General features: G+C 33.7%; 11 protein-coding genes across 13 annotated transcripts; 5 read left to right on the top strand and 6 right to left on the bottom strand.

Moving 5' to 3' along the window:
- The first annotated feature begins 6,117 nt into the window (after positions 1–6,117).
- On the top strand, positions 6,118–11,320 carry LOC125824578 (uncharacterized). The gene is made up of 6 exons (XM_049503979.1): positions 6,118–6,304; positions 6,654–6,778; positions 8,166–8,262; positions 8,396–8,505; positions 10,043–10,117; positions 11,168–11,320. Exons 1-6 carry the CDS (start codon positions 6,235–6,237, stop codon positions 11,216–11,218), a joined length of 528 nt encoding a protein of 175 aa, XP_049359936.1. The 5' UTR covers positions 6,118–6,234; the 3' UTR covers positions 11,219–11,320.
- A 3,744-nt stretch (positions 11,321–15,064) lies between these two features.
- Positions 15,065–18,006, top strand: LOC125824577 (uncharacterized). Its single transcript, XM_049503978.1, has 3 exons — positions 15,065–15,097; positions 16,262–17,626; positions 17,891–18,006. Exons 2-3 carry the CDS (start codon positions 16,289–16,291, stop codon positions 17,912–17,914), a joined length of 1,362 nt encoding a protein of 453 aa, XP_049359935.1. The 5' UTR covers positions 15,065–15,097; positions 16,262–16,288; the 3' UTR covers positions 17,915–18,006.
- A 1,888-nt stretch (positions 18,007–19,894) lies between these two features.
- LOC125824674 (putative leucine-rich repeat receptor-like serine/threonine-protein kinase At2g24130) lies at positions 19,895–22,940 on the bottom strand. The gene is made up of 2 exons (XM_049504068.1): positions 20,360–22,940; positions 19,895–20,280 (listed from the first exon to the last, which is right to left on the bottom strand). Exons 1-2 carry the CDS (start codon positions 22,914–22,916, stop codon positions 19,895–19,897), a joined length of 2,943 nt encoding a protein of 980 aa, XP_049360025.1. The 5' UTR covers positions 22,917–22,940.
- A 19,291-nt stretch (positions 22,941–42,231) lies between these two features.
- LOC125824673 (DNA-directed RNA polymerase 3, chloroplastic) lies at positions 42,232–56,401 on the top strand. Its single transcript, XM_049504067.1, has 20 exons — positions 42,232–42,243; positions 44,402–45,190; positions 46,392–46,595; positions 46,690–46,823; positions 47,149–47,218; positions 47,776–47,834; positions 48,156–48,273; positions 48,841–48,954; positions 49,373–49,501; positions 49,797–50,213; positions 50,429–50,479; positions 50,650–50,720; positions 51,368–51,452; positions 51,588–51,740; positions 52,905–52,979; positions 53,669–53,758; positions 54,173–54,220; positions 54,319–54,433; positions 55,465–55,568; positions 55,686–56,401. The coding sequence occupies exons 1-20, from the start codon at positions 42,232–42,234 to the stop codon at positions 55,794–55,796; spliced, it is 2,949 nt and encodes a 982-aa protein (XP_049360024.1). The 3' UTR covers positions 55,797–56,401.
- Positions 56,402–57,381: 980 nt separating this feature from the next.
- Positions 57,382–65,059, bottom strand: LOC125824576 (V-type proton ATPase subunit H-like). 2 transcript variants are annotated; one of them, XM_049503976.1, is made up of 12 exons: positions 64,891–65,059; positions 62,966–63,078; positions 62,254–62,379; positions 61,495–61,597; positions 61,351–61,423; positions 60,491–60,556; positions 60,265–60,382; positions 59,654–59,815; positions 59,341–59,466; positions 59,072–59,197; positions 58,679–58,858; positions 57,382–57,941 (listed from the first exon to the last, which is right to left on the bottom strand). In XM_049503976.1, exons 2-12 carry the CDS (start codon positions 62,999–63,001, stop codon positions 57,693–57,695), a joined length of 1,365 nt encoding a protein of 454 aa, XP_049359933.1. In that variant the 5' UTR covers positions 63,002–63,078; positions 64,891–65,059; the 3' UTR covers positions 57,382–57,692. The 2 variants fall into 2 exon arrangements, with proteins under 2 accessions (XP_049359933.1, XP_049359934.1); XM_049503977.1 differs by lacking the exon at positions 64,891–65,059 and adding an exon at positions 64,767–64,784.
- A 3,825-nt stretch (positions 65,060–68,884) lies between these two features.
- On the bottom strand, positions 68,885–73,204 carry LOC125824574 (pentatricopeptide repeat-containing protein At4g30825, chloroplastic). Its single transcript, XM_049503973.1, has 2 exons — positions 69,955–73,204; positions 68,885–69,193 (listed from the first exon to the last, which is right to left on the bottom strand). The coding sequence occupies exon 1, from the start codon at positions 72,825–72,827 to the stop codon at positions 70,014–70,016; it is 2,814 nt and encodes a 937-aa protein (XP_049359930.1). The 5' UTR covers positions 72,828–73,204; the 3' UTR covers positions 68,885–69,193; positions 69,955–70,013.
- A 4,368-nt stretch (positions 73,205–77,572) lies between these two features.
- LOC125824389 (serine carboxypeptidase II-2) lies at positions 77,573–93,139 on the bottom strand. Of its 2 annotated transcripts, XM_049503759.1 has the most exons (11): positions 92,810–93,139; positions 91,167–91,274; positions 90,347–90,442; positions 90,154–90,246; positions 88,995–89,080; positions 88,621–88,884; positions 88,151–88,284; positions 87,407–87,502; positions 86,756–86,861; positions 86,447–86,613; positions 77,573–77,748 (listed from the first exon to the last, which is right to left on the bottom strand). In XM_049503759.1, exons 1-10 carry the CDS (start codon positions 93,060–93,062, stop codon positions 86,452–86,454), a joined length of 1,398 nt encoding a protein of 465 aa, XP_049359716.1. In that variant the 5' UTR covers positions 93,063–93,139; the 3' UTR covers positions 77,573–77,748; positions 86,447–86,451. The 2 variants fall into 2 exon arrangements, with proteins under 2 accessions (XP_049359716.1, XP_049359715.1); XM_049503758.1 differs by lacking the exon at positions 77,573–77,748 and having other exon boundaries at positions 86,372–86,613.
- Positions 93,140–98,854: 5,715 nt separating this feature from the next.
- LOC125824672 (receptor-like protein EIX1) lies at positions 98,855–101,791 on the bottom strand. Its single transcript, XM_049504065.1, has one exon. The coding sequence runs from the start codon at positions 101,789–101,791 to the stop codon at positions 98,855–98,857; it is 2,937 nt and encodes a 978-aa protein (XP_049360022.1).
- A 9,741-nt stretch (positions 101,792–111,532) lies between these two features.
- Positions 111,533–120,076, top strand: LOC125824288 (autophagy-related protein 11). The gene is made up of 5 exons (XM_049503633.1): positions 111,533–112,532; positions 113,719–115,396; positions 116,642–116,859; positions 118,825–119,038; positions 119,410–120,076. Exons 1-5 carry the CDS (start codon positions 111,589–111,591, stop codon positions 119,821–119,823), a joined length of 3,468 nt encoding a protein of 1,155 aa, XP_049359590.1. The 5' UTR covers positions 111,533–111,588; the 3' UTR covers positions 119,824–120,076.
- A 1,372-nt stretch (positions 120,077–121,448) lies between these two features.
- On the top strand, positions 121,449–124,156 carry LOC125824433 (uncharacterized). Its single transcript, XM_049503807.1, has 4 exons — positions 121,449–121,543; positions 122,672–123,119; positions 123,325–123,510; positions 123,819–124,156. Exons 2-4 carry the CDS (start codon positions 122,807–122,809, stop codon positions 124,061–124,063), a joined length of 744 nt encoding a protein of 247 aa, XP_049359764.1. The 5' UTR covers positions 121,449–121,543; positions 122,672–122,806; the 3' UTR covers positions 124,064–124,156.
- Positions 124,157–132,008: 7,852 nt separating this feature from the next.
- On the bottom strand, positions 132,009–139,935 carry LOC125824298 (uncharacterized). The gene is made up of 6 exons (XM_049503647.1): positions 139,586–139,935; positions 137,358–137,630; positions 137,102–137,275; positions 136,441–136,547; positions 133,895–134,229; positions 132,009–132,874 (listed from the first exon to the last, which is right to left on the bottom strand). Exons 1-6 carry the CDS (start codon positions 139,718–139,720, stop codon positions 132,297–132,299), a joined length of 1,602 nt encoding a protein of 533 aa, XP_049359604.1. The 5' UTR covers positions 139,721–139,935; the 3' UTR covers positions 132,009–132,296.
- Between the last annotated feature and the right edge of the window lie 4,244 nt (positions 139,936–144,179).

The raw sequence follows: 144,179 nt of genomic DNA, 5'->3' as shown, positions 1-144,179 counted from the left end.
GAACATGTTAATAACTAATTCATGATGATCTGCTGCAATTCTAGAAACCCTAGGTCTATTCATAATAAAGGAATCAAGAAACTGATTGAATTCTAGGGACCCAATGGGCGAAAGGAACCCACTAGTGAAATCCCACATACCTGGTGACGAATTTCACGGAGAAATCTTTCGATTTCGGGGCTTGAACTGATGGAACCTTGTTGTGTTCTTGAACTAGGGTTCTTGACTTTTTTTCTCCTCTCTTGCTTCTAATTTTCTAAGTTTTGATTAATGATTTGACTTAGGTAAGTTCTAGTTATGTTTCTAGGCTTAAACTGACTAAAACCTCATGATTTAGGGTCTAAACGACGTATCTTGGGGGGTCCAACGAAATAGGAAAAGACCAAAAGACCCCTGACTTAATTACTGTCGGAGTGACCGACGGACGGGACTGACGGGCCGTAGGTTAATCGACGGTCCGTCGATTGGAGTCGTCGGTTGAGTATGCCCGACAGGGCTTCACTAAAACGAGCATAACTTTTTACTCGAAGGTCGGATTTTAGTAAATTTGGTGGCGTTGGAAAGAGGATTCAATTATCTATCATATCATATGTCATGGGACACCTAATTCCTTTTGTGCTAAGAGTTATGACCATCTGAAGTTGACTCAATCACAATTTTCATCTAACTGGTTGCTACCCTCACCTACGGTCAGACCTACGGACCGTGCATCGAATGACGGTCCGTGCTGGTCAACCGTCAATCGGGACTGAAGCTGGGCTTTAGGGGCATCGATCCACGGTCCGTGACCTGACTTACGGACCGTAGATCCGGTTGTGGGTCGACACTTGGCCGAATTTCTGGCTGAGTTCTAGGGGAGTTTGCTGATACGAACCACAGACTTGCAGGACGGATCGTGGGTCCTCCTACGGTTCGTGGATGGTGCCCGTGAGTGCCACCTACAACATCAGAAATTTGCAATCTGGTCTATTTTCGGATACAGGGTGTTACAGGTAAAGTTTACGTACTGAGTATTGTAGACATCTTTCTGATGTGCAAACTTCAAAGTATATGTTTATCATAGCTATTTATAATCATAATGATTAGTGTTATTGCTATCCTTAATTTTTATTATCTTAACTTTGTTAGAATTATAATTGTTCTATCATTGTTATTACTGATATTATCAATATTTTGCTATTATCACTTTTTTAAAATTAATCTTGTCTTTTAAATCTGCCTCAATTGTATCTTTGTCTAGTTTCAACTATAGAAGTTTTTTGAAGTTGGAATGTTGTTTGACCATTTTTTTTTGCAAAAAATATATAGAATCTAGCAAAATCCCGTAACTTAAGATGATAGTAATTGTCATGACTCAGACCGTCGTGATTGACACCCACACTAACCCTCCGGTGAGAGAACCACTACTACAACTCAAACAAGAAACTAAACCAAAACTAAGGCATTTAAACTACGAAAACAAATTAATTAACTAACAAATGCGGAAATTTAATACCTAGAACCTGAAAGTCAATGTACCAAAACTCTACTAACGACAAGTCTAAGAACAAGGGGTACAACCCCGAAACTTAACAAAACCTTAAACAAAAGTCTGAGTCCAAAAAGAGTGGACTTAAACAAGGAAGATCCATGGCTGCCTGAAAGAACTGGCTCACCCTTGAATCTGATCACGCTCATAGTCACCTAGCTGAGGTCTATCAATAGCCACCTGAAGATGCCTGTACTCAACAAGGAAAGAGCAAGTGCAGTATCAGTACACAACCACCGTGTACTGGTAGGATCACACGACTATCCCACTAAGTGTAACATACATTAGTCAATACATCAATATAATCACATGCACATATCGAACATATACAATATCATCAACATATACGAATAATGACCAATTTCACGATTCTCACGTATCACAGTTATATCAATTTAGAGCAATATACCGTCTTCCAATATCAATCGTCATTAGATATGAATGAACTCATCACAAGTAGATACACAACACAATTCAATGGTCATCTTACGGAACCCAATTCAATGATCCTCTCATGGAACCCAAACCCAAACAGTTAGCATGCCGGAACGTGGTAATCCGATCCCATATTTATGCCGAAATGTGGCAATCGATCCCATAATTATGTCAGAACGTGGCAATCCGATCCAAGTTAGTTATGCCGGAACGTGGCAATCCGATCCCATATTTATGCCGAAACGTGACAACCGATCCCATAATTATGTCGGAACGTGGCAATTCGATCCAAGTTAGTTATGCTAGAACGTGGCAATCTGATCCCATTCACACACCACTATCACAAAAACAAGTACATCATAAAGATCATACATTTAAGTCATGATTTCATGGCAATAATATCCATCTATCTCATTTACAATAAGTGTGATCAATAATGCAACATAGAAATATATACATGTATCATAATGAAGCAAGAACAAACATACATCACACAATCATAGAATCACAATCATCACCTACCTCGAAACAAGCTTGAAACCCTAAGAAACTTGATCCTTCCCTTTCCGGATTCATTCCGCTTGTTCTTGGTCTACAAATAATCATAATAATACGAGAATCAACAACAATTACTAATTACCCAAAATACTAACCATTCTATGAACCCTAGATCAAACTCATGATCCCAATTATCCAAATTAGGGTTGTTTCCACCATAAAATCTATAACAAAACCCTCCCCCATCATTATTCACCCATTCTATTACGTTTTACGGATCGAAAAATGGATTCGGGGAGTGAAAAACTTTTCTTTAGCCTTAAGGGTGGTGAAAAATGAATAGGAGTCGCCTGGGGGGTCATTCCTTAGCTCTAAAAGTCAAAAAGTGCATAATGAGGTCGTTTAGGGGTTTATTAACAACTTTAATTCGCGTCGGATCCGCCATAATGGCGACGCCAGAGTGGCAAGCATTCCCGTCAAAGCGGTCAAAACGAAACAATGAGTTATATTCAAGAACTCCAAAATTCCCATTTCACGACACACCTCTAACCCACGACGCTCAGTAAATACCCTTTACGCTAAGATCGATTTCGGGAGTTCTACTCGCCCGAATTCAATTCCGTAAAGTCGTACGGATTCCTTAACGAGTTATCTAACTACTTATGTAATCAAAATCATAAACGATTCACCCGATTGTTACCAGATTTCCCTACACCTTAATGACTCCGATTTCGTCCAAATTTGGACTAGGTTGGGAAATTCCAAGTTACTACGAAAAAGTTTTCTGGCCCAATTCTTTCTTCATTGACTTTTCCCTAACGACGAAATCAGGTCGTTACAGTAATTTACTACTATACCTGTAACACCCCTAAAATACTAGATCAACTCTTGCATGTTGATGCATCATTTCTTAATTACTACAATATTTTTTACTCTTATTTTGGGAACTTGAAATTTTGTGATATATGCAACCTTGCTTAAAATAAATTGTGCTTGTAATTTAAGGTGTTGTATGGGGGTATTTACATAATTTTTCTAATTAAAATTACATATGAATTGAAAGTGTTGGTATCAATTATATCCATATAGGTGTATATGTCTACATTTAGGGCAACACACAATAAAATGGGGCAGCACCTTTTAGTGACAGTTGTGTATGTGACTAAGCATCACTCTTAAGACTATATTATCACACCTCCTCTTATGATTTTCGTTTGGAACTGAAGTCCAAGAACCTAAGAACATTTTCTAACCAGTTGTTCATCAAAATCACAAGAGAAAACCTGTGTCCTTCTAGCTGGAAGTCGAGACATCCTACCTTTTGGTGAGTAATCAAAACTTGTTTTTTTTTAAGCTGAGTAGTGTTTAGTAATTTTAGAAGTTCTCGTTCTGTAGAACTCTTTTTGAGGTGAATAAATATATGTTGGAAAGCTGATTCATATACCTACAACTCTTCTGTTCATGGTAAACTCTAATTTAGCTGTTATGACTACGAAATAAGGGACGCAACATATGACATGTTCTGTCCAGATTCTGGAATTTGAAATCATGTATGTTCAACTGTTAGTGTTTTGTTTATATCTTTTTATACAAAGCGTATTTTCCTGTGATTCTTGATTATTTGCAAGCTTAATAGATGTACCTACATCTTTTATGAAGGATATAAAATCCATTTTGGCCTTTTTCTGTTTCAAATCTAAGTTGCGACATGAAGTGTTTTTATTGGACATAATTTTTATTTTTGGAGTATAGTCATATTTGTATAGGCTAGGCTTACTTGTGATGATAACCCTGTGTTATGCCATCATTATTGAGCTACTAGAAAGTAAATAAGTTATTGAATTCATTTTTTAAGGTTGTATATCCGTGTGTACGAGTTGAAGACTTTGATACGCTGCTTGGTCGGCGATTTGAACTCGTGAAGTTGTATTAGACTGTTTTGTGCTAAAAAACTGAGGTTTGTGTATACATTTATACTTGTACTCTTTTTACCTGCTGGTATATCTGAAAGTTTACTTTGGTACCTTGGTTACCTTCTGTCACTTTGCATTGTTGTATTGGTATTCTTTAATACATTAAAGACGCTTGTGTAACTCGCCCACTTGTACAAATTGTTTGATCACTTGGCACTCTTGTTGGGACCTTGTCCTTCTTGTGGCTGTGACTTTGTCACTCTTGGCATGCCTCTTGATTCGGATTATTTACCATCTTGACTCTGGATTTTTAGTCCGTCTTAAGAATGGAAGTTGTCCATTTTAAGTACGAACTAGAAAGCCATTCTTAATATGGTTCTTGGTTCTCTTGATTATTGGGTTTTGACCCTTCTTAATACCAGTTTGTGCTTGGTGTGACGACATGATATATATATTGGGTGAGCCTTGTTGTTGAATCTCTTGGAAAACTGTGCTATGAGCGTTCTTGACATTTGGATCTTTAAATATCGAACTTGATACTCTTTATATATTGTGTACTTGATTTATTTATTATGTTCAATTATGATGCCCTCGACTTGAGAATGATAACTTGCTGAATTTGAGGGCTCTAAACCTATAGTTTTTACACCACTAAGCTATATGCTTAGCGATAGTTGTTTCTATCGTAGGGGCTGTTTGAGATGATGCTTGAAGCTGGCCATTGGAGATGGATGTTTTGAGAGCCTTAAGGAAGATCACATTTGCATATAAGCATCTATATTTTTGTATAAAACCTTGGGACTTGTACATATTCTATGTGTTGTATATTTACATGGGATTTTGAGGGCTGATTTGATCATGTCACCATGAGTTGTAATATAACTATGGCTATATGTTTTGTTCTTTTTGGGGTGTATAAACCCAAGTCTTGTAATAACCTAAATCTACTATTTGTTTCGAATGTTTGTGTGAAGCATGAGCAGGCTAATTTCGGTACTCAGAAGCTTGTAATGTTCTTGTTATTTCATCCTTGAGTGTGAGGATAATATATATACATGAAAAGCTTGTCGGTTATTTGCTTAAATTAATTTTCGGAGGTCATTATGCATCTAACCCTCTACTAGATTATAATCAGTATGCCCTCGTTAATCGCTTTTGAGTGTCGCAAGTATAAGTTAAGTCTCTTTAAAAAGGGTCGCTGCAATACCCTTCATAAATATTAAATATTAATAATTTAACATAACTAAACACTATATCAATACTCTAAACTACGGTCAACACACTTCATATGTCACAATACTTCTACTTCACATAAGAAATTTCATATTATGTTTTGATTGTAACAGTAATTGTAGCCTTCGAACTACATCTACTCTTATTGATGCAATATCTCATTATATTTCACTATATGTCTATATCAAAGCATTTACAATTGATTTGCTTGTCTCACTATATCGCACCAAATTGTTAGAGAAGTGAGAAATCATATATTTATTTTATGAACATTTTCTTATTGGATAATCGAAAATCGAAAATCGAACTATTATTGACCAAAATAACCGATAAATCAAAAATTGATAAAATAGTATTTTATTGATTTGTTATTGGTAATCGAAAACTAATAAATCCAATCATAATACATAAAACCTAACCGATAATAAATACCCCTTTCCCAACAATGAATGCCTGTGACAGAATTAGTTGGAAAAAAGCTGTAGAAACCAATGCAAAGTGCTTATTCAATATTCACATAGTTTCATTCAATTGTTACATTTTTCAGCTTACCAAATTCCCAAAATTCAAAATCCCCCTTTTCATTAGTTTCTTGTTTATCATAGATTTCACTTTTCTTCATTAACAATGGGCAATGCTTCTTCCTTGCTGACTCAATATGACATTGAAGAAGTTCAAGAACACTGCAATCACACATGTATGCATATTTCTCTCTTTAAAAGGATATTTTTCACTATAGATTGTAATTTTTTGTGGGGTTTTTATTTTAATGTTTAAAAGGAGTATTTTTTACTAAAGTTTGTAACTTTTTTGTTTTGGGGTTATGTGGGTTTTTGATCAATGTTTAAAAAAGGTGTTTTTTTACTACAGTCTGTAACTTGTTTTTGTTTTGGGGTTATGTGGGGTTTCTTATATCAATGTTTAAAAAGGGCATTTTAACTAAAGTTTGTAATTTTTTGTTTTGGAGCTATGTGGTTTTTCTTTATAATGTTTAAAAGTGTATTTTTTTTACTAAAGTTTGTAACTTTTTTGTTTTGGGGTTTTAGTTTCACAGCAGGAGATTCTATCATTGTACCAGAGGTTTTGTCAACTGGATAGAAATGGTTGTGGATTTGTCTCTGGAGAAGAGTTTCTTTCAGTGCCTGAATTTGCTGTCAATCCTCTCTCTCAGGTTTGATTGTTTGTGTGATAATTATTACATGATAAAAACATGTGCTTTTGTGTAATTTCCTCATAGTTGTGCGACCCGATATCAAATATTTCGTTGAGTTGATTTCTTAGATGGTCGTTTAACTAATAATGTCACTTTCTTTGTTGAAGAAAATTGGAAACCAAAAGTAAGGTGACTTTTTGAGATAATAACTATTAGTTGAGTGAGCATATGAGAAATCAACTAAATTTTCCTTATATGCTTATGCAAATACTGTTTCAGGATTTAGATTGTATAGTTTTGTGAATTGAAGCATGCAAATGCACTAGAATGCTGTAGAAATCAAGGACTAGTTCTTTTGCATTTACTTTGAAATGGTTGTCCCCAATGCCGGAGCCAAGATTTTTACTAAATGGAATCCAAAATCTTTGTTGCTTGGACTCTCCAAAAATATTGCCTCGCCATGTTGGATCCTCCAAAGAATTCACTACTTTTGGAGCATCTTGCACACACTCGTCGGTATATTTGAAGAGTTCGAGCAAGATAATCCAAAATATAAGGAAGTAAACACTCGAAGAAGCCAAGAGGATTCAACATAAAATATATATACATAAAAAAAACATTGGCATACCTACGCAATGTAATTTTCCGAAGAGTGGTGTCAATTGACTCCCCTAGGACAAATGTGGTTCTGCGATTGGTTGTCCTCACACAATAATGAGGGAATTGTTTCTATGGTATTATTGTGCTATTTGATGCTTGTGGGACTTTTTGTGTCAGAAAGAAGCCTACCCCTCTGGTAAACTGAACAAATTCAGTCTTTCAGATATGAAAGGTTTGGTAATGCAAGTTCGTGAGACTATCTGTTATAATTTCGAAGTAAGTAGAATTGAAAGATGATCCAATCTGTAAACGATAACAACATGAGACCTGGTTTATGTTCTGCCAGGAAAACTAGAGATGTAAGGGTAAAGAATTAACTCGAAGAAAAACATAGGTTTCATGCAGGAGGGAAAGAGAGGTACGTTGGAACAGAGAGGTCTTTGAACGGGAAATGAAATAGAGATTAAAAAGGTACACTGATTTATCAACAGAGAGGTCATGCTAGCAGACTAATAGATCCTAATTTCTCCTTTTTTTGTTCTGATTGAGCATTGATAAGAATTGTATTTTTTTAGAACATTGAGAATGAAGTTAGAAGTTTCCGGCTCGCTTTCTCTCTTCTCTTCTCTCCTCTTAGCTGCTGGTTTGGTGCAACTGTAAATAACTTTTTGATTGTGTGGCTCTTTTAGTATATCGTTTATTTGAGTTTTTGGTCAATGACCAGCATTGACATGTCACAAATGTATTTTTGCAAATTCTGCCACCTGTAAAACTTTGTTCTTAATAATCCCTTTTCTTAACGCAGAGGCTATTAAGGATGATAGATGGGTTAAATTTCAAAGAATTTGTGGCATTCCTATCAGCCTTTAGTGCTCATGCCAGCTTGCAACAAAAGGTTGAATGTAAGGGAATTTTTCATTTTATACCTTTGATCGTCTCTTTAAAATGCGTAAATCCAATCCTCTTTTGCGCTCAACTTTACTTTCTTCTGTTTAATTGTTGCTCATGTGCTTCCATTCTTTCTTATTTTTCCAGTTATATTTAGAGTTTATGATACTGATGGGAATGGAAAGGTGTCATTCAATGATATGCTGGAGGTCTTGCAAGATTTGACTGGACCATTTATATCTGAGACTCAAAGAGAGGTAGTGTTTGTCTTTTAGTTTTCCGATGCTTTTATTTGTTATGATCTTTTTCTGATGAGAACTGAAAAAGTGTTGAAAAATAGGTAGAGTTTCTTTGTATCTTACTTTATTCTGTTTTGGAAAGTATACTTAGTAAAATGACGTCAAGGCATTCAATCTCTGGATTGTTCTTGATTACCTTGTAACCTTCTGATGTAGGGAGCTTTCAACTAGCCTATAGTTGCACTATAGTAAAATGGAGATCTATAGGACTTGATACTGGCAGAGACATTGGAGATTAATACGGGGTTCTTGTTGTTTTAAGGTTAATGATTCCAAGAATCACAGAAAGGAAAGGTTTTAGTTGTTCTATTTGTAAATCAGTAGAGTAAGAGAAGAAAAGTAGTCTAGAAATCCCACCATAGAAGTAAAAATGCAGTAAAGTAGTGACTAAATCTTCCCCGAAAGCCTTCAAATTAACTCATATATTTTGCACTATTAATTCGAAAACATGAATGTGTATTTATGAGCACCAGTTTTCTAAGTCGGTTAGTCCTACTAAAATTGCTGCTAAACAATAAGAATATAAAATTGACTTCTTAAGACAAGTGGAAATTTCATCTTTAGAAGATATTAAATAACGTGATCATAAACTCATAGAGAGATTTCTCTTTTTTCTTCCGTGTGTCCATGTCACCTTTTAACACATCTGAAATGAGAAAGGAGTATCATCCCGAGAAGAGTGCATAACTATATCTACTTGGATTTTGGGAATCACTCTTTTGAAAACGAGGCGTAGAGAATCCCCTTAAAAACATTTACAAGTTAAAATCATTCTTCCACTTTTTTATAGTTTGATTTGCTTTCAGTGTTTGCCTTGAATTTGGTTTCTTCTAATCTGTCTAAGCCTAGTTAGTAGAGTTATCTGAAACATACTTTGGTACCATGGATTAGCCGTGGTACGTGCAAGTTAGTCGGAACAGCACTTTTATATAAAGCAGAAAGTAAAAAACGCTAACGATAAACATGGGAGCAATTTTTTCTATCAGTAACAGACCTGGGGACCTTATACATTTTTTAGCTCTTATTTCATGTTTTATTTTGTTCACATATTCACCTTTAACCTAACAAAAAGATTAGCAACTTATTCTGATTTCATTTAACTATTGTAAAGCTACTCTACTTCGCTCTTTCCATTTGTTGCCATAAGAAGTGCTTAATTGAAGACTAAAAAACATAGTAAGTATTTAGCAGGAAATGTCAACTTTTTAAAGAAGCTGAGAAGAAAAATTCAAATATAGCAAATCGAGTGCAGTTCGTCAACATGCTATCATTCTTTGAGAAAATATAGGTGTACTCATGAGATTATTCATTATGGTTTGGATTACGTTACAGATGTAATCCTTTTTTTTGGACAATTTACTTGATTGTGAAGTAAACAAGTTGTCAATGGGAACATTTTGATGGTGGATCACTGAAGAAGCCACCTTCTATAAAGTTTACCTGAAAAAGAAATGTGACCTTGTGTTTAACTCCATTTTTATTTCCGTCCTTGCAGCAAGTTTTGACGCGTGTTCTTGAGGAAGCCGGATATAGCAAGGATTCTTCACTAGTCCAATCTGACTTCCTGAAGGTAAATATTGGACCTTTGACCTTCATGCTATCTGTTTCTTCTTGCAAGTTTCTGATGGCCCTTTGACAGATCAATTAACGGTTCTCTAGAGATGCCAATTACTCTTGCCTCTTGTTAAATCTGTCTTTCTGAGAATATATTATGATATATACATTAATGCATTTGTATTAAAGATTAAAAGGGGTCATGTGAATTAAGACAAGGTTCAATGTTTGATCAAGCAAAAATATTTAGACAAACTTTGCCTTAACTGTTTCATCGTTATGGTCGGGAAGCTTGATATGTTTTGACTATGGGAAAGTTACAAGTAGCAGTATAGGAAAGCATGTATGAAGAAATGTCAAACAGCAAGTTGGTAATCATCCGGCTTGGTACATAATGTAAAGCAAAACTAGTAAACTTCTAAGGCTCCTTTTAGTGAGTTGAGTTAGAAATTTCATGAATATTTGAATAAGATTAAAGCATCTTCATATCTACTGTCAAAATTATTCAGAGTTGAAGGATTTGCAAATGCTTCCTGCAATATTGGGATACCAAATGGAGAAGTATCATTCCTAAATCACAAAATAAACTCTAGAGCTGCTGAAATTCATGCAAACTGATAGCTCCTTTGATGTTTGGTTTTTATGTACTGAAAACTACATATGATGTTACACACACCCTTTTCCTCGCGCTGCTTAACTCTTCTAGACATCCTTATAGCTTGTCATGTTCAGTTTTTACCTCCTCTACGCGTCCCTTACATCATTACATGATCATAACTCATTGAATCAGACATTATAACATGACTTTTAATCCGTGTCATCGGATCAGCTTATCAGTGGGATGAGAAAAGTAAAGTAGCACTACTTCCAATTTGAGATGTGTGTGTCACTTGCATCATAGCATGATCATTACTAGTCGGAATCAACTTTGTAACGTGACTTTGATCCGTATCATTGTATCAAGCTTATCAGTGAGTGAGAAAAGTAAATTGGAAATTTCGACGTATTGATTTCTGAATTTCCTTGGTTTGGTTGAATGATATTGACAAAGCTACTATGTTTGCAGATTCTTGGCAGCTCTGATCTGAAGATGGAAGTTGAAATTCCAGTAGATTGAAAAAGGCACTTTGCTTTAGTTGACATTAGCATATACTTTGCACCATCAAGAGTTAAACAAAAGCTTCTTTTGAATTACTAAATTTAATACATGTTATGATGAATATATATATGTTATTGAACATATGTAAAACTCAGGCTATTATTCACATCATAATGGTTGAACATTATACCATGTTGCAATCCTGCTTGAATACTTCTTTTTGGGCTGAGAGTTTATCGTAAACAACATTTCTACTCTATAAAGGTAGGTTAAGGTCAAAGTACCCTCTATCTTGATCTCAGATACCTAAATGTAGGTTTGTTTTGATTTTCATTAAAATAATTAAACTAATTATTTTGATTCAAATCAGTATAAAAGTCGATTTTTTTAATCTCAATTTTAATCGATTCTTTAGATTTTTTCATTTTTAACATAATGATTGAAAAAGAGTTTAAATAGATTTTCACTTACTTATGTGATAAGCTAGAGAATAAAAACATTAAATGAATAGGAATCTTCAAAAAGACGGTAAAATTCACATGAATACAAAATAATTTTATTGAAATATCAACGTTCAATATATTAAATTTATAAGATTAAAGGCTACCGTCAAATTGAATACAAAACAAAATATTTACAAAGTAGATTGTTAACTTCAATCTGAAAAACTATAAGAATATAATTGTAACTTCCAATCTGAATACAAAACAAAACATTTACAAAGTCCAAATTTGAAAATAATTTATCTAAACATTGAAAACTATAAACTAATTTAAAATATATTAACAAAGTAGATTATAATTAATACTTCATTTTTTATGTATAAAATGAAATACTTATATGTATTATGTCGGTTTAATTTGAGTTTGATTTGACTTCTTTTTTAATATCAAATCAAATCAAGAGTGATTGATTTTTTTTTTCAACGCCAAACCAATCAAATCAAACCACAATTTTTTTTTCCGATTTGAATTGATTCAGTTTAACTTGACGATTTGATTTGTATAATCGATAAATCTTTTCTCTTAAATCTTAAAAATATAAATGAGAGACAAATGTCCACCTACTACTTCAAGGACCAAGTAAACTTTACCAAATCGTGAAATTAATTCTATTTAATTACGCTGTTAATTACTTCCCTGTATTAATTGTTTCCTTAATTTGCTTTAAGCTAAATATAAAAATCATTAATCACTTCCAAGGAGAAATTTAAATACAAGAGGCACCTCTTAATTTCGTGTTTGGTTGATTAATACTTTTAAAAATATTTTCTCTAGAAAAATGTAATAATTCAATGAAAATAAGATAAATTATTATGGTATAGAAGCAATAGAATTAGTTTATGAAAACATAATTTGATTATTTATTAATATAACTTATTTTGTCTAGTTAAATTAAGTCCATCGATCTAAGAATTAGATAAGTTGAAATATGACCCAACTAAACACAGAATTCTACTCTTAAAGTCGCGAATAACAATACAATGAAATTATCGAAAAGGTGTGTGTTATCAGTCCTTACGAAAGAAAGTCAACAAATTAAACCAGATACGTGGCAATCAAGTATATATATGAAGGCTTTCATTGACTAATATACGATACATTTGGTCTAAGATCCATCAAAGACGATATACTCCAAGAATACTTTAGTTTATAATCTTCAATCAAACTCTTGTGAAATAAATAATACGACACTTTATATTTATAATCTAATTCATTTTAACTCAAGCACTCATATAATTTTAGTCCATTTAATACTCGTTAATATGATACCATACATTATCCAAAATTCATACAGTCATACTCGATATTCTAGATCCGCCCCGATATTTATTTGAATCCTCTTACAATGAGCATGCTCTGGAACATTGAATAAGTAGTATGGTCGGCCATAAATAAAGACAGACACAATAAATTTATTATTTAACGACTTTTTAAATTAAAACTTTTAATAAGTCCATTTTCACCGTTTTTTTCCGTTGACTAACGACCCCATGTGTAATTGTTATTATTATAATAATAATAATAATAATTATTATTATTATTATTATTATTTTATTTTTTAAAAAAAAAGAGTGACAAGTGTAATCATGTTGTTTGTGGTGTTAATACTTAACTTTTGCTTTATGTTCTTTTGAAAGAAGAAGTTAATTTATGTTAAACTATACTTACAAGCTGGTTAAAAGTATATAATAATGATTAAAGCTAAACTAAACTCAATACAATGAAAAGTGTTATACATAATAATTATGACAACAACACAACATACATATTTGGCTTAATTTCATAACTGAATTGATAGAGAAATTTTCAGTTATAACAGAGGAATGTAATATCATATTCGACCAATCGTACGTACATATATGATTTTTTTCCTGAAGTTAATGGGTGCACGTGTACTCCCACTCTTACATGTGGGTTTGCCTTGGTCCTCAATTTAATTAAAGCATATTAAAATACAAATACGTAAAACAAATTCAATAATTAAGAAGACAGGTTGAAAACAAGAGAATTATAATATTATTGATTAGCTCAAATAAAACCAAAACAATGATTTAATAATTAACTACACTTAATCAATCTCTAAATGTAATAAAATGTCAGAATCCATAAAATATAATAGTAAGTGATTTGTAAAAATCAAAACTGACAACATAACAAAAAAGGCAGTGGACATTCCAACAATATTATCAAGTTAAATCATATTGTTACATGACATATTCTTAGACCACATGATTATTCATCACAAAAATACAGTGAGATGAACGAGATTCTTTCAATCTTAATTAGAAGTTTCGTGTTAGATTTTAAGAATGAAAAATAACATTCATAATAACACACTTTTTCGCCTTTATAATTGAAAAAATAATCATTATCATCAAAATTGAAACAATAACTATTTTTCAATTAGACTGAAAAATAGTTAGCCTGCTCTACTACTAAAGTAATTTGTTATAAAAAATATATTTTCCACTAACAAGTCACGAGTCTTAATCGGATTGGTGGACTTTAAATACCGTATGACAACAATTCTTACAATAATGAATTCAATGTAATTTCACAAGTAGCGTTTGAGGAGGTTGTTGCATACACAATCTTAACCCAACGTAGAAAGATTATTTCTGAAGAACCTTCAACTCAGTGAAGAAGTCATGTAAAAAAATAAATGAAGAACATAGTAATAGCAACAACATATAATACGAATTCCTACTTCAAAGTTATGATGATGTCATTTTAATTTATTTATTTTACTTCTAATTTTTTTTAATTAGTGCTTAATTAAGGGGATAAAATCAAGATATTAGTCACCTAGAAATTGGGTGGCATAAACGGACAGCCAAAATCTAGGCCTACCTTTCCTTTCTGTAAAAGACAAATCAACAAACCGTTACAAAAACCAACTTTTTTTTTTAATCTGAAAAATTATTTTTGCACTAGTTGGGATTTTTTATTTTTTTTTTAAATCAAAAATTAATATCTCTTTGAATCTTCTAGTGGGGTTTCCTTATTTTTCAATTCTTGAATTGTGTTTTCACTTTATGTTACTTTTTGGTTTGTGGGGTTTTTAAAGAATCAACATTTCTTGATTTTTTGAAGGAAAATAAAAAAAAAGGTTGTTCATAAATATCCAGAAAATAATCTTGATTTTGTTTTTTCACTAGTGGGTTCATTTTCTTTTTTCAAAAAGATTGATTCTTTGTATTAAATTTGACATTTTGTTTGAATATTTTGGTGGGGTTTCCTTTTTTGTGAAGTTTGGTTTGTGGGGTTTTGAAGAATGAACATTTCTTGATTTTTATGAAGAGAAAAGGAGAAAGAAGAAGATGGGTGACTTGTGTTTCTTGATTGGGTCAATTCTTGTGGGTTTATCAGACTCTTCTTCTCTGCTGTAAATTAGGTAAACTCAAAGTTCCTCAGCTCTGTTTATGCAATGATCATTTGTTATATTTTTCTTGATGTTGAGATTGTCTGTTTCTTGATATAATGATTACATATTTCATATTTCTCTGTTAATGTTGTTGTTGTTGTAATGTTGAGATTGCCTAACAATCCGACAAGTGGGGTATGAGAGGGTAGAGTGTATGCAGACCTTACCCTTACCTTGGAGGTGGATAGGCTATTTTCAATAGACACTCGGCTCGCAAAATGTTGAGATTGCCCTTCTTGAATCTTGATATAAGGATTAATATTTCATATTTCTCTTTTATGTTGAGATTGCGTAACAATAACATACCTAGTGTATTGCGACAAGTGGGGTATGAGGATTGAGGAGGGTAGAGTGTATGCAGACCTTACCTCTACTTTGGGAGGTAGAGAGGCGTTTTTCCGATAGACCCTCGGCTCGAGAATGTTGAGATTGCCCTTCTTGATATGAAGATTACATATTTAATATTTCTCTTTTAATGTTGAGATTGCCTAAAAACAGCATACCCAATGTATTCCCACATGTTTGGTTTGGAGAGGATAGAGTGTACGTAGACCTTACCCCTGCTTTGGGAGGTAGAAAGATGGTTGTCGATAGACCCTCGGCTGGAGAATGTTGAGATTGTTAACAATAACATATCTAGTGGGGTATGGGGAGGTAGAGTGTACGCAGACCTTACTCCCCTACCTTGGAAGGTAGAGAGGCTATTTTTGAATAGAGCCTCGCCTCAATTTCATGTTGTACACTATTGGCATGGGATGAATTTAAGTGGGAAAAATGGTTAGTGAGAATTACCGAGGGTCTATGGAAACAACTCTCTCTACCCCACAGAGGTAGGGGTAGGATTTGTGTATATTCTACCTTCCCAGACCCCACTCGTGGGACTACACTGAGTAGTATGTTGTTGGTTAGTGAGAATTCCTAAAGCCAACTCTAACTTGTTTGAGACTCAGACATAGTTGTTGTTGTAATTGATGAGAAATGCAAAGTTTAAGCCTTTTTTTCCTTGAGTGAACACTAAATTGGTTAAAATACCAAATGGGATTATGGTTGTGATGATAACTGAAGTTTTGATTGTTAGTTATAAATTGAATCAGAAAAGTTAATCATTGTCAATCTTTTCTTCTGTTATCGCAGAAAACGTGTAGTTACTCTTCCGGTTAGATGGCTGATAGTTATATGTCTCAACTTGATGTTGCTTCTTTGAAAGAGACTCTATGTGCTCAACAACAGCTTCTACAGAAGCTTTACAGTGAATTGGATGAAGAAAGAGAAGCCTCCTCCAGTGCGGCTAGTGAAGCGTTATCGATGATCTTACGTCTCCAAGGAGAAAAAGCTGCAGTAAAAATGGAAGCCGAGCAGTACAAGCGATTGGCTGAGGAGAAAATGTGTCATGCCGAGGAATCATTAGCCATTTTTGAGGATCTTTTCTATGGAAAGGAGATGGAGATAGCTGCATTGGAGTATCAGGTTCAAGCTTATCGGTATAAGCTGTTGAGCATGGGCTGTGTAGATCCCGGGGTCGGTGAATTTAAATATCCTGAGAATTTGTTGCAAAGAAACGAGAATTTAGCAGGCGAAATGAATCTCCAAGCCCTTGGAAGGCGTAATTCTGCCCCTCCTTTTCCCCTGAAAATTCCAAAGAGGGGTGCTATGGAAATAGATGATTCAAGTTCGGAAATAGATTCAAATTCGAAAACAGTGGAGGAATATACAGGGCAAGAGATGAATGAGCAGCAGTCAGATACAGAGAAGAAGACAGATATTTCCATTTCCACGACTGGAAGTATCAATTCGTATTGGCAACAAATTCGGAAGTTGGATGATCGAGTGAAAGATATTACAGGAGTTAGCTGCGCGAATATCAGGAGTGAAACGAGGTCTCCTTCACCGCTTTCTCAAAGAAGCATTAAGATAAGCAAATCGGAAAATGAAACGTACCAGCCGCCTAAGCTTCACGTGAGCAAATCAGAAAATGACTCACCTGCTGATTCTGGTTGTTCTCCGAATGTTCTTGATGTCTTTGAAGTGCCTCGAGCAGATAAGGATACCATTGATATCGGATTGCCTCCTAAACATGATCGCAAGATGGTTTCACATAACGATGAAAGGCTCGAGAGACCTGATTCTGCCCAACAAGAGGCTGTAAAATCATCGGTTAGAGATGAAGCTGATTTGCTAAAGAAGTACTTTGTATCTTCACAGCGAGAGAACAAGCTACGAAGAGCAAGTGAAGCTGCTGCTATTACCTGCCATTTGGCAATATCTCGCCCTACAACCAGCATTTCCGAGACTAGCGAATCTCATCAGCCCAATCGAACATCTGAGATAGTTGAAGTTGGAAGAGAAGCGTCAAGATATGAAATGGCTCGAGAAGAAGAACTGAAGTTGTTACACGACATTAAAGAGCAACTAAATTTGATGCACTCTGAAATCCAAAGTTTGAAAAGCGACAAACTCCCTCCAAGTGACGACGAACCATCCTTACTTCTTCTATCAGAGGTAGGTACATTTCATCTAAATTCCTCCATTCTTCTGATTCTAGTTACTCGTATTCAGTCTCAACATGTGAAAAATGTTAACTCCTCCGTTTCAATTTGTTTGTCTGATTTTGACTTGACACGGAGTTTAAAAAAGTAAAGAAAACATTTTGAATCTTGGAAAGTTAGAGTCAAAGAGTTGTCAAAAAGGGAAAGTGACATTTTTTTAAAACGGACTAAAAGGAAAGTAAGACAAATAAATTAACAGTCTTACCATTTTGAACAGGCAATGGTTCACTTTTGGCTCTGATGGATCTATCAAAAGCTCGAGCGCCAGCAGTCACCTGGAGTTGCCTCGGCCGTTACATAATCAAGATGCTGCCATTCTGTGACTTCTGAATACTGTAAGAGTATTTTTGGCTTTATTGTGTGGTTGCGGAGAGATTGAATACGTTTGTAAATTGATTGCATAGAGTGTACAGTACCGTATAGCCTTCATCTCATCAACTTAGTTGCATCAAGAAGAGGAATGTTTTCACATTTGTTAATATTTTGACAACAGTTTTTTGTTTTGACGTCTGAAACAGTCTCTCTATCCCGCAAAGGTAGAGGTAAAGTCTGTGTACATTCTACCCTACCCAGACCCCCGCTCATTAGTGTAAGTTCATTTGTGATTTGTGAGTGGTGCTACCACATTTTGTTTGTTTCTTAATTGTGTTATGTTAACTGAGGGAGTATTTCTTTTATTTGTATAGATACCTGGACTTTAAGAATGTTATTTCATATTTCAATAATTAAGATGGGAAAAAGCTCAAATATGCCATCGAAGGCTCATCTATGTCATCCGTTAAAAGTTTGGCTCATCTATGTCATTTTCGTTTGAGAAAAGGCTCATCCATGCCATTATTTGTTAGCTGAAAATAGTTCCGGTTTTGCAAAATTATTTTTTATACATGGTCAATTATGATTTGGCCACATCATTAATTAAATTCTTTTTTTAAAAAAAATGGCTCAAATATGCCATTGAACTTTCAGAAAATGCTCATCTATGTCGTCCGTTAAAAGTTTGGCTCATTTATGCCATTTCAGTTGACAAATAATGGCATGAGTGAGCCTTTTCTCAAACAAATTAAATTTAATATATATATTATGTATATTTCGATCATGATGATAAATTAGTTAACCGAACGGTATATATCCGTAACTTTCCCAAAATTAATTTAGAGTGGAGTTTTCTTTCTTGAATTGCTAATGCCAATACTCCTTATTTTGCAATCATAAAAAGTTATTGGTGAACTTAATTAGTTTATTATTTATTTAGTGAGTTTGGCAAATTACCAACTTTCCACTTGGCTATAAAAAAATTATCTAAAATTTGATATTAATGGTAGGCTGAAAAGATCCTATAAGTGCATTTTGACTATGCAAGATATGATTTGTCAGATAACACCAAAAATAGTAGTGTTAAAGAGGAGATTTGTTCTTTTTACTATTAATTAAAATAATGTTGAGATAATTAAATTGGTATAAAGTTTTAAATAGTTGTCATAGCTATTTTAACATAAAAAAAAGGCTACATTTGGTTGGTTGCATGTCTAATTAGCAGTATAGCCTTGAATAATGTGACACTCATGATAGAGGGCGGGTTAAAAAGAGCAAGGGTGGAGGTACATTTTCACTTACGACTTCAGCAGAACTCAATAGCTACGGCTCAAATTTTGTATTTGTATTTAAGAATTTATTTAATGTGTGAATAATTTATCAAGAACCTAATAAGAAGCATTATTTAGAATTCAGAACTCATAAACTTAAAATATTTGCTCTTCTCTAAAAATAAAAATAAAGAACTGACATACTTCTAAGTTGACAAGCTTCTGAAGAAGAAGACACATAACATATCAAGCGAATTTCACGTCGAAATAAAAGAAGAATGTGAAGAGTTTATAAGGTATAACACAAATTCACATAATACACACACTTTTGGCGTCGATGCCGGTGTAGCCTGAGGGATAAATCCGCGAGGTTTGTTAGGTCAAAGCAGACAATAGGGCTTGAATCATGACAAATATTGTAGTAAAAAACATTACTAATATTTTAAACAAAAAGAATTCTTTTGTAGCTCACCTGAAGGGTAGTCTTGGTGCACGAACCATCCCACGTTCACGCAGAATCCAGAGAAGGTCCGCACCCCAAGAAGGAACAATTAAAAAGGTAAAAAAAAAAACATAGAAGTACAATGAATAAAGTTAAATGGTACATTGTTAGATATAAAAATTAAAAAAAAAACTGTTCAACTTTTTGTTGTGACATCTTCAGTAACAGTGTTTGAAGAAGTTGAAACATACTGTTTTAACCTTCCAATTTCAAGTGCAACATCCAACATTGTTGGCCTAGTTGATGGATTGTACTGAGTGCACATTAAGCCAAGTTCAATCAACTCTAACACGATATCGTGCCATATATTGCTATCGCGTTGAACTGTTGTACATCTTTGTAATGCTTCATCAATCATAGCCTCGAGTTTATGTGAATACTGACTCTTCACCCATTCGTGTAAGCTCGAGCCTTGTTGAAATAGAACGTCTGTGGGACGTTTACCTGTCACAATCTCGAGTAACAAAACTCCAAAACTAAATACATCTCCTTTTGTTGAAGCCCTCCTTCCCATTCCATATTCTACAATCAAAGAAACAGAAACTTTAGTCATATAAATTGAAATGAATTAGATAGAATAGAACTATTATTTGTTACTAACCAGGAGCAATGTAACCAATTGATCCACAAAGTAATCCATCTGTTGAGTTGTAATTAACTGATTCGTCGATAGGATTTGTATTTTCCTCAACAGCTTTTACTAATGTTGAAATCCCAAAATCTGTCACCAATGCTGTCATGTTGTAATCAAGAAGGATATTGCTTGGTTTTAGATCACAATGCACGACTTTAACAGGCGAATAGTGGTGGAGATAGGACACTCCTTCTGCTACATCACTGCAAATGTTAACCAATTGAGCTAAGTCAAGTTGATGTCTCAGCCCGTGGCTTGGGTACAGATGGTTCTCTAGGCTTCCGTTTGACATCAGAGGGAACACGAGAGCTTTGAAGTCCGGTCTGCTACATGTCGTTATGATCCTTATCAAGTTCCTATGTCTAGTCCTTTTCAAGATTTGACATTCCCTTTTGAAACTACCTGATATCTCTCCACCTCCTTTTGTGTCAATCACTTTAACAGCTATGCTCATGTTGTTCTTCAGCACTCCTTTATAAACACGCCCATATCGTCCTGCTCCTATTAAACTCGAGCTGCTAAAACCTCCCGTTGCTTCAATCAGCTGCATACGAGATATCCTCGGGTACTTTTGCTCTTTCCTCCCACCACCTTGCTCCACATCTTCAATTACCTTGCTTTTATTAAAACTCGCGAATTGGTTCCTGAATCTTGATCTTAGGAGGAGAGGGTACCCGACTATGCAAAATATAGGAGTTATAAGCAATGAAAGGAGGATTGTGATAATAAAATGTCTACCCCTCTTTTTATGGCAACTTCTCATGCCTTGTACTGAGCCACAAAGCTTAAAATTTCCCAAGAATGAGCTGATGGTTAGTGATGAAAATGCACCAGTATCTGTCACGTTCCCCGAGAAACGGTTATAGGAGAAGTTGAGGTTCTGCAAAGTCGACGATGCTTGAAATGTCTGTGGTATTTCCCCACTCAACACATTGAATGAAACGTCGATTTCCTTAAGGTAAGGCAATCTTCCTATAGAAGATGGAAGAGGTCCTTCTAAGGAATTACGCGATAGATTCAAGTATTCGAGAGCAATGCAGCTGCCAAGCTGTGAAGGGACATTAGATGAGAGATTATTCGAAGACAAGTCAATTGCCAACACCATATCCATTTTGCTGAGCTCTAAAGGAATTGGACCATGTAAGTAATTACTAGACAAGTTCAGATAGAGCTTCAAACTACTCAATCCAGCAACTGCACTTGGAATCGTCCCCGTGATTCTGTTGTGAGAAAGATCAAGTATTTCCAAGTTAACACAATCACCTAAGCTCGGGGGAATCGTTCCAGAGAGGTGATTATCGTGCAACAAAAGCCTCCTCAGTTGCGGAAGGTTAGCAAAGGTATTTGGGATTAATCCAGAGAGGTTGTTTTTCGACAGATCAAGAAGGCCTAAATGAGAAACATTTCCAAAAGCAGAAGGAATGACACCAGAGAGTGAATTATTCGACAGATAAAGCCTCTCAAGTTTCCCCATTCGACACAACTCAGGAGGAATTGTACCATTCAGATGATTACTAGACAAGTTCAATAGAGTAATATTTACAAGACTCGAAATTTGTGTTGGGATTGGACCATAGATAAGATTATCGTCGAGATGTATCTGTGCAAGGTTCTTGGAGATGTTACCGATAATAGGAGGTAACTCCCCACCAAGATTATTCCCAGCTAACTCAAGTTCTTGCAAGTTAGTAGAATTAACTAAAGACGCGAAAAAAGGCGTCAGGTCAGTATTACCACTATGACTATCAAAGTTGTTGTAAGACAAATACAAAAACTGTAACTTTGGCATTTTACTTACAATATCAGAAGGAAGTTCACCACTCAACGAATTTGATTCAAGATCAAGCCATTCTAGCTTTGTAGATTTCGAAAGAGCAATAGGAACTTCACCAACAAGTTCATTAGACCATAGAAGAAGAAACTTCAAACCACTCAACTCACAATGATCATTCATAGGGATTTCACCGCGAAGCGAATTGTTAGAAAGGTCCATATATTGTAATGAAGCAGAGCAATTACAGAACAAAGACAGAGGAATTGCACCAGAAAGATTGTTTGTTCCCAAATCAAGATACTTCAATTCATGAAGGAATCCTAACTCGTTTGGGATTTCTCCTTCGAGGAGATTAGAAGACAAACTAAGCTGATTTAGCTTAACAAGATTGCCTAATTCAGCTGGAATTTGTCCTTGTAATAAGTTACCAGACAAATCAAGAATCTGCAAGAAAGAGAGCCCAGAGAGAGAAGGAGAAATCGTTCCACGTAACGAATGATGACTAAGATCAAGCTCAACAACTCTATGAATTTTCTTGTCACATACAATTCCTGTCCAATTACATACATCAACGTTGGAAGAATTCCAACTTTCAAGTACATGAAATGGATCAGAAACAATCATAGACATGAATGAAACAAGCGAATCGCGATCATTTAACATAATTTGATCATTTTTTTGGCCTAAAACTATAGAGAAAACCATGATCAAGAAGAAGAAATTGTACATGGAAAACTTAGAGCAGCCCATTTTTTGTTATTAGTACTATTGCACCAATCATAAGATTTTGAATAGTGAGAAATAAATGAAACTACCTACATGTATATATATATATAACGCGGAGGAGTGCAAGGGGGTCCAACTGAACTTTCTTCGCTGAAATATTATACTATACAAATAAATTGTTAAAAATCCCTTTGGTATAAAAAATATGTTTTTTTTAATTTCTGACTTTGTCACTGTATATATACGGGCGGACTTATCCTAAAAAAGTAAAAATTAATTTTGTTATAAATAGGGAAAACAATTAAAATATGTTTTGTTTGTGCCTAACAAGAGTTGAAGTGGCGCCAATGATTTTTGACTTGAAAAAAAAGGTCAACTAGTTAGACATGGAACACGTGTGAACGTGTCTGAATGCCACTTGTGTATTGTTAAGTTCATCCCGCGTAAATTTAACGATGAATTTAAGTTATATACGTTGATAGTATGAAATATTAGTATTAAAATGCCATGAAAATTATGAATTAGTGGGAAATATTTGTGTTATAAAATATGATTTACTCATTCATTTTTCATCGAACTAGTTTACTGAGAAAATGCATGATGAGAAACAGATTTTCACTAAAATAGTGGAAAACTTTCTAATCTTTCCTTATAAAAACATTACTATATTTTTTTTTCACTGATTCAATCAAAACATCTGTGGAAATGGCCAATGAAGATTTTTGTAGTGATCTATAGTGTCAATTATGGTTCGCGTGAATACAACATTTTTTGCCTAAATCTTATAAAATCAAACCTCTTTATAGCAACGTTGTTTGTTTTAATATGTTTTTTGATTGTTATAGTGAATCGTTGTTGTAATAAACTTACAATATATGACAGTTATAGTTCAAATAAACACACTAAATTAGGCCCAAATCTTGTTTGTATATATTATGAAATCTACTAAATATCTATTAACTATGAAATAAGTTAATGTGTCGGTATTCATATTTTGTGATTCAAGCGATTTTTTCATCGATTGCGATTTTTTTTGTATGTTTTTAAAATATTTTAAATTGTTAATTATTGTAATTTCTAGTATTTTAAATGTAAATAGTAAAATTTCCATATCAATATTCACGGGTAAATTAGAAATTTGACTTTTGAAATTCGAATTATGACACATAAATTGATACAAAAGGTATATTAACTTGATCACGCCTCTATAAAAAATCATAACTGTAAATCTTGAACATTTGCTTACGATAACATGTAATTGCAAGTACAAAATAACCTGATCACAATGCAAATATTTTTTATATTGTCAGTACACATAATTTAAATTAAATTAATATTTGTTGATGGTTTACATGTCATTAGGCCTAACCATGAGAAGGTTTTGGAATTACTTGTGGGATTAGTGTTTTGATTAGTGGATGATGATGTGTTTTAAGTATAAGATAATCTAGGTTATTAAGCACACTTAGGTTAAGACAAGGTTTAAGGCTTTAATTAAGGATTATGATATTCTTACAAGTTGATAAATTTTTTTTGGTATTTATGTCGGCTTAAGTGGTCATGATTTAAAGATGAGGTCATTTTTTAATTTGGTCCGTTAATTATTGCAGTAATATTTCCTTTTTGGTTGGAAAAATAAATTATCGAGTTTACGTGAAATCATAATCAACTCATTAAATTTATGTCCTTGAGTGCGAGTATATAATTCAGGTAGATTAAAGTCTAAATGGCCCGAAGCAGGAAAATATGAATGTAAGAGTGGGTAGTTGTTAGCTGGTAGGGCTGAGGGGCTCATTTTAATTTTTTTGACGGAAAACGACATTGTTTATATACGGCTACAAAAAATAACTTTTATTGATATAGTAGATATGGTAATATAAGAATCGTCTTTCAATTTTGTATTTAACTCGTATCACACAGAACCACATATCATCTCTAAATACTTACTTATCCGAAAAGCAAATATTTTTTTCTTTTATAATAAGATCTGGACTATTATCTCTATCTTCGATAATTTACAAGTTTATGTCCATTTACCAAGTTGAATACAACAAAACTCAATATGGTAGTTTTTATCTACATATACCTAGTAAAATATAATTATAATAATTACCAACCTCACAAAGTTTATAATAATGTTTTTCATAGATAAAAAGTGTACCTAAATTTTAGCGTTATAAGGCATAGTGCTCAAAGGGACCAATAAATGAAATGACTATATGCAAGGAACATAGGAATGGTTGTATCTTTAATAATCATTTTCCACTAAAAATTTAAAAAATATAACTTTTAAGGTAATAATCATCCACAGTACTCATAATTTATCGATCTAACTAATTCAAATTTATATTTATAAAGTTTATTAAAGAAAAAAACGCTCATTATCAAGATATTTTTTTATTTTCAGAATTCAACATGAACCCTCTAGTGAAGCAATTCCATTTCTCCACAACTTTTAATTGTATTTTAAAAGAAGTAGAAGAAGAAGTGTTTTTTTTATAATTATTCAATTTCCATAACTCACTAGTCAGACTAATTTAAATTCATATTGCACACATAAGGTTCATTGAAAAAGAAAGCGCTCCAAATCGAGTTATTCTGACTTTCTATTTTTCAAGAGCAAAGCTGAGACCTCTAATTAAAATTGGAGATCTCATATTCATTCAATCATAACCGTCTTTTAGTGCTGAAGAAAGGAATAGGAAGGTGGAAAAAAGAAGATAGAATTTACATATATATGTCTAGAGTCACCTCTCTAATTTTTCTATTTAAAAGAAATAATAGTGGAATTTTTGTGCTTTCATTGGGTAGTTTATTTATTTTTTATTTTTTACAATTGGTTAGTTGATTTACTACTTATTATGCTATCTTATAAAGGATCACAAATGAGTTTGAGGTATATTTTAGAATGTCTAGTTGTTACTAAAAAATGTAAAAGTAAATTTCAACATGACTTAATGTTATTTATTTAAGTTATTATAGAGATTATAATGGCTTTTTACTAAGAAAAATATAAAAAGTGCACATATTTTTTAGTATTTTTAAAATGACTACTTGGTACTAAGAAAATTTCAAGTGCATTCATCATGATTTGTAATTTACCTATTTAATTGGCACATCTATATAGTGCAATTGTAACTGTGTTAATTTATTTTACTTTGTAAAAACATGTGAGACATTAAGGAAAATATGATTAAATTATATATAGGTCTTTTTTAAAGTGGGAATTAATTAGGATAAAGATTTGAATGCACTAAAATCTTGAATGAAAAGAACACAATATTTGAATAGTGCACCATACACATTAACATAATACTATTTACTTTGAAATTAAAAAAAATTAGCACCAAGTTGATGTTGGACTAATGCAATGTATTTGAGAGATACAATTTAAGTAGTTACTTTTGAAAAAGAAGTTAAATTCATGCTATTTTTCGCTTTTGATGAGTCATACATCGTGTAAATCTGAATTAGTCGGACTGTGCTAGTATGCAATAGTGATTATTGTATAAAATTAATCAAAATACATGCAAACTGATAGAAATACTATGATTATGAAAAAAATAATTACTAAATGATGTGGAAAAAGATAAGTTAATAATTTTTTTAGTATTGCTAAAAGAAAGTCAAAAGTAACTAAAAAAGTTTTTGAAAAAATACTAGGTTGGCTTGACATCATCAAACAAAGTCAAAGAAATTCATGATCAAAATATTATTTTGCAATTAGCCTTTGTGTCGTTTTGGAATGACAACTTGGGACAGGAGATTGAGTTCTCACACCAATCAAAGAAGTCAATCATAAAATCATAAAATATATTTATATTTTGAAGATTAGACTAAATGAAATTCTTGTAGTTTTTCATTAAGCTTCAAGACTCAAATGTATCATGAGAATTTTTTTTAATGCATTTTCAAGATTATACTAATATTGTTTATCTTATGAGCTAATTACTTCAAATCAAAACTTCCTCAATCCTCATAATTAATTACGGTAACGAAATCAAAAACTTTGCTAGTTAATAGTATTCAAAATATGATATATTTATTAAAAAATAATATCCAACCTATATATATAATATAATTTTTCGATTTTTTGTTTCCGATAGAAACATTTTCCTTCAAACACACCCTAAGTTCATGTCGATGATAGTATGAAAATATCTTTGCTTTTTTAGATATTAATGATGTGATCAATCAAATTAAATGACTAATTAGTCAACAATATGAATTAACGGGGTAATTACATACTATAATTTAATTAAAAAGTCAAGTTATTCTAGTTGACCATTATTTTAGGCTCATGTCTTAAAAAATGTATGCTAATATTTATTTAATTATTGAAAAATCTCAAAAAAGTGTAAAAGTTAATTAATTACATGTTTGATTTTAATGATTATGTCTATTCGCCGCGTAAATGGAGTGTATAATAATAATAATAATAATAATCCACTAGGCCTAGTTGCTGAATTTATGCCCCTCATTTGGAAACAAAATTTAAGAGAAAAAAACCAAACAAATAAATACGATTAGACCTCTTTATAATAATCTCAGTTTTTTAATAAATAAATAAATATATAATTGACCATTATATATTTATATACATATTGATATTTGGTTGTTATAAGCAATAGTAACCTATACGATACTTCATTCTAAATTATGTGGTATTGAGTTTTTTCATGTTGTTAAAATCAACAGTATTCCATGTTCTCAAGAAGATACTAATGATATTCTTTCAATTTTATCTATATTTTAAATAAAGATAGTACTACGTAATCAAGAAACTAACTAAAGAGTTACAACTTACTCTCTATGTTTCAAAAAAAGTGATTGTTTTTAACTTTTCATAAGAAATTACTCATTTTTAAAAAATAAATTATATTTACCCTTCATAGTACTTTGAAAAATATGTACAACTTTTTAGCAGTGTTTTAGTTACGTAAAACTCTCTTTATTTAAATAAAGATAAAATAAAAAAAATATTATTAATGCTATAAATAATTACTTAGCAAACTTAAGATTCACACACTTAAAAGAAGAACAACGGAGAGAGTAATGTCTTTCAATCTATATTTCTTCATTCGTAAATGTAGTAGCTATGTGTAAGCTAAAGTACAAATGTATAACTTGGCCACTAATTGCCAAGTGTTGGCAGTTTTCTAAAGGATGGTTTCCACATGGCATGCATCTTTGCCTTACACCATGATAAGTGATGAAAGTCACTTAATTGGTAGTCTCCAAGTGGCATCCTCCATTTTTTGGACTCCAGTATAATCCGGATCACGATAATCTATTCAAACAATTATTCACAATCACAATTCGAGTCCAATGACACCAAAATCAAGAAATTTAGGGAAAAAGGGCAAAACGGTCCAAAAGTCTCATACCGGAAAACGATACCTAAATCTGAAAATTTTAGATGTAAAATGATCCTTAAAGTATTTGGAAGCTAATGGTGAAAACCAATTTGAAAATGGAGTTGAAATCAATTCACAAACTCAATTTGAAGGAAAATCCACTTTCTTGAAGAAGCCTAAAATATTCGGATCCGAAACCCCGAATCGAAAATGAAATATCTCTTGAAAAACATCTTACCCATGCTTAGATAAGTTCAAATAGGAAATTTCATCAAAAACGGAGTTAAGATCGACCTTGAAATTCTCTCTTGATAAAATAAGATTATATAAATGATGTCATTTGTCCTTGTATTTTTATTAAGAAAACAATATCAGGGTTTGTTATTCTTGTTGTTTATGTTGATGACATTAATCTCATTGGAACTCCAGAAGAGGTCCAAAAGGCAATTGAATATCTAAAGAAAGAATTTGAGATGAAAGACCTTGGAAAGACAAAACTTTGTCTTGGTCTACAAATTGAACATTTAATAGACGGGGTCTTCATCCATCAATCTGCCTATACTGAGAAAATCTTGAAACGATTTTACATGGTCAAAGCACATCCATTAAGTACTACAATGGTTGTACAATCACTTGAAGTGAGTAAAGATCCATTCTGACCTCAAGAAGAGACTGAGGAACCTCTTGGTCCTGAAGTACTAAGTCTTAGTGCAATTTGTGCACTTATGTATCTTGCTAATGCTATGAGACCTGACATAGCATTTTCAGTTAATTTATTAGCAAGATATAATTCTTCCTCTACACGAAGACATTTGAATGGAGTTAAACATATATTGCAATATCTAAAAAGGACTAGTGATATGGGTCTGTTTTATACTAATAAAGAAAAGCAAATCTTGTTGGTCATGCAGATGCAGGTTATTTATCTGACCCACAAAAAGCTCGATCTCAAACAGGCTACCTGTTCACATACGGAGGTACTGCTATATCATGGCGATCTACGAAGCAGTCCATTGTCGCTACTTCTTCAATTCATGCTGAGATAATAGTCATTCATGAGGCAAGTAGAGAATGTGTATGGTTGAGATCAGTGATACATTTCATCAAAGAAAGATGTGGTTTGAAGTGTGATGCCAAGGTACCCACGGTGCTCTTTGAAGACAATGTTACATTTATAGTTCAATTAAGAGGAGGCTTCATAAAAGGAGATAGAACGAAGCATATTTCACCGAAATTATTCTATACACATAATCTCCAGAAGAATGGTGATATTGATGTACAACAAATCCGTTCAAGTGATAATCCAGCAGATTTATTCACCAAATCTTTATCAGCCTCAACTCTTGAAAAGATGGTACACAAGTCTATCTCAACATCAATGTCTGTATCAATCATAGCCTACTCATGCTCTTCTATCCCCTCAATATCAGTTATCACATGACTTATTCAACAAATTCAAGTCACATATAACACATTTAGCTCGTTTTATTCCCCATCTTTCATTTACAACAATTTCAATCAACAAATAAAATCCATCCTCAATCCCTATTACTCCCCAACACAATTAGGAAAGTAGTCATGCGTAGTCTAAGAGTTTTACAAAGTTTGGAAGCCACTTGACTTAAAACAAACTCCAAAAGTTACTTGACTTGAGCCTTTCCTTTCCGAGTATAATCCGGATCACCATAATCTATTCAAACAATTATTCACAATTACAATTCGAGTCCAATGACACCAAAATCAAGAAATTTAAGGAAAAAGGGCAAAACGGTCCAAAAGTCTCATACCGGAAAACAATACCCAAATCTGGAATTTTTCCATGTAAAATGATCCTTAAAATATTTGGAAGCTAATGGTGAAAACCAATTTGAAAACGGAGTTGAAATCAATTCACAAACTCAATTTGAAGGAAAATTCACATTCTTGAAGAAGCCTAAAATATTCGGATCCGAAACCCCGACTCAAAAATGAAATATCTCTTGAAAAACATCTTACCCATGCTTAGATAAGTTCAAATTTGAAATTTCATCAAAAACGGAGTTAAGATCGACCTTGAAATTCTCAATTTATCAAACTTTAACTTTACCGGGAAAGTCCAAATTGTACGCGGTTAATATGATGAAAATAATCGATGAATCAATAATTTTATGTTAAAATCAGTTTACCCATAACATAAGGATCGTAAATATATCTTTTTCATCAAAAAGGGAGTCCAAATCGATAAAACCCCAATTTTTCCCAAGAGGTTTACGGATTAGGGAAAAAAAAACAGATAAAGAAATTATGAGAAAATGACGAATTGAAGATTGAATACTAACTCTCATATTAATTCAAGAAGAAACCCGTAAGAATCACTCCATTCCGATCTCTAGAACTCCCGATATGCTCAAAATACCAAATGAACACAGTCTGAGATTTTTATAACAGTACATGGTTGTTATGCACCAGAAAAACAGCAGTTAATCTTTCACTAAAAAGGCCGTAATTTCCTCATACGATTGTGAAATGACCCGATTCTTAAACCTTATCCCAAAGATCATAAAAAGGATTCCCAAATCAATCTTGACAACTTAACCCTCAAAGAGTTATTTCAAACTACCGACTAACTCAAAGACTGAATCTGAATCTAAGATCTCAAAACCACAACATATTTACCATGACAAACCCCTAATCATGTAACCACGAGAGAAATTTTGGAATCAATAACCACAGAAAATCAAGGATGAACCTAAATCAGTCACCAAGCTCTTACAACACACGAACCATCACCGACTCTAGAAAAAAATCCATTCTCATTACCACATTTCCATAAGTCTGAGTCATACTAATCTGATGCATATCCATCGAGCACCCATCTTGGAATAATCACGCTTATCTAACCCACAGATAGAAATGATCAAGTATCCAACTGATGATCGACCCATCCAAGCATATAAAACCTCTAAGGATGCCACCAAAACACTGAAGTAGGATCCGTAATTATAGACAACTCCAGCAACGGAAGAACTAGGCCCACGGGCCACCTAAGCATCGAACCACACCTAGCTGAACCATGCATACAGGGGCAAGATAAATACCAAAATAGCCAAAAACTGTAGCCACATACGGTAGCCTCTCTATACCTTTTCCAAAAGCAAGATGACACTTGTAAAACTTCCGAAAACCTTCCACCACCCCAATACCACATCAAACCCACTATCTCTGAATCGGCCCACCCACACAAGTATTCTATTCTGCCAAGAGAGCATGAATCGGTCCATCCGATTCACCATTAAACATCCACCCACAAAAGTAAAAACACGTCTGAACATAGACAGAGAATCATAATCCAAAACCATGTCTAAAATGATGTAGGTGATCACATAAGAATATACAAAATCGAAATTGAACAACCCAAGATATCCCTTCCACGATGTCCATAACACACCTTCCCATTCGTCTGACTTCACAATCAGCCAGTCCGGCCTCATAACAATCATAGACATACTCAATTTATCCATTTTCTCATACTCTTTACAATAATACATTAAAGCCAACAATATCAATACTACCAGAACATCATAGTCACACCGACCAGTTACACTACCCTCAGACGACCACTAGTATCCAGTCATTCTTAGAAACACATCGTTGATTCCAAAATTTTGAATTATGATTCTTCCTCCTTCCATTGAAGCATTCCACGATCGATATGGGTCTCACCCAATCGCTAATAATCCAAGTTCTAAATGTCATAGTACCTTTTCATTGAGATAGAACTATTGAATCACGACCAATATCGATTACACGCGATCCTTTACTTACCCAGCTTCAACTATTATTCAAACCATCATATATCTCATGCCGAAACTTGAAGCAGTTCTTGGTTACTCCAATAATTCCGTATACTATGAGCACACAACCTCTATTTACCATCAAGGATCTATGTAATGCGTTACAACAGTCTGGATAATTCCATAAATAGAGTTATCAACCCAGTTCAAAATCCTCAATAACCATTTAGAGCTATAAGTCCTTTTGGTTGGACACTCGTAAGCCACCTACCATAAGCTGAACAATTCAAACCAATTCAAAAACTGCAGAATTCCTCATACATCAACGTTTACCACCAACACCAATACCAAGTGTTCAGAAAGTAGCTGATAACACATCATACATTTGTGTTGAACCAATCCACCTTGCATTGTCATATCTAACATAAAAGCAGAAATTTACATAATCCTCAACTTCAAACTAAGGATCTACACGTGATGTCTTATTCCTTCACATCTCTATTATTTACCCAAAATTGTGATCTTAATCGTATCATTTGTGGCAATAATTTTACAAACGCCAGGTTGCGAGATGATAAGAGACACACATGAGACCATCATAAAGATGCATCTATTAGGACCATAAACTATCTAAACAACCCTCTAGATGGGTGAATAGGTCCACAGATATCCCCATGTATACACTCTAAAAATTGAGGGAATTCATTGTTAACCTTCATTGATGATGGTCTAATAATCAATTTGCCCTAACAACAAGCAGCACATGAAAATTCATCACTCGTAAGAATCTTTAGGTTCTTTAATGAATGTCCATTTGAGTTTTCAATGATTCGTCTCATCATTATTGATCCAGGATGACCTATTCGGTCATGCCAAAACACAAAAGTTTTTAAGTCAGTAAACTTCTAGTTTACGATTGAATGTGCTTCAACTGTACTTATTTTGCATAATATAAGCCATAAGATAAAATTGATAATTTCTCCAACACATATTTCTGGTCTGAGACAATCTTGGTAATACCAAGTTATTCAACATTCATTTCATTTATTGTCTCAACATGATATCCATTTCGGCGAATATCTTTAAAACTTAACAGGTTTCTTGGGGATTTAAAAGAGAACAATGCATCTTCTATAACAAGTTTTATCCCCTTGGGCAGAAATATAGTAGCTCTTCCGGAGCCTTCTATAAAGTTCGAATTACCAGAAATTGTAGTAACATTTGCTTTTCTTCTAAGCAAGTAAGAGAAGTATTTCTCATCTTTGAATATGGCGTGTGTTGTTTTTCATGATTGCTCATTGATCCAAACGAAGTTTGGGGCATATCCATATTTTCTTCAAAAGCAAATATAAACAAAGTAAATTATTACTATTAAACATGGATATTATACAAACATTATTTATTTACAGAGATTAGAAAAGCATAAACACATCAACTAATACAAACAAACAGAAAAGGAAATTATCTAGATTATTGCGGGCTCGTCACTGATCGTTTTTCCTTCAGACAATACAAAGAAATCAGCTACATCCAGATGCATAGGTTCAACATTATCTTCAGATATGAAATTTGCTTCTGCATTATTATTTATCTTATGTATGGGCTCAACATTTATCTTCAGAGATAAAGTTTACTTCTGGATTATTATCACCCTTTTTCAAGAATGCCTGATAGAACTGAACCAGACGCTTAGATGATCGACAAGTACGCGACTAGTGCCCCATTCCTCCACATCTATGACATACACTTTCTGAATTTTTCTTTTGTATCACCTTTTGTCTTTCACCCTTCATTTTATATTGCTGATCATTTTTTTGGTGCAAGACGACCATCCATCATGATTATAATTTATTTTATGACCACGGCCACAATTGAAGCCACGACCTCTTTTTCGTTGGTGATAATTTGCCTGATTCACTTCAGGGAGTGGCATAGAACCAACGGGCCGACTTTCATGATTTTTTATCAATAGGTCGTTATGTCGTTCATCAATAAGAAGATGTGAAAGTAACTCAGAATATTTTTTAAAACTCATTTGTAGATATTGCTGCTGCAGGAGCATACTCGAGGCAGAAAATGTGGAGTATGTTTTCTCAAGCTTATCATGTTCAGTGACCTCTTCTCCGCATAAATTTAACTGTGATATAATTCTATACATGGAAGAATTTTATTCAGTTATACTTTTAAAGTCTAGTAACCTCAGATTAAACCAATCATGACGCGCCTGTGGAAGAATGACCAACTTTAGGTGGTCATATCTATCTTTCAAATTATTCCACAGTACAAAGGGGTCTTTAATAGTGAGGTATTGCATTTTCAACCCCTCGTCAAGATGGTGGCGGAGAAATATCATAGCTTTTGCATGTTCTTGACTAAATGCCTGGTTATTATCTTTGATGGTTTCTACCAGACCCATTGCATCCAGGTGGATTTCAGCATCTAGTATCCATGATGAGTATCCTTTGCCCGATATATCCAAGGCAACAAATTCAAGTTTAAAAATATTAGACATTTTTTAGAAAAATAAAATTCTTACCCTTTTTACCTATTTAAAGTAGATCAAGTTGACAAAATCTCGTACTGATAACGTGCTATAAAATAATTACTTAGCAAACTTAAGATTCACACACTTAAAAGAAGAACAATGGAGAGAGTAATGTCTTTCAATCTATATTTCTTCATTCGTAAATGTAGTAGCTATGTGTAAGCTAAAGTACAAATGTATAACTTGGCCACTAATTGCCAAGTGTTGGTAGTTTTCTAAAGGATGGTTTCCACATGGCATGCATCTTTGCCTTACACCATGATAAGTGATGAAAGTCACTAAATTGGTAGTCTCCAAGTGTCATCCTCCATTTTCTTACAACAATTAATGTGATGTGAAACGTAACTTAATCAATATGTGGATGATTATCATGAGGTTTATTTTACCGTGACATAATTAAATAACCAAAGTCTAAAATGTGGGCTTCAGGTGATTTTTCACCTAACTATCAAAGAAGAAATTGTTGGAAGAAAATGCAACTGTATATTATAATTTGCTCTGAAATATACCAACTTGAACTACAAAATTGTAGCTAGGTTGTTGAAATAATGGGCGGTAAATGATTGAGTTGGGTTAAATTAAATTATTCTTCTTCGATAAAGGTATTGTAATCATAAGTGAAATAATAATTAGTGAATATCAATATATATAGTGAAAGAACACACCTTGCAATGTTGGTTAAAAAAATATACTATAATTTGAATGTCGACAAGCAAAAAAGTGATGATAAGTATTTTCGATCGAAGATAGTAATATTGACAATCAACAATATGGTAAGAGGAGATTTTGACTTCAAATCACAAGAAAATAAATTTATGTCATTATTCGCCTTTAATGAGTCAAACGCCATGTAAATCTCAATTGTAGGCAATATCGACTACTTCATATAATTGATCAAAATGCATGCAAACTGATACAAATACTATAATTATTTTTTAAAAAATACTAAATAGTGTGGGAAAAAGATAAGTTAATAGTCTTTTTTGAAAGAAAGTCAAAAGTAACTAAAATAGTTTTTGGAAAAAAATACTACGTTGGCTTGACATCATCAACCAAAGTCATAGAAATTCACGATCAAAATATTATTTTGCAATTAGCCTTGTATCATTTTGGAATGACAACTTGGGACAAGAGATTGAGTTCTCACACCAATCAAAGAAGTCAATCATAAGATCATAAAATATATTTATAATTTGAAGATGTGACCAAATAAAATTCTTGTATTTTTTCATAAATCATACGACTCAAATGTATTAGGAGAAAGAAATTTCATTTTAAGTGCATTTGAATTCAAGATTACTAGAATGTACGGTCTAGCCCACTAATGATATCATCCACTTTAAGTCTACGCCTGTACAATTTTAAAATGCGTCACTAGTTGTTAAGGCTAGCTTACTTATATATTCAACATCTCTTCTATGTTTTTGCCAATGTGGGACTTCTTATATTAAGTTGGGGCATCACATACACCCCCTATATGGACCCATTGTCCTCGCTGAGGTTTGCCCCACCCAATGGGATTTATCTAGACTCAACACTGAGGTTTTCTCCCCCTACTGGGATTTGCCTAAACTCAGTTGAACTCTGGCCCACATCGACAAGGCTGACACACGAGTGACTCTGATATCATTTGTAACGGTCCAACCTAGTAGTGATATTGTCCGCTCTAGGCTTAGGCCCGCATGGCTTTAAAACACATCACTAGTTGGTAAGGTTCGCTTACTTATATACCCAACATCTCTCCTATATTTTTGTCGTTGTGGGGCTTCTTATCTTAAGTTGGGGCGTCACAGTTAATTTGGTAGAATTAGGACAATTAACCAGTACTATCATTTATTTATTTGTAAACAAAATAAAACAAAGATTAATTAATTAGAACAAATTTTAATTTGATTAAAAAAATGAAACAAACTTTAATAGTTGATTCACCCTCACCAATAGACACCCTCCTCGTCTTTATCTCCACCTCCTTCTCCCAAATTTTTATAGTATGATTTTGTAGCTTGATACTTCTATAGTTATTGCAATTTTGAATGTCTTTTTGTTTTTGTACAATAGAATTATAGGACTACTTCACCTATATTCTTCAAGCATTTTGTCATATTAAACAACCCAATTAGCTACTCCATATACGTTTTTTTTTTTTAAAATCACCCGGATCTCGTTTAAATCGTTTTCCCTCATCTTCTATTAGAAAAAACAATGAAAGATTAAAAATTCTAGGCTTTTCTCTGAGACCAATAAGTTTGATGTTTTTACTTATTATTAATAATTCAAATCAAATAAAAACAACAACAACATTCCTGGTGAAGTTCCACAAGTAAGGATATAGTATCTATAAACCTTACTTGAGACGATTTCCAAAGACCTTTAGCTCGAGTACACTAAAAAAGGAAACCAAAATCACATAGGATTATATTACCAGCCTGAAAATGTAAGCAAACATACATCAAAGTACTTTTTTTTTGAAGCCATATAGAAGAAGTGGCTAGGTTGGGCTCAATGCCTTTAAAATGAGGCATCTGTTTTCGGCCCACAAATTTGAGGTCCCCATTTTTATAAGTTTTTTACAAAAAAAATTATATTGTGTTTTTCTTTTAGTTCGTTTCAAAATATTAAAGAATGTTTTTTGTTTGTCAATTATTAAATTTAACTTCCATATGACATGTTTAAGACCACAAGATTAAAAAATATTTTGGTATATTATATATATATATATATATACATATATTTATCTTTAGGTTAAGACCATAGAAAACATAAAGTTTTTTCATTAAAAAAAAGAGAAAGAAATAACTTTACATCTCACAAATAAAAAAATTAAAAATCAGGCCTTCGATTTATTTTTGCTTTCCACTCTACCAAATGGATTTACTTTTGGCTTTCCTCTCTACCACCAAAGTAAATGGTGTTTCACTATCGTTAAATCTGTCTAAATGATCAAAAAATTCTTGTTCCATCCGAAATTGTAGAACTACAAAAAAGATAGGTTAGAAAATATCAATAACTTTATTACGGATCAAGTAAATGAGTATTGTGCAATTTAAATTACCTTCCTCGTCATTGATGCGTATATCATCCCGAAAATTCAAATAAGTGACCTACTAACCGGCCAATTGAAGTAGAGAAGGATAGTGATTATGTTTGATGGGTTCAACGACCCAACTCCTCTTATACGAAGGTTCCTATATTGGAACCAAAATGATGTTAATGTTACATTTTTTTTGTTTTCATCTTATTTTAAATTACATTCTATAACTATTTCCTTATAAGATGTTTTCATTAAAAAACACGTGTTTGCTAGCATGCATTATCAAAGATCATCTAAGGAAAAAATGAATGATTTGTTAGAAAGATGATTGTCTTGTTTGTATGCTTAAAGATTTGATTGCTTTTTCTTTTTGTGGGCGGGCTTAGCAGTATCTAGAGTTTGACTTGGTACTTCAAAATTTACCTATACGAAAATTTTTTTAATAGTTTTGCTCAATAAACAAATAAATCTCTCACATTAGTGCTAAAGATTGATAGTTATAGACATAATAATGAACAACTATAGAGCTAGAATTTAAGAACGCACTCAATAAGAAAATGTAGAAAAGAAAATCGTTACATGACATATGATACATAAAAATATGTAAAAATGTAATTTAATTAAATCGTTACATGACAAGTGATACATAAAAATATGAAAAAATGTAGTTCAATAGTTTAACAAAAGGAATAAATAGTTGAAACTAGGAGTATCAAATGAGCGGGTTGAGTTGAAATTAAAGATATTAAAATGGGTTGAAATAGGAATTGGATTGAATCCTAAGTCCTAACCCGCCCAAGTTTACTTTGGGCTCAAATGGGCTGAAAAACGGGTTGGGTCTTGACCCGCTTAATCTCAATTATTGTAATATATTGTTATTTAAGTTTTATTACCACAATTTGAATTTTAACTCAACAAAATTTTAAAAAAGAAATTACAAATGGATAGATAAATCTTAAAAGATATAAAATAGATAAGAATTCATACATTCAATATAGGAACATACATTATATCAATGCAAACAAAAAGTCTTAAAACGGGTTGAAATTGAAGATTTAATTGGATTCAATTGAGAATTCTCTAAAAATGGGTTGATGCTTGAATGGGTTGAGATGGAACTAAATTCAAATTATCTTAAGCCCCAATCCTTAAAATTCCGGACGGTTGAACGAATTACCTATAATTGTGCTATTTTTGGCACCCCTAGTTGAAACTCTTACAACATCCCAGATTTATAATTTTTCATGCCAACATGTCATACTCTCTATAGCAAAGGGCTAAACATCTATGATTTCCAAAGAGAACATTAAACACATTCTTCCAATGCTCGAATGTAGCCCTTTTTGGAAAGACATTGATATTGTTTACACGATTTATATGCGAACCTAATTGACGCGTACATGTACTTAATGTTGTTCATCCTGTATTCGTAAGATACTTAGAACAAAAAAATTGGAGAACTTGGTAAGAAATAACAAAGTTTAAAGAGTATGTCCAAAACTAGAAAATTAAAATCGGTAGAAAAAATATAATTAGAAACAGATTAGAAACAATATATAAAATATTTTTCTCAAAGAAGAAAATCGAGCCCACTGAATGCACAGTGTCCCCTTAAGGAAATTATTCCCCTCAAGTATCCGAGGTTAATGGAATATATCCTCCAAGGATAGAATGATCATATTCACCGGTGTATTGGTACCTATAACCAGGGTGTCAGCGAACCACTCAACGACAGTACACTTAGAATACTACATTCAGTAGTAGAAAAAGAAGTCCAGAAAGTTGGTTTTTTCCTTCTTTTTAAAAAATAAAAGGAAACCCTCTATTTATAGACAACAAAAGGTAGTGTGAACAAATGTTTATTGTGCCTTATCGAAAAGGTCACAACCCTTTGAAAAGTTACAACCCTTCAGAAAGGTCACAACATTTTATAAAAATCACAACTCTTCATAAAAGTCACAACTTTTCATTAAAGTCACAACTTTTCATTAAAGTCACAACTGATCTTCATAAAAGTTGCAACTCTTCATTTTCCATTCACACCTTTTAAAACCCAACAATCTCCCCCATGAATGGGGAATGACTCTAAGACAAAGAAACAAACAAGTATGTATACTTTACAAGCAAGAATTAATCTCATCTGGATAAGTAGGTTTTCCTTTGAACTTTCCGTAATAAACATATGTCGGATATACTTGGTCAATCGATACAGTATGTTTATGGTGACAAAGCGAACTCTCAATTTAATTAGGAGAGCTCTCTATCTTTCCCTGAATTTCGATCCAACTCGCTTTCTCACGCTATATTACGAAATGTGTGTGATCAAAAGCATATCTTTTATAGCCAAACTAAACTATAACCTTACTTCGGGATTGCTTCGGTTCATATATGATTATTTTTCAATCTCATACATCAAAAAAGTTGTTTGTTGTTTCGATGCTAGATACGTCACAACTTGTGGGATTTTAGATACAAACATTTGCTAATTAAAAATATTATTAGGAAAAGAACGGGTTAAAAAAAATGGATAATATATTAATTTGGAAAAGACATTTTTGACACACATTAAGTAATAATAGGGACATTTTGGACCAAAGTATTGACGACAAGTATGGGTGTACATGACCGGGTTGGTTCGGGTTTTTTAAATATCAAACCAAACCATTTGTGTAAAATTTTTAAATTTATAAACCAAACCAATAAAATTTGGATTTTTTCGGGTTTTTCAATCTCGGGTTGGCTTGGATTTTTTAAATACCAAACAAACCATTGTATCAAATTTTTAAATTTATAAATCAAACCAAAATAATAAACCTTGGATTTTTTTTCTTCAGATTTTTGGATTTTTTCGGTAAAGTTTGCATACAAACATATAATTATCTTGTGCTCCAAAATATTTCTTTAGTCCAATCAAAATATAATTATCTAAGGTGTTTCTTAAAAAAATAACACAAAATATGAGATGAGTACTGATGACACAAAAGTATTCAATAAAAAATAATAATGAAATCATCATATAAAATAAATATTGCAAAGTCATAATGAAAATGATCATAATTTAAAAGTACTAAATCATGCTAAAATTATAAGTTTAATAAGTATTGGTTACATTACTAAATATTTAAGGAAAATTAAAATTAGATTATGTATTTTAATTGTCTAAACCAATGTAAAACTAATGAACAAATATTCAATATTATTGTCATTCTTAGTGTTGAATTGATTTTCTTTTTGCATTAGTATTAATTTAATTTTGATTTAAGTTTTATTATAATTATCAACATATATGAACTATAATCTTTATTGGACCATTTCGAATTCTAAGTTTTAAACTTGAAATAATATATTAAAAAATAAAAACTATGAAATAGTATAAAAAATATTTTAAAATTATATCAAAGTAAATATAAACTAAAATTTTAAAATTGCATATATAATATCGGGTTGGTTTGGTCTCTGGTTGGTTTTTTTAGTTAAAACCAAACCAACCCAAATATAGTCGGGTTTTTTTGATCTCGGGTTGACTTTTTTTAGTTAAAACCAAACCAACCTAAATATAGTCGGGTTTTTTTTCGATTTGACTCAGTTTACGGTTTGGTTCGGTTTTCGGTTCGGTTTTGTACACCCTTAACGACAAGGACATTTTTGTCATAAACAAATAACATGTTTATTTAATATACATAGTTTAAGGGAATTTTCTTTTCCGATAAATATATGGTTATTAGCTCAATTCCAAATGTTGGACATTTTAATACTAACACATCTTTTCATAGGTAAAAAATATAAAGGATATATACCATCAATTAAATTAATGGGTAACATTAAGTGGATATAATCAATTACAGTAATATTTTTGTACCTCACAAAAGAAATTGTATGTAATTTCAAATAATATTATCTAACATTTGTTATGACTGACAGAGAACAACGTGCAAGGCACATATATCATTTTTGAAAGTCGCGTCACATTTTAAAAATTAAAAAATTAATTTTATTTTTTTAATTCGGTAATATAGATTTGTGAACAAAAGGAATAAATATGTATCATTAGATAGATATCAGGTATATTTGTATTATTTTTTTTAATAATGGGTATATTCCCTCTAAATCGCAATATTTAATAAATACATGTGCTCTTTTATTGTTTATTTTGGGTGGTCATAATTCATATATTGCACAAAGCTCCCCAAAAATTTACCATAATTACATAGACTCCTTGATATTCTCTAAAATTATGAGAAGGACCTTGATTGTAAGTTTGTGTTTGTGCAGTCGATTTGATTTAAAAGTTTTTTTTTTTTTACGAGACATGCTAATTTTATCTATCAAAACTTAGACAAATTAAAAGAAATTAATTAACAATTTGCCTTTAGTAGGACTATGATCAATCGTTGGGTCTCCCTGAACACCCTAAGCATAAATAAAGGCAATTCTCTACGCAAACATTTGGTTATGAGAATATTTCGCTTTTTTTGAAAATGATGGCTTGATCATGAAAATCTCAAATACAACTTGAAGTTATATTTAAAAATTATAAAGCACCCTAGCCCTTATTATCACTTTCACTATATTATTCTTTTTCAATTTTACCCTAATTATATATATATATATATACGGAATGATATACGCATCAATGACGAGGAAGGTAATTTAAATTGCATAATACTCATTTACTTGATCCGTAATAAAGTTATCGATATTTTCTAACCTTATATGAATTATATTTCACTTCCTTTTTAGAAAAAATACCTTCAAACAACTAAATATTATTTCGAAAAAACATAACCAAACACAGTTTCAACTTCAAAAAAGGTTCAAATAAAGTGAAACGTAGAGGAGATCACTTGGAGGCAAAAGTCCAGATGTTTATGGCTCAAAGAAGATAGAAGGGGACAGGAATACCAAATTCTTTTGGAGAGTAGCAAACTTTCAAAGGAGTAACCACGTTGATAAGCTATTGATTGGAGAAGAAGTTTATGAAAGCAAAGATAGCATCAAAGCTGAAGTTCTAAGATTTTACTAAGCTTTCTACACAGAAAAAGAGAAATGGGGGCTTGAGGCACGATTTGAAAGTCTAAACTTCTCATCACAAGCAGGGAAAATCTAGCTAGATAGAAATTTTGAAGAGATTAAAGCTGCTATCTACACTTGAGCCCCAGATAAAAGTGCAGAAATTGATGGTTAGACAGTGTTTTTTACGATAGTGCTTGGGATTTTGATCAAACCAGATATTATTAAGCATCTCAATCTCCTTCTTCTTCTTCTTATCACTACTCGTCGTCGTTTTCTAGGGCCGTGGTTCCTGCTCGTCAATTCGGATCAGAGCCATAAAATTCACAACTTCAAACAATATCTCTTGGATCATTCCGCGGGTCGTAGGCCATGCATATCAAATTTTCCAGATTTCATAAAAATGTTATTTTGAGTGGTGTACTTTATTGTGATTTGTGTGTGAGTCAAACTCATTCACGTTGATTTGATTGGTCCAATAAAATTACGAACCAAATTTTCCAGATTTCATAAAAATGTTATTTTTTTTATTTCTAATTCACACCAAACATCCTTTTTTTTTTGCCATCTGATTTGGTATATAATTAGCCATTTTCGATATACAATTACTCATTCGGTATACAAATGTATAAAATGCGTTTGTGTTTGTATAAAACGAGAGAAAAGTGTATATACAAATACAAATATATATATTTTCGTCATATACACTTATAATTATACAAATACAGATCTTATTATAAAAATTACAATGTATAAATGAATTTATACAAAATTGAACAATTTGTATAAAATTAGATGTATTTAACGAATTATACAAATTAAAAGTTTTATAGCAAACATAAAATTTGCTATGGAGCGCAATTATACAAAGTGTAGTTATAGCATACAAATATAATTTTTATGTTTGTTATATGTGAAAGTTGCTCTATTATTAACTACTTCGCTCCACATAACGCTACATAATTTGATATGTGACGTTAGTATAGGCTTTAAGATGGATCATTGGCCATTTGGACATGGGCTTGTGAAATGAGATGGCAACTCAATGGACTAGTCCAAATAAAGTTGGTATGGGCTCATTCATGTTTGGATTTGGGCAATTCATCTTTCTTGGGTTTGATATCTCTTAAATATATAGCATAGTAATTATCAAAATCTAGATATGAATTTAATCACATCCAATAGAAGATGGGTTCGATTAACAACTTAGGTACAGGGAGGAAGCTAATGTGTGATTTCTTTCAGTAGCGAGGGTTAAATGTTTGATTCGATAATGAATCTATCTATTTATAACTATCAAAGAATTCCCTCTATGCGAGCTATTACTCTATCTAAATCCTCTATATGTCTATATATCAATCAAAGTATACTGAAAAACAATCAATATGTATAATTCAATTAAATTAAATTAATTTATCGATATAATCAAAACATATAAAATTCTATATTGATTATGTACATTATATACATAGGATAAATATATTATACTTAAATATACAAAACCTATATATTTGAACTACCAAAGATTATGATAGAGTTATAAGTCTCATTCATACAATCGTCCTCAAAAAAAAAGATTTTATCCTCTCAATGTTGAATTTGAATTAATCAGACCTCAAAATAGGTTTGATTTTTTTTTTTCCATATACATGATAAAGAAGATTTGAAGAAATATCTATTCCTCAAAAGGGTTTAAGCAGAGGTTTTTGTTGTGAGCTTCACTCACTTTAGTTACCTTATCCTCTCTTTCTCTCTTCTCTTTTATCAATTATCATCTCATTCCACCATTAAAGCTGGCTTCCTCAGCTTCATACTCTCCAAGCCCACCATCTTCTCAATGGAGAAAAACTCAAAAATCCCAAAAAAACTGCTTTTTATATGGCATTCACAGTCAAGAATTCCTGAAATTATCACAAACTTCTTCATTTCCTAAAACACTAAAATTACCTGTAATTCAATTGCCAATTACTGTTCATTCCGAAGTAGTATGTGTATCCACTGATGAGAATCTCACTGAAAATCTTGAAGAATTGGTGAATTTGCAGAAAATCCCAAATGGGTATCCCTTGGTTTTGCAAAAAGAATCTAATAAAAGGGTGTTTATTCAAGACCCACCTTGGGTTTCTTCGCTTTTTATGAATAGTTTGTTTGTTAGAGCTAAACAGGTAAAAGGGGTTAGAAGGGAATTTCGAGAAATTGAGAGGAGGAGAAGGTATGCTATGTTGAGGAGGAGACAGATAAAGGCGGAAACCGAGGCGTGGGAGCAAATGGTGGAGGAATATAGGGAGTTGGAGAGGGAAATGTGTGAGAAGAAACTAGCACCCAATTTGCCTTACGTTAAGAAATTGTTGTTAGGTTGGTTTGAGCCATTGAGACAAGCTATAGAAAAGGAGCAGAATGCTGAGATGACACAGAAACATAGGACGGCTTATGCGCCACATATTGATTCACTGCCGGCTGATAAAATGGCTGTGATTGTGATGCATAAGTTGATGGGGTTGTTGATGATGGGTGGTAAAGAAGAAAGGTGTGTTCAGGTGGTCCAGGCTGCAGTGCAGATTGGCATGGCAGTTGAGAATGAAGTGAGTGTCACATTTTCAAAATGTTGGTGCTGTTTGTTGCCTGTTTGTGATGTTGTGTTATATTGTGCATCCGAATTATGTTTTTTGCATAATGTTTTGTAATGGAACTATGCTATAATAGTAACTAAAGAGATGATTTTGCATGTTACATTAGAAGTATGGAATGTATAAGGTATACTCGATGAATAGTTAAAATAAAAAAAAAGCTATTAACCAAGGATCTATAGATTAAAATATATACCATTTGAATGATATCTACTCAAAAAGAAAAAGAAAACCTACTCTGTAATTATCTAAAGGTTATATCTAGACTCTAGAGATATAAGTTGTGGTTTCATTCGGAGACTAATTCTTCCAATTGTTCAAGGGTTTAGATAATGAATCCTCTCCTCCTTGCAAGTTACTGTTTGACTGAGAACTATGAGTTGTGGTTGTGTTCCAAGAGTTAGTTGACTTTCGGTTTTTTTGTTATGCCTATCAGTCCGATATAAATAGTTCTACTGTTTTTTAAGATTTTATGAGCTCCCTCACACTAGACTAGCCCTTAACATGGTTGTTCTCTTTTTGCTGTTTGGCTACCTCCCCGATCCTGTCTTGTATAGGAGCTAGCATCTCTATTTTTGTAACCATTGCATCTTCTTGATGCCAATCTATGAACTACCTACTTTATCAAAAAAAGAAGTTCGTTGAATTTATGTTAGATCTGTCATCGAGCTTGTATTTTCTCTGATGCAAGTAGAACCTGCTAGTTTGTTTCCTTTTTTTCTAAGAACTCAAGTATCATTCTTCAGTAATTATGAATAAGAAAAGCTGGAAGTATCCATCATTTCTGATTATGATTTATAGCGTGTTACTTTAATGGCTCTCCATTCACCTTTCAGTTGGTTATGAAGGTGTTGAGTGGCTCAGGTTGCGCTGCTCAATGCTAGGAATCCTGCCAAAACCATTTCTTTTTAACGTATGTGCTTCCCTCTAACTCCCTGAATTTGCTTCTTTATTTTAGCTAGTTTTGTATAAACAGACTGTCTTATCATGCCAAACTATTTATAGTATCTACCTGTTTAGGGAATTAATGTAGCCATGGATTGTCTTGTTGTTTGGAATGCTAAGTGCTATTATGGGGGTAAACACAAAATAACTCATTTTAAAATAATGGTATGCCTGGAATAAGCAAATTGACCTCATCAATGATATTTCTCAGGTTAGGATTCATAATTTCATGGAGAAAACAAAGAAGCACCAAAAACATATGACTGGAGCTCAAGGTCAAGAAGATATGAGTAGGGAGACAATGATTCTAAGGAAACGTGTCAAAAGCTTGATTAAAAGGAACAGAGTAGTTGAGGTGAGAAAGCTGATGCAAAGTGAAGAACCCGAGTCTTGGGGTCGGGACACACAGGCTAAGGTTTGTTATATAGAAACTTTCTTTGTGATGAGAGCTACTAATCTTTTTAGGTTAAAATCTTATCCTAGTGACTGTTTCTTTGAATCTCATGCAGTTAGGATGCCGTCTTTTAGAATTATTAACAGAAACAGCTTATGTGCAACCTCCAGTGGATCAGTCCGCTGATACTCCTCCTGATATTAGACCTGCATTCAGGCACGTATTCAGAATTGCTACAAGAGATCCAGGGTCAGTGCGTTTTCCTTTTCTTTGATATTTATCTTAAAAAATCACAATATCATACTTCTTATTATTCATAAAAAAAAGGAGTCTGGAGTAGTGTACTAGACTGCTACATTATGGCATAACAAATCTAACAACAGAAATTGTTTTAGTGATAAGCTGTTTGTAAACTCTGATCCTTTAACTAAAACATGCCAAAAGCACCTCTCCCTAGCTGATTTATCTAGGATGAAGTTCTCATTGTCAAAACACATTCTCCTAGGTGTTAACTTCCAGATAGAAGGTTCGTGTGTTATTTTTCCTTTCACAAAATTGTTTGTTGTTTGTGCAGGAAGAACATTGTCAAGAAGTATGGTGTCATAGAATGTGATCCCTTGGTTGTTGTTGGAGTTGACAGAACAGTAGGTTATACAAACTTCTTTTGCTTTAATCATATTAATATTTTACCATGAGTAAAATTCCTCAGTTTATTTATTTTATAGTATAACTTTAGTGACCCTGCGAAAGAGGAGTTGTACTGCAACACTTTGGTTGTATAAAAGCTGGAAGGTCTTGCTGATTCTGTTTCTTTTTTTACTTGTTATAATGATAGCATGTTATCTCTGCCAATCAAAGATTTTGAATTAGAAAATAACATAGTGGAAGAATGAATTTGACTTGAAACTCCGATACCTGCACTCCACTATGTTCCCATTGTCTGAGCACATCAGGATTGTTGGATTTATTTTCGTTGCTGTCTACCTTGATATTCACAGCCATTTCCTGGGACCTTAAAATTTTACAAACAAAAGCCATAGATAGAAGTTTACTGACCACCTTCCAGAGAGAGAGGAAATAATTTTTCATTTTAGTCTGTCAAATAAAGAAATATAAAGGAATCACTTGACAGTTTAATGACTCTATTATGCAGTTAATGATGTGACATTGTGCTTCAAACTTCTAATTTTTTTTATTGCAGGTTAAACAGATGATGATTCCTTACGTGCCTATGTTGGTGCCACCCAAAAAATGGAGAGGGTATAATACCTTTTCAGCTTTTAATGATAATATCCCCACGATTCGTTATTTAGGTTTTGGTTGTAGTTAATGGGATTAAATTTATGCTAGAACTCATGCTGTAGATTGGAACATGTAAATATGGCTGAACCAGTGTTAGAAGGGGCAAATTTTCTCTGTTTTTCTTCTTAAGATATTATACAGTTGTAATCGCACACCCTTTGTTCTAGTTCACCTATAAAACTACTCTATCTAATGAAAAAAACATAAATTTATGTGAGAACATTCTCAGGTTTCAAAGAAATTTTAACGGGACTTGACTATCGAGCAATTTTATCTCAGGTATGACAAAGGAGGATACTTGTTCTTGCCTTCGTATTTGATGCGCACTCATGGATCTAGGAGGCAACAAGATGCTGTAAGAAGTGTTCCCGCGAAACAAATGCAGCAAGTTTATGAGGTGAAGTTTGATTCTTTTCTTTCAGAATGGATGAAGCCAATCCAGTTGCGCAAAATAATGCAGCGAATTGTGCTAAACCTTAAACTAAGTTGCTTCTTTTTGTTCACCCTCTTACCTGTGATGTGTTGTAGCTGGATATTTGGAAGGGTTTTCAAATGCTTCAGGTTGTCTAGCATGTTTGATTTTATCAATTCTGCTATCTACTGGATATAACTGTTTATATTCTTCAGTTAATAGTTTTGGCTATGACACATAGATCATACAATACATATTGCATAAAATATAAATAACATGCAAGTCATCTCTAAGATCTGAGATAATATTACATAGTTCCGGTTAGTAGCACAAATACATGTAAATCATCACTAGAATTTGAGATGATATTAGATTTCTGCATTTGTTCAACCTGTGCTGTAAATTTGTTGAATATATTTTTCCTTTTTACCAAATTCATTTAGTACCAACAGTGATTCACTAAATCCATCTTGGGGCTGCTGATAATTAACTTGCTTCAGATTGTTCTCTAAGAGATTTACCTGTGTATTAATTCTTTCTGCACTCATGCAGGCCTTGGATACCTTAGGAAGCACTAAATGGAGAGTGAATAAAAGGATACTTAGTGTGGTTGAGAGTATTTGGGCTGGAGGAGGAAATATTGCTGGCCTAGTGGATCGCAAAGATGTAAGAAACACTTTTGATGTGCTTATCAAAAAAAAAAAAAGAAGATAATGTTCTAATTTTCTGTGTTTGTTCGGGTGCTACTTGTAAGTATCTGGGTTTTACTGTGTTACAGGGAGAAATAGCTTGAATTACAATATTATCTTTGTCAATACCAGTCTGCTTAAATGCCATTTAATCTTCTTATGTGGCTGATTCTAAAAGTTTATATTTAAATTTCTTCCCTCTTATTGTCCAAAAAAAATTGCTCCATAGTTCGTAAGTTCATATGCTTAGTGTGTTATTTTGTCTGCTCAATATTTCCACTTCTCTAAGCTGTTCAGATGATGGTTTATGTAAAGACTTTCAGGTGAGTGAAATTTCAAATACCTAGTGCCATTGTGTAGGTTGTGTTTCATTGCAAGAAATTGCTTGTTTGTAGGTTCCCATACCAGAGTTGCACTCCGATGATATAATGGAATTGAAAAGGTGGAAATGGAGGGTGAGAAAAGCCAAAAAGATCAACCAAGAGTTGCATTCCCAAAGATGTGACACAGAGCTCAAGCTTTCGGTTAGTCTTCTTTTTGGACTCTTCTTCCTTTCTTTACTTTTTTGGGTTATACTGGAGTGGGATAGGGGGAGTGTGTGTATGTGTGGCAATCCTAATGCCTAAAAAGTAATGCACACTGCTCAACCTTTGCACATTTAGATCTAGGTTTTAATCTCGACAGAATCATTTCTCATTCTATTAATTGACTCTCGAGGGTTTTAACATTCTAAAACTAGATTTTGCATTTAGTTTCCACATGTGTACATTTTTCTTGTTTATTTAGGAGTAAATTTTGAGCAAGCTTTCTTTGGACTAGGTTGCTCGTAAGTTGAAAGATGAGGAAGGGTTTTATTATCCTCACAATCTCGATTTCCGAGGACGTGCATACCCTATGCATCCCCATTTGAATCACTTGAGCTCTGATCTCTGTCGAGGAATCCTCGAATTTGCTGAAGGACGACCACTAGGAAAGTCAGGATTGCGCTGGCTGAAAGTACATTTAGCAAGTCTTTATGCAGGGGGCATAGAGAAGCTCTGCTATGATGCACGCATTGCATTTGTGGAAAACCACATTGATGACATATTAGATTCAGCACACAATCCTTTAAATGGAAATAGATGGTGGTTAAATGCTGAGGATCCTTTACAGTGCTTAGCAGCTTGCATTAACCTATCAGAAGCTTTGAAAAGCCCGTCACCACATACTGTCATCTCCCACCTGCCTATTCATCAGGTAGAACACTTGCATCATTACTTTTTTTTAAAAAATTCCTGTTCAATTCTCTTTTGTCTGATTTGTTGTTGGTTAATAAATGTAGAAAAGTTAATCCGTGGATAAAAATAAGATAAGTTCCATTGCAAGAAAATAAAAGTTGAAACATTTCTATCTCGAAAACAAAAATAGTAGGCCTTGGACATGTTAACAGTTTTTTCTTCATTTTATTATAGGATGGTTCATGCAATGGCCTACAGCACTATGCAGCTCTGGGAAGAGATAGTGTATGTTTGTTGTTACATTATTTTCTTTGTGATTTTTTTACCTTTTTTCAGCTCTGTTTTCTTCTCTTAGTGAATTTTAGCTTGTTCTATGATGTTTATCTTCTGTGCACTTTTCATATATGCTAGAGTAACTCTTTATGTCATCGTCTGAGGTTGTGCAACTTTAACAGATGGAGGCAGCAGCAGTCAATCTAGTTGCTGGAGAGAAACCAGCTGATGTTTATACTGAAATTGCTTTGAGGTATAGTAGAGTGATTGAAATCCATTCTTAATTGACACCTCAAAGCTATGCTCCCTTTTGTGGAATTTAGGTTAAGCTATTGCTTTTGATATTTTGACCCATGAACCTATTGAGTGCATTTTTGGAAGGATACAAATGTTAAGCATTCATTATTTATATTTTTTGTTCTCATAACCTATATCAACTGTGTAAGAGTTATCTACCCCAGAAAGAAATAAGAGTATTTGCTAAATTTAGTCCTGAAAAATATTTGCTAAATTTTCTTGACGCTAGATGGAGTTTCAGGAGGGGAATGGGAAATGACCTTTTCATGTGTGATTAATGTACATACCTGACATTAGATGTAAAACGATAAACCACTTGTTGATGGAAGAAATATGTTCTGGATGGTGGAGGGATATGATGCTCACCATGCGACAGCCGACAAGGATACCTTGTTCTACTTTTTCGCATTTTCTTTTATAAATTAATCAAAATTCAATCGCACCGTTTAACTTATGAAAAAGGAAAAAAGTTCTGTAAATGTACATATTCACCTTACTGCTTCTCTGATTAACTTGTCAAAAATTTACACCAATAATATATTTGGGAGAATTTGTGTATTTTTGGTTCCACTAGTTATTGTTGAAGACAACTATTGATTGCAGGGTTGATCATATTATCAGAGGAGATAGTACCAAGGACCCTGCTACTGATCCTAATGCTTTACTAGCCAAACTCTTAATTGACCAGGTTTTCATTTGATTATCTGTCTTTTGTATCTTATTGTAGTTATCATTTCTGTTTTAGCTTCAAGTATCTAGGCCTGTTGCTTCTAGTTTTTGAACTTTTACCGATTAAAATATTTGGTGCTGCGGAGACTTTCAGGTTGACAGGAAATTGGTGAAGCAGACAGTAATGACCTCAGTGTATGGTGTTACTTATGTCGGGGCACGTGAACAAATCAAAAGAAGGTTGGAAGAGAAGGGTCTTATCGATGATGATAGGCTGCTATTTACTGCATCTTGCTATGCTGCTAAAGTAAGCATTGATTGTCTAATACTCCCCCTGTTGCAATTTGTTTGTCCTACTTTCCTTTTTAGCCCGTTTATGAAAGAGTGCCTCTTTCCTTTTTTTAGCAACTCTTTCATTCCAACTTTTCCACATGACATGTTTAAAACCACAAGATTCAAAAGTCTACGGTACTTCCTTAAACTCCGTGCCAAGTCAAAATAGGACGAACAAATTGAAACTGAGGGAGTATTATAGTAAGCTACTCACAGGTTTCTATTACCTAGTCATATATTCTTAACTTAGGTCTCCCAATTTACCTTTTCTAATAATCTACATGAGTTGAGCTTAAATGAAGAAGTGTGGTCGGTGAGGATTCATATAGTTGAACCACTTGTTTGAGACTGACTGTTAGGGATGCGTTGGAAGTCATTAGTTTAAGTATTTAATTATATTTTTAGTTGCTTTATTTATTATTCTAGAATAAGGTTTAGTTTCAGAGTTTCATAAGGATTAGGTTAAGTTATAATTATTAGTTTGGAATAGGATTTAGGTCTCCTACTTTCATAAGAATTAGACTGCCTATTGATGTAATAAGAATCCTATTTAAAGGGGCTTTTGATGAATAAAACAGTAAGTCATATTTCAGCAAAAAAGCAAGAGATTAGAGTTATCTCTTCCATTGAACTCTAAGGTTTCAGTCTCCCTTTGAAGAGCGGAAGAGATTGGAGTTCTCTTTTAATGAATTCTAAGGTTTCAGCCTCCCTTTGAGCTGATTTATATATCTCCCTGTGAATCGATCCTTCCCCTAAGATCCATAACACTGACGTTTGACACTTAGTGGTAGTTGTTGTTGTTTCCTTTAACTAACACATACGCCATACCTGCATGGGCAAGACGTGGAAGGATTTCATAATTAAATAAAAAGGAATAGTGAGTTTAAACCAGGCTATTGCTTATTATCTTCTTACAGTATGCATACATATCACTAATTTTCACGGGACTTATCTTTCCTCCCCCATACATACCATAGGCGTAGAAAAAATTGTCCTAAGAGCTTACTCTATCCACAAAAAAATTGGGTGGGGCTGGGGGTGGGGGGTGGGGGAGCTTTTGCCAACACTAACTTTTGTGAAGACTTACTGATTCAACTTTATGTTTTGACTATATATTTGTTCTCGTGTTTCTTGTCAGGTAACATTAGCTGCACTTGGGGAATTGTTTCAAGCTGCACGTGGAACAATGACTTGGCTTGGTGATTGTGCTAAGGTCCATACCAGTTGCCCCTACCATGGGCGCTCCCCCTCCATTAATTCTTTTTAATAAGAATTTTCTTGACTAAGCTTTCTTTTTTTCTAATTTGTTAGCTAGTTAATGTTGTTATTGGATTACGAAGTATTATACTAATTACAATTGCAAAAAAGTTGAAAAATGATTGAACAACATGCAACTCAATTTAAACAAAACTTGCAGCCTATAATTAGCATATAGATCACAAATCTGTACTCCTTGTGAAGTGCTGCAAAAGTTTCCGTAGCTCATTCTATACCCCGGCCTGTTTCTTGTACTTCTTTTGTTGGATAACAAAACTTTAAACCAGTTCACAGATGAAGCAAAAATTGTCACCTATTCATTGCCCTCCAATGGCCAAAAGATAAGTTGGACTGACCTTTGGGGAGTGCACTGATAATTGCTAAGAAATCCAGAGTTCCAAATGAAACCCTAAATGGGATAACCACACTTGTAAATTCTCTAGGACCGAAGATATATGTAGTTAATCAATGAAAAGGAAAATATTTTTAGCTTTACAAATTTAGTTTAGAACTCAAGGGTGTAACATTGAATGTATGGTCCCTTGAACATACTGCATATATATTCTTTGAAACAAAAATGCTAGTTCCCTTGGAAATTTTCCATACTTGTTTGGACTTCTATGGTTTAATAGTGATATTTAACAGGTGATTGCTTCAGAAAATCAGCCAGTGCGATGGACAACACCTCTGGGGCTCCCTGTTGTGCAGCCTTACTTTAAAACTCAGCGGCATGTTGTAAGTGCTTCTTTAATCAAGTAACAGCCATCTGATCAAGTCTGTTCCTTAAGAAGCTATTTCCTTTTTATATTGTTTTGCTAGTTGATTTTACATGTTATCACCCATAACTAAGTTGCCCATTTTAACTCTTTAAATAGTTGGATTTTGCCTCATAGGATCTTGCATACACGATAGGAGGCATGACTATGAATAATTCATGTGACATCTATAAGAAATTGGCTTACATAATGATCTTTTTCAACTGTGATATGCCTTGAATGAGGATGTAAAACTTTTCTGTTCAACTGGTGAAGTATTTGCAAGATTCTCCCCAAGGATAGAAGTCATCTTTAGAAAAAAAATAAAGTCAGGAATTTCAAGCAACTCATGCAATATCTTTTTGTGCTAATGCGTTACTCCATATATGTGCAGATAAGAACTTCTCTTCAAGTTTTGGCTTTGCAGCGTGAGGGTGATGCAGTAAGTAATACTTCTTGTAAATGCTTATGTTTTTTACCTGTTAAGATCTCATATTTTAATTTTATGCCTATTTTATATTGCTAATGTTGGAACTCTAGGTTGAGGTCCGGAAGCAGAGAACTGCTTTTCCTCCAAATTTTGTGCACTCACTGGATGGCTCACATATGATGATGACCGCTGTTGCTTGCAGGGATGCTGGACTACATTTTGCAGGTTTGCCTGCCCTTTTATTTCTAATGATATCTGGTCTATACTTGAGTTTTTGACCACTTATATGCACATCTTGCCTACATACAACACACAGAAGTTTTTTTTCCGATTACAAGGAAAACCCGCAGCTGCTACCCTTTCGGTGCGTACAGGGTAAAACCCCTGCTCCTATGCAATAGCTTGCAAACCATATAGGAGAGGTAACCCGTACTAGGCAAGCCTGGTGCGACGAGCTCGACCCAGAAGGCAAACCCCTTGCTTGAAAGCAAGGGGTTTCAAACTTGAGACCTCCAACATGGAAGTCCCAAACTCAAACCACTGGGCCACCCCGAAGGGTCAACACACAGAAGTTGAAATTGTGTTTCTACTCAATTGTGAAACAGTCGAGTGAATAGGTTTCCTAAATTGAAGTCCTTCGAATGAAGGTTTTGTTGTCAATAAACTCCAGTTTGTTTCTGAAATATTTTAATGCTGAATTGGATTTGCCAAGAGAGAGAGAAATGTGTAATTTTTTACATAGGATGCTTTCTCGCTCATGTTTCTGGATAAGAATTAAGATAATCTATCTGGCTTGAAGGAACATGCCGTGATAGTTGTAGAAGTTCATCATATGTTGGAACAACATAGTTTTCATTTCTGTACTCTGTCGTGCTCCCACTTGTCCTCTTTCACTCTCAGTGCTACTATAACATGCTACCAGTATGTGAAAAATGATGGTCCATTAAATGATTCTCTTTTGTAAAAAGATTATTTAGATCTAGAATTTTCCCCAAGCAAAACAAACTCATATAGGCAAACTTAGCAGAAACAACCTCTCTATCTCCACAAGATAGGGGTAAAGTCTGCATACACCCTAAAGTCTCTAACCTCCCAAACCCCATGGTGGGAATACACTGGGTATGTTGTTGTAAACTCGTGAACTATTAAGAACTTGCTTTAAAGTTCATTTACTTGCATACATTTCAAGCATTGGTCTTGTTTGATACAAACTTTCTTCAGTTGAGATTATTGATCAAAATCCTAACCTGTTATAGGGGTACATGATTCCTTCTGGACTCATGCTTGCGATGTCGACCAGATGAACATGATACTCAGGGAGAAGTTTGTGGAGCTGTACAGTATGCCTATCCTTGAAGATGTAAGTATGTTAGGAAGTTTCCTTTCTAGACTAACGTGTTTCAAGATCTCCCCGATATTTACTTTTGTTTCTCTTTCCCAAGCTGCTCTTATGGTATACATGATATCTTGTTTGCAGTTGCTTGAAAGCTTCCAGGAATCATATCCAGCATTGACATTTCCCCCTCTACCAAAAAGAGGTGATTTTGATTTACGGGAAGTTCTCGAGTCACCCTACTTCTTTAACTGAGAACCAATAGCATTGAAACAATGAACCCCTTTCTTCAAAATGCTATGTTCTTGCTCTGAAACAAGCATATGAGGCTTTTATGCGAGGATTATTGGTGGGACATGTATTCCGATGAAACATGAGAGCTTTATTTTGTTCTTGCGCTGACCCTTCTCAAGTAGCATGTCTTTCGTGGCTTACTACATAAGCTCTATGCGCTAGGTGCCTAAAGCAATGCAAAACAGTTGGATGCTTTGGAAATTTGCTGTATGGCGTGTACTGCATGAGACCATATGCAAGTTCGAACTTCCAGCAATGAGAATCTTGACTACGCCATGCACCATCCATATCACTGGAAGATGTAGCATCCATCTCTGTATGCTTTGGAGCTGAAAATACACAGCTATGTACACTGGTTCAGTTTCTTGTAGGTGCTGTACAGATATCTTTGGAGAAAATTGTAACGTATCTAGTTTAGGATTCTTGATATGTATAGGTATAGAAACAAGGGAACTGTTGTTGTATCTAATATATATAGGAAAAAGATATATTTGTGCTTTTTCAAATTGAATTCCAGGGCTAAACAAGAGATATGTATTACTACTATAATGTTTTCCTGTATGACCCTATTAAATGGTACTCATGGCGTTGTGAGGGCAAACGTCACACCACGAAACAAGAATTTGGGATTACCTCGGCTTTTCGTGTATATTAATTCATGAATTTTTGAAATACATGTGATCATTTCTGTTTGAGCTCAAGTTTTGTGAGTTTATTTGTGACATTATAGTAAATGATAATAGTAATAGTTTTCTAGGGTAACACTTTTTTTTTTATGGAGTTAATGGGTCTTTTAACATAAATTTAGGATTATCTTTGTTTTTCATGTATTAATTTATGAATATTTTGGAATATGTGTGACTGACTTTGTTTGTGCTCTAGTTCATCCGTGATAACCAAGTAATGATACTCGTAGTCTCCCGGAGGTAGACATTGCTTTTTTGGAAGTTAATGGGTCAGAAAAAAGGAATTCGAGATTATTTTGATCTTTTCGTGAATATTAGTTCATAAATTTTTTGAAATATAGTTGATAGACTCTGTTTGAGTTAAAATGGTGTGGGTATATTTGTGATAACGTAGTAAATGATACTCCAATATTTTCATAGGAAAACGTCATGAAATAAGAATTCAGAATTATCTCAATTTTTCGTGTGTTAATGTCCATGAATATTTCAAGAATATGTGACCAGTTTTGTTTGAGCTTAAATTTTATGGGTCCATGAGTTACGACCTAGTAAATGTTACTCATAGTTTCTCAAGGGCAGACAATGCTTTTTTTTGGAGTTTTTTTTTTTTTGGCAATAAAACTGTGGATATTACCATACCAAAACAAATACTACAATTTAGGAAAGAAAAAACTATAGCATCTAGGTATACATGAGTTTTTTCCTTCTCCATCTTCCCATTTTTCTTTTCCTTCTCCACCATGAGATACAAATTCCAGAAAAGCACTACAAACTCATATGTCTATCACATAATATAAATGTGGGAGACTCTTGATGATATCACTAGACTATACACCTCGATACATAAAGCCATACCGATCATACAAAATCATCGTATTAATAAGTTGTTTGAACAACAATCTCCAGATAGTATATACCACAAAACAATTCCCCAGTTCGATAAACATGTCAATACAAACTGCCTTTTATTGGAGGGGAAATTAAAATTAACTCGTAGACCTTATTTGGAATGAAAATCTCACCAAGAGGACGCCTTAGATACAATACTCGAATAGTGATACAACAAATAAATTAACAAGACCACGACCACAAACTCCTTGTGTCCAACGAAATAACGAGATGAGTCTAGTACCTGTCGTCTGAACAATGGAATGAAACCATTCGACAAGACTTAAGCCTGCAAAAAGCTAGCATACTTGGCACCTAGGAAAAGCCTTTGGATACAGAGCAAGGCATTTTTCGTGACCTCAGCATTCTCATGGTTCAACAGTCTCATTACGCGCTCCTTAGCTTTGAGGTCATTCACTATAATTCTCCCAGCAGAATGGCACTGAATGAACTGTGATAGATCATAGCAAGCAACAGCAAGTGTCCTTGCATCACTTGATGTGTCCAAAATTGTAATGAGCACCCTCAAGATCTGCAACACCATACAACACAAGATATCAGTCTTAATATTAGAAAAAATTGTGCTTCACAGATTTGAAAATCCACCCCAAAGAAGAACAGTAATATGCTACGAAGATCATAGAAGCGGAGGATTCAAGATTTCAACCTCCAGACTCTTAGGATAGAACTCACTGTGCTTTTAAAATTATGGTTCAAAATATATTATTTGTTGAAAGTTGAGTGTTTTTTTCATGTGTTATGTCTCGGAGATATTAGTTTCAGCTGAATGCCGATAGTTACGCTTAAGGTCTACACATGATATAGAAGGCAAAATATACAATAACAAAAACATACCCAATGTTATTCCACAAGTGGGATCTGGGGAGGGTAGTGTACGCAGACCTTACCCCTACCATGGGAAGAAGGTAGAGAGGATGTTTCCAAAATGCCCTCTATATTAATTATTTATTAGTTAAGGGTGTGACCTCCTCATCCACTCTGCTACTATGGGTGACAGTTTTACCTCTAATGATGGAAGTTACTACTTAGACATGAATATTAAAAAGCAGCTTTTTGATTTGATAAGCAGATAGACTTGTTTGAAGGTCAGCACGATATCAAGAAACCCACCAGAAAACTCTGGTTCTGCTGTTAATGTAGGCACCAAGATGGAGTCGTGTTTACACTGTTATGCAGTGCGTACTTCACAGCCTTTAAAGACATGTAGCTTGGGAATGTTTTGCAATCTACAAGTAGTCAAAATATTACCTGGAAATCATTCTCCTCAAAATTATTTATGTTCTCCCGCCAGAATATAGGATCTTTGTGCATTGGGGACCAATCAAGATGGCCAAGAAGGACTTCCTGCTTGTACTTGTCAAACGAACTCAGCTTTTTGATGTTTTCCTTCAATCCTTGTTCTAGTTGATTCAGAGCGTCCAAAAGATCCTGCAGAGATGATAAATAACAGTAAATACTTTTTCATTCTACAGCAGACACAGTAACATGATTAAGTCATCATAGTAAATACTAAGATGAACCGAGAAGAAGTTCTAATGGTGACTATTCTTCTAATCAATATCTACGCTGTTAGCAAATGAGAGAAAAAGACTAAATTTAAGGTATAATATCAGATTTAAAACCATGACTAAGATTCTTCACCTCATCACTCCAAGCCTGTGCTTTCAAACTCTGAACAATTTGCAGCACTCCCAAGTCCACCATATGAGCACTAAATGTTCCTTTGGAAAGCAAATTCCGAAGAGTCAAGATGACAACCCGTACAACCTATAGTTATAGAAACACCACAGGCCGTGAACAGAGATGAGCAAGCCAAGGACAACCAAGGCAGAAAAAGTGCAGCATCAAATTTAAAAAATTAAAAGGGAGTACAAATAGTTATTATGCATAAAGCAGCAAAAGTAGCTCACCTTCTCTTTTGTTGAACCTTTAACAACTTCTATCAATCGAGGGAGGGCCCTTGAAGTAGCTAAATACTCTATTGCAGGTTCATAGTATGACAAAAGCCACACACAAAGGCATGTCTCATAGAGAAGCTGTTTGAAGGAAGAAAATAAAATCAGGAAGAAGAAAGAAAAATATATTCTTTTGTCATCTAGCTTCAGGAGGTGGTTGATAGGTTGAATGAGTACAGAACCGTCTCAACCACCACAATTTTCTAGCACGACATGTATATAATTTATAAAGGTAATGCAATATATGGCATTATAGAGTGAAGAAAACCTGGATAGACTGCTGGGTGGATGCTGGTGAAATTAAAGGAACAAGCAACTTCACTCCATCAGCTCGAACAAATGAAGATCGAACAACTGGCTCTTTCAACAGAGTTGATAGGCAGTTGATTGTGCTAGGAATGCTGCGGGTAGGATGAGTAGGCTTTTTCAGCTGCACAGATCGTCAAAATCAGGAACGACAGCAGTTAACTGAAACATGATAACCCCAACAAGTGGAATTAATCCATAAATCCCCAACCCCCATCCCATTGAACTTTCCACTATCTTCAATTATTTAGCTTCAAAGTGAAGAAATAGGTCATTAACCCAGTTGTAAGGCTCAGAAAGATCTTGATGAGAAGCAAGAGCTTCCTGATCCCTGTCAATGGCGTCATTCCACTGACTCTTACTGATTAAACTAATACACACCCTCATGATCTTATGATTCTAGCCTTTTCGCTTCACTGTTTCTTTTATTCTACAATGGTCAACCTTCCTTCTATGAAATATTTCCACAACTATATTGAATCCCCTTTCAAATGTTTGCAAGCCCAGTAATTGCAGGTTTGGGTGGGATGGAAGAAAAATATAGAAGTGGAAACTCTAGGAGCATAGACAAACCTGTGCACAAAGCCACTCCACCACGCCTGCCAGAACATCGTCAATGGTAGTGATTTTCTTCTTTGAACTTGAGGCATCTCCATTTGCATCAGCACCATTCTGAACTTTTGACCTAGCACTGGAGTTGTCATTAAGAGGACCGCAAAGTTATTAGTTCATTTGTCATTCTAACATTCTCGGTCTTTTGATATCATTGACATGGGAGGAGAGATCATAACCTAATTACCTCACTGTCAAAGATAGAATCTTACAGCTCTTCTCTTGTATGAACCAATTACCTTTCCACAGCAATCTGGAAAACAGAACTCATCTTTAGAAAAGTTGAATGTCACGGACAGATAAGAATACATAATCTTCACTGATTTATAAAAATAACAGTTTAGAAGAGACAAAAAAAGAGAACATACGACTCCAATGTACAATATGAGCGTCACCCTTTTCAACAACCTATATATATATATGTATTTGGTGGTTCTATTTATCATTTCAATATCACCTTATTGACAATTTCTGGTCATTATGACCAATAAACTCAATGCTTTCTTCAAGCAGTAAAGGGCAATAAAATAGCTGTATGCCTGTACTAACAAACTGAAGGTAAAGGTGTCTTGACTTTGCCAATGTACGTATTATTTTGTTCCAAAGTAACTGAATACCAAATTATTAGAGTAAATATAATGTAATTAAATTCCTAGTTTGATAAGTCTTCTAATTCTAGCATCTACAGTTTTAGTGTACCAAAAGTTAGAAATGAGGAGGGTAAGATGTAACTTTTGGTACGAACCATAAAATTGAACTACTGCTACCTACATATTATATAAATGAGGAACACAACAGGTGTGATCTTCTATAAATATGGCAAGATATGTTGATATAGGATGAAGGCAGGGGAAGGGGGTGCATGCAAATTGCAATCCTTTGCTACAAAGGAAGAGAAAGAAAATAGTATCTACACGGCAAGTGTAAATAAAGGACATCAACCCTTGCAGAATAGTATCTACAGGGAAAGTGTAAATAAAGGACATCAACCCTTGCAGCATTCAGAGAAAACGGAACAAAAGTTAAAAATGGGTGGAAGAATATTGCCTGAGGAAAGGTTCATAGGTATCTTCGTCTGCAAGACTCTCATCATGGAATAGTCTTGCTCTTTTTGGGTTTGCTGCCAAGAAATAAGCATTACATCAGTCCACTTACCAAAAGAACTTTAAGAGTAACAAATTCTCTACTTACCTGTAAGCATTTCATCAATCAAAGCCAAAACATATTCCACGGTTTCTTCCTTGAAGATGTCACGTAAAATGGTAACAAAGACGCGGACATAACCTGGACCATCCTGTAATAGTGGTATCCATTTTATAATAGTATCACCAATTGAGAGTCTAAGACCAGGATAAGACAATCAAAAGTTTGAGAGCTTGACCAAGCACCCAAAAACGAAATCTAAGAATACGGGATGCTTAGAAATCAGCAGTTGCAAGAACCCCATTTCCCATATAAGCCCCATGAAAAGCCTGTAACTTGGGAATAGCTCAATAGTGTAAAGAACACTCACACTACATTTTGATGATGCTGATTATAGATGACTATTTCAAGGTAATAAATGAACTTGAAATGAAGATACCAACGACAATAACAAGTCCAAAAGAATTAGACTATCTATACATGGGAGTCAGGTGTATGCCAAACTTGACTAATAAAGGAGAGGCTAGTGATGACAATTTTTATCTTCCCAAATAACAGCTAATCCATGTATTCACTGGCATGAAAAATGTAAAACTTATACTACCACAAGTGGACCTATTCCTAACCTAATTTAGAAGAACTCTCCTTTTTCTTTTTAAGAAAGAACTGCAATTTAGAAGAAGTCGGCCTAAATACAAGAGGAATTAGGCAGAAAGAAGTAGTGGAAGTACAAGATGCAAGAATTCGACTTTGTACAAAACCAAAATGTAAGTCATAGCTAAAGACAACTCATGTTAGAAACATTACATCATCCAGCAACTGGGCTTTGTAACTTTCTGCCTTCTTGTCATAGCGCCTCAACAGCTGCAAACCTGTTCCAGTGATCAGCTTTGTAGTCATGTATGTCTCCCATGGGATATCCCTCCTCAAAACCTAAGGAAACAGAAGGATCCACAATGTTATTGCACAATCACCAGTGCTAAAAGACCCAATTCATCACTATTCTTTCAGTTTCTTTTTCTTCCCGCACTCCTATTTCCCCAAAACCAAAAGATAAAGCCACGTTTATGTTTATTTATAGGTGATGTAGTTGGTAAACTAGAGAAAAGATAAAAGAAAAAGGATGTTCCACTGTTCTTCCGGGACAGCCCACAAAAAAAAAACCTGACAGAAACAAATTCTTTCTCCTTCTCCAAAATTGATGCCTTATCCAATCTATTAAAGGAAACTGGCAACCAAAAGTATCTTTATAATTATCCATCATTGAATGCATAGAATTCTTTCCACTTAGTGTTTATTGATGTAGACATACTACCCAAAACTTTCTCAAAAAGTAAATGGAAACAAGGTACAGCAACTAACTGCTAAGACTAAGAGCCTAGATCATGTGTTGCATGTTTACTATGATGGCGATTGAAAGTTATAGTCCAAGCTAGTTATCAGTTACAAAAACTGTATGCTATTTCATGTCCTTATGTATAATGTAGCTTCTTTGTTGTGCTTATACATGTGACATTACCTCCTCCGTAGTAAGCTCTGCGTTCTCCGTTGTCATTGTGAGTATGCCCTTCAAATCCAAAATTTGTTTTCTTCTTACCAAATAGCCAGAATACGGATTGTTCTTCCTCTATGCTGTATAGATTCCACGGAAATATCTCAAAACCCAACAGGTCATAGATTCCACACATTTAAAGATGCCAACTAGAAACGGGATAAATAAACTTATTACTAGAAATCAAAATGAATATAATAACAGATACAGAAATGAAGCTGAAAAGAGAACACCAAAACACTTTCTGAACCTACTAACAACAAATTAATGTCATCAGGCAATCTTGTTTCACTTCACTTGTGAGAAGGAAAGGATTCAGTTCCTATGTGATAAAAGAAAGAAGAACCCGTATTATTTCTTTTTCTTTTATTACGTTTGTCTCGTAGGTGGCTAATACCAATGTTTGGTCTCTAACCGTTGCAAACCCTTAACTTTTTGATGACCCAATCACTGATTTTATTTTGGGAGTTAGACCCATCACTCTATATTGAGTCCATATTACCAACATAATGACCAAATCTACCTCCTCAGACATGAAATTGGCTTGCACCAGCTTCATTACAGTTTTTAGTCAAACTTCAAGTTAACACCTGACAAAGTACATCAACCAAATATTTAAGGAACAATCAAGCGGAAGATGTCTCCCTAATGTGGTAGGATATTTAATACAAGTATTGGTTATATCATACAAAGTTGGTATAAGAAAAAAAACAGCTAGAACATGATGGAAGAAAAAGATCCATATAGGATATATCAACTACTTAGGAACTTAAGATAAAGAACACCTGGAGGACAATTCAGTAACTGAAAGGTTTAGGTCTAGTATTATGTTCTTTTAGAGTAAATCTGATATTGTAAGTAATGTATAAGAAATATTAAACTTTTTGAGCTCCCAACATACCTAAAGGGGTCTGGCAATTTCTGCATATATCTTCTTATAAAATGCACCAATCAGTGCTTTATTCAACAAAACTTAAAAGAGATATGGCATTGCTCAGTTGACAGTACACAGGTATAAAAAGGTGCAGGGAATAAATTTCTGATTCAATCTTGGAGATCGTCACAATTTAAGGAACAACTAAAGATTTGAGTTTAAAGTTTTGACAGAATCCACAATAGTACACAGGTACAGAGAAGGTTGACCCCAAAATCTCATTGCTACAGGTTCAACATTCATCCCAATACTTAGCGAATAATCAGAAGTCAACATCACTGATCCAAACAAACCCAGAAAAGCATAACAATCACTTCAACCATGACATTCTCCATCAACTTTCAAGCTGATTAAGCTCACTACCTCAATACTCAAAACTTTATTCCCATAAACAATCACTAACGAAAGAAATAAGCAATACCCAATTCCCCCCAGTCAAGCCAAAATCTAAGATCCAAAACTATAATAGTCAATCAAACATAAAACCAAGAAAATTCTGCCTATTTGGGCAAGCAAGCATACATTAACAAACCCAAAAAAAACACAAATATCACTGATTGAATCACTTCAATCACACCATTATCAAAACATTTCAAGATTCAAACTTAACTCAATCACCATAGAAAGAAATAAACAATACCCAATTCCCCCCATCCAAACCAAAATCTAAGCTCCAAAACCACAATAGTCAATCAAACATAAAACCCACAAAATTCTGCCAAATGGGGCCAGCATACATACATTACCAAACCCAAAAAAAACACAAATTATCAAAATCACTTCAATCACACCATTATCAAAAACACTTCAAGATTCAAACTTTATCCCTCCTACCAAGTAAATCCAAGATCCAGAACCACAATTGTTGATTAAAAAGATAAACCCAGAATTATTTTGTCCATATACATGAGATTTACACTGAAATTAACAGAAAAAAAAAAGAGAGATTAAAAGATACCGTATCACGTGGAAGTGACCAAATGTGATTAGAACCCAAAAAGTAATCTTCCAGTATAAGAGGGTGCACGTAGGCTACAAATCTTGGGGTGGGGGTGGGGGTGGGGGTTCACGAAGGTGAGATCAAACTCGATGGATGAGGAAGACCATAGAAAAAGGAAAATTACAAAGGGACAAAATCAAGCAATTTCAATATCACATGTGTCTTTTTTTAAAATTATTTTTTCCATAAATTTTTAGAATTATTAACTAGTTTATCTCATTTAATTATAAAATAATGATCAAAATCATATTTAAACCTTCACTTTTTCTAAGTTACCCACAATAGTTATTTTGTTTTTTACTTGCAATGGTTATCAGTTATTATTTTCTTATCGGAACTATTATCATCTATGTAGTAAAACACACCTATTGAAATAGATGTCGATCGTTCAAATAAAAAAGAGGAGTAATGAATTGATTGTTCAATCGATTTTAAGATGTGTTTTAATACATTGATTGTGATAGTTCAAGTAGAAAAAGTTGAAGTGTAAAGCTCATGATTGTTCATATGTGTTTTTGATAATTAGCTCTTTAATTATTCACATGGTATGTTAAACTTGGGTTGTTAGTCTATATTTGAAGTAATATATACTTTTCAAAATAGTTCAAATATAATGTATTTCCTAGTTCCTCTACCTACAACATATAAGTGTACGCAAAAATTTTTCTTTATCTATGTCATCTATTAAAAATTTAACTTATTTATGTCATTTCAGTTAACAAATAACGACATGCATAAACCTTTTCTCAGATGGAGATGGCATAGAGCCAAACTTTTAACAGATGACATAAATGAGTCGTTTCTCAAAGTTTAATGACATATTTGCGCCTTTTTCCTTTAATAAAACTATTGTTATTCCATCATTATTGAGTCTTCATTATTTCCTTCATGAAAAACTTCTTTTGTTCTTTTTTTATCATTGCACCTCAAAGATATAGGTGAATATTGTCACGCCCCGAGCTACCCCCGAGACGCGAACACAGGACCTAGGACCACAAGTGATCCCAAGCTAATCTTGTTGGCATGATCATGAGCATATTAAAGATAATAAACTGATGCGGAAGCTAAATCATAAATAAAAATGAAAAGATGGGGAATACCCATATACTATAACTGATATAAATGAAAACTTATGAGTTTAATACAAAGAAGATATTAACTCAATACTACGATGAATCTATCTATGTCTGAAATAAGTCTCTAAACTGACTAGAAATGTTGGGACATGCCCCAACTAGGTCTAGCAAAACTGAAACTAAAGACTAAAAGCGATAAAGATAAACATGTCACTAGTCCTCGAAGAATGAGGACTCACCACTGATGCTGCTGAACTGAAGATCGGGAACCGATCTAAGCGTGATCTGGATGCTGAGAACCTGAACCTACATCACGAGAAGATGTAGCGCACGTATGCATTAGTACTTGAAAGGTACAGAACATGCAGGATAAAGTAAAACTGAAATAACATATAACTGAGCAAAGCAATAAAGCAATGAAATAATCTGAACATGATATAGATGTTGAATACTGAGTTAACTGAATGCAATAACCAAATTTATAATATGCTGAAACTGAATACTGACTGTACTGTAAATGAGGTTAATGCAATAGAATTTGAGTGAACTATGGGAGCTACTAATGACTGACAATAAAACCACATGAGCTAAATGTGGAGTCTGATGTATACACCCCATCGAGAGGACCTAATATACCTGGCCAAAGGTATAGAGGCATGACTGACGTGATCACTAAACTGATGTTGCCCACAGAGGGGACTTACACCTATGTGGCTCGTAGTTCTGGGATTATATGGGTACGCTGAACCCTAGTCCAACTCGGTATTATGCTACTCCCAATGAATTAAGTGGTTAACTGGTTATGACTGAATTTCTGTAAATATTGGATAGCTCAAAACTAAACATGCAAACTGAGAATGCAACAATTAATCTGATAATGATGCATTAATAAATGAGGCATGTATAACTGAATAACTGAGATATCTGACCCAGAGCCGACTCTATGCTTTCAAAAATAAGGCCTTTGCCTTAGGCCTCCAAATTTCGGGGGCCCCTAAATATATAAAAAATAATTATTTATGATAAAAAGTATAATTTTTTTAAAAATAAATTATTTTATCCACTTTAACATCTTTTGTCCTTTGTTAAAAATAAGAATTAACAGTGAAATTTGTTGAACAAAGTGAATTACAAATTCTTTTTTATTTCTTTTTAAATTTTAGTTTCAAGCATTACTCTAAGAATATTAAAATGAGGTATACCAAGTCATCAACTTTTTGAGTCAAATTCTATGGCTCTAACTCTTATCTTTATTTAATATTTATCAACTTATTACTTATATCATTATGTTAACAATACATATAATAATCTTCTCACTTAAAGGATGTTTTTCAATGTTGAGTTGATAAAATCTTATCTAAAACTAGTAACTGAAAAAACAATATTAAGTACTAATAATTTTCATCTAAATAGTGTTAATTTTTTTTTGAATAAATATGTATATGAAGTGTATTTATATTTTAGGCCGCGAATTGAAATTTCGCTTTAGGCCCCCAATTACGTTGAGTTGTCCCTGATCTGACCTAGCATGTGTAATTCAAGAACTAAAGAAATACATAGCTAGGATTCTGAAATTCATGCAATAAACTGAGTAATAACGTGATAATCTGATTTGGAACATTTAAATAACTAATTCACGATGATCTATTGAAATTCTAGAAACCCTAGGTCTGTTCATAATCATGGAATCAAGAATCTGACTGAATTCTAGGGACCTAATGGGCGAAAGGAACCCACTAGTGAAATCCCACATACCTGGTGACGAATTCCACGGAGAAATTTTTCGATTTCGGGGTTGGAACTGAAGGAAACTTGTTGCATTCTTGAACTAGGGTTCTTAACCTCTTTTCTCCTCTTACGCTCTAATTTTTCTAAGTTTTAATTAATGATTTGACTTAGATAAGTTCTAGTTATGTTTATAGGCTTAAACTGACTAAAACCTCATGATTTAGGGTCTAAACGACGTATCTTAGGGGTCCAACGAAATAGGAAAAGACCAAAAGACCCCTAACTTAACTGTTGTCGGAGTGACCGACGGATTGGACCTACAAGCAGTAGTTCAATCTACGGTCCATAGATTGGAGTCGTTGATCAACTTTGTATGACAGGGCTTCACTAAAACGAGCATAACTTTTACTCGGAGGTCGAATTTTAGCAAACTTCGGTGGCGTTGGAAAGAATATTCAATTATCTATCATATCATAGGTCATGAGACACATAATTCCTTTTGTGCTAAGAGTTATGACCATCTGAAGTTGACCCAATCAACAATTTTCATCTAACTGGCTGTTGACCCTCACTTATGGTCAGACCTACGGACCGTGGATCGAACGACGGTCTGTGTTGGTCGACCGTAGTTCGTGTTAGAGGTTGGGTAAATGAGTCTTGATCCACGGACATAGACCACGGACCGTGGTTTGACCTACGGACCGTGGGTCTGTCCGTGGATCGAGACTTAGCCGATTTTCTGAGCTGGGTTGGGGAGGGGTTGCAGTGGTGAACCACGGACCACCAACACGGGATGTGGTTTGACCTACAGTCCGTGGATGGCAACCGTGGGTTGCACCTGCAACTTCTCAAAATCTACATTTTGATCTATCTAGGATACGGGGTGTTACAAATATATTTTCTTTTTAGTAATGATGTGAATGTACTCACTATTTTCTCATAAAATTATATATATTATTAAAAAAAGCTTTTGCGCACCTTAATTAATTTCACATTACTTCCAAAGAGTTGTTTTATAGATCCAAGCCTTTTGAATTGTTCTACATTGTGGACTAAGGTTTTTAATTGAACCATAAAATTCTTTCACAACAGTAATGAAGACTTACTTCATTTTTATGTTAAAGAACAAAATGAAATTCAAATGGAGATGAACAAAATGGCACAGATTTTATTGAAACTATACCATAAATGGCTCATGCCATATTGATCTTTTACAACAGAGAGATGACTTCCTGTAAGGATGACAATGGGGCGGGAATGTCATGACTATACACTGACTGGTGCATTATGAGACAATCAATACACAGTTGTCTTTAAACTTAAGCTGCAGAAACTTGTGCGCGCAAGTAGACAGCTGCATATACGTGATCAGCATCATCGATGATCCAGCCTACTCGGTAAAACCTTTGCTGTAAAATGATGGAGTTGAACTATACAAGAAGAACACAAGCCTTGACCTGAAAAGGCGGAAATGAATCACACTGTTACAAAGAAAGCAATTTGCATAGGAAAGACGAGCAGTTTCACGAGTTCTAGCAAGTCAGCAGAAAGAACACTAAATCTTTTATGAGTCTGTCAGTGGCGGAGCCATCTTGTTCCAAGGGGTATTGATTGGCACCCCTTCACTTACACTGAGGAAATAGGTGAAAAAAGTAGTTTTTATGTTTATATACTATCTGTTGAATCCCCCTAGCTTCTTCGTGTGTATACTTTTCTATGTTTTGACTCCCCTTAGTGAAAACATAGCCCCGTCACTGAAGTCCGTCAAGGTACTAGCAAATGCATGAGCAGGTAAAACTTCTGCAGTAGGTATTGATTGGCACCCCTTCACTTACACTGAGGAAATAGGTGAAAAAAGTAGTTTTTATGTTTATATACTATCTGTTGAATCCCCCTAGCTTCTTCGTGTGTATACTTTTCTATGTTTTGACTCCCCTTAGTGAAAACATAGCCCCGTCACTGAAGTCCGTCAAGGTACTAGCAAATGCATGAGCAGGTAAAACTTCTGCAGTATAATTAGGTAATATGGCAATAGAATCTGTCAAATATGTTCACGCATGCAAACTACTTCATTGGGGGGGGGGGGGGGGGGGGTGAAAGGCTCATTTTCAGTGCAATAAATTATAGCAAGTAGGACACTTTGCAGTCAACAAGATGTAATACAGCACAATTCAAAGAAGATAATACAAACATCTGCTTGAGTATAACATGTATTTACCTTTAAACCGGAGACGAATAGGCCATGATGAATAACAGCACCATTTTCCAGATTGATATTTATAATCCAATCTGCTTCATCCATAAAGACCACTTAACAGCCTCAAGAAACTTATCATTTTTCCGTAATGCATTGATTAGGTTAGTGTAGGTTATTCGATCAGGTTCAATTCCATTTTTGCGCATTTCCTTGACCAAATCTACTGCACGTTCAACCATTCCAGCAATTCCATAAGCCTTTATCAATGTGTTATAGCTGCACAAATCAGGTCCAATTGATCCTGATTCCTTTAATTCTGCCAGCACATCCGAAACTTCTTCAATCCAAGCTAGCTCGCCATAAATGTTTATCATAATGTTGTAAGTGTAATGATCAGAAGAGTGACCAGATTCCTTCAGTCTTTCCAAGACATTACGGAATTTCTCCATTTGTCCTTCTTTCCCATAGGCATCTAACATACAATTGTAGGCTTCAAGAGAAACTGAAAAGCCATTGAAGTGCATTTTCTTGACAGTTGATGACATATTCTTGAAGTCTTTGCTTCTCCCATATGCAGCTATGAGAGTGTTGTAAGAGATAACATCAGCCAAACCACACTTTTTAGCCATTGAAAAAACCTCTCTTGCTCTTTTGAAGAGTCTGGATTTCCCATATACGTCAAGCATGACATTGAAGGTGACTGTATTAGGTAAGAATCCACGTTTAAGCATCTCATCGAAAAGCCTCGAAAGCTCATCAACTGGCAGTGCACGGGCACAGCAGTTTATGACACAGCTGTACATTTCCTGATCCCAGATGACTCCTCTTTTCACAAGTTTGTAGTAGAGATCTGCCAATTTGTCCTTCTTGTCACATCGCTGGTAGATCCGGAGCATATCACGGAGCAAATATGTGTCTGGAACAATGTTTTTTTGTTTGTCCATATCATCCAACACAGAGCAGGCTTCTTCTAAGGCTCCAGATTTCATATACATCCTTACCACAACACTGAAAGTTATTGTGTCCAATTTGACATTTGAATTCTTCAACATTAGATAAAGCTTTTCAGCTTCAGCAAAATTGTTGTTTGTACTGTAAATGTCTATCATAGTGCATATTATATGTAAGTTAGGCTTATCAGATTTTGGCATACAAGTGAACACTTTCACAGCATTCTCTGGATGCCCAAAATCTTTGCATGAGCAAATTAACAAATGGTACAAGTTGTCCTCAAATAAAGCATCCTTCCACCGCTTTTCCCGTAAGACTTTTAACGCATCATCTATCATGCTGTTTTTCACATAAACCATCACCAGACTTGAACAAGCTATCTGGTTTCTCAAAACATGATCATATAAAGAACCTCCCAAAATTGAAGGAACTTCACGAATGAGTTCAAGCTTCTCATATGCTTGCAAAAGAATGCCAAGGATGGTTGACTTTTCGCCGCCAGTGTGCATCATTTCCTCAATAGTTCTAACAACATCCACTTCGTCTCCATGCTTGACTTGTAAATTTAGCATTGTGTACAAATTAGACGAGTTTGGCTTGTGTCCAAGTCTTTTCAGTTCCACATAGTATCTATTTGCTTCCTCATAATTGTCTGTCCGACCCCACCCTTCTATCATAGACCTGTAAGTTGTTTCATCAGGATCCACTCCAACCCTTTTAAGGTCATCAAACAAGCGTTGTGCATCAAGCATGTTGGAAATCTTCCCATATCCAGTGATCAATGTGTTGTATGCAACTATATTTGGCGAAAAACCAGCTTGGTTCATGGAAGCTAAGACCTGCTCAGCCTCGAGTAACTTGCCTTGTTGACAGTAAGCATTAAGCAGAACCAACCAATTCTCTAGATTCAGAATTACTTCATCTTTCCTCAAAAAGCCAATGATTTCTTCTGCTTTATCATACAATCTCATTCGTGTATATATCGTCAACATAGAGGAATATGCAGACTGGCACATAATTTTGAGATTCCTCATCATTGAAAATGCAAATTCTGCTTCCTCAACATGCCATCCTTTCTGATAGAGAGCCATTAGCATCCCAAAAGTTGCTATATTTGGCTGAACTCCATTTTGCAACATCACGTGGAACCACTTAGCACCCAACTCCACGAGCCCTTTTTTATGACAAGCATAAATAAGGGTATTGAAAACTTGATATGTAAGCTTACAACCCGACTCCATACTCATTTCCTTAATCATTCCCTCCACCCCATCCCAATCGCCACTTCTCCCCAAGACACGGAGTATCAAATTATAGGCAGTAACATTTTGCTTTAACTTCCCATTTTTCCTCATCCATCGGAAAAAACTCAACGCTTTCCCATCATCACCCCTTTCGAGCCCTTTCAATATTGCATTACACTGATCTAAACTCGAGTCTGACCCGATATTCTCATCATCAAAATCAACCCCATTTTGGCTATCTATCACATTCTCATCACTATTTACATCAAACACAATCCTGGGATTTTCTTCCATTCCATTTTTCCTATCTTTCAATCTAAAACTAGACCTATAATTCGAGTCTTTCGGTACCTTCTTCACCCTCCTAAATCTTCTCCAAACATTAAACTTCCCTTTCTGAGAATCCCTCCCAAGATTTGGTCTTTCAGTAACAAAACTCTCATTTCCTAACTCACCTTCATAACCATCAACCCCCTCACCATCTAAACTCAACTCAGAAGTCTCTAATTCCTCAGTTTCTAATCTTGAAACTCTAATGTGCTTCACATTACAAAATGGGCTAACCACAAATGCACCACCACCCAAAAATGAGGGAACCCAACACTTAGAATCGGTAAAGTTCAAAGCTTTTACTGTGCAATTAAGTTTCTTGGATTCCCATGAACTATCTACATAAAGGGGTAATTTCAAAGAGGCCATGAAGCAGAGTGGCCTCAAGAAAAGCTGACAACTTCAGCATCAACTCATCAAGATTCCAAATTTATTAAAAACAAACTCAAAATTTAGCAAAAAGGGGTTGGTGGGGAGTAATCAAGATTCAAAATTTCACAAAAAGCAAAATCAAAATTTAGCTAAAAGGGGTTGGAGGGGGAGTTATCAAGACTCAAAATTTACAAAAAACAAAGTCAAAATTTAGCTAAAAGGGGTTGGTGGGGAGTTGTCAAGATTCAAAACTTCACATAAAGAAAATCAAAATTTAGCTAAAAGGGGTTGCTTGGAAGTTATCAACATTCAAAATTTACAAAAAAACAAAGTTAAAATTTAGCTAAATGGGGTTGGTTGGGAATTATCAAGATTAGAGTTTTGAGGGCTTACCTTGAAGATTAGGCAAAAAAAAAATGAGAAAAAGGGGGAAGCTTTTTGAGTTTTGAGAGGATAATGGAAAGTTGAAATAGTGAAGCAGTGGAGTGGAAAATTTTGGGATTTTGATTTTGAGAGTTTGAGCTAGTGGTGATTGTTAGAAGATGACATGGAGACCTACTTGCAACTAGGGGTGTTCACGGTTTGGATAAAAACCGATCCAAACCGAAAAACCAAATCAAACCGATAAAATAAAACCGATTTTATTTGGGTTTGGTTTGGTTTGGTTTTAGATTTTTGAAAGCCGATAGTATTTGGTTTGGTTATGGTTTTATTCGAAAAAACCCGAAGAAATAACATAACCGAACCGATGAATTATATACATATATTTTGTTAATATACATACTTAATGTATTATTTTTATAAACAATTTTAAAGATCTTATACATATTTTCATTAAAATTTCTTTATAATTTACTTATTAAAAGCAAAAATGTCCAAGATGAAACATTTATCTTATTGATTTCATGTATATGAGTGTCTATGCAATTCTTTGTGGGACTGAAAATGTTATTATCTCTTCCTTCTAGGCCAATATAGTGAATTTTAAAGTTTTATTGATAGTAAATTTAGTGATTGAAAGTTTAGTAATTTAAGAAATTCTAACTATTTTTCGTTTTGAATGGATTGTTGTCACTTTTTTCACATTTTAAATGAATTGTTTCTTTTATTTTTGTGTATGGTTAATAACAGAATAACCGAACCAAACCAAACCGAAACCGATAATCACCAAACTGATAAATGTATATTATATTTGGTTTGGTTTGGTTTTGATATTTTTAAAACCGATTAAGTTGGTTTGGTTTTGATTTTTACCAATAACCGATCCAAACCAACCTGTGAACACCCCTACTTGCAACATTCCTTTTACCCTTTTGTCTTCTAGCTACTTGCTAGTAAATGGGGATTTTCTTTTTATTGGGAAAAAAGAGGCAAATTAGACATTTTCTATTTTTTTTTAAAAAAAGTAGGATATGAGAAGGGATTGCAATGTGGGAAATCGAACCTCACCAATAAGGTGAGAGTTTAGTTAGCCAACCAACTGAGTTTAGACATTTGGTTGGCCGTCAAAGTAATTACATTCGTCAATTAGATATACCTTTAATATATATTATTTTGCATAAAATTGTATGTTTGATATAAAGCAAAACTATATACTAAGGTATATTATTTTGATGGACGATTATTTATGTCAAAATGTATGTTTTATGTATGTTATACAATGATTTACAACAAACATATGTATGAATGACTATTATTTTGATGGACGATTATTTATATCAATTTTTAAAACTAAAACCTTGAACCTTAGACCAAATGTATTAAAAAAGATTAACCTAAGTTTGGATTATTATTATTTTTTCTGCAATTTGGGAATATGAATTTAAAATCACTAGTAATGATATAGCAGCATGCATGGACAAAATTAGTGTAGAGTTTTGTGGTTCTTGCTAATTTTATATATAAGAAAGACATATAAATTAGTTTTCCTTTTTTATGATAGTGATAAAATCATATATGAGCTTCTTCTCAAGCTAACAAACTAGTCCATCATAATTTTTTTCAAAATAGTCCAATAACATTATCGAGTCCGAATTCAAAAGAATTACTTTTTTCAACAAAAAATGTGAACATCAAGAATTTCTTATACATCACAGTCTTCTCTACATATAGGGCACGTGTTATTTTTCGATAGCCACGTAAATAAGCAACTTCTATGAAATATATGTGAACAAGGAGTAATCACGACAACGGATTTTTCTTCAAAAATCTCAAAACAAACCGAACATATATCTCCCAATTCAAAATTCATAACATTCTCCTTTTCCAGTTTCGTAATCTTCAATCCGCTTTTCACTTCTATGAATTCTTGATTTTTCCCATCAAAAGCCTCAATCTTATTATTAAATCCCTTTCTCTTGGTCAAAAAATCCAACAAAGTATCCAAAATTTCTTGAACATTAGGATCATTGAAAGTATATTCTACTTCAATTACAAGAATATTTTGCACTTCAATTTTTCTCTTTTTACTAACCCCAACACAAGATTCTTGAACCCCATCAACTTGTAAACAAAATTCACCTTTGTCTTCATCATGATCATTAATGAGTGTTTCGTACAAATCAGTTAATTGAAATTTACAAATATCATCACAACTTCTTGACGAGATATCAAATCTTCCACTTTGCATGTCAACGTCTATAGCCACAACAATTTTGCTAAACTCATCATCCACATTACTCAAAAAGTTCAAATTTTTACCAAAGCTACTCGATAAATAATTATAAATTGCATTAGCTAAATGTGGAATCGTGTCTTTAAAGAACAATTCTGATAACCTTAAAGCAAAATCAATACTTTCAACAAATTCCTCCGGAGTTTCACAGATCTTCAAAGGTTGAACACTTTTCTTGAAAGTTGTCTTTTTTGATTGTCCTCCACGATTTTTAGAGTCACAAATTCGAGGTCTAACGATCCTAATTCGATTCGTTACCCTTAAAACTAAAAACCCAAATCTCGATGAAGATCCTAATTGGTGATGATGAATAATAACACGATTTTTAATCATGTTTTGCATCCAATTAAACACCCTTATTTTAATTGCCTTGATACTTTCACTTTGATATGCCATTGTTTGTTTTCTTGAAAATATATTTTTTTTTGAATTAAAAGTGAAATATATATAGAGGTAAGACATATATTATTATAAGGAAACTTATTATAAATAACGTTTTTTTATTTGGAATAGGAGAGATTTAATACCATTCCAATTTAAATTAGGAGTCCTTTTATTACACGATTTTATTTACTAATTCAATCTATTTTTAACCTGTTCAATTTATTGGGTACATATTTTATGACCACATAAGGAAACAAGTTTTATTAGGTATATAAACAAATTATAAAAAATAAAAAATAAATCAAAACTTAATAAAAGGTGAACGACTTGAATTATAATGCTGAAAAGAATAAATAATTTTAATTATTTAATAGTCGAATGTCAATACACATTTTAATATATTCAACGTAGTCTGTATTTAAATTATGATTCTTAATAGCTATTAAGTATTAATATATATTACGTACTGTTTTTTATTACCAAAGAAAAAAAGATACGTTTTAGGAAAAGTTTCCTATTTTTGTTTTAAAAAAGTGCCATAAACAAACCTACCTTAAATAGGATTGGGATTCTTATTTCCAACTAAAAAAAGGAAAAATCACTTCGATATATTTGTTTTTGCTCCTTTTAAGTCATTATCTGAACTGAATCGACCCATATTGATAACTCTACGAGTTTGATATAATGGCATTCAAGGAAGAAAGTGTCAATCCATCTATTGTTCTTAATATTTCATCCCATGAACAACAAAACCATAATGAAGAATGTTGTCCTAACAATTCTTGTTGTGGTCAACTATTCAATAATTATCCATATTTAATAACTTTTATCTTTTTTTATTGGTTGTTTTTTAGTATTATGTTGTTTTACATTATATCTCATGAAATGTCTTTTCCCAAATTTTCTATTGAATCAATCATACTTCATCCATATTGTTTCGTAATATTTCATATCGGTTGTTTTAATGGATATAACATTTGTATATATTATTTTTGTTCTCTATCATTACATATGTCACACATACAATAATTTGAATGATAAATCTACCATAAAATTTGAGTAACAAACAAAACAAACATGTTATTTAACCTAACAATACAATACAACGAGTAATAACCATCCAAACAAGGTGTACGTGTGATCGTGCCGTTATCTTATTTTTCTTCTCGTTTTGTTATTGCTTACTATCTACGTATTAGTCTTTTTCTACTCATACCTTACTTTTCTTCTAGGTTTTATCCTTCAAATGGTTGCTTCATGACATTATATAATGACGAGAAACAATACAATCGATTCAAACACTGTATTCATCAAAATAATACGATACATTATGAAACGATAAGTAATCACCATCCAAACAAGGTGTAGTGATCTCTTTATATTGTTGACCTTATTTTCACCAGATAGTATTTGTGTTCTGTTTAAGTTTATACAAAAGTTGTTGAAACAACCTCTTACATACATGGATTGCGTACAATAAACTCATGTGGTCCGATCCTTAGCTTCCTCGAACCATGTACGTAGCGGGAGCTTAGTGCACCAGGCTCCCTTATTTACCATCTTCCTATCAAACAAGTAAAAGGAAATCCCTTCCCTAAGGCATCCACCACTTGAAACTTTTCACTCTCAGCCATCCAGAAATTCTATCTGATTTACAAGTACTGAAATTCATGAAGCACAAACATAGGGATGGCAAGAGAAGTAGAATTCATTCTCAAATCATATAAATGCAACACAACTTTGGTTCCATTTCATACTTGCTTTAGATGATAAAATCTTACAACTCATAAGCGTGGCATCGAGTTTTTATAAAATGATCACAAGCTAAAGATAAACAAGCATCAGCTTGGAAAAAGAAAAAGAAAAAGAAAAACAGAACTAAGAGTCACTAATTAGTTCCAAACTAGGCATAGATGTTCCTGCTAAGAACGACTTGACGAGAGTGAGCTTGGTTTGGTCTTTTTAGGCGTTATGCTACTTTAGTGCGACTTTTCTGGGTTTCGGGTCAAGAAGACCTCGAATTTGTGTTTCAATAGTTCCATCAAATCTGAAACGTCGAATTTAGTTGAAAAGCATATTTGACTTGTGTGTATGAGATTCCGAACGAATCCTGAGGTCCTTCCGGAAACTTTATTATTGGCTGATTTTTCTGATTTGTGTTGTTGATGCCAACCCTCCGCGTTCGCGAGGGTAGAATATTAGGATCCCCGCGTTCGCGAGGGCAGAATATTAGGATCCTTGCGTTCGCGAGAGCCCTGTCATCTTCGCGGGGGGTCGGGACTGCTCCTCTCCTCGTTCACGGAGGAATGGACAACATTCACTGCCATTTAATGAGCTGCCAGTCCGTGTCCGTGGCAGGGGTCCGGGGTCCGCGTTCGCGGAGGACCCCTGGCAGCAAGTCTTTCCAAAATTGGGTTTCAATCCTATTTCTCCATTTTCAAGCTTTGACAGCTCGGTATTAACGATTTTAAAGGAATTTTTCAAGATTTATTGATTGGGTAATGATTAACTCCCTAATTCTTTTATCCATTATTTAGTTCATTGAAAAGCTTTTGAAAAGATCGAAGTATTATGATAAAATGGTGATTATAGACTAATATCAACTCCATTTTCAAAATGATTTTCACTGTTGATTTCCAAAATGCTTTGGATAACATATCGATGTAACAAATTTCATATTTACCCTTTATTTTTGGTATGGATTTTTGGGTTGTTTGATCCCACTTTTAAAAAAGATTGATATGGGTTTTGATAGTTTCGGATTCTTATTGTGATTTCTTATTTGAATAGCTTTTGTTGATTCGAAGATCCAACGAAGGGGGTACACTCAAGTTACGGAGTGATTATTTGATTGAATTGAGGCAAGTGAGTTTTTTTACCTTTAATAAAACTTGTAGAATCTTGTATTTTTCTTGTTGTGTGTTGGAGAGTAATGAGAATTGGTGATGGGTTGAATTGTTCATATTGATTAATCTTAATTATAAAAGGGTGAATAATGAAAAGGCAATGTGTTGGTAATTGTTGTGGTATATGATGAACGCCTTGAGTGGTAGTATTGGTCCGTTATTGGTGAAACACTATGATTGTTGTTCTGATTATGAATTTCTATGAAATTGTCATCTCCTCATTATGGTGTGAACATGCCTATTTACATTGATTCTGAAACACTGTGACAAGGTCTATTGTAATTATGTTGAGGTCTCTTCAGGCGGGTGACATTGATGTCGAGATTTCTTCTGACGAGTGACATTTAAGCACTAATCCCACTATGGTCTAATGTTTCAACATTGTATATGAGGGATAACTTGTTTTCATGACTTATTCCTCTCAACATTTGTGTAGAATCTCACTTCGAAACATTTTTGATGCATCACGCTCAAACAAACAACTTTGAAAACACTAATTTTTAAATTAAAAATAGTTTTTAGCAGTAATAAATATACACATTAATAATGAGTGCTTAAATCGTTACTTACATTAGTTAATTGCTCTAAGATCCAATGTCGTTATATGCATTAGAGACATTTACAAAGAGTGCTAATTAATTACCTCTACAAATAAATATTTAGCGGAAATTAAGTTATTACTGTTAATTAATTAACGCTAAAGATCATTTCTGGTGTAATAATTTGACATACGTTCTAAGTTACTATTAGAAAAGACTATTATTAAAATGTGTTTTGCAATTACTTTCTCCATTTCAATTTGTTTGATTTATTTTGATTTGACACGTAGTTTAAGTAAATAAAAAAAGCTTTTGAATGTTGTAGTGTTAAGTTAAAAATACGGAAAAGGGTCATATTTGCCATTGTGCTCTCAGAAAAAAGGTTATATTACCCTTTGTGATTTTAATAGGACATAAAAGAGAAAAGACATAAAGTCACCATTGAAGTTGTTTCGAATTTTTAAAATAACACATTAACTTTGCGGACATCATATTATTCCATAAAATTATTAAATACCTTTGTAAATATATCATTTTGACTCATTTTCTCACCCGGTAAGACGGACGTGATGTGCATCCTTTTAATTAAATTAATTTAATTTAAATATGAAATTAACCTGATTCGATTTGTTTTTAAAAGAAAAGACTTTTTCTTTTCTTTTGTTTTCCATTTCTCAATTTGTCTCCTCATTTTCTTTATCACAACTTTTGTTGAAGATCATCTGTTTCATTTTGATGAATGAATGACAATTTATATTTCACGACTCGATCTAAATTTGCCTCCATTTTTTGCATTCTCTCCTTAAAAGTTCTAATATATATTTTTTTAATGATTCGAACTTACAATCTTAAAATTGAATCAGATTGAGGGTATTTATCATATGCGCAAACCCTTTATCAATTTTTTTTCATTAAGAATGATGATATTTTAAATAAAATAAATCATTTCTTTCCAGTTTTTCCATTTCTCTTTTGAGTCTCTTTTGGGGAAGATGATGTATTTAAATGAAGTAAATAATTAATAGAGAAAATAATGAAACGTGGTGTTTTTTAATTTGTTTTCGGGAGCAAAAAAATATTTTTACGCGTGTCATTTGCTTGCTCACAAATCAGGTGAAAAAATGGATCGAAATGGTATATATACAAACTATACAAAGGCGTATCCAGAATTTTGAGATGATGGGTGCATTGTTATAAAAAGGTTAATCTATGATATAAATTTGATCGGTTTGACAAAAATAAAACAAGATAAATATAAATTTCAAATTTCTAACATCGCGGAGAGAGGTGCACCCAGTCATAATCGCATTGTGTGATACTTCAAGTGTGGGTTCACACATTTATATTTCAAAATATTTTTAAAAAATATAGCACTACTATATATGATCTCGGGAGGGGACCATGGGTTCATGTGAACCCGGTGACCCCCCTATATACGCCTCTGCAAACATATTTAATATTTTGTGGAGTAATAAAACGTACGCAAATTTAAGATGTCTTTTTAAAAATTCAGGGCAACTTCAATGATGATTTTATGCCTTTTAATCAATCAACGTACAGAAGGAGCAGCATCAAAAGTGTAACATCCTTGTTTCCCACACAGTCATGCAAATTGATACTACTAAATATTAAAATATAAAACGCTCACACTAACACTACTTTTAAATAAAACTAAGATTTTATCCAAATCACTAACAAATATTATATTAATAATTACTTATGCAGACAATACATCTGGGTGTGACAAATTAAAGTAATTCAATTTTTGTTTTAAAAATTTATATTAATTCTGTAATATTGGACTAGGAAGTATTCAAAGAAGGTTGGATATGTTCAAAAGTCCTTTGCAAGACACGAGAGCCGTATCCGATTACAAAAAATGTATCTTAAGTATAAATTAGATTGATTTGACTTTTAGGTTCTTAATATGAACCACTAAATTATTAAAAAAAAGTATAGGTTCAACATATATAATACTACTAATTTTAAATTTTACTACGTGCATTTGATTTAATTATATAAAATTTTACGGTGCTAAATATTTTAGGAATTTTAATTATGTCGATAATTATTTTCTTAATAGATAAGTCAATTTAAAAGTGGACAAGTAATTAGGGATAGAGGGATTATCTTATTTGCTATTGAAGATAAGAGAGTATTTAGAGTAATGCAGTAATAAATTTTTCTTCTGTTATTTATTTTGATCTGTTTCCTTCATGTTCTATTTGTTATTTCCTATCAACTAATTTATGTTATTTACATATAAATAATTCACTTTCTACCTAATAACCAAACAATCCTGACTTCCAAATAGTAAAATGTAAAGTACTAGTTTATTTGTATGAAAATTTTAAACTTATAACAAAAAAAAATAATCATAGTAGAATCATATTAAAACCAACCCGTAACTACTAAGGAGTCATTACGAGTAATATTTTAATGGATGAACAAGAATAACTCTTACCTAACCATCTTGCATAAACTAATACCACCCCCCACCCCATCCACTCTATAAAATCCACACAGGCATCCCTAAACTATCTAATTCTTTCAAATTTAGTAATCATGACATTTGATTTTCTTACAAGCCCTACTAATATTGTTCCCCCACCGCCAATAATCCTCAAGTATAGTGATGATGACATGAATCAAGTCCATGCAAGTGCTGACCTTACTGTTTTCATTCAACTCATTGGAAGAAAATTGGGAAATTTCCAGCTTGGCTCTGATCTTCATGGATTCTTTAAACTCCAAGGTCGTGTTGACGTGTCTGAACATACTCATTGCAGGTAAAAACTAATTGAATTCAAGATTATTTCATTTTATTTTTTTTGTTAGTGACGAAAAAATGATAATATTTATTTATATTTTTAATATTAGTAATAATTTTAATAATTTATCGTTCCCAAGCGAATAACCATATCGATATGCAATTAGACAGATCTCCCCCTTAGCCTAACAGAAGGAACATACACACAAAAATTAACCGGAAGCAAATTCCTCTTACTGATTTCGGCAACCGCCACAGAAGGTGAAGAACACGGCGATGAATGACCGGACACCGCCGCTGACGCCGCCGCAACCAACGATAAACATCCTTCACTCCACGACCGGCGAATCGGATACGAAACAGTCATATATCTCGACGAATGAGAACAGTTTCCTCTCGATTTATGCAACGCACAGCCACAATTTCGGTGGTATGGCCTTTTTGTAATTTCTAGATCGTGACCGGAGATAGATCCTTCAAATACTCCTCGGAAAATTGCATCGCCGGCAGCTCCGGTAGCCATTAATACACCACCTGTGGTTACCGTATTTTGCTCGTGAGAGCAGGGTGGTAATGGCGAAAGAGAATCAGGATTCATTTGGTTTTACGATCTATATGCGCGTTTGATCATAAAAATTGTGCGTATTTGAACAAAAAAAAGTAATTTATCTTTTTTAAGTGAAAATTATTTTTTAAAATTGTGTTTGGCCTTTGTTTTTGAAGAGTTGCGTGAAAACAGTTTGTTAAAGTGTTTTTTCAAAATTTGTGAGGCTGTTTGCTGATAAAATTGAGGTTCATGAACATGTAAATCAGCAATAGAGACCTTGGAATTAAGAGTAGGAGCTGGGTGAGGTAGGACAGCGGAGCACATATAATCAGTAAGGTAGGAAGGAGGCTTACCGAGTCTAATAGATAGTCTAGAAGGGATAGGAGGACGAGAGATAGGCGGAGAAGATGGACCAGGAGGGTCAGTCGGTGGAATCTCGGTTAACAATTAGTACTATTTTGTTTTTCAAGTTGAAAATCAGAGTTGTGTTTGAATAATGTTTGAGCCGTGAGTCTTTCAAAAATAGTCTCTCTACCTTCTCGAAGTAGGGGTAAGGTCTGCTGCTCTACTTACACTTTATCCCCTGTCAGATTCCACTTGTGGAATTACACCGAGTAAGTTATTGTTTGACTTCTTTGGAAAACAATCAAATCAATAAATTTGTGTTATGTTGCTGTAGGTACTCTGCCAAGTTCTCCAGCCAAGGCGATTATGATCGAGCTACTCAGAGAAGCACTTGGCAGATTTCTGATCACAATCTCATTAAGATTTATAAATGGCAGCCGAACTTCCAATTCGGAAAAGTTCCATTTCTTCGTCCTGGAGATTTTGTTGAAGCGCGGTTAGAAGGTCTCCCTGCTGAGTACTTCATAGATATCGCGGTGTTTAAACTTGTTAATGCTGTTTGCGAGCCATTGGGTTGTCAGGTCTTAATGGTTGATACTTTGAAAGGTAAACCTCCTCGATTTTGGTTTCAGTTGATCGATTCAAAATGTTATTTGAATCTTCCATTGCACGTTCAAATAGTTGATGGTCCACTAGTTGGGTTGTCTTATTCACTAGCACAACAATGCTATCGTTGCGGTGGATTTGGACACTTTCGAATGACTTGTCCTGAGCTCAATCAAAGGGCAAGATCTCTGAATCGTGCTAGCCCGTCCAACTCTGCTCCAACTCAAGTCTATGCCCCAGTTTCTGATTTGTCATCACAAACACGAGGTGTTGCCCAAGCTCATGAGTCAATATCACAGATGAGTTCAGAAGAAAGTCGTGAAGGAAGAAGTGAAATCACGCCATTTTCTCCTATAAGGTTCTTTGCTGGCACCTCAGGCAGTACCAGTCCCTCGAAGCCAATTGAAGAAACGAAAATGGGGGCTAAGGGAGCTATGCTTGTTGAGTATGGCGGGGAAAGCAGGGCAAAGTTGTATAATATAGGAGAGGAGGTTTGTGGAATCAACGTTGCTGTGAAAGTTAATATTTTGAATGACCAAAGGGGACACCAGCACAGGGTAACTATAACTCCCCACACTGGTAATGTTTCCCGTTGTTCCAAGAAATTGCTTTACACAACCATTGAGAATGTTGAGGACCGGAATGCAATCCGTATGTTAAAGGATACCTGTGATGAGAATGATGTTTCAATCGCGATTGTATTTGATAAATCCTCTGTGCTAATCAATGACGATCAAATCATCAGATGTTTCGGTTTCTCTGCTTCTCACGTTTCAGAAATGACATTCCAAATCATTAAATCAGATGGCAATGAGAGGAAAGTGAAGGGTAATTGCTTGCTAATGTGGAAGGGGGGAGAACTTCATGTTGATGTTTCCCCTGTATCGTATGGTAATACACATCTTTTATCACAGCATCTCGGATTTAATGCCTCGTGGTTGGCTGTTGAATCTGATTCAGATGAATCGTCTAATGGTTTTTCGAGCTCTTCTCGAGAAGGTTCAATTGAATCCTCTCGAAATGGAGACACCGATTCGGATGAACCCCCATTGTTTATTACTTCTGGTGAAAGAACTTCAGATGAATCTCCCGCCTTGTCTAGTTCTGGGAGGGAGTCCTCTATTTCCTTTCCGAATTCAGCCACAGATTCCGATGAATCAACTTTGTTTACTTCTTCTGGAGAAGGAATTTCAAATGAATCTTCTACGTTGTCTGGTCCTGGAAGCGAGTCCTCTATTTCCTTTCCGAATTCAATCACACATTCAGAGGAATCCTCGTTGTTCTCCACTGATACAGATGAAATTACAAACGGAACGTCTGCTCCTTCTAGTGCTGAAGAAGCCAATGAACCATTTGTTCTATCTCCTAATGGTGAATACGATTAAGCTATGTTCGAGATTCAAGACTAAGTTTTTGTCATCGTTTAAGCCCTCCAACGTATCCTCAGTTGTGCAAATAGAGAGGCTCAGGAGATGAGGGAAAGGGGAGAGAATGCATCACCATCTCGAACCAATTTAGCAAAGCCCGAATACAGAAAGGCAGCAAGTTTTGGAGCTACATTTTTGTATGGCAGTCGCAACAATACAAGTTAAGGAGGACAACCTTTACCTTGAAGAATCCAAGTCTTAGCAAGTGGTAGTTTTGTCCAGCAAGGTAAGCTACTGCAATTTTCTCCCTCTTGTTCTTGAGTTAATTAGGACATTTGGTATGTGTTAGTGAGTTGGAATTTGTTCCTTTTAATATTGGGGAGGATGTTCTGGTGATTAGTGCATGTTGGGACAGCCATGGAGGGGAGTCCTCCTTAAATTCAGTTATGAGCTTGTTTGAGCACTTTAAAAGTAATGTTAGCTCTTCAAGTGCTGGTGATCAGAAACCATGATTCATATTTTGTCTCAAATTGTACATACTTATTGTATTACTTGTATTTGATCTCAATAACGGAAGGAAGTTTTGAAGGAAATAAAACAAGAAGTTTTTTTAAAGAAATTTCATCCTGTGTGAATCCTCCGTTTTATCTACTAAAATACAAACACTGATTATGATTGTTTACAGTATTCATCACTTTGTCTATCAAAAGTCTCTAAGGACAGCCGAATGCTCTACCACTTAGCTACTTAAGAACAACAGTCTCATAAAGTTTAATTTCTGTTCTCAACTCATGACTTGTGAATGAACTAGGAAGGAAAATCTTTTGTCATTTATAAGCATAGACCATAGTATTTGGAAAAATTTAAGCCACACACTTGGTTGCCCGTTCATTTACACTTCTTATCCTCTTTTAGTTTTTATTTTGTTATGTATGGGGACAGCAATGAAAGAAAAGAGAGAAAATAGTGTAACTTGCTGCTGAAGAAGAGAAGAAACAGCAAGATTGCTGCTTTTTTCAGTGAGCAGGTGTTGGAAGAGAAATGAAAATACCTGCAAGTTACCCATTTGAATGATGAGTTTCTTTTATGAACATGAAGAAACATCTTTGAATATTAGAAATAAATCATATGAAGAAAGATCATTCTCGAAAACAGACAACAGGCAACAATAATACAATGCCTAGAATAAGATTAGAGGCTGTATGGTGAATTGTCAACAGACAACTTGAAATTAATTAACTCAAAGGAATGCTTATACAGAAAGAGGGAGAATATCAACTAGTATATCAAGGGAAATGACATGATACTCCAGAAGTCCTCTTGCTTCCATTTTCCTTTTAAATTGTCAACTTTGGTTCCATTTCATACTTGCTTTAGATGATAAAATCTTACAACTCATAAGCGTGGCATCGAGTTTTAATAAAAAGATAACAAGCTAAAGATAAGCAAGCATCAGCTTGGAAAAAGAAAAAGAAAAACAGAACTAAGAGTCACTAATTAGTTCCAAACTAGGCATAGATGTTCCTGCTAAGAACGACTTGACGAGAGTGAGAGCTTGTTTCGGTCTATGCAGAGCAACTTCATGTCCGGCGCCTCTTACTGTAACAAATGTCAACCCTTTGTACTCCTGAGTCCATCCTCCAACCTGTTTAACGCATTAATGGTATGATAGTAGTTTGACGTGATCAGAATTGATACTAAATCAAGAAATAAGCAATTGAAGAGCTATAGACAGATTGAATTTGAGGTACTTCTTGAAATATGACAAAAGTGAGCAATGAAAATACCTGTCCATCATCATACCAAGCGCGCCAAGGAGCAATAGTTGGCAATTTTAGAGCATCTATGCTGTAACGAGTTGATGTAACTGGGATCACAGCATCTGTGTCTCCGCTGCCATAAAATTAAACAAACAAACATTCCTCGCGGTATCAGCATTTTGTCAGCTCACATTAGTGGTAAAAGTGCCTATAATATTCTGAAAAAACGCTTTGAGGCTCGCGCAATGATGTCTGCAAGCAGTCTTGAGTATATATCAAAGCTTTTAGATTCTATGTTTCAATTGAAACCAAATTTAACTTTCTTATCATACTTCACCCCCTTAACATCCTCAACATAACTACTTATCAACTTTGTTTGTAATACTAGTTTAACAAACTATTTGGAGTTTCAAAGTTTCCTCTCTCTTTCTCAAAATAGTAGGAATCGGATGAACAATAATTGGCATATAGAGAATGTTGTAGTTTGTTAGGCAGGTTTAACACTAACTTAAATGAATACCATCAGAATTGTGAATGTTGCGTACAATTCTGCTTGAAACAAAACGAATACTAGCATTCACTGACTTATTTTTTACATCCTAAAATCGCAAGGCTTGCCAACTTATCAAGTCAATGTGAGAAGAGAAGGAAAAGCTTAGCATTAGGATAAAAGCATACCTAAAAACCCAAATACGAAGGCCTGACTTTATCAATTCACGATAGACATCCAGCACTGACTTGGGAGAATCCTTCCAACCTCTGGATACTTCTTCACTGCAAGTAGGGAAAATGAGTAAATACATAGCTCCTACCTAGTATATGACATGTACAATTGAAAGACAAAAGGGGCTAGCTCACTGATTCGATTAACCTACACAATAATGCATTTTCCATTTTGACTCATATATAATAAAGACATTGCATGAGATCCCCTTCAACATCTGTAAACCCCCATGGACTTTTAGTTTTTCCTTTCTTTTAGAAGGCAAGCAGCCCTCAACATTTCAAACCAACCATCATCCATTTACACTTCTTTTTTTTATAACCATGGTGCCCGGTCAGCTTGCACACTCCTCGACTAATACCACGAGGTACCTGCTAACTCCCAAGTCCCACCAGCACATGTATCCACCAGAGCTTGGTTAGATGGGAAGAAATCACCTAGTGTTTTTTATCTCTGTTGGGACTTGAACCTGAGACCCCATGGTTCTCAACCCATTTCATTGACCACTAGGCCGCACACTTGGTTGCCCGTTCATTTACTGTTCTTATCCTGTAGTTTTTATTTTGTTATGTATGGGGACAGCATGAAAGAAAAGAGAGAAAATCAAACGGAAGTGTAACTTGCTGCTGAAGAAGAGAAGAAACAATGAGGTTGCTGCTTTTTTCAGTGAGCAGGTGTTGGAAGAGAAATGAAAATACCTGCAAGTTACCCATTTGAATGATGAGTTTCTCTTATGAACATGAAGAGCATTCTGAACTTCAGGAAGATTGAAGTAGATTTTCGAGTGTTGCTCTGTACATGGATCATAGCTTCTTCTGAGATGGCCTATACTCTATTTAAAGGCATAAAATTTTATCAGTGATCAAAATAGTGATAAGTAAATCTTTTTCAAAAGTTTAATTTCAATCATTTTGAAGCAGCATGTTATCCAAGTTTAGAATCACATTTTCAATCAAATTTAACAGGTATATACTGAAAACGTCGCATGTTGATAGCATCTCAATCATCCTACAGGAAAAAATGGAAAGTAATAGAAGAAAGTGTGATTAAACCATTACCATTCCAAAAAATCATGTTTACTCACTACTCAGACAATGAACACTATAAGTGAATGGAGTTAAAACTTTATAACTGAAGTTAACGTGGGAATAAAGTTCCAGTCACTTACATTGCTCTTTCTGAGCAAGTGGTTTAGTATACCAAATTTGGCTGTGCATGCTGGAGTGAAGATGCTGTAGCTATCAATATTTCCGATTTCTTCATTAGCCTGATCAAGAATCTTATCACACTGCTCTGAGGGTCTCAAATATGATTGGTCGTGGCACAAAGCATTCGCCTGCTTGTATGTTTGGTCAGAAATCATTCCAGCTGACCACATAAATTGAAATAGTCCCAAGTAATCATTATAGTCATCAGTCAAAGCATTTCCAACCTGCAACGTTCATTACCTAGTGTTAGTACTATACTACACAAATGCAAATGTTTTGTTTTTGATAATCGTATATGTATGTGTGCTTTGGGTTGAGAAACAAGCGTGCATACCATGAAACCTTTTAAGTTGATCACTTGCGTCTTTAAGCCATGGTTGTGCCTCACAATAGCTTGACTTAGCTGAGGAACATAATGCCCTGGTCCACAACCACGAATAAGTAAACCACAGTTGTTTCAGTAATTGAATGAGCTACCCAAGATAACAGCAACAAACCCAGAATAGTCCCACAAGTGGGATCTGGGGAAAGTAGAGTGTACGCAGACCTTACCCCTACCTTGGCAGATACAGAGGTCATTTCCAATAAACCCTCGACTCAAGCAAAGCAAAAATACAAAATTTATGAAGACATAAGCAGTAACAACAGCAATACAGTAAGAAAATAGAGGCATATATAAGAGACAACAAGTAGAAAAGAAAACTAAGAATGAGAAATACTGAAATAGTGAAATGAAAAAAATACCAAAAATAATACTAATACTACTACCAGGAGAGACAAGACACGAAACTATTTACTACTAGCCTTCTACCTGAATCCCTGACCTCCACAATTGTTGCTTGTATAAATCCTATCAAATGTTGAGAGGCTAGATAATTGCTGACATCCAAACATCTTTAAATATTAGAAATAAATCATATGAAGAAAGATCTTTCTCGAAAACAGACAACAGGCAACAATAATTCAATGCCTAGAATAAGATTAGAGGCTGTATGGTGAATTGTCAACAGACAACTTGAAATTAATCAACTCAAAGGAATGCTTATACAGAAAGAGGGAGAATATCAACTAGTATATCAAGTGAAATGACATGATACTCCAGAAGTCCTCCTGCTTCCTTTTTCCTTTTAAATTGTCAACTTCAATTTTCTCTGTTTGAGACAAACCAGAGGGCATGAATATGTACTGTCAATTAGAGCAGCGAGCATATGACATCAATTAGTGAGTTGTAAGGCAGTAAAGGATCTTTATAACTCCATCTATGTAATAAATATACAAAAACAATCGAATTCCTGGAATGCTTATGGATTTCCTCCATAAGCATAAATAGACATGTAATTTCATCTTGATGACCAGCTACTTATCAACAATGCACCCGATATATTTGGTCACCGTCAATTGACTAAGGGATCTAATCATATTGCACTGGATACAGCTAACCAGTAAATGTTCGAAACCTAAATCTCACAAGTAGATTAGAAAAATAATATTACCAGCATAGCTCTCTCCTGAAATATAAAATTCTCTTCCTTTATATTCTGGAAATCGTTCAAGCCACTTCAGCAAAAATACAAGGGAGTCCGCAGCTGTAATGCAACAACAACAATTGAAGAAAATTTAATACATGTTTACAGATATATACGGACAATAACCTAAAGAAAAGCACTCAAAAGGTCATATGACTACCTGTCCGAGTGTCACCATTGTTGAGATGATCAGATGAAGTGTTTGAATAGGAATAACCAACTCCAACAGGCGAGTCGAGAAATAACACGTTTGCAGCTGCAGAAACAGATAACTGAGTCAGACTCCATCCTGATAAGTTCCTAAAACAATGCTTCAGAGAATTATGTCCAAAGACCAAATGTATACATACTTCAGAAGCAATGTGCCTCGGGGTAAAATTGTCGAGTAAACATGGAATATCTGGTGAATTTCTAACCTCTATTGTTTGAAGAAACACTGGCTTCCTATAACTACTTAAGTCAGGCAAGGTAAAACTGTATAGACCGCAGTACTAGCTAAAAGAAGTTGATACTCAGTCGCCCCCTCCTCCCCCCAAGAAAGATATTAGTCCTTTCCCTTAAAATTTACAAAAAAAAACCATTACAACAATCAAATGTAACCACAGCAATAATCTCTTTGGTATCACATCAATCGGTAAGATACCAGAGCAAAAACAATAAGCCTTGATTCTCCAGTGACGTAATTTAAGCTTCCTCTCCAAAACGAAATTCGTTTTGAACCATTTACAACCACATGTGAAATCTAAGAACAACTATAAAGTTTGCCCATCACTTACATTCTATGTTTTGACACTGCTAAAGTTTTCTTCGTAAGGTTGGACACACTGAAGTGAATCCCATGAAGTGGGCTCATGAATGTATAAGCATATATTATACATCTCATAAAAATGTTATTTATGACGAGCATGCTTAGAAAGGTAAAATCCCTCAACAGTAGAATAAGTTTTTATAGCAAAAAGAAGGGGCATTATGAAACATACCTAAATTCCAAGAGTAAGGATTCCAATAGAGGGTCTTGCCGTCTTTCTCAATATGAAAGGGTCCAAGTTCCTCAGCTAACCCAAAGGCAATCGACGAACATCCTGGACCTGTAAGAACCCATAATCAGTAATAAATAAATCATTGGCACAATCAACCACATTGAACAACCATTTTATTGGAGGAAAATGATCATCCAACTTCAACCATATGGGAATTGATGACTCTTCAACACTGACAAAGCCAGGAATTTTCATAAGGGGATTCAGAAGTAGCAATCTTTTAACCCCTTTGCCACTTCACTAGAATTTTCTCTTATGTCAAGAGGATTCAACAGCTTATATATAACCTAAAAACGAATTATTTATTGTCCTATTTGCACATTACTATTTTTCAACCTAGTTCTGCCATTACTCTTTAATTTTTGTTATATACAATAAAACAATCAAACAAAGACAAGCTCAAAGAGAACAAGAAAATGTAATCAAACAAAGAAAGGGCATAATGTGCAATCTTTTAACCCCTTTGTCACTTCACTAGAATTTTCTCTCATGTCAAGAAGATTCATCAGCTTATATATAACCGAAAAACAAATTCTTTATTGTCCTATTAACACATGTATAATTTTTCAACAAAATCCCCTCTTTCTTCAGCCTAGTTTCACCATTGCTCTTCAATCAGAGGCGGAGCTAGGTGGGGGTTCATGGGTTCGGACGAACCTAGTAGCTTTTATGTAGACCCTATATTTGTACTAGAAAATTAATTAAATATATATGTATATTAATTTGTAAACCCCTAACAACATTAATTGACGGTTATTAACGAAATTTAGAACCCCCAAACTCTTAATCTTGGTTTCGTCTCCGTCTTCAATTTTTGTTATATACGACAAAAGAATCAAACAAAACAACAAAAACCAACAAAACACAAGCCAAAGGAGAATAAGAAAATGTAACTAGAATGCAATTGTAAAGATATAACAACTGAGCCTACTCAAACTCAAAAGCTAACTCTTGATGGGAGGATAATCCAAGTCCATATAAACAACCACCATTCCATTCCCCAACCAATGTAGGACTCTAACCCACTCGAACACTCCCTTCACGCTCAGTCCTAATTGAAGCATGGACCAGGAGCCCCTGATACCATGTAAAGATATAGGACTTGAACCTAACTCAACCCTAAAAGCTAGCAAATCACCTGTCCATTCCCAAACCAATGCGGGACTCTAACCCACTCTAACAAACAAGATATATATAACCGAAAAACAAATTCTTTATCGTCCTATTAGCATATTATATTTTTTCAACAAAATCCCCTCTTTCATCAACATAATTTCAGCACTGCTCTTCAATTTTTGCTATATACAACAAAAGAATCAAACAAAACAACAAAAAACCAACCTAACACAAGCTAAAAGAGAACAAGAAAATATACCCCTCCGTCCCAATTTAAGTGTCTTACCTTACTTTTCAATATGTCCCAAAAAGATTGTATTTTTACAATTCCAACATTGCATGTGACAAATTTAAGACCACAACATTCAAAAATCTATCTTTATTTCTTATGCTACGTGCACAGTCAAACTTAAGATACAATGCAAACAAACAAAAGAAAGATTAAAACTTTGGGATGAGCTGCAAACCTCCATTGAGCCAAAGAACAAGAGGCTTTGAAGATGGATCATCAACAGCTTCAAAAAACCAATAAAAAAGAGCTCTTTCAGATTCCTCATTTACAGTAACATAACCAGAATAATGTGCAAAGTTCACATTAAACCCTTGACCAGGAAGCTTAGAAACTCTGTCTAATAGTTTTTGTGCATTTGGGGTTACAGAAAAACTACCAGAAATGAAAAATAAAACAAGAACAACAAAAACCCAAATGAGATTTAACATTTTCTTGGTGGAAACTTTTATGAACTTGTAGAAAACTTGAGGTTAATGGGGTATATAAAGATTGTATTTTTTTCACTTTTTTAAACATGGTGTCAATTATGATTTTGTTGACGTAACGATTAGATTTGTTGTTGCAATGTCGTGCACATGATTCATGATTTCCTTTGTTTGTTTGTCTCAAAGTTTTTACCTATTTCTATTAATTTTATGATATATGTGTTACTTTTAGAGCGATGGAGTCAAAATTTAAAATTTATAAATTTGAAATTAATAATTTGTATATATTTAATAAAATTTTTATTATAAGTTAAAGGTTTGAATCAAAGTTATTGAGTTAAGTAGAATCGGAATTAACATACCAACTCGTACCTTGGCCATTTCCTGCTAGAAATAGGTACCAAAGTAATTTTATATTACAGCTAGAACAGATGAGAAGAATATCTAGTATTTACGAGGAGTTTTAATGTGAGATCTCATAAATATTAGGAAAATTTTGTTAAATTTTACAAACTACAAACACATAAAATTTAAATTGGTCCTTACATCTTAAATTATTTGTTGGGTTTCTTTTTTACAGGTTCCTTAGAGAACATTAATTAAGAGAGAATTTTGTGTGTGTTTTACTTTTGTTTTATATCTTAAGCTAGTATCTATGTTCTCCAACTTTAAGCGTGTATAAATAGATATTTAAATTTATTCTAAGTTGAACAAATAGATATATGAATTGACAATCCTATATGTATTATATCACATAAAACACACATATATATATATACGTGTTCAACTTTATACAAATTTAAGTATCTATTTGCGTACTTTTTTAATGTTAATTTTAAACCTATTTATTAACGTAAGGATTGGTGTTGTTTTTTTGTTGTTGTGCACATGATATGCCTGTTTTTGTTTGTTGTGCTGATTAAAAAGCAATGTGGCTTTTATGCCATGATTGTTGCAACTTGCAACCTCCCTTATGTATGATGGAAACGTGTATATGGTGCAATTGGTTCACTAAAAGGTAGGACAAAGATTATTTTTTTTCCTATTATATACTCCGTCATACTTTAGAGGCATAAATATATAAATATATCGTTTTATTTAATATTAATGGTTTTAATTTTTAGTATATATAAATATGCAATTAAATTTGTATAAAATTGAACAGGTAAACATATAGATCCTACTTGACGTTCTATGCGATGTGGCGTCCCATAAAACATATTATGCCATAAAAATAACCATGTTAAGGATTATTAGCACTTTTGACTGACATGTAACTAACTGAAACGTGAACTTTTGATCATTTTACTTGTGAATATCCACTAATTTACCATGATTATTACCTATTATTCTTTGGCTTAATTACTGATGTGTTATGTTAAAATTGTACTAGTACTATTTACTCCATATTTCACATAGAATGTGCTCTATTTATACAAGTAGATGCATGCAAATTAAGTATAAGAATAGTCTTAGATACTATTTAAACAACTTCCTAATTATATGTACTACAATAGTCTTGTGAACATGTATACATATATAAGAAGTATTATTTTGACCTACGTAAAAGTGTTCAACTGATCACTCTTCACATGTCGTAACTCTACCCAAAACACTGGCATTTCTATAAGTGTCAATACTTAGGTAGCATTATTTTACGTATAGAAAAAGTAGTAATATGTGCTATATTGAAACTAAAACATAACATATAACAGAATTGCAGAGACAAACTCCTATAGCTTTTTGTTTTCAGCAATTTGAGATAGGAGAATTGTGGGTGCTCAGACCTTGGTTTTGTTGGTCCTAAATACACTTGGTGCAACAATAGAAGTTCGAGGAAGAGGATCTGGAAGAGATTGGATAGGATCTTAGTCAATGATCAATGGACTCAAAAGCTTCAACAAAATGTCATCAAGCACTTGGCTAGAACTGGTTCAGATCATAGGCCTCTTCTTATGAAGAGTCATAATGATCAACACAATAGTAACAAATATTTTAAATTTCTCAATTTTTGGACGGAACAAGATGATTTCTTGGATGTTGTTCAGCAAAGCTGGAACATGCCAGTGGTCGGTAATGCAATGTGGAGACTTCAGTGCAAGCTTAAGGCTCTCAGTACGAAACTCAGCCATTGGTCTAGAAACATCATTGGGGATATTAATGTACATGTGAATGAATGGGAAGCTAAGTTGAATATTCTGGAAGATCTTGACTTGATCAATAACACTGATCATGATAGGATAGAGCTTAATAAAGGACATGCTGAGTACATACGATGGTTAGGTATGCAAGAATCATTCCTGAGGCAGAAGACTAATATTAAATGGTTTCAAGAGGGTGATTACAACAACAAATACTTCCACAGTGTTCTTAGAGATAAAAGGAGAAGGCTACAACTTAATAGCATCAAGGATCACAGGGGCAAATGGATCAAAGGAGATGATAAAATCTCCAAGGCTGCTATCAGCCACTTTGAGAGATTATTTAATTTGAAATCCCACAAGATTGATCATAGACTTTTGGATTGTATCCCAGAAATCATTTCTCCTGAGGATAATATCTATCTCTCTACTTCTCGGATGAAAAGGAAATCAAAAATGCAGTTTTCAGCATGGGTGGCGACAGTGCTGCTGGTCCTGATGGTTATAATGGAAAGTTCTATCAAGTCTGCTGGGAGATCATAAAACCTGATATTGTAGAGTATGTTTTGGAGTTCTTCAGTGGCAAAAAGCTCACTAAATACTTTACTCATACATGTCTGGCATTGATTCCTAAAGTGGACTCTCCTTCCACTTTCTCTGACTTGAGGCCTATTAGTCTTAGTAATTTTACTAACAAAATAATTTCAAAGATTGTGTCTAATAGACTCAATCCTTTTTTATCAAATCTTGTGACTAACAATCAAAGTGGTTTTATTGCAGGAAGATTAATTACTGAAAATGTTATGCTGGCACAAGAAATTGTTCAAAGCATCAATAAGCCTAATACCGGAGGAAACATTGTCATCAAGTTGGATATGGCCAAGGCATATGACAGGATGTCATGGCCATTTATGTATTTTGTCTTAAAGAAATTTGGTTTCAATCATAACTGGATAGATGTTATAGATAGACTAGTCTCTAATGTTTGGTACTCTATAATCATTAATGGAGCTAGAAAAGGATTTTTCACGTCTTCACAAGGATTAAAACAAGGAGACCCCCTTTCACCCTCACTTTTTATATTAGCTGCTGAAGTATTATCTAGATCTCTGAATAGCTTGATTACTAACTCACACTTTATTCCTTTTTCAATGAATTGCAGGGGACCACAAATAAATCACTTAGCATATGCCGATGACATAGTGATCTTCAGCAGTGGTAATAGCAACTCTGTGAGACTTATCATGAAGATGATCAAGAAATATGAAAGATCCTCTGGGCAAAAGGTCAATGAGAACAAAAGTTTCTTCCTGACAGATACAAAAGCTAGTGCATATAGAATCAACAGATTGAGAAGTTGCACTGGCTTCATGGAGAAAAACTTTCCTTTCACTTATCTTGGGTGTCCCATTTATGTCGGAAGGAAGAGAGTACAATATTTTGATGACATGGTTACAAAAGTGGTTAAAAGACTGAGTGGATGGCATGGCAAACTCCTTTCACTGGGAGGTAGGATGGTTCTTATTAAGAGTGTCCTTCAAGCTATTCCAACCTACTCTTTGTCAGCTATATCCCCACCAAAAACTTCTCTTCAACTGTTAGAAAAACATTTTGCAAGGTATTTTTGGGGTTCAACAGGTGATAAAAGTAAATATCATTGGAGCTCTTGGCATAATTTATGTTTTCCAAAAGACGAAGGAGGTGTTGGTATTAGAAGATTGGAAGATATCACCAATTCTTTAGCAATTAAGAAATGGTGGAGATTCAGAACGATACCCTCTCTATTAGTAGACTTTTTGATGGCTAAATATTGTTCAAGGCGTCACCCTGTTGCAAAGAAGAAAGCAAATAAAGACTCTCAGTTATGGAAACAAATGATTAGTGCTAGAGACAATGTTGAATGCAGACTCTTTTGGAAAATCAATGAAGGAAATAGCAACTTTTGGTGGGATAGTTGGAGTGGAATGGGAGCCTTGGCGAATCTGGTTCCTAACATTGGAAGAAACTCGAAGGACACTGTTAGCAATTATATCAAAAATGGGAAATGGAATAGCACCAAAATCAGAGAAGTTGTTCCTCTTTCTCTCGTACTTCCTATTTGTCAAGTAGATATTGGGTATCAATACCTTAGAGATGATGCTATCTGGATGGAGACTTCAGATGGCAGATTTTCAAATAAATCAGCATGGCAAATAGTTAGACAAAGGAAAGAACAGGCTCATGAAGATCTGAGTAGAATTTGGCACAACTCTATTCCGATCAAATTTTCTCTATTAGCTTGGAGACTGTATCTTGGAAAACTACCTTTTTGGGAGGTCATCTCTAGGTTTGGTTTAGCTCAACGAAATTCCACTTACCATTCGACTTGTTATTGCTGCCAGATTCCAGTTAGTGACTCCATCAAGCATTCATTTATTGAAGGAGAGGTGGCTGATTACATTTGGAGATTTTTCGGAGCCCCCTTGGGTATTATACATCAACATTGGTCCGTGCCAAGAATCCTTAACAACTGGTGGAATGTGAAATCCATGAATAGCGTCCATAGCATGGTTCTTCAAATCATGCCCATCATTATATGCTGGGAAATTTGGAGATCATGGACTTCCTGTAAGTTTGGAGATGCAAACAAATTTAGAAGAGGTTGTATGAAACACCAGATTGCTTGGAATATTAAGGCTGCAATATACAAAACCTTTCCAAATCTCAAATTGGATGGCCGTTGGACAGAAATTTGTGACACCATTGAAAGACTAAGGCATATTGTTATTTGGAGGCAAGTTTCATGGTCTAAACCTTTGCTGAATGTGGTTAAAATCAACACTGATGCTAGTTATGATGTTACTAATGGAAAAGCAGGCTTAGGTTGTGTCATCAGAAACCACATTGGTGATTTGATTATGTCCTTTTCAATAGCTGTTCAATGTGGTAGTAACAACCAAGCAGAAGCAGTAGCTGCTAACTATGGACTTAAATGGTGCATCCACAATGGTTTTAACAAAATACAATTGGAGTTGGACTCTCTTATAATTGTGGATATGTTGAACAATAGAGACACAACAAACCTGAAGCTCAGAAGGATCATCCAAGACACTATCCAGAACATGGATAAAGTGGACATCATTGTTTCTCACTGTTACAGAGAAGCTAATAGTGTGGCTGATTTCTTCGCTAAACAAGCTTATTCGAGTGGGCATAGCACTTTCTGTTTCTCCTACGAACAACTCCCAAGAGAAGTGAAAGGTCTATTTCAACTTGATAAATGTCAACTTCCTAATATAAGGAGGAGATACGATAAGAATAATTTTTTTGTTAGTTGAATGTATATGTTGTAAATTTCATATGGGAGTTGTATTGTTTAGCTCTCATCTTTTGTAGATTGTAAGTTACAATCTAGTCTTGAGGTCAGGTCTTTGCCCCCCTCCTTGTATTTTGCCTTGAATGAATGGGAAAGACGTGAGTCTAGCCAGACCCCTGACATTAGGGTGACAAACCTTGGTGATGGCAATTTAAAAAAAAAACTCCTATAGCTCCACTTATTAGCTAAGTTTCTCGGACTCTCTAAAAATGTTGTCGTATCCTTCACAAATATACTATATTTGGAGGATCCCACACGCACCCCTCGACATTTTTGAAGAGTCCGAGCAACATAGCTTATTAGACTCCTAACATTTTTTCCACAAAACTACAAGACATTTCATAGAACTCCAAAGTACACATCTCAATGAATCTGCAATAAGCAATTCTCCATCTTTTCTTGAAGATCAAACTGCCAAAAAATGCCCAAAAACCAACTATATATCCCAAACCAACAACAGCAAAGAACCATACTTTCTCAAGTTGATCTTCATCATCTGTTTCCCCTTCATCATTTCCTCCACTTTGTGATGTTGTCGTCGTCGTACTCCTATCACCAACACATTGTTCCAAAGGAGGACCACAAAGTGCAACATTTCCTTGAAAAATTGTTGGATCAACTTTGGTTTGAAACTGAGTAATAGTAGGAATTCTTCCTGTCAACTTATTGTATGACAAGTTCAAATGACTCAAAAAGTCTAATGTAGCTAAGCTTGGTGGGATAGTACCTGATAACTGATTTATTGAAAGATCTAACGTTTCAACCCAACGTAACTTTCCGATATCTGTTGGTATATGTCCTGTCAAATGGTTCATAGACAAGTTCAAGGTTCCAAGTTTGTGTAAGTTTGTTAACTCTTCCGGGATTTCACCAGACAAACTGTTGCTCGAGAGGTCGATACTGTTTACCAGATAAAGGATTCTATCATAAGAAAGTGTTCTTCCTTTTGCCTCAAGCTTCAATGTACCTTGATATTGTTTAGCTTCTACATCAGTTAGCTCAACCTTGAACCCTTCCAAGTTTCCAAAACAGGACGGGACAGAACCGGATAAGTTGTTTCCTGAAAGGTCTAGTATGTGAAGACCTGAAAGGCTACAGATTTTTAAAGGAATGTGACCAAAAAACCTGTTGTTCCTTACACTAAGGATTAACAGTGAACTCATTGTTTCCCCTAACCAAGCTGGGATTAGCCCTGACAACTGATTGTTACTAAGATCAATGTTGATCATTTTCGTGCAATTTCTCAAACTCAAAGGCAGTTCTCCAGAGAGATTGTTGCCTGAGAGTCTTAAGAACATCAGATAAGCAACAGAGCCTAGTGAGTGTGGAATTTGTCCGGATAGGCGATTCTCTGACATATCTATCCAGTAAAGATATGGTAGCTTACCCCAGAAATCAGGAACTTGTCCAATAAGTTGGTTGTTATCGAGGGCTAAGGTAGTTAACTGATTCATATCACCTATGCATAAGGGAATTGTGCCATTTAGATTGTTCTTGGAGATATCCAAGTCTCCTGTATTGGGAAGTGCTTCACAAATGTTGAGAGGAATAGGTCCTGAAAACAAGTTATCCCTCAGATACAATGTTGTAACATTAGAAGGCCATAGTGGGAGAGGTCCCTCGAACCGATTGGTGGTTAAATCCACATTGGCTTGAAAGTTGAACTTGAATTTGTTTGGAACTTTCCCTGCCAAGTTGTTGTACGACATGTCTAGATTATCAAGCTTCAAATCCAACTCTACAAACCAATCAGGTACCGCATCAGAAATCCCCACGGTGTTGAGTATTAGGCTGGTGAGCTCATTCTGATCCTTCAGCCAATGTGGGAATTCAGGACCTAATTGGCATGACTGAATAGTCAAGAATGTCAGCCTGAATGAAGGATTCCAATTCGGGCTGATATCGAATGCCAAGGTAATATTTTCACTAAGTTTCATCCCAACTGAAAACTCTTGCAAGTTGGAAAGATTCACCAAATGAGCTTCAGTGACAATACCATCCCACATATTCTCCGAGATATCCAACGAGACCAACGACATGAGCTGTCCGATACTCGTGGTGATGTTCCCACTCATTTTGTTTGATGTGAGGTAGAATGTCTCCAAAGATAATAAGTTCCCTATACTTTCAGGTATTGTGCCTGTCAGTGAATTATACCTCAGCTGAAGATGTTTCAGTTTCCTCAAGTTGCCTAATGCATCAGGAAGATTTCCTGTCAATTTATTGAAACTCAACTCCAATGTCTCCAAGCTATTGCTTTGGCATTCAGATAACGCATCGATGAACTCGATTATGTCTCCACTGATGTTGTTGTAAGACAGGATCAAACTCTTCAAATTACATAGTTTCCCCAAGCTCCTCTTGAGTGTCCCATTGATACCGTAGTTCGAAGACAGATCAAGATGTTCAAGGAAAGTGAGCTTAGCAAACTCATCAGGCAGTTCACTACAGATACTGTTGGAGCTTAAGTCAAGATACACAAGGCTACTAAGTTTGAATATCCATTGAGGAAATGTACATGAGTTAAAAGCATTGTTGGAAAGATCAAGTACCAAAAGGGAAGTAAGATTTAGTAATGGAAAAGAAGAAGGAATGTTTAAAAGTTGACATCGAGGCAAACGCAACTCCAACAGAGAAGGAACATGATCATTGATTATTTGAAGCCAAGAATTAGTATCTTCACTAAGATCTAAGCCTCCTAAATCAAGGACTTGCAAATTTGACAGGTTTTTAAGGAATGAAGAGACTAAACCAGTAAAAGATGCACCAGATAGATTGAGATACCTTAGTTCATGAAGGCGACCGATGAATTCAGGTACTTTGATTCCTTCAAAATTGTTCATGCTTAAGTCTAAGTATCTCAATTGTTGTAACTTAAGTAAAGATGGATTAATCACACCTCTCAATTCATGTTCTGTTGAGTATTTGTTCCTAAGATCAATCTTTACGACGTGTCCGGTCTTGTTGTTACATGTTACACCAAGCCATTGGCAACAATCTTGTTGATCAATCCAAGAAGATAGCTTGCCTGAAGGATCTGTAAGATTTTCTTTAAGGTTTAGAAGTGCATTTTTCTCTGTTTCAATGCAAGAGGTGTTAGTAGAGGAAACAAAGTGATGGTTTATGCAAGTGAAATAGAAAAGTTGAGATAACAATATGAGAAAGATAAGTTGAAGTGAATTGTTCTTCATATTTGCTTGTTTGTGAATGAAGTAGGAAGGAACATCTCTTGTCATTTATAGGCATAGTATGGTGGCCGCCTAGTAGTCGTGGTTGAGAATCATGAGGTTTCAGGTTCAGATTCAGCGAGGACAAAAATAGTAGATGATTTCTTTCCACCGTTCCTAACATTGATTAACATAATTACTTGGTACATGTTGCTAGTGGAGGTGTTAGATATCTCGTGAATTTAGTTGAAGTGCGTGCAAGCTGGTTATCAAAAAAATTAAGCTAGTATTGACCTAGACAAAAGAAGCATTTGGGAGTAGAGTCTTGTCCTTGTGGTGTCAAGTCAATAATTCTTTTCTACTTTCACACTAGGGCTTGTTTAGAAGGGCTTATAGTCAATCTTGAACACTACGCTTAGCGTGTTAAACAGAGAAGCGGCTCTTTCACGCTTATGAGCATTCTGGTGTCCTCCAAGAGCTTGAGAAGGCAGTAATCTCGACGGAGATTAGGATGAGCTTTGATGAATAAAAGAAGAATTGGTAGCACTCTAATCTAAGACCTATAACTATCTTTGCTATCGCTCATGACTTCCGTCTTGTACGATATCGGTCATTGGAATCAAAGAAAAAGAACTTCAGAGTGGTCACTTCCCTCTTCTTATTACTTCAGACAATGTCTAGTGTCACACCCCAAAATTTAACTACATTTGACTTTTTTTTATGTGTTTACTTCATATTTTAAATTTCATGAAAAATTTGACTCTGCCGCTAACATAATTGTTGGAAAGTCTTGGTCCTTGTGGTGTCAAGTCAATAAGTCTTCTTGTGAATGGACTCCAACTCAATCACTTTAAAGAATCAATGGTCTAGCTATATATTTTCTACATCCACACCTGGGGCTGTTTGGATTGGTTTATAGTCAAATCCTGAATGCTATAAAAATGCTTTAAAATACATAAAATAAGTCAATTCAAACAGACGCCTAGTGTCACGCCCCAAAATAATGTTTGCTATGTGATATTCTGAAAACTGAAAAAGAGTTTTTGAAAATGTTTTGGGGGTATAATCAAGTCAATTTATGGAATGATAAATAACTGTAAGTGACGGAGATAAACAATTTAAAATAACGAAAATTTTAATATTTAATAATTGTATCGAGAATAACGGTAAACGTGGAAACAAGACCATATATTTTCTGTTGATATAACTCGCCGAATGATTCTGATTTTTTTTCCATCTAGTTTTTTTTAACGACGACATCTCGACATATTCATCATATAAGATTCATGATTACTCAGATCGAATATCTATTAGGAAAAAAAAGATAATCCACTATTTTTTTTAAAAAAATAATCTAAAATTCAATAATTAAAATAACAAACAAAAGGATTTCGTTATTGGGGAAAAAATTGAAATTTGGTTAGGCCCCCCAATCTATTGTGGAACACTGTTCTTAATCATGAAAAGCATTAAATGGGTCATGCCAAATTGTGGTGGATTTGTTGACAACTTGTCACCAAAAAAGAAGAAGACAATTTAACACTATATGTAGAATTAATATTATCAAATTTATCGGTCTTTCATAATTTTGTGAACAATTAAGTAATACATGCAAAAAAAATTATGTAAGGTGAAAGTTGTATTTCAATTAACTAGATTCATAGTCTTTGACTAATTGAAATATCTCGAACTTTTGTCTTATAGGCAAAACTTATATATGACCACAACTTATACCTGATAGGCAATAAAAGTTTTGTCTTGTGGATTTTCTGAAGTAAAGGTTTTTTCTTTTTAAAAATACTAAGCGCGGACTAAAAGTTCAAAATCATCCCTTATGAAGGTCATTCATGTAATTTGCTCTTTGAAACATCTACATAAATGTCTAAAGGCCCATATGAAATTTGGGCTTTAATTGGGCTATATGCATGGTCTTGGACAACTATGTGATTGAGCCCAATGGGCCTGTTCTTTCTTTGGGTCAACTATGAGATTGAGCCCAAATGGCCTGTTCTTTCTTTGGGTCAACTATGAGATTGAGCTCAAATGGCATGTTCTTTCTTTGGGCCAACTATGTGATTGAGCCCAATAGATAAACATTGCACAAAAAGCGGTTAAATAAAAGTCGAAATTTATAAAGTTGTTAAAGATAAGTTGCCTCGATCGATCTGAGAATTGAACTGCAAAAGCCAAACTTCATAACTCAAGTTTGTTCGAATATAGTTCAAATTTATACCTCGAGTCTGAAGTTTCAATTTTGACAATTCAAACTTCTAACTAAAGTTTAGACCTTTAATACGAATTTAGGCTTTCGTATTTCATCTGAAGACGAAGAAACACCAACAATGATAATAGGAGTGATTTTATGTTTGGCAAAATGCTATATTGTAAATAATTTTTAAGAACTAAATATATTTTATGTTTTGGGTAGAAATGCTAGTGCCATTTCTACCCAAAGGTAAGCATTGGACTCAAATCTATAAGCATTGCTATTTGATTGGACGCAAAATTAAAATACTATATTCGACTTATATACTATATTATTAATAGTAAAAAAAAAACTAATTTAAAAGTTTATTTAAAGTAGCAAAGACAACACATTCAAAAATTTAAATTTGAAATATTAAAATTATGAAGGTTCTATAAAATAGGATCGTGTTTATAATTTTGAATGTCTCAAATTAAAATCATATAATTAAAGGGAATTTGTTAAAGTTTTCATTTTCATTCATCTATAAACAATACATAATACATAAAAGATACTACTACCATTTGAAAATATGATTTTAAACCAATATAAGTTGTGATGCAGTGGTGGGACTGCTCTATCCTTAATCAGAGGTTTCGAGTTCGAGCTCTGTGTATGGAGAAAATTCTGCTGGTAGCACCACCCCCGAATGGGCCATGCAGAGCGCCACCCGAATTTAGTCGGGACTCCAATGCGGACACCGAACCGTGTGGAAAATAAAAAAAAATGATTTTAATAAAAATAAATAATACAAATTGTGGGAAATTGCTTTGAGATGGCTTGGAGACCAAGTTCTACATGGATTTCATAACTAAAAAAAAAAAGTCAGATTCAAATTTAATTTTTTTCCAGGCCACCTAACTTTAGCCTTTATTTATTAAATTAAAATAAGACTTTTTATTCACTTTTGGTCAGATACTGCTAATGACTCATAATGATCTGTATGAAATTTCTTCATCATTTCTCATAAACCTAAAAACTTACAATGTGAGAATGTTTTTATTGGTTACTCCTATTATTTTAATCAATAGAATTTATTGCATGAATTAATTATACCAAAATTATTAGATCATTAAATACAATTTATAGCTTAATACCATCAGACCAATTCAAAAATTATATAAGAAAATTTGGTTTGGAAAGATCAAATAAATCATGTGATAATAGATGATATTAAATGGATCTTTGATTACTGCCGTGGGATAGTTGAGATTCTTTCCTCGCTTAATTAGATGTCTCGAATATCAAAGACAAGGCTATAATATCGGTATAGGTTCAGACGAATCTAATAACTTTTGCTTAATTAGAATATATATATATATGGAAATTCTTTATATTTCATCTTTTTCATTTTACTTGACTCATATATCAAAAATAGATGTTTTATTTTACTTGTCCATTTTACAAATCAAAAGAGTTATGAAACGAAGGGATTATATGGTTGACAAATTTACCTCTAATTAAAGTTTTCTTAAGGCGTGTGTCAAGTCAACATGAGTCAAGTAATATGAAACGAAGGGATTATATTTTAATTACGAACTGAGCAATCAAAATAAGTTATGAATTTTTGTAGCATATTCAAAACTCAAAAAAATAATAATCTTAGTTTCATCTTTGGCAAGTATGAGCCTTGTGATTGAAGAATATTTCGATTAGAAGTGTTTCTTAATGGACCTACTATAACGTAAATCTAAATAATTGAATCAGTAGATATCGAATATCAAATGACAAAACTTGCCCTTCTAAACCTATTGACTTATGCAAAAATGACTTCATAGTGTGTATTTATTGAAACATTCCATTCCATTTTATTTTATTTTTTTCAATATAGAAACAAAGTACTTGTACTCACAGAGATAAGAAGTGACTTTTCAAATAATATTATTATTTTTATTTTCCTTTTTTTCCCCTCACATGTATATACATACTCTTGATGGCCCATGATATTTATATGAAATTTCTTCACCATTTCCCCACATAGAATCTACAAAATTAGAAATATACTAGTGTAATTAACTTATGCAATATTAGAAATTAATTTTTTTAAAAACGAAATAGATCAGTTGATTAACTATTTTTTTTTTATTTTGTTGGTGTGGGTTTGTTTCCACACCTTACAATGACTTCTCCATTTCCCCTACAGCTTACACCTTATTCAAAAAGAGGGACACTTTCCACGAGTAAATCCTTAGTAAAAATTGATTTTTTAAAAATATTTTTTGCATTAGAATTGGACCGTGGAAAAAAAAAAATCGATTCTTGAAAGTTTTTCGTGATTTCCCCGTTATAATAGTTAGATATAAGTTCTTGTGAATTTTTCTTTAAAATTATAGGAAAACATAACAAATTTTTCATGAAGCTGGAACTAATTTGATTACGATTGAAGAGATCTTATTCATTCTACGATAATTATTTTTTTATTTTGGGTCATGGCCGAATATATTGAATTTCTTCATCCTTACATAGAGGTTTTGAGTTATACTCTTGAGAATAAACACAATCATGGACCGGTAAAGAGCATTTTTCCTTTTTAGTAAGCCTTATGCAAGACAATTTCAAATTAATTAAAAAATTTAAACTGATATTGAATATCAAGTGATATTTTTTTAAAAAAATATTTGTAAAAGGAGGTTTGTGTCCCTTTCTCATTTTTAATACTTTTGGATGCAACAATGTCTCCATCAAATTCTGCATATTTGATATTCCCATGTGAGTAAGCAGCCATGTTATTTTATCTCTACTCAATGATAGTTACTTTTAGAGGTTCTTCATTTCTTCTTTATAACTCTTTCATCCCTCTTTATTCCTTTTTTTTGGGGGGCGGGTGGGGTGGGGTGGGGGAGGGGTTATTACGAGTTGTAAAAATATCACGAAGAAATATAACGAGATGGATGAAATATCGTTAATTAAATATTTTGTATTTAAACTTTGGAAATGTAGAAATTCATGACAAGGAAAGATTACCTTTTTAAATCCTATGCAATGTTAATTTGAATGTGTCAGATTAGTGAATTTCACATAGTGACTAGTTATATAAAATGAAAATGTAAATTAGTAAAATTAATTTACTTGAAAATGACATTAAATAATATAATCATTCACTCATGTGTCAATGATATCAGATGCCGCTTAAACTGATAAAATATTGACAAACAAATGAATCAAAAGTGCATAGTTCCATTAATTAAATGTTTAATGTCCTTAATCCAATACCATATAGACTAAAATCATAATTTATCAATAATTAAGAGATTAAAAGTGCCAGGAACCCAATATATACAATGGAGTTTTAAATAACTTCACTACTTTTATGGTAGATATTATTTCTTTTGATAAATTGTGGTATATGAGCCAACTTGTATATATACATTTCGATTAATTTTATGAGGTATATGTTACTGGTCATCATCATAGATATCGGATAATTTTATTCATTGATTTTAATTTATTTTTTATGATAAATATTTCCTTTAAGTGTATTCTTGTTTTTATCTTATAAAAAATAATTCCACATAGTCTATCAAATATATTTATGAAAAATCTTATAAACAAATTAAACTTACTAGAAAAAATGAAAAAAAAAATAAAATAAAAATATTCCTCATATGTCACCATTATCTTGAAGAAATATTGACTTGTTGATGATAAAGTGAATCATAAGGTTTCAAACACGTAATTACAAAAGTTTGATTTAGTTTTAATATATATATATAATTGGATGCACGTTATAATATAAAAATGGCGTATTGAAATTCCAAGAAGATAACGTGTTACTATATGAAAACTTATATTATAATTTTTTAAAAATATTTCTTTTAATACATTGATTAGTTCAAGTTAATGAGTTGTCTTATTGCGGAATGAACATGAAAATTTTATTACATTTTCTTGTAAATTCACAAGAACTCATATCTAATTATTAGTGCGATATTCATGAAAAAAGAAATCTCAAAATCCATGGAAATTTTTCTAAGAAAAATTTCAAAATACATGGAAAATTTTCTTCCACTATTTATTTTCAGTATGAAATTTGTAAAATAAAATTAGAATTTTCTACAAATTTATTAGTCGAAAAGGTCCCTTTTTTTTTTACAAGGAGTGGTGGGATGGGAAACTTGCATCTTATTAATAAAATAAAAATTAAAATAATTAACCAACTGACTTGCTAAAATTTTCATAAAAAAGATCTAATTTCTAATATTGCACAAGTTATTTACTCTAATATATTTCTCATTTAAGTCATTTTGTAGATTCTATCTGGAAATTATGAAGAAATTTCATACAAACATTATGGGCCATCAACAGTATTTACATGTGAGAAAAAAAAAGAAGTCAAAAAAGTGGTCGTAAAAGGAAAAATATGTAAGTATATATTGTAACATACGATCAGGGCGGAGCTAAAATATATCTTACAAGTTTGATTGAACTTAGTAACTTTAATTTAAATTAGTATATGTTTTAAAATATTCATTCAATATATACAAAATATTAATTTAGAAGTCAATAACTTAAAAGAAATTAAAATCCTCTAATTCATAAGCTTCAAAATTTTGCTCCGTTTTTTTTTTAACGAATCTTTTTTATAACCAGAGGTGGAGCTAGGTGGGGGTTCGTGGATTCGGACGAACCCAATAACTTTTCCGTAGACCCTGTATTTGTACTAAAAATTAAATAAATATATATGTATATTAACTTTTGAACCCTTAACAAAATTGATTGACAGTTCAATAGTAAGGAAGAGACCGTGGAAATGTTTTTCACGCTATAGTTGTAGCTCCGAAACCCCCTCTCTTTTTTAAAAAGAAAATTTAGAACCCTCAAACTTTTAATCTTGGCTCCGCCCCTGTTTATAACAACATTAATAATATAGCAATCAAGTTTTTTTTGTTTTTTTGTATCAATGTCGTTATAAAAATTGACATTATTATAAAGAAATTTGACGATATATATTTTGAATTTTAAAAAAAAAAAATTAGGATTTTTTTTCAAGAAATATTGATGAAATCTAAATGAAACTTGATTTACAAGCCATTACAAGTCAATTAATCAACTTTTTCTTTTTCTTTTTCTCTTTTTAGTCATAAAAAAAGTGATTTTTTTTTTAATTTTTCCAACGTATTGTGTGAACGTCACATAATTGGAAAATAAAAACACAAATCTTAATTTAGCTTAAAAAATATTTTAAGTATAGATTAAAGTAGTAATTAAGCTAAATGTTTAAGTATAGATTAAAGTAGTAATAGAATCTTCTAGTAATTGTTTGATATCAAGGGAAGGTACTAAAAAAAAAGAAATATAAAAGGGCACAGATCGTATAAGTCAATTTCAATTTTAGCGTTTGAATGTATTAAAAGACGATATGTAGCAATCAAAGTCAGGTTAAATCCAATTCTGTAATGATCCGATTATACATGGTCTTGAGTCACATCTGATAAGGTTATTCCTATCTATTGAATACCCAGAGTAATGAAGCAAGTCTTGCTTAGCTTCAGAGTGATAAATTTGGAGATAAAGTTTATCAATCTACAAATCCGATAATTCTTTCCAACAACGATTCATTTAGAAGCAAATATTAATATCATATGTGAATCCAATATAAAAATATGTTAAATGCAATATTAAGACAAATTTTAGATATACTTATTAACCTAAAAATTTAAAGTAAAAATATTAAGTTATAATGCTTATAATATATTCATAAAATCAAAGGAAAAAATAACTCTCTAATTTCCTGTATACGACCGATTGGAAAACCCCAAAGCACCGAGTAGGAAAATGTAGAGTTTTTATTTATATTTATATATAAATATGAAGGACAAATATTCCAATTTTGAAGAATATTTAAAAAATAAGACTATTTCACGGTACAAATGAAATTCATCTTCCACAATTGTTGATGGTTAGAAAATTTATTATTATTTTAAAATAATAATTAAAAAATCTTGTATTGAAAAGATGTCATGGTGAGAAAGCGTGAGAGTTGATGATGATCGATTTAAGAAGAGTTACATGTAAATTGAAAAAGAATTGGGGAGAGATGATTAGATATGCTATGCCACATCTTCAACTTATCGAGAATATGATCCTAGATACGCGAAAACAAAGGTTACAAATTAGGATAAAAAGTTAATAGATAGTTGAACGTTGTCTTACTTTCTCATAAGATATGTTTGGTGGCCATTTGGACTCAAGGCATCACATCTGCTTCTCCTTTCATATCAATAATATTAGTATTATTCTCATAGTAATTTCTTATTTTTCGATTTCCATCACTACCTAGTGTTGCTTATGCTTCATAATTATACTATTCTGCGTTGTTGTTCCTTCTACACAAATTATATTTTCTTCTTTCAAACTGCTTTGAAAGAACTTTTCATAAATTGAGCCTCTCTACCTCCTTAAGATAACAATAAGATTCACGTACTGACGTACACACTATCCTCATCAGTCCCATCTATAAAATTACACTGAGTAGATGATTAAAAATATACTTCTAATGCACATATATATTAACAAAATATTTAGAAAATTAAATGAAGAATATTTCATGGTACAAAACCATATAGATGGATGGATATCCAAAGTCCAAAAAATTATAAAAAAATTACAATACCAAGGGTACTAATGTAAATTCACACTCCACAATTATTGATGGTTAAATAAATAATTTTTTTAATTTTTACAAAAATTACTTGAATTATATACAACCTATATACATACATACATATATCAATACAAATCATTTTTTTTATTATTAATAAAAATAAATAAAATTAAAATACAGCCGAAATTTACCTCTTCTTTCTCTACAAGGACTCTTTTTTTTTTTTTTTTCTTTTATAAATCTTGTTGAAGAACATCAACTTCTCTACTTCCATTGCTTAAACACTTCCTTCTTATTGAAGGATTCTTCTTTTTCTATAAAAAATTTTACCCACAAACAATTTTTTGAGCCAGAACTTGTCTAGAAGAACAAGAAAACACAGACCCAAGCAACCAGATAACCCCTTTAAAGAATTATTATTATTGTTAAAAGGAAAAAATATTTGGGTTTTGTGTTAAACTTGTTCTTACTCAATCTATTTGTTGGTTTCTGTAGTTTAATTTTCTTAAAAATTGCTTTTTTTTTCGTATTCTGTACAGTTTTTTTTGTTTTTTGTTTTTTTGGTTGTGTTTGGGTTGAAGAATCGTAGATTTCATCTGGGTTTTCTGAGAATTTTGAGTTTGTTGAGGTGGGGTTTTTGAAAAGGTGGGTTTTATCTGTGATTGTGTTTGAAATCTGGACGTTGGTGAAGAATTGGTTAGTGGGTCGTTGAGATTTTGGAGTTTCGCTGCTGAATTCATTTGTGGGTCTGCTGAAAATTGTGTGTTTGTTGGAAGATATTTGAAAAATTGGGGTCTTGTTTGGGAGGTTTTAGTAGATTTGAGAAGGATATAAGAATTTGATTATGTTGAGGAGATCCCTTTTGGGTTTACCCGGTTTCAAGTAATTTGTGATTCATAAAGTGGTTTAGATTGGGGTTATGGCATTTTGACACCGGGTTTGGGAGATTTGCTGGGTAAATTCTTGAGGATTTGGGAACTTTCTTCTGGTTGTTTGGTTGAGTTTTTGAGGGATACAATGAGTTCAAATGTTTCATCTGGTGTGGTACAAGTAGGGAAGCTTTTGGTTCTTATTGCTGAGAATGGGCAATCATATGAACTGAATTGTGATGAATATACTGTTGTTGATGCTGTCCAGCAATACCTAGAGTCTGTTGCTGGGATTCCTGTTGGTGATCAGCTTCTTTTGTGCTTAGATGTGAAACTTGAATTGCATTGTCCCCTTTCTACTTACAAGCTTCCATCGGATGACCGGGAAGTTATCTTGTTTAATAAAGCTAGAATGAGAAGCAATGCGCCACCTCCATTACCCGAGCAAGTTGAGATGATTGATATTCTTGATCCTACATTACCATTGTCCTCTCATGACCCCCACCCTTTGGATGATGCTACAGACCCTGCCTTAAAAGCCTTGCCTTCTTATGAGAGACAATTCAGGTTCCACTTCCAACGCGGTCATGCCATTTACAGCCGTTCCCAAATGAGAATTGACATTTGTGAGAGGCTTTCAAGAGAGCAGAAAGTGCAAGAGAGGGCGTTAGGGATTGCTAGGGGCAACCTGGATCACTTCTATGTGATGATACTTCAAAATTACAATGACTTTTTGAAGTGTTACTCCCAGCAATATCGTAGCCATACTAACTTGCTGAATAATTTTGGAAGGGATATAGAGAAGTTGAGGGCTTGCAAACTTCATGCTGCTTTGCAGACTGCTAACCGCAAGTGTTTGCTGGATTTCGTGAAAGAAGAGAACTTGCGGAAGTTGGCAGATGATTGTAATAGTTCCCACAGGCAGTTTGAGAATAAAGTGTCTGAATTTAAGCTCGAGTTTGGAGAGCTAGAGCACAATGCCAAGCATTTATTTTCTACAAAAGTTTCACATCTTATAAGGGAAGTTGAACTAGCTATCAGAGACCATCAGAAGTATGTCAGTGAGCAGAAAAGCATAATGCAGGCTTTGAGGTTTGTTCTCTACCTCTTCCTCTCTTGTTGCTCTTGCTGTGCCTCCTCTTGTCCCTCGCTCACCCTCAGCACGTGTATCCATGAATCTTAATAATTTGCATGTGTTGCGTAACTTCCAATATATCTATGTGCTGCCTGTCTGCTGTGCAAATTTACTGATTTAGAGGCTTTGCTAGGGACAGTTTTCTGTTTGGTACATGTAGGTTATGGTGATGAATTATACTTGTAGAAAAGGAAGTTCTGGTAATGAATTTAAAGTCGTTTTTGCTATAAAAAATGTTATTGATACTTCTTTGGCACTTGTTTTAATGTGTAAAACAAGTGATACTTCCTTGGCCTTTTGACACCCTTGCAAGTCTTTTGGGTTAACAGCATCTCAGTAACTTAATTACTTTTAGTTCAATACATTTACCTCTGTAGTAATAAACTAACTTCTTTAGTAACAACAATCTAGTAGGCAAGGAAGGATTTTGTCATAATCTGTTCCAACTAGTAAGGACTTCCATTCCTGTGTTCATCAGTGTTGCAATAGCAGCATGGGGCTTCATCCGGATTTAGATTAGTAATATCTGTCTATGCTAGTTACTTGAGGATGTCATATTGCTTATGCTGATAGCTCAAATGAGATGAAACTGAAGTCACATGTGAAGAAAAGGGTTGCAAGCTGATTTGGAAGTTCTTGAGCACTCTCATTCGTTGTTCTTTTGTCTTGTTTGAGTTCCAAGTTTGACCTTTCTATAAATGAGGTCTCAGATTTTTAGTACATTTTACCATCCTCATTTTAAGCTGACGCATTAGTCTGATCATTAGTTTTGACGAAGGAATTTTTTCCAGTGGGTGGTCCACACGTTTCAGAGATGAAGGTAGTTGATATCTGACAACTCCTTATACAATTTGTTAAAATACATCTGTAGTTCATATGTTTTTCTTTCTGGGTTGTCTATATCCAGTAATATGGAACATGTAAGAAGGTGTTCAGGATATTTACAAAGATTTTGTCATTTTTAACCATGAAGTCTAAAAGATTGTAGGATGGCCATTGAAATAATTGGTTTAAGTACATCCGTGTCTTTACCTGGATATAGTCAATATCTTTTTCCTTGGATAAGAAAGACTACAAAATCCGCTTTTAATGTGCTGTTTATCTGCCTTTTAATGATTGAAATTCTGTTAACATTATATGCAGCAAGGATGTGAATATGGTCAAAAAGCTTGTGGATGACTGTTTGACCAATCAGTTATCATCTTCCCTCCGTCCACATGATGCTGTTTCAGCTTTGGGACCAATGTATGAATGCCATGAGAAAAGTTACCTTCCTAAGATGCAGGCTTGTGATGGTGAAATCTCCAATTTGGTTGAGTTCTGCAAGGATAAAAAGAATGAAATGAACATTCTTGTTCATAATTACATGCAAAAGGTAGCATATATCCAGTACACCATCAAAGATATACGATGCAAATTTGCTGTTTTCCAGGAAGCTTTGAGGCGTCAAAGTGATTTATTCGAGCACTTAAAAGTGGTCCGAGGGATTGGTCCTGCATACAGGGCATGCCTTGCCGAAGTGGTAAGAAGAAAAGCTGCAATGAAACTATATATGGGAATGGCTGGGCAATTAGCTGAACGGCTTGCAACCAGGAGGGAGGCAGAAGTTCGTAGAAGAGAGGAGTTTCTGAGGATAAATAGTACATACATTCCCCGGGATATTTTGGCTTCCATGGGACTGTATGATACCCCTAACCACTGTGATGTCAATATAACTCCTTTTGACACTAAATTGCTCGACGTTGATATCTCAGAAATAGATCGCTATGCTCCTGAGTATCTATTGGGACTCTCTTCCAGAAGTGAAAAGCATGGGACCTTAAAGAGTCCACTTTCCATGTCTAATGATGGTTCTCAGTTACCGGAAGCTGAGATTACCGACTTCACTGAGAAATTTGATTGTGAGGAATTACTTCAGGGCTCAGAGATTCTGGATATTGCTGGAACTAGCAAAATGGAAGTGGAGAATGCAAAATTGAGGGCTGAACTTGCTTCTAAAATAGCCTTTATGTGTTCCACCTGTCCTGAATTTGATTATGAATCACTTGATGACAGTAAAATTGATAGTTTATTAAAAGAAGCCAGAGAGAAAACCTCTGAGGCTCTACATCATAAAGAAGAGTATGAAAAACACCTCCATTCTATGCTTAAGGCGAAGCAAATTCAGTGTGAATCTTATGAAAAACGGATTCAGGAGTTGGAACAGAGGTTGTCTGATCATTACTCGCAAGGGCACACACATTCTGCTGATGAGGGTGTATCTAACTTAACTGTTTCAGCTGTGAAGAATGATGACAGCAAATCAGATGTGTCAGGTGTTGGAGATGCTCACATGCCTTGTATGCCTGCTGAAGTCATGGATGAGGTTTCTTGTGCCTCTAGTTCATCAAATATAAAACCTGGCTCTAAACAAATCAAGGAACAAGAAGGCTTAGATGACAATATGACAGATTCCTCTGGTATGATTAATCCTCAGTTGGATTCATCTATGCTAGATCCACACCGTGATGAAGAGCATGAGAACCTTCCCGCAAAAGACAAGAAAGATACCACATTGGTTGGTGGAGATATGGCACTTGCGACAAGTTCCATGGCTGTGAGCATATCCCAGGCTCAGACTGACATACCTTCTGAAGTAACTGCTGAACAAGGTTTGGATGCTAAAGCTAGAGAGGATCTTCTCCTGGAGTTGCAAGGTGACCTGGCTGATAAATCAAAGCAACTGGATGAAAGTGAAAGCAAGGTGAAATCCTTAACAGAGGAGATAGCCAAGCGGGTGAAGGAGTTGGAGATCAGAGGGAAGCTTCTTGATGAATCTCAGGTTTTCTTTAGTTTCCCGAACTTTTAAATTTCTGGTAACTGCTTGGAATTATCATAATCTCTGGAGAATTACAATATTCCTGAAAGTATGATCTTCATGTTGACTCGTACAGAGTTATAGCCTCCATAGTTTGTCTTCCATATAATTTGTATTTTCTGGGTTATAACTTTCTCTAAGAGCAGTTGGTAGGAGGATCAAAGTAACTGACGTGTCTTCTTGTGCAAGAATAGATGCCCTTCTACCTCCCAAAGCTTGGACACATATGAAGAAATCACTTAATGTTGCGTCCATTAGGATTTGAACGAGACCTCATGGTTATGGATAATTTACGGATGTATTTACATAATTAGTGCCAAGGAATTAGGTTATCTATCTAAATTGGTGCTCCGGGGGGAAACATTTACGCATGGATGCTAAATGGATGTCTGTATGATTTGTGGGTTTGTCTCAATATGTGGTAGGCCGACCCATATCTTTTATTTGTTGGTGCTTATTGAAGTAAGTTGACTGCAGGGTCTCTCTATGAATGGTTGAATTAACATAAAATTGGAAACTCTCTCCATGAAGGAGTGGAGAATTGAACATAGTTGGAGAGCAAGTTTCTGCCACTACTGTGTTCGTTTTTTACTGTGTTTGGGGGTTGCCTTTCTTATTTTCTTCTGATAACTGTCGAACAAAATAAGAAAAGCTAGATGGCTCTTGAGGAATGAGGAGATGCCTTAAAGACCAACCTAGAAAGAAAGAGAATTATTGAGAACGGGAGAAGCATTATGTACTTGTGCACAGTTTGCACTTAAAACTCTTAAGAACTTGGGAAAGTTTGAAACTCTATGAAACATGTGAAAGAAATAAATAATAGTAACAATGAGCATGAAATGGTGGAAGTTACGAAGGAAAAAACCCGGAAGAAAAGAAGCCAATAGGAGGTATTCTTGGAAAAATAAAATAAAAAATATATATATATAGTAATAATGAGGAAAGAGACAAGTAAAGATTACTTAATTTTGTGCATATTTTTAAACATAAATAAGGAAAGAAATTCAAAAATTTGTGGAAAAAAAGATAAATAGAGATTCTGATATAAGGCGCCACATCACCATTTCCATTCCCAACCTTATATATATATAGACACATAGAAGATTAGCCTGTCTGGTATGATCAGCTGTATCACTGCAATTGTTATCTCAGGATAAGCTAATTTATTTAATGACTTTTTCTTAATCTTTTTCCATTGTTGAATTGCAGATGAACTGTGCTCATTTAGAAAATTGCCTTCATGAAGCAAGAGAGGAAGCTCAAACACATCTGTGTGCAGCTGATAGAAGAGCCTCTGAGTATAGCGCTTTGCGTGCTTCTGCAGTCAAAATGCGTGGCCTCTTTGAAAGATTGAGAGTATGTGTTTTGTCCGGTGGTGTGGTTAGTTTGGCCGAGTCCTTGCGTGCATTATCTCAATCTTTATCCAAGTAAGCTCTTGCCATAATATCTTTACCCTACTTGACGCGACATTTTGTGATGCATGACAGGAACTTACTTATTTGTAAATACCTTCTAATTGTTGATGTTGATACATGTTTTAGATGCAAGATCCATTGGAAAATAACAATAGGTGTGAACATGGCTCAAGTGCAGAGTTCACAGAATAACCCCATTTTAGTTCATTAATCAATTGTGCTCTGCTAATTCATTATCTGAATAATTGATTCAACTCTCCTTGTCCAACCAAAAATGATAAACAAGTACATAGATGAAGGTTAAAAAACCCAATTCATCAATTGAGTTCCGAGACTAATGCAGTAAATCATTGTAAACTTTACTCGCTAGATTTTTCTTATATTTCCTTCATGGAGTATGTGTATAGCACACTAATTATATTAATCCTATCAACTTTGTAATCTTATAATATGCTGGTGCAAAGTGGCTGAGGTACTTTGTTGCAAACATATCTCTTTGGTAAGGTAAATAATTTTTATTAGTAATGAGAAAAATCCCTCAAACAAACAAATGTATTCCCCAGTGGAGTCTGCGGAAATGAGAAGAATCCCTCATAGAAGTAATATACCAAAAAATAATGAATCTACAACAGAATATAATTTTCTAAGAACGACATCCAATCTTCTATAAAACTATAGAACCTCATGAATGTACAAAAAAAGAAACTAGGAATGAGAAGGTTGTTCCTCAAAAGTATAGTCATTCTCTATTGTCTATTCCCTCAAAGGCTCCTATTTCTTTCCTTTCACCCCATCACAATGAGTGCTGGTGAGGTAACATCCTGTGCTCTTCAACTTCATTTCCTCCTCCTAAGTTTTCAACCTGTGCTGTGCCTGACATTACCTATTGCATCCTGAACCATCTTAAAGTCTCACACCACAGATGGGTGCAGGACAATGTAGGAGGAGGTGATTACATCTTCACCTCAACACTTGCACATGAAGCACCAAAAATCTAGTTTCCTTTTTTTATGCTCTGTCAAAATTTTCCCGTTGCTTCTTCAATTTCCAAGTGAAATTCATGTTCCAATGCAATTTCAGCTTCCAAATATTCGTTTTCAACTTCAATTTTAAATACTATTTTTTCAACTTCATCCAAATATTGAGCACTGTATCTGCTACTTTTTTCATACTAGTAGTGCTAGTGTTATTCATGTAGTTTATTGTTCTATTTTTGTTTCTATTTGTTGTTTCTTTAGCTGATGTTACTGTTCCTTTCTTTCCAAATGCATTGTAATGCTTTCTTTAGTATATGTCATGGCTTCTTCACTTCTTTGCTTTCTTTATTCAAAATGCTTTCTTTTTCTTTGTTTGAGCTGAGGGTCTATTGGAAACAACCTCTTTACCTCCACGAGGTAGGGGTAAGGTCTGCGTGCACACTACCCTCCCAAACTCCACTTGTGGGATAAAACGATACGGAGTACTCAATTTTTTGCCATTTTCTAGAACTACTAATTTCAAAAATCTTGCTCTAATATGATGGTGAGAGTTAGAGAACTGACATGCTTGTATTTGCCAAGAACAGAACAGTGGAGCTAGAATGTGAATACAACATCAACACATACCCAGTGTAAACCTACATGTGGGGTCTGGGTAGGGTAGTGTATGTAGACTCCCCCCCCCCCCCACCCTAAAATGAGGGAACATCTCTAGGGAACAGTTGCTGATATTGTGACATTTCTCATCTTCTGCCCCCTAAAAAGAGAGAACTAAACATAACTAGGGAACACTTGCTGATGTTATGACATGTTAGTTTCTTCAAGTTCATTTATCTCTTGGATTAGTAAAAGATACAGTATTAGGACAATGATAATCATTTATTAGTGAAGTGAAGTGAAGTCTGTTGGTTTGCTGGTGGATTGGAATAAAAATCAATGGTTATATTATGCGTTCTTTTCACTAACACTGGCTGATGAAGTTAAATTGATTTGTTTTTAGTTCAATAAATGAAAAAGAGGAGGATGGCTCAGCTGAATTTAGGGAATGCATCCGGGTACTTGCTGATAAAGTTGGTACATTATCAAGGCATCGAGCAGAGCTGGCTGATAAATGTTCCAAATTTGATGCTGCGAATAAGCAGGTATCAAAGGAGTTGGAAGAAAAGAAAGATTTGGTTAACACCCTCTACAAAAAGCATCAACATGAGAAGCAGGTAAACGATATAGCTTCTTGTATTCTGTTTATATACATGTGCCCTTGCTAAAGCGATTTGTTTCCACTGTGGTTTGTCTATGTTTGAGATCTTCAGTTACATTAACACCTGAATTACGTTAAGTTAAAGCAAATGTTTTGGAAATGCTATGGATCTCTTTTTTATTTTCACAATTATAAATTACCTTTCTTCTTCAATCTTTTTTTTTTTTGGGGTTAAAATCTTCTTCAGACTTACTGTTGAGGTTCTCCCTTTGGATTGGTTATTGTTTTGGTAAGTGTTCCCTCTTTGGGCGTAGTAATATCGCTGTTTTGGGAGTGACCTAAAGTTTCTTTGTTTTTGCTACTTATACTTTCCTAATTGTTCATCAGGCAAACAAAGAGAGGATATCGTTTGGGCGTTTAGAAGTCCATGAGATTGCAGCATTTGTTCTCAACTCCACTGGAAACTATGAAGCTATCAATCGAAACTGCCCTCATTACTACCTCTCTGCAGAATCTGTTGCTCTGTTTACTGACCATCTTCCAAATCGTCCAAGCTATATTGTAGGGCTGGTTGTGCATATTGAGCGACAAACTGTGAGGTCGACACCCTCAACATCAGTTCGAGCTGACCATGATAGAGATCGTTTAGATATACTGACTTCTGACACAGGAACCAGTCGTTTGTCCTTGAATTCAGGATCAACTACGAACCCGTATGGTCTTCCTGTTGGCTGTGAATACTTCGTCGTGACAGTAGCCATGTTACCTGATACCACCATTCATTCACCACCTCCTTCCTGATCTCATGAATGGAAATGAAAGAAATGAGGGAAGAAATCAAAATTGTACAGAATGATTTATATAGTTTTTTAATTATCACTCTTTTTCTTTAGAGGGATTCTTTGCTTGATTTCCTATTGTACAGCTGATGGTGAAAATCAATCAGACTTCTTCTTCTTCCTGTGTATATAATGCCTTTTTTCTTATAGACTTGTAAAATTCTGTGAATATTCATCCTTCTTTTATTAGTTTCTTGATCAAACGTTTGATGATAGCTCATGCTTGTCTTGATTTTTTTTTTCTTTTTAATGCATTATGTGTTCGAAATTTATTGATCCGCGTTGTGCAGATACGCGATGTGTAGAGCCTAGTTAATTAAGGGGAAGCGCTTCCTGCCAAGAGTTTCTCTATTCCATTATACTCTGTGGTGGTTGATTTTTTTTTTTTTGGGTGTCGATGCCTGATATTGTTTTGGGATTTAACTAATTTGAATTTGCATCAAGAAGTAGTATTTTGAGGGTAAAGTGCCTACTATCGAGTTGATTCTACTTCTAATTTGAGATTAGAACTAGAGACTTTGGTTAAGGATCGATGCATTTTAACTATGATCGTTTTATTTTACAAATTTATGAGTAATTAGACAATTGTTGACTAAATAACAACGTTAATATAATATAATTTCACATCAATAATTAGTAATAACACGTGATCTCATAGAACAACAAAAATAACTAACGGCCACATGTGTTATATTTCAGTTATATACGCACTAAATTAATATATGTGAGATCATGAAATATTATTTAATTGATAAATTAATATTTATTAATTTAAAGAGTCTTTTGTGATTCAATAAAGGTTAATTTTGATTACATCAAAATCATTGTATCTTATGAATTTATGTATCGTATATATAGAATTCACTTAAAAAATAAATTTATTATACAAAAGTACAATGAATACATCATAATCATTGTAAATAAATTCATTATACATAATGTACAATGTGTGTATGATTCATTGTAATATATTATTTTGTTAAATAATTCATTGTAAAAATAAATTCATTATACATAAGTTTATTGTTTCTTAATAATCAGATATTATTCATTGTATCTTTATTAAAAACATTCAATGTATGGCGAAGACAAAATAAACTATATAACCAAAATAAGAAATTTCTTGAAACCATATCCAAAAATGACTTCTCATTTAAAATGTGTCACAAAATCAATAATGACAGATCAAATACGTAAAACATTATACATGAATACAAGATAAACCATTCGACATGCACTTAAAAAGATTTACAGTCATGACAACACCGTTACTTTTGAATGTAATAAAAAAAGTAAAAGATGAGTTTCAACTAGATTTAAAATTTAACAAAAAACAAAACAGAATAAAATCATATTTCACTATATTATCTTAGATATATTTATACTTTTAAAGAATTATATTAATTGATAATATTAATAGGATCAAATATTTATAAAAACTTTTTTTACGTAAATACCCCCTAAAAATAGGCAAAGTGGAGCCCACAACCAAAACCTTTAAAAGGAAAATTTATCATTGTTTTCCCCCAAATATAAACATTTAGTTTCTTTCCTTGAATGATTTGGACTCTTCTATTTTTGTTCTTTTCAATCTACCGCCTCTTCAAAATTTTCATATTTAATCTCATATTAGGGTCTCTTGTAGTTACTATCTTCACTCCCTTTTAACAGTTTGCAAAAAGGTGCATTCTTTTTTTCTATTTTTGAATTTTTTTAGATAATCAAGAACTGATTTTTCTGTTGATTTTGGTATAATTCTGTTGTGGGGTTTAGTTTTTATGGGTGTTTGTTGAGTTTTGAGTTCTGGGTATTTGAGTTTTTGATTTTCTGTGGTGATCATATGATTCTTTATGAAGAAAAAGATTCTACTTTGAATATTTTGGTATGGTTCTGTTATGGGTTTTTTTAATGGTAATTTGTTGATTATTGTGATGTGATGTTTAGTAATTTTTTTAAATGATGATGCTTTGTGTTATGGGTTTTTCTTCTTTTTTTTTTGTGGGAATTTGTCAAGTATTGTGTTCTGTGAAATTTTTTTTCTACTGGACTCTAGAACTGATTATGCTGTTGATTTTTGGTGTTATTCTTTATATGGGGTTTTCTTTTTGTGGGAATTTTGTCTAGTATTGACTTCAGAATGCTTTGTCATGTTATCTTTAGTATTTTGTTTTGTGGAGGCTTCTTCATTTATGGTATTTCTTTTTCCAAGCTACTTTATCATGTTTTTTCTTTAGTCGAGGGTTTATTGGAAACGACCTCTCCACCTCCCAAGGTAGGGGTAAGGTTTGTGTATGCACTAAACTGAGAATAGGATTAATTGGTGATATAGTTAAGTTCAATTCTCGTAGGTTTTTATAGTGATCGTTCAGTTATTTCTGTCAGTTTTAGATGTAATAAACTAGGAAAAGGAAGGTTAAATACTCATCATATACACTTACTATAGTTACATGATTTAGCAAGGTGAAAATGTATGTTAGTTAACTATTGTTTAGTGCTAAAAACCTATTTACAAACATATGTCATGCATCTATTAGAACACAGTGCGTGTAATTTTTTGGTTGGATATACTTAATATAGAAATAGGTCCTATACAAATTTGTACATGCTGTAATGCTGACCCTTTTGTTTAGTTGTGGTAGTTTTGGATTTAATGATTGGTAACTGTATTAATAGAGGGAAAAACTTACCATCTTTTATGGACAATTATGAGCAATCGAATTTATCTAGCAATGAATAATATGCATGTGTTGTAGATGCTATCATGGTTTTACATGTCAGCAAGATGTGACCGGTTGTTGTGGTTATTGCAGTAGCAAGAAACAAGTCTGTTGTGGATTCATCTTTCCCATACACTACTTGGCGGGCTGGTGTTGCTTAGGTGATTTGCAGCTTACGTTAGCTGCTTTGTTGAACAAAGCACTTTCAGGATCATCTGACTATCAAATATGGTTGGCAGCCCTTTAGGTTGGGAATGTAAAACGGATGGCTCTATCCGTAGTGAAGTTGTGGAAAAGCAGTTAGAAGGCCCACTTTTGACTCCAGTGTCATCTGTTGGGAGATATCCTGTTTTATCTAGCAAGAAGGATGCCCAGATTCTTAAGAAGAATTCATCACATGCTTTAAACACAAAAGTTTTGAGTGGAAAAGAATCTGAAAGTATATGTAAGTTGAGGATCCGCGCTGAGACGAGGAATAAAAGTTCATTTTCCTCTCACACAATTAGCTCTTCCAGAAAAATTAGGACCAAAAAGGAAAAAGGTAAGAGTAAATTTCCTTTCCTTTCTGATTTCTAACATTGATTGCTAGTCAATGTTCATGTCTGGTGCTAAGGGTTTATATAATTACCTTTTACGATCAGCGTGAATAATACTTCTTTCCTTCATTTTAGAGAAGCCATATACTTTTGTTTCAACTATTGCTTCAGGAGATTTCTAACATTGATTGCTACTGACTGGTCATTCAGTTCAAGTCCAGCAAATCAAGAGGATTTCAGCTCCACCTCCGGTTCCTGGCCGCGCTTTGGCAGGAAAGACAAGGCTTCCGACCTTCATCAGGCAGTCTAAATCATCCACAAGTACCGAGGAGCCTTCTAGAATTAGCGAGACATACGTAGGATATGAAGAGCCCATCCATCATATTGCTTGGGAAGGTATGTCCAAGATTTTCTCTACTCATCTTGTAAATGCTATACAGTTTGTTAAGAGATATTTAGGGACCAAAAAAGCTACTCATTGTTAGATATCCTAAACTCCATCATACTATAGATGATGTAGCATGTTGATGTGCACACCAAGCACAACGATTTCAATGGCATGATCCTTGTGCTATGCCCGTCTAAGGATAACATTTAACGGCAAAAGGCAGTGTCACCAGCATATGCATTGCAGCATGTTTATAGGTGCAAGTTTGTGTTCTCTGCTTTAGTGGAATAGCTGACCAATAGTTTGTAAATTGCAGGTTCGGATGAAAATTTTCATTCATCGAGAGTCACTTGCCCAATATGCGAAAATGATCTGTGTGACATGCCTGATGAATATGCAGATGCATATGCATACGCGGACGATGTTGAGCCTTCCGTTCTCCCAAGTGTTGCTATTTTGTCATGTGGGCACGCTTTTCACGCCGTATGCTTGGAGGGCATTACCCCTGAAGAGAACTCTAGTGATCCTCCTTGCTTTTTTTGTCTCAGTTTCATGTCTTGAGCCTCAATCAATTTGTTGAGGGCATTCTTGGAGCAGCTTGAAGTGATTTTACTAGGTGTACAGATCTCTTTATAGTTCAACTTCAACTGCTCCTTTTGTTCACATTTTTATGTTTTTTTGTCAATTTAGCAATACAAGTTTACTGAGACTAAGTTTTCAATATTATTTGTGATGGACCAAGTCTAGTTTCAGTATTCTGTGTATTGTTCATACCAGTCAAGTTTCATGCTAATCAGAGTACGTCGATCGTTTTTCAAAATATTCATGTGCTAATACACATGGAAAGCTTCGATAATCATTAATACACATTTCTGGACCCTAAAATGGTAAAATAAGAGATGTCAGTTATGAATAAGCAATAGTATTGCTTGCCAAAAAGTTTGTGATGGATTGAGCTCACACAAAGTCTGTCAGATTATTCCTGAAAATTCATGGACTAATACACAAGAAAACTTGAGATAATCCTAAATTGCTATTTCGTAGCACAAAAACTCTAAAAATAAGAGGTCCGTCATTTGAAAACAATGTGTTTGATTTAATAGGTCATCGTCAATGGACACACAAAATTTGACCTCAAATGAAGTCGGTCACATGTATTATGAAAATTCATGGGCTTTATATACATGAAAAATCGAGTCCGGAGCCTAAAGGGCAAAAAAAATTGTCAAAAATTCCAAAAGGGCACATCACTTTTAATTCTAGCCAAAAGGACAAAATCGCTGCGCCAGCAGCGATTTTCCTCCGACAAAAAGACGAAATAGCAGCGATTTCGTCTAATTTTTATTTTTTATTTTTTTAAATTAAAAATCGCTGCCACAGCAGCGATTTTGTAAAAAAAAATAAAAAAAATATTTTTAATTAAAAATCGCTGCCGCAGCAGCGATTTTGTAAAAAAAAAATAAAAAATTATTTTTTATTAAAAATCGCTACCACAGCAGCGATTTTGTAAAAAAAAATAAAATTTTTTAATTAAAAATCGCATTTTGTAATTTTTTTTAATTAAAGATCGCTACTTTTTCTTTAAAAAAACTAAAACGGCACATCAAAAAAAAATTAACCAAAAGGGCTTCTGACAAAACAAAAATAAAAATCGCTGCATATTTTCTCAAAAAAAAATAACTTGTTTTCTTCAAAATCGCTGCTATAGCAGCGAATTTGGTTAAGAATTTTAAAAAAAAGTTTTTTTTTTTTAAATTTAATATTCTTTTATTATTATTTATGATATATAATTCAATTTTCCTCATGCTTCAACAATTTTATTGAGTATACTGTCGTCTTGTTTATCATTTTTATATTATTAATAAGTAATAATAGACATGAAAATAATAGTACTCGGCATGAAAAACGTTGCCCCTGCAGCGATGTGTAAGGAAAAAAAAAATTCTGACTTAAAATCGCTGCCACAACAATTTTTTTATTTTTTTTTTTACAATGGCAGCGATTTTTAATAATAATAATAAAAACAAAATTTAACAAAATTGCTGCTGTGGCAGCGATTTTTAATATTTTTTTTTTTTTTTTACAAAATCGCTGCTGTGGCAGCGATTTTTAATTAAAAAAAATAAAATTTTTTTTTTAGACGAAATCGCTGCTATTTCGTCATTTTGTCAGAGGAAAATCGCTGCCAACGCAGTGATTTTGCCCTTTTGGCTAGAATAAAAAGTGATGTGCCCTTTTGGAATTTTTGACAATTTTTTTTGCCCTTTAGGCTCCGGACTCATGAAAAATCTTGGTAATCCCGAATTCCTATTTTGTAACACATAAACTCCAAAAGGTGATGTAAGCCTTTCAAAATCAACGAATTACTTAATAGGTCGTCACAAATTGATCAACAATACCTGAGCTCAAATGGACTTGATCACACATATTTCAGAAAATTATTTGACTAGTACACACGAAAATTGAGATAATCTAGAATTTCTATTTCGTGACACATAAACTCCAAAATAAACGACGTTTGCCTTTTGAAAATCATGAGTGTCATTTAATAAGTTTTCGTCAATAGATCCATAAAATTTAAGTTCAAGCAAAGTCGGTGACACATATTCTGAAAAAATTCATGGACTAATCAATGCACACAAAAACCCTAGATAATCCTGAATTTCTAATCTTGAAACATAAATTCTTAAAAAACAGTGTATGTCTTTCGAAACAATAATTATCATTTAATATATTGTTTCTAGTGGACCCACAAAATTTGAGCTTAAACGAAGTTGGTCATACATATTTTGAAAATTCATGGACTTACACACACAAAAACTATGATAAATTATGTGAATTCATTCATCGTGACTCATAAACTTAAAAAAAGTGGTATACACCTTTCGAAAATAATGTGTGTATCATTTAATAGGTCTTCTTCGCCAATGAACACGCAAAATTTGACCACAAACCAAGTCGGTCACATATATTATGAAAATTCATGGGGTTAATATACACGGAAAACCTTGATAATCCTGAATTTCTATTTTGTAACATATAAACTCCAAAAAAAAGTGATTTAACCCTTTCAAAATCAATGAATTACGACCATCTCCAATCCTACTCTATTTTATTCTCCATTCTCTATATTTGGAGAGTAAAATAGAGAATGTCCTCTCCAACCACTCTCCATTTCACTCTTTATTCTCCATATATAGAGAGTTGAATAGTAGTTCTCCAAATTTGGAGAACTACTATTCACACTTTTTGTTTCACTTTTTCATTATTTTATTATTATTTGTAATTAACATATTATTTTTCATATAAGGCTATGAATTAAATCTCTAATATTTGTAATTCTTTTTAAATGTAATATAATATTTTTTTTTTAAAATATATTATTTAATATATACTATTTTCATTCCGAATTAATAATATTTCTATTTTACCCTCTACTCTCCAATTATAGAGAGTTGAATAGTAGTTCTCCAAATTTGGAGAACTACTATTCATACTCTCTATTCACTTTTTGAATATTATATTATTATTTCTTCTATTTTGTAATTAACATATTATTTTTCATATAATTCTATTAATTAAATCTCTATTATTCGCGATTCCTTTTAAATGTAATATAACATTTTAAAAAATAATTTATTTTATATATACTACTTTCATCTCGAATTAACAATATTATAAATATTTTTTTTAAAAAAATTTCGCCACTTTGTGATACAATTTGATGTTATTATTAATTTTCACCATGAAGAATGCACAAAATTTAAATGATAAGATAAAAAAATTAATTTAAAAATATAATACAAAAGATAATAATTTAAATACAAGATAACAATACAATAGTATGCATAACATAATAATTTTAATAATCACAATAATAATTTAGTAATCCGGTAGGTCGTTCTAGATTTAACGATATTCAAAAAAGGAATTAGTGTATGATTTTGGGAAGTTGTGGTTGTGGTTGTGATTGCGGTTGTGCATGTTGATTTCTTTTTGCAATAATTGATAGTTGTTCTTTAGAAATTTAGAATAAAATAAATTTAATATAAAATAAAAAAATTCAAAAAATCAAAATTTTATATTACATGAAATTATATACAATGCTTGTTTGGCAAAAAGAAAGAAAAGATTATATTATGAAATAAGAAAACAAAAATGAAATAGAAATAATAATATAATATTAAGGAGAGAGAAAAAGATTATTTTTTAAAGAGTAAAATAGAGAATTGGGTTGAAGTTAGTTGTCTGAAAAAATAGAAAACTCTATATTTGAAGAGTAAAATAGAGTGTAGGGTTGGAGATGCCCTTAATAGGTCGTCACAAATAGATCAACAAAATTTGAGCTCAAATTGACTCGACCACACATATTTCAGAAAATTAATTGACTAATATACATGAAAATTAAGATAATCTAGAATTTCTATTTCATGACACATAAACTCCAAAATAAACGACGTTTGCCTTTTGAAAATAATGAGTGTCATTTAATAAGTTCTCGCCAATGGATCCATAAAATTTAAGTTCAAGCAAAGTCAGTGACACATATTCTGAATAATTCATGGACTAATCAATGCACACAAAAACCCTAGATAATCCTGAATTTCTAATCTTGAAACATAAATTCTTAAAAAAACATCGTATGCCTTTCGAAAACAATAATTATCATTTAATATATCGTTACCAATAGACCCAAAAAAGTTGAGCTTAAATGAAGTCCGTCACACATATTTTAAAAATTCATAGAGTTATACACACGAAAACTGTGATAATTGTGAATTCATGCATCGTAACTCATAAACTTCAAAAAAGTGGTATATACCTAATGTGTGTATCATTTAATAGGTCATTAACAATGGACCAAAAAAATTTGAGCTTTAGCAGAGCCGACCACACATAATTTCTACTAATACACATGAAAAATTAAGCTAATCCTGAACTCCTACTTTGCAACTCATAAATTAAAAAAAGGCGACAACCTTTTGAAGATAATGTGTATCATTTAATAGTTTGTCACCAATGGACCCAATTTGAGCTCAACTGAAGTCATTCACACATATTCCGAAAATTCATGAACTTAATTAGATGGAAATTTAAGATAATCCTAAATTTCTATTTCGTGAAACATAAACTCCATAAACAACGACGCATGTCTTTCAAAAATAATGTGTATCATTTTAATAGGTTGTCATCAATGAATTCATAAAATTTGAACTTAAACAAAGTCAGTCGTACGTATTACTAATAATTCATGAATTTATACACACGAAAAATTCAAATTATCGTGAATTTCTATTTCGTGACACAAACTCCTAAAAGATTGACTTACACCATTAAAAAATAATGAGTATTATTTAATGGGTTGTCACCATTGGACCCACAAAATTTGAGTACATATAGGTTCGGTCATACATATTCCAAAAAGTACATGAACTAATACACACAAAAAATTAAAATAATCGTAAATTTCTATTTCCTGACATATAAACTCCACATTTCGTAATTAATATGTATCATTTAATAGGTTTTTATCAATGGACCCCACAAATTTGAGCTCAAATGGAGTCACACATAATTCGGAAAGTTCATGGACTAACACACATGAAATGTTGAGATAATCTGAAACTCCTATCTCGTAACACATTAACTTCAAAAAAGTGACTTTCGCCTTTCGAAAATAATGAGAATCATTTAATAGGTCATTCTCAAAGAGCCCACAAAATTTAAGCTCAAACGAATTTAACACACATGAAAATTGAGATAATCGTGGGCTCCTATTTTGTGATAGATAAATACCAAAAAGAAACATCCATCTTTCGAAAACAATGAGCACCATTTAAAAGGTAGAAACCAAAGGACCAATAAAAATCAGCTCAAACGGCGTCGTCACATATTCTAGAAAATTTATGGACTAATAACACAAAAAAAATGAGATAATTCTGAATTCCTATTTCATGATACATAAACTCCAAAATAGGTTGTCGATACGTACGTCTTTTAAAAACAATGAGTATCATTTAATAGGTCGTCACTAAAGGCCCATAAAATTTTAGCTCAAATGATGGCAGTCACACATATTTCAAAAAATTCATAGACTAATATACACAAAAAATTGAGATAATCATAATTTTTTACTTCAGGAACATAAACTCCAAAAATAATAATAATATACACCTTTCAAAAACAATAAGTATCATTTAATATGTCATCGTCAATGGGCCTACAAAATTTGACCTCAAATGAAACTGGTTATACATATTTCAAAAAATCATGGACTAATATACACATGAAAAATTGAGATAATCTTGAACTCATGTTTCAGGACAAATAAAATCCAAAAAAAAAGTAGTGTTTGCCTATCGAAAATAATAAATCTCATTTAATCGGTTGTCACCAATGGACCAACTAAATTTGAGCTCAACAGACGTAATTCAAAAAAATCATGAACTAATACACACGAAAAACTGAGATAATTTTAAATCTATTCTATTACATCTTAACTTACAAAAAAAGAAAAAGTGACGCCCTCCTTTAGAAAATAATGAGTATCATTTAATAGATCGTCGTCAATGATCCCACAAAATTTGAGCTCAAACGAAATTGATCACACATATTATAGACAAATCATGGACTAATACAAATGAAAATTCTAGATTATCCTAATTTTTTGTTGTGTGATACATAATACAAAAAAGTGACGAACAAATACATTGACTATTATTTTATTAGTTGTCACCTATAGACCCAAAAAATTTAATCACAAAATGAATCGGTCACACATATTCCAAAAATTTCATGGTCTAATATACATTAAAAAAATGAGATAATCCTTAATACTTATTCAACACATAAACTCCAAAAAGAAAGTGTTGCTTGCATTTTGAAAATAATGAGTATCATTTAATTGGTAGCCATCAATGACCCACAAAACTTAAGTTCAAAAGAAGTTGATCACACATCTTTTGAAAAAATCATGGACTAATACATAAGAAAATCGTAGGTGATCTGAATTTCAATTTCGTGATACATAAACTATAAAAAGTGGTATACACCTCCCAAAAATAACAAGTATTATTTAATAGGTCATCATCAATGGACTCATAAAATTTGAGTTCAAACAAAATCGATCACACATATTTTGAATAAATCATAGACTACACACAAAAAACCTAGATAATCATGAATTCTTGTTTTTTGAAATATAAATTCTATAAAAGTGATGTATGTTTTTCAAAAATAATGAATTATCATTTAATATGGGCTAAAGTACTCATTACCCCCTGAACTTGAAGCTTTTTATTCGGTGTACACCTAAACTAAATTTTGTTTTAATTACCCCCCGAACTTGTTTATTCCTCCGTCGCGTACACCTTTATTGTCCACCTGGCGTAGAAATTGACAACACACTCTACTAGGCGCGTGAGGAAGTGATTTTTTGCCACATCATAAAGCTACAACGGTAAAAAAAAACCGTAAAATCTCCATTTTTCTTTAATATTTGACATATTTTAAACGTAAAATAGGGGAAAATGTAAATGAAAAGTAAAGGAAACAAAAATTAACACACACTTAGTAAGAATTTCAGACAAATTTGAAATTTAATCGATCAACTTCACGTCTAGAAAAACCCAAATCCAGAAGGAGTTTTGGGAAATCAGCCCTTATTCAAAAATAACTTTTAAACAATGAATTTTAAATTTAAGAATTTATTTTTTGTAATATTAATTTATCTAGGTGACTATTATTTATCCAGGTGGAAATCCACATCATCACTTTTGGCAGTTGTCGCTCGCGTGTAGTCACAATAGGAGCAGGTGGACGAAAAAGGTGTACGTGATGGAGGAATAAACAAGTTCGGGGGTAATTAAAACGGAATATAATTTAGGTGTACACCGAATAAAAAGCTTCATGTTCAGGGGGGTAATGAATACTTTTGCCTTTAATATGTCATCACCAATAGATCCATAAAATTTGAGTTCAAACAGAGTCGATCACATATATTCCAAAACAAATTATGAACTAATACACACAAAAAATCGAAATAATACAAAAATTCTAATTTCCTAACCTCCCCCCCAAAAAAAAAAAAAAGCATCGATCACACATATTTCGAAACATACATGAACAAACACACGCCAAACAAAATTCATCAAATTGTGTTATAACAATAAATTTGTGTTTCATCGCGAAAATGACTTGTCTAATTAGTATGATGGAAATAAACATAGTTAGATTATATGAACCAAACTATGCATCACTAAATTTATTTGTTACGTTAAAATACTTATTATCAGTTTCGACACTAATGTTCAAACATAGAATAGTGTATCTACAAAATCAAGTTCAACACTCAAAAAAATATATTTAAACACTTGATACTCATCAATTACTTTTAATCGACTAATCCAAGGTGTTGTAAATCTAATCAATCTCAAAGTAAAGAAATCAAATTCAATTAATTAAAACTTTTAGGAACAATAATCCCAATGAGAACTTAACCTTGAATTGGGACAATGACATTGATTTATATTAATTGACCTAACCCCTGTACAAACAATATAATGTTATTCTCTTCAGCCAGAGGTGAAAAACATTAATCTTACTACTACATAGTTCTACAGACAGAAATTTCACCAATTATCAAAGAATCTTCAAATCCCAGTTTTTCTCCATGTATAACGTCCTCCGAATCCCGAGGTGTGCTTGCATCAGGACCACAACAAATAGGCAAAACCCAAATGGTTTCCTGGGGACTATAGCCTAGAACTTCAGTACATTCTCAAGAAAAGAACGGCTACCTGGTTTGGTTTTCATCATCTTCAACAATGTTGAATAGGAACTTTGGAAGGGATGCAATACGAGGAAGATGAAGGAGCAAGTCGCCAAAGGAGTCTATCCTTGGAATACTTGGTGTCAGTTTACCACCAACAAAATCCTTGGCGTTCTCTTCGTTATTTCTCTCGTTCTCACATGCAGAAGAGCTACAAGCATCGGTAGATTGAACAGGTTTTTGCAGATGATTTTCTCCATTTAAATGGGGATCGTGAGACACAATAGGATCCTGCAAGAGGCAGCACAGAGAGTTTACTTTCTTCATGAGAGATTTCTCGTCTGAAGCTGGTGTACATTGAGTGTCGCTCAGCCACATCTGAGCAATGTCCTCCAGCATGCCTTTGCATTCTAAGGCCTCATCAGACTGCAAACTTCCAGAATTAATCTGTTGTGAAATGCAGATTTCAATGTGGCTAACAAGATCAGTCATAGACATTGATGGCCGGAGTCCTGGCACCTTCAATTGCTCCAAGTTTTGCATCCTGTTAGAATCATACCCTATGCAGTTTGCATTGTCCTCAACAGCATGTGTATCCATCACTGAAGATCAAAAGAAAAGAATCGGTGACAACTTTGGCTTTCATCATACAGAAGTAATCTACTACTGGATGTTAAGTGTAAATACAAACTCGGTATCAAAAAACTTGGTATTTGAACATCATCAACTTCAACAGATGTGGAAAGGGCATAACATGAAATGCTAGCCATCTTATTTCATTTATTATCTAAATTCTAAACCTATGTTTAGCAAAAGATATGAAACTTTGGATCAATCCAGACCGAGAAACTACAAATTGTAGGGAAGTGCCAACATCAACAAATTGGAAAAGGCGCATGGATTGTCCCCTATCTTATTTTATTTGATAGTCTAATTACTGAAGTCTGAACTATATGATCAATCCTGACCCAGACACTGCAAATTGTGGAATGACAAAGAAGTTTTAAACATAACCATACAATTCATGAACTTAAAGATGAAAGTGGAATCTCACCAAAGATATCAAAACCCAATATTCAATCAGAAGGATAAATTAATATCCATGTTTAAAGACAACAGATTATCTTGCTCATCTCTCACCTCAGGAGCAGAAATTAGACAAATATAAACAGAGGAAAAGAAGATGGCACAAATAGTCCACGAAGAAAACTACATAGCGAGGAGTTGAGAAAAAAGGGGCTGAAGATGGAAATGGAATGATGGCACTAAACATGGTAGGGGTGGAGGAAAAGAGTTATGAAAGCCCAAGCGCACAACTAATTATCGAATGTATGCATGTAAAATAGCCAGTATAAAGAACATATCTACCAGATTAAGAGGCAATTGTAGATGTGTATTGCACAAAGCTTAAATTATAGTAACGACACTTCAAGCATGATTCTAACAAATGCAGCACACAACCACTAATATAAAATCCCTTTTTGTTAGCCTTAGCATTCATTTCCCACACTTTTTCTCGATTGCTGTACATTTTCCACAGAATGATGCCTATCAAGGTTGTAGAGCTTAGAATAGACAATCTACGCACGGAATATTAAGAGCAGACAGGAAGAACTACTTACCTGAGCTTGGAGAAGGGGCATCTCTAGACAAATGTTCAGGGGCTGTACCAAGGAGATCAGGTTGTTCAAAAGACACTGAAGATGACTGCGCCGCAGCAGGTGATGCTGCATCTTGGATGCTTGATAGTGGGGAACCCTTACCAGAACCGACTGGATCTAAGCCATGGTCGTTCAATTCGTCAAGATTTCCAAACACAGTAGCTTTTGTATCAAAATATGGAGATTCCAAGGCCAATTCAGGCTGTTTGCTCAGAGAATTGAGCCGCACATCACATTGGATCAATTTTTCATAATGTTTATTCAAGACACCGAGTGGACACTGTAGAAAGTGTTGCCTATACAGATCAAAAGAGTTATTATTCACCAACAGCATTAGAAGCTAAACTACTGAACTATGGAATACATAAGGTGATTCAGTTATTCAATATTTGGTGCATTTTTAAGGTGGGAATCACACCCCATTGCTGATCTGGTTCCTCGATATATTGGTAAACATTCAAGTGCTTAGGAGCCAAAATTCATAAGTTGATGACCCCTAACTTATTGCTTTTCAGCTTATAAGCACTTTCAATTAGACCAAGTATTTTACTATCTAATACCTAATACTCAAAATTTTCTTCTAAGAATTTTAACTCACAACTCCCTCTTCGTTCAATTGATACTTTTTTAGTTTAAATTTTTTGTAAATAATGTTAAGGACATACTCCGTCCATCCGTTCATCCCAATTTATGTGATGCTGTTTGTCTGGGTATAAAGTTACAACAATAGAAGACTATTGAAATTTGTGGTCTAAAATAAGTCATAGATATTAGTCTCACTCTAAATCATCTCATAGAGGGTAAGATGGGTGTTCTAAAGTGAACTTGTTACTAAATAGAGAAAAATTCATTTTAAACTAACTAAAAAGGAAATGGAGACATAAATTTGGGAGTTAGGGAGTATTTGCCATTTTAACCCAAAAAATATTATATTACACTTCTTTTACCAAATATATCAACGACTAATTATCAGTTTCAACACTTCAACTCAAACACGTAACTGCTTATTTACAAAATCAGTTTCAACACCGAAAAAGTGATTTTCAACACTTAAGGTTATTGGATACTTTAAATCAGCTAATCCAAATGAGCTCTTAGTCTAGTTATCACTCCATAATGCCTAATGTTATTTAAATTTTGTTGTTCCTTCTCCCATAATAGAAGGAGACTTGTTTAATCTTGGAGAAACTTTCACATTTTTTTTTAATGAAGTAGTATGTTTCATTTTTTTTTTTTGATAAAGTGAAGTATGTTTCTTTAAAAAGCATCAAGGAGATGCAAAGTTATCAAGGTGCATAGTTACAACTAACAGAACAATAAAAAGGAGTATTTCGCATTGTTGAATAGTTTCTCTGATTATTGGAAAAACAAGAGGAAAACAGAGCAGTGTGTTCTTTATTTATGAAGAAATACAAGTATAGCTTGAGTTAGGAAGAATTTTTTGAATATAAGAACTTGTTGGATTTGCATAGTCCAAATGCAATCAGTTTGGTGTCTTTTTGGACTATGAGCCACACTTACACCGATAAAATACGACACACAAAATAATTGATGAAGTACATCAAATTGTAAGTCAGCGATTTCACTAATCACATTTTGTGTTAGTAAGATAGGATATTTCAAAAAATTAGTCATTGGACAAATGTCAAAAGAATGTTAGCTTGTGAATTTATCTCAAAAAAAATGTTAGCTTGCGGATTAGTCATTGGAAACTTGTCTTGATTTTGACAAATATCCTCAACTTTTGTCGAAAATGTCGCAAATGTAATGTTTTGGGGATCAGTCATTAGTCATAGGATACTTGTCACATCCTCGATGACCACAATCTCTACACCTACAAATACCCTATCATGTACTCGCCATTTCAGTGCCAGAAGTTAAGTCTAATAATCACTCCGTCACACCAACTCTCTTCCATAACTTGTTGAGTTTGTTATTTAAAGTTTATCGTTCCTGCTCCTCTAGTAGAAAAAGGCTTGTTTAATCCTGGAAAATTCACACGGTTGAAATAGTTTCTCAAGACAATGCATTGCACAATATTTTTTTCAAATCCTAGTGGAGACAAAAACACCAAGTGATTTCTTCACATTTGTCTAAACCCTTGTAGAAGGGAGGTAGAACTATTAATCAAGGTGCGCGGATGCGCACAAGCTAGCCCGCAGACCACAATTATAAAAAAGTGCAGTGCACAACTCAAGCCATACTTATATTTACTCATATATAAATAACATTAATTGTCCTATTTTCCCCTTGTATTACTCCATCACACCTACTATTTTTCATAACTTGCTCATTTTATTATACCTGCACCTTCTGATAGAGGGAGTTGTTTCATCCTTGGGAAACTTTTTTTTTTTCCTTGGATAAATAATCTTGAAGGTGGTTAGTACACATGTACCCAGCATGTGAATAAAACAACATTTATTTAGGGACTAAATAAGTATCCTACAGTCGAGATAATACAAAATATCATTGGTCGTTTCTTAACAGAAGTAAAGATTATTTACCTGTTCAAGCTAGCCTGTCCACCAGTGAAATCTGAAGTCGCTTGCCATAGAGTATGTTTTCTGGGTTGTGGATTTGTCTCCTTGAAGAAAAGGGGCTGACGAGCCAACTGAATCACAGAAAACCATAAACTACAAACTGAAGATAACACTACAATTTCTTACAAAACAAAAGAAGAACTATAGTGCCAGTAAAACTAGAGTACCAGTATAATTGTTCTTTCAAACATTTACGATGTTTCAAACTCACAGGATGAAGTATTTTTGCTTTGGGAGGTCCTTTTATAGGACTTCATCAATAACTTTTTACGTAGGAAAAAGAAGTATTCAATATGGTGAGATTTGACCTTATACCTATCTGTTTGGTGCTGCTAATAAAAAAAAAATTATACTAAGGCACTTAAGAAATTAGTTTAGAGAGAGCCCCCAAAAGCATGGCCTAGTGGTCAATGAAGTGGGGAAGTCATGAGGTCCTTTCAAATCCCTGAGGAGACAAAAAACACTAGGTGATTGCTTCCCATATGCCCAAAGGTTTGGGGCAGAGTTGTCCAATAATTGTGCTGGTAGGAGTTAGTAGATTCCTGTAGATTTAGTCGAGGTGCACCCGAGCTGTCCCTGGACACCTCTGTCATTAAAAAAAATAGGTTGGAAACTTATGCCTTACCACAAGAGTCAAACTGCCTGGACCATCCTCTGGACAGCTCGCCTTCAGCCCCATGATATCTGACCATTGAATCTCAATTTTACTCTTGAGCCCACCTTCAAGAATTTCCCAAACAAGCTTATGCTTAGCAAAGTAACACTTTGCCACCAAATCACCTTCATATCTAGATGCATACTAAAACGAAATAGAAAAATTAGCCAAAAGAAAATTATTCACAGATAATCTACTAACAAGGCACAAAGTTCAAGGCAATTACTTCCCAAGACCCTATCCTTAGAAGTGATCCCGAAAAATTTGACGCCTTCAGCTTGTCAGTTGCTACTGAAGTGGAAGCACCCTTTGTTCCCGTATTGCTTACAGAAGTAGGGTTTTCAGGTGCAATGGAGGAACCACTGTTTTGTGACAGCCTCATCGTGATTAAATCTAACAAAGATGGACTCTTTCTCAATCTCAGACCTAAAGGACTTGGCTCATCAAGTGGATTGTATTCTGGGGGAGGAACTGGGAATTCATCATTTCCAGCATCCCACTGTTAAAAAAGCAGGAGATGAAGATAAGTAGCTGAAAATTGGAGTCCCTCAGTGACAAGTCAAACACAAACAAAAAACAAGAACAAAATAATAACCAGGAGACCATCTTAGCAAAGTCTGAAAACAAGCTTAAAAGATCATGGAATCTTGGATAACAACTTCATAAAAAAGATGAACACTCTTCTTTCAGCTGGTTATGCCCCCCCAAGGTCTGTAGCCCCATAGAGATAAATTCTGTTGCATTTACTATAAAGTAGCTAAGGTCTTATTCTCAATTCAAATACTAGACATCCTGCAAGAGTGGAGTATGGTCATTAATATGAGCTTTTTTTTTTTTTGATGACAAGGGAAACCCGCAGCCGCTACCCTTTGGGTGCGCACAAGGTAAAACCCCTGCTCCTATGCAATAGCTCGCAAATCACATAGGAGAGGTAACCCGCACTATGCAAGCCCGGTGCGACGAGCTCGACCCAAAAGGCAAACCCCTTGCTTTCGCTGGCAAAGGGGTTTCGAACTTGAGACCTCCAACATGGAAGTCCCAAGCACAAACCACTAGGCCACCCCGAAGGGTGGTCATCATATGAGCTTTCACCATCCAACAAGCAAGAACTTATGTATCTCAACAAGACATTAATAGCAGAACAGGTCCAGTAATCCAAATATGTCGGTGCCGATTTGACCACTTGCTTATTTCATTAACAGTTGCTTAACATATTGGATAATGGTGGAGACTCTTTCCCAAACCAAAAAGTCATTGATCAGGCATATTTAACAGTAAAGCATGAAATCATATTCTTCCCCATCTGAAACATAAAAACTCCAAAAAATAACGAGGGAATAATAGCTAAATTCTTAACCAAAAACCTATGAGCTACCCTCTAAAATCCATGCCTTCCAAAATTCAATCTCGAAGTCGCGTCTTTGCTGGAACTCAAATAAAGTACTCACTCCATTCACTTTTACTTGTCCACTATACTAAAAATATAATTTCACTTTTACTTGTCACTTCTAGTTAGCATATCAAGAGTGAAACATAGCATTAATTATTTATTTTCCAAATCATTTCCCAATACCTAAGACTACATATCAACTAATACGGGTATTATAGTAAAATATCCATATCAATCATTGTTTCTCCTAGTGCAAAGTCCAATCTAGACTAGTAAAATTGAATGGAGGGAGTACTTTCAAATTGCTCTTTTCCAAAAGAACTCCTTTTGACTTGGTGAAATATCAAAACATGATGGTCAATAGAAGAATCCCCTCTTTTTTCCTTTTCTTTTTGTCTGTGAGGTTCAGACAATGCATATAGCTAAGAAACGTGCAGCCACCACAAACAGTCACACAACTATCCTGTTCACTATTTCGTACAAGAATCCATCGCTAAAAGAATGTAAAAAGTTCATACTTATATGAACCAGCAATATCATATACCCAAAACCAAACAGACTCATTCTACATTCAACAGTTGAGCTTCAAATCAAATTACTACTAATGGACCCAAGGGCCTGGCCAAGTCATTGGGTTGAGATTTGACAACGACCAAGTCCCCCAGCAAAATTAAAAAAAAAAAACTAGGCTATTTCTTCCATCTGTCCTAACCTTACTGCAAGCTAACCCGAACACCACAGTTATCAATATAGAGAAAATCAAATTACTGCTAATTCGCCATGCAGTCTAAACAGATCAACCCAAAAACACCCAACAAATTTTATCAACTCTCATAACTTCACAAAAACAATCAGAACCATTTCCTCATCTAAAATCACTTTCCACATTTCCAAGTCAAAATAACAACAATACACAATAAAACCAAACACCAATAAACAACAACATACCCATTGTAATCCCACAAGTGTAATCCAGAGAGAATAGAGTCTACGCAGACCTTAACCAGGCTCAAAAACATCATTAAGCTAAACTACAAATACTTCCGATCCAGTAAAAAAAAAACCTGATTAAAGCTTGAAGAAGCAGAAGAAGATTTTGATCGTTTAGTGAGGGGACCATGTTCATCTTCAAGAGGATCCTCAACCTCAAATTTCACCGTAAACGACGCCATTCCCGACGACATCATCAACTCAACCATTAAAATCCCAAAAAATCCAAAATAAATCCCAAGAAAACCCAAAAAAAAAAGGATTTTGCTAGAAAATGAAATTGAGATTCAGAGAATTCGAATCGAGGCTAGGATTTTTTGGATTTGAATTTGTATTGAAAAATTGAAGAATCCAAAAACCCTAGGATTCAGAGAATTTGGGGATTTTTCTTTTTCTTAATGCGGCTATAAAAAATGGATAGTATAAAAATGGCGAAAATTTATACAAGCAAAGAAAGCGAAGTCCAATAATTGACTCACACCTGAGTAAATGACTAGTATGCCCTTTGGAACTTTTCGGATTTTACCGGTTAGCTAACTGTTTTTTTTTGGGTTTTTCACAAGTAGAGTTGGAAGATACTAGAGTGTCAATGTACGCAATTTATATGCTTACCTTTGAGAAGATAGAAAGATATTTTCTCAATAGATTTTTAGCCAAATAAATGATGAAAAAGAGTCGACAATAATAAGAAAATAAGTAGCGAAGCTAAACAATAAATCAATAATGATAATAGAAATCTAAAAAAAAGAAGAATAATAAAATAAAAAGATGTAACCTTGGTGGTTGACCACATTATATTTAATCGAAGAATTATATTGTTTAGTTAGGTTAAAATTTATGTTATATGTTGATTTGTTTTTCTTATTCCTTTACGTGTTTTTAACACTTTTAGTAAGAAATTTAGTTTATCACAGATGAATTCATAATTTTAAATATACAATACATTAAATATTAAGAATCTTCATATCTTCGATACCTGAGATGACATAAATAAGGATATCAAATGGGATAGAACATTTAATCAGATTAACCCAAAAATTTATATCGAGATTATTATCTTTATTCTAGTATTAAACGACAAAAATTAAAGTCATTCAAATAATGGACATTCTTGTAACTTCACCTTATATTAAATGAGCACGGGCCCAACAATGATCTGTTTATACAGATCGTTGATTGAACAGTTGTACGCCCTGCAGAAGTGATAACAACGTTAGAGATATCATTAAATTATATGTAAAGTCATTGCAGGATCCATCATCTTCCTTGCTCTCCATTGAATCTCTGAAATAGAAGAAGAGAAAGAATAGAGTAGACGATCAGATCTAAAATCATTCTCACATCTTAAAAGATGTTTGATAATCTACAAAGAGGAAAAACGACTATGCAAACAAAAAAAGACATTGTTGGCAAAGAAATTCAATTGACAAAGTAATCACTCCTAAAGGTTAACTAAAAATTATTCACGAATTCAACCATTCTAGCCTTATTTTCACATAAGCAACATCAAAACTATTTTAACTTTTTTCACATCTGAAATGAACTCGAAGCACGAATAATTAAGCACTGAAAATTAAATCTATGACAAAAGTAAGTTAAAAATGTTTCAATATATAATACAACAAAAATAAAGAGAACTCGTCTCCTAAATTAGGCCTACTAAATTCAAAGTTAAAGCACAACACTCCTCCGAAAAACAGGTCATTACTATACAACTACAAACAATTTTCATCAAGCAAACAACTGAATGATGACATTAGCATTCATCAATCAAGGATCAGACAGTACTTATCCAGAAATCATCTCAATACTTGTTAGAACTTAGCAATTGTATCAAAACATAGAAAAGATAGCAATTGATACACAGGAAATGTAGAAAGATTTAGCAAACTGATTATATAACAGCAACGATAGTTAGGATTTGTTTGATGCGGAACACATGCCTACACAGTCAAGACTACATAAGGAGAATGAGACATAAACGTAAAATTGTACAGGGACACAAATAGCAATGTAATTCTGATTTTTTAACAGACATCAAATTGAAGAGTCAAAACCTCTAGTAGTAAGTGGTTTTAAAAGAATATCTCTTCTGGCTTCAGAAGAAAAGCTCATCAGCACCCCTAAGCCACAACTCAGAAGAGCTCATGCTGCTTCCAGCATAGCACAAGCGACGTCTGTCTCTTCTGGACGTGAAACTAACAACACATTCAGCCTGGATTTCAATCATATTACTAAATGTAACAGGTGAAAATCTTGCAGAAGCAAAAAGGTTTTTCCATGGAGGAAAAATTGCAATCCTCAAGTCTAGAGATACTATAATATAATATAGGCACACTCATCGACAAATATTACTATTAGCTGCCAATTGCCATATAGTACTAACCTTTGAGAATTTCGCTCACAAACTCTTTTTGTATTCTCATTGAATTCTTCTTGATACAATCTTACACCTAAGAAATTGAGATAATTACACGTATTTACAAAAACAATTGAGCGCCAAATGTTCACAAGATTTATGAAAACTGAAAGGAAAATAGAACTAATTACGTTATAAGTGTCATTGAATCATAGCAACATATACAAAATAAAGATATTTTATATGATTCCACTTCATTTTTACAAACTTAAAGAGTTGGAAAATTAAATATATTTGCAATATATCTAGTGATGAACATCTGAGAATGAAAAAGTTGAACTTTCTCTAGTGAAAGATTAACCTGCAAATATCAAACACTTAGAACTCACTTAGGACTCAAAGCATATGATAACATATGCTACTGCCAATATTTTCTTCAATTGCTATCATCTTTCAGATAACTCTTTATTCACAAAGAGAATATGGGACTCCGACTTTCATAATTAGCAATTCAGCCTTTGAAGGGACAGTAACTATTAGATGAATGACTTTTAAATAATATTCACCTACCTGTCGAAAATGCTTGAGAACATATGTTTTTGATGACTTACATCAATGCCAGACCTTCTATAGAAAATCTCTGCACTTAATAGTCGTGTTCACTTCTTAAAACCTTAAACCCTTCTTCTATATATGTTGGCATCTTTTAAATATTTCTTCTAGGTCTTCAAGTGCACTCCGAGTCAGCAATAATAACATGCATGTAAAATCCTGTAAAAGAAATGGCCAAGTATATAAACATCAAACCTCAAAAGATGATTCACTAATAGAACAAATAAAAAAGCAACAAATTCAAGTAATAAGATATTCATAATCAAATTGATCAACTTTCAAAAGTGACCCAAAGTTTCATCAGAAAGAGAAAAATAAAGAAAGCATAATCAAACAAAACAAAGAGAAAAAATATCTCAGTGGAGGTAACTAATTAGGAAAAATATAAATTCAAAAGTAAGGAAAATGAAAGCCAATTTTATAACACACAAATAAAATCAAAATATTTACCTTGCTTAAACTCAAGCCTAAAGAAGAAAATGTATAAATAAAATTTTCAAAAGCAACAGCTAATTGACTGAAAATTGAAATTGATGCTTCACTTTTGATCTTTCCTCATTTAACTTCTAATTTTAGCAAACACTTTATTTCTCTAAAGAAAATACAATTGAGGATTATATATTTACGTCTTTAGGTCTTCAAAGAAAAAGTTGATCTATGCACTTTTTTGTTTTGATCAAACAGCAGTGCCTATCATAACAACTATGGTAAAAAAGCTCTTAATCTTAGCCATTATGATAGAATAACTGCAACATTCTAGATTTCATTTTCTTAACAACTCTTATAGGCCACTTGATGCAATGGTAAACATAATATTGCCTTTGTAAGAGGTCCTTTATAATATTGACGTTATTATATGAAATTCTTAAGCAGATTATGAATGCAATACATCTTGCAAGCAGAGGCGAATCCAAGATTTCAAGAAAACGGGTGCACCATTGCTTTAGAATTTCGTTTTTTTTTTTTTTGAAAAAACTAGTGTTATTAGTTACTAAAAAAATTGAAGTGAATTGTGGTTGGTTGAGATTGAACTCAGGACCTTGGTGTTAAAATCTGGCTGTCAAACCAGTGAACCATCCAGCAACTTTAAGAACGGGTTCACAAGTGTTTATTTAATATGTTCTTTAATAATTATACAAGTAATATATCGAGTTTAGTCAGATGACCACGGGTTCGGGTGACCCAATTTTTACACATAAATTTGCCACTGCTTGCAAGAAATAAAACATATCCTAAAATTCAGTAACTTAGGAACCAAGTAATAATGTTCTCAATCTCTTATTTGTTTTTGTGAAACTATGAAATGTCCTAAGTCTAGCGTTATTTCACCCTTGTTAAAAAAAATTATTTTGCAAGTGACTATTAAAGACATATATGCCTGTATAAATGTTTAAAAGTCTACATATATGTCAATCAATCTAAAGACACAAATAAACATCTTCAATCATGGTAAGTCCACCAATCTTTCTCTTCTTCGATTACTGATCTATGAAAACCTCAAGATAGTATTTTCATACAATTATTGCAGCCTGGTAAATGTACACGTGTCCTATTTCATCAGAGTTAAAAAAAGTAAGAATTTACTTTAAAATATTTCAAGTTAAAAAGCTTAAATGTGCCGTATTTCTGGTTCATAACTAGACAAATACAAACTAAGAAACATATATTCTAACCAATAACCAAGTTCAATATATAGT

The sequence above is a fragment of the Solanum verrucosum genome, unplaced genomic scaffold (assembly GCF_900185275.1).
Source record: "Solanum verrucosum unplaced genomic scaffold, falcon-dt-bn FXZP01000022.1, whole genome shotgun sequence".
Classification (NCBI taxonomy): domain Eukaryota; kingdom Viridiplantae; phylum Streptophyta; class Magnoliopsida; order Solanales; family Solanaceae; genus Solanum; species Solanum verrucosum.
Note: the sequence above shows the minus strand (reverse complement) of the source record. Positions and strands in the feature narration are given on the sequence as shown.

Excerpts from the sequence above, each read along its gene's own strand:
- LOC125824576 (XM_049503976.1), bottom strand. The coding sequence starts at position 63,001 with ATGACAACGGAGAACGCAGAGCTTACTACGGAGGAG. Across the intron at positions 62,380-62,965 it reads CAGAGCTTACTACGGAGGAG|GTTTTGAGGAGGGATATCCC; the intron begins GTAATGTCACAT and ends CTGTTTCCTTAG. Across the intron at positions 60,557-61,350 it reads ACCTATGAACCTTTCCTCAG|ATTGCTGTGGAAAGGTAATT; the intron begins GCAATATTCTTC and ends TCTGTTTTCCAG.
- LOC125824288 (XM_049503633.1), top strand. The coding sequence starts at position 111,589 with ATGAGTTCAAATGTTTCATCTGGTGTGGTACAAGTAGGGAAGCTTTTG. Across the intron at positions 112,533-113,718 it reads AGCATAATGCAGGCTTTGAG|CAAGGATGTGAATATGGTCA; the intron begins GTTTGTTCTCTA and ends CATTATATGCAG. Across the intron at positions 116,860-118,824 it reads TTATCTCAATCTTTATCCAA|TTCAATAAATGAAAAAGAGG; the intron begins GTAAGCTCTTGC and ends ATTTGTTTTTAG.
- LOC125824673 (XM_049504067.1), top strand. Across the intron at positions 50,721-51,367 it reads TATACTGAAATTGCTTTGAG|GGTTGATCATATTATCAGAG; the intron begins GTATAGTAGAGT and ends TATTGATTGCAG. Across the intron at positions 54,221-54,318 it reads TGCAGCGTGAGGGTGATGCA|GTTGAGGTCCGGAAGCAGAG; the intron begins GTAAGTAATACT and ends TTGGAACTCTAG.
- LOC125824577 (XM_049503978.1), top strand. The coding sequence starts at position 16,289 with ATGGCTGATAGTTATATGTCTCAACTTGATGTTGCTTCTTTGAAAGAG. Across the intron at positions 17,627-17,890 it reads CCTTACTTCTTCTATCAGAG|GCAATGGTTCACTTTTGGCT; the intron begins GTAGGTACATTT and ends CATTTTGAACAG.
- LOC125824574 (XM_049503973.1), bottom strand. The coding sequence starts at position 72,827 with ATGGCCTCTTTGAAATTACCCCTTTATGTAGATAGTTCATGGGAATCC.
- LOC125824674 (XM_049504068.1), bottom strand. The coding sequence starts at position 22,916 with ATGGGCTGCTCTAAGTTTTCCATGTACAATTTCTTCTTCTTGATCATG. Across the intron at positions 20,281-20,359 it reads AATTGGTTACATTGCTCCTG|AATATGGAATGGGAAGGAGG; the intron begins GTTAGTAACAAA and ends CTTTGATTGTAG.
- LOC125824578 (XM_049503979.1), top strand. The coding sequence starts at position 6,235 with ATGGGCAATGCTTCTTCCTTGCTGACTCAATATGACATTGAAGAAGTT. Across the intron at positions 8,263-8,395 it reads CTTGCAACAAAAGGTTGAAT|TTATATTTAGAGTTTATGAT; the intron begins GTAAGGGAATTT and ends TTATTTTTCCAG. Across the intron at positions 8,506-10,042 it reads TATCTGAGACTCAAAGAGAG|CAAGTTTTGACGCGTGTTCT; the intron begins GTAGTGTTTGTC and ends CCGTCCTTGCAG.
- LOC125824433 (XM_049503807.1), top strand. The coding sequence starts at position 122,807 with ATGGTTGGCAGCCCTTTAGGTTGGGAATGTAAAACGGATGGCTCTATC. Across the intron at positions 123,120-123,324 it reads TAGGACCAAAAAGGAAAAAG|TTCAAGTCCAGCAAATCAAG; the intron begins GTAAGAGTAAAT and ends CTGGTCATTCAG. Across the intron at positions 123,511-123,818 it reads CCATCATATTGCTTGGGAAG|GTTCGGATGAAAATTTTCAT; the intron begins GTATGTCCAAGA and ends TGTAAATTGCAG.
- LOC125824672 (XM_049504065.1), bottom strand. The coding sequence starts at position 101,791 with ATGACAAGAGATGTTCCTTCCTACTTCATTCACAAACAAGCAAATATG.
- LOC125824298 (XM_049503647.1), bottom strand. The coding sequence starts at position 139,720 with ATGGTTGAGTTGATGATGTCGTCGGGAATGGCGTCGTTTACGGTGAAA. Across the intron at positions 137,631-139,585 it reads CTTCTTCAAGCTTTAATCAG|TGGGATGCTGGAAATGATGA; the intron begins GTTTTTTTTTTA and ends CTTTTTTAACAG. Across the intron at positions 136,548-137,101 it reads CAGGCAGTTTGACTCTTGTG|TTGGCTCGTCAGCCCCTTTT; the intron begins GTAAGGCATAAG and ends TCTGTGATTCAG.
- LOC125824389 (XM_049503759.1), bottom strand. The coding sequence starts at position 93,062 with ATGTTAAATCTCATTTGGGTTTTTGTTGTTCTTGTTTTATTTTTCATT. Across the intron at positions 90,443-91,166 it reads TCCTTACTCTTGGAATTTAG|CTGCAAACGTGTTATTTCTC; the intron begins GTATGTTTCATA and ends CTGTTTCTGCAG. Across the intron at positions 86,614-86,755 it reads CTTGGTATGATGATGGACAG|GTTGGAGGATGGACTCAGGA; the intron begins GTATTTTCATTG and ends TGCGTTAAACAG.